Below are 115,199 nucleotides of genomic sequence, written 5' to 3' on the forward strand. Positions count from 1 at the left end.
GCCTGCCGAGGGGGCACTGGCCTCCCTCCAGCCTCCCTCTCCTCCAGCCGGGCAGGGGTCCTCATGCCCGAGTGGGCCCCAGAAGGCTGGCAAGATGCCTGAGACACAGACCCTGGCCCACACCAGGCCCGGCTGATGGCTGGAAGGTCACTCCTCACCCTCATCCCTTGCATTTCTCCATCACCGGCTCAAAAACACACCCACTGACCATAGCCAGCTGCAACCAGGCGCCAGCTCGGGACAGTGATGAGTCAGCCACCCGTGCCTCCCACCCCCACCCCAGGTGGTGCCAGCACAGAGAGGCCTGAACCCCAGCTCTGGGGGGAGGGCAGGAAGGCTTCCAGGAGGAGCCAGGTGGGGAAGGCCTGGCCAGCCTTCCAGGCCGAGGCACGCCCCGCCCTTCAAGGACTCGGCGCATTCCAAGAATGGCGGGCAAGTCCTTGCGCAGGAGCAGCCGCCACACTCACACATCCCCAGGCTGCCCAGGCTGGAGGGTGCCCAAGAGTCAGCAGGCACCCTCCTCGGCCGTGCTCTGGGGCACGCCCGGCACTCAGGGGCCCTCACTGGGCACTGGCCTGTTACCAGAAGCCGCTCCCAAACTGGGGCTGAGCCAAGATGATTTCCGAGGGCTGCTGGGCTGGGCAGGGGCTGCACTCGCTGGGAGTGGACATTTACAGGCCAAGAGTTCCGGGCCTCACCCCCACCCGACAGAGGGGCACACTGAGCAGCAAGATTGGCCACAGGACTGAAGCTGGAGCGAGCCTGGGAAGCCACCTGGACCCTGGTCTGAAGCATCTGCATCCTGAGTCCTTCCCTCTGCCCAAGGCCCTCCCACCCTCCCCAGCCAGAGCCCTACCCACCCACCAGCCTGCCTGCAATCTGCATGCCGCAGGTCTCCGGAGAGATCCATCCAGACAGAACCAACCAACGGCCACACTGCATCCACATCGGCTCATCTCACCCTCCTTACAACCCTCAGAGGTACTTGTCATCCTTTCACAGATGGGGAAACTGAGGCTTAGCAGTTCACGTCACGACTGAGCCCAAGGTCACACACTCAGAGGGCCGGGCCAGGGCCCTCGGGGCAGAGGTTTGTCCCCTTCATCCGCCTGGGGCTGGACCCACCCCCTCACGCACCCATGGCCCCCTGGCCCCCAGGCCTGCTCCCTCTGAGCTCCAAGGGAGGGTTAGATGTCAGAAGGGACTTCCAGAGCTGAGGGCCTGGCTCTCTCCAGCCAGCCAGCCCGGCTTCCAGAGCCAGCTACAGGCAGACCCCACGCTGGGCAGTGTGGAAGTCACGGGTGGGTGGGGCCCTGGCCTGGCAGGATCGTCAAGGCAGGCAGTGAGAGGGGGCGGCCAAGAACTGGTCACAGCATTCAGGCCTCCTGGGGCACGAGCAGCTTCCTCAGGCCTCTCAGGCCTGCTGCCTGCACTGGCCGGCCGCCCAGAGACCCCCAGACCCCATCGGGGGGAGGGTGTCAAGGAGGGCTGCAGGGAGGGGGCGTCCAGGGACGCTCCCCATCCCACAAGCCCAGGAAGAGCAATCTCCCACAACCAAACCTCGAACCCCAAGGTGGGACGGTGGAATCAGCTGGTCCCTGCAGGGGTCCCATGCAGGTGGCAGAGGGAGAGGAGTTACCACGCCTGGGAAGCCGGTCCCACCCGCCGGACTTTGTCCGGGAGCCTCCGTGGGCGAGCCGGTCAGAAGGCTCATTGCCAGTGGGCGGTGGACGCGGAGGAGGTAGGGTGGGGAGAGCAGTGTAGACCAGAGATGGAGGCAGCAGTTAGGTCAGAGGTGAGGAGACGGCTTCCAAATGTTTCCCAGGCCCCCGCTCCATGTGTGCCACCCCCAGCGCCACCCCGCCCACCAGGAGCCAGGCCGCCAAGGCGGGGAGGGGCGGACCTCCGGAGGAGGCGGCGGGGGGGTTTACAGGCGTGGGGAGAGCCCCCAAAGGCGCCCTGCGGCCCCAGCCGGAGTGGGCGGGGCCTCCCCAGCAACCCCCCCCCCAACTCCGCCCCCGGCCCGCTCCCCACGTGGCCGCCGGCGGGCGGGCGGGCGGGGCGGGGCCGGGCGGCGCCTCCCCTTCCTCCCGCGTGCCCCGCCCGAGCCCGAGCCGAGCGGGAGCCGTGCGGAGCCCGCGGTGGCCGGCTGCCCGCGGCCCTGACCCACAGCACGGAGTGCTGGCCGCGCCCCCGCCCTCGGCCGCCGCCCCCGCCCGGTAAGTCCGCGCCCTCTGGACTCTCCAGGAGCCCCTGGGGAAACTGAGTCCAGGCGGGGGGGGAGGGCGTCTGAGGCTGGGGAGCGGGGAGGAGCAGCGGCGTATGCGCCCCGGTGGCGGCGAGCAGCCCCGCGGCGCAGGGCGGCGGGCTCCCGGCTCCCGGGCGGGGACTCGCGGTGGTCGGCCCGGCTTCCGCCCCACCCGGCAGAATTTCCCCGCCTCGCGGCTGCCACATCCTAACCGCGCATCAGCCACAGTTGAGAAAATAAACTTCAACTTCGGGTCTGCTGCCCAGGTGACACCGCAAGGCGCGCGCCGGCCTGGGGTTCTACCTGTGCTATTGGGTCTGTAGCTGCCCACGCGCAGGTGGGTGCACACCGGGTCCTGCCACCCTCCACAGGCAGGGCTTGCAGGAGCAAACTTCCACCCTGCTCTCTGTCCCTCCTAGGTGGGGCTGGTCGGCCTGGGAGTGGGAGAGGCTGGCCCTGTGCTCCTCCACTCCCACCTCCGGACCCCATTTTAGGGAGGGACCCGAAGAGTGACCATGACCTCAGGAGGGAAGCTCCTGGGGAGCACAGGCAGGGAGATCTGTCTGCCTGGCCTCCTGAGGTCCGGCCACCCAGGGCCCCAGGCTGCATAGTGGCTGGCCTCAGTGGTGACCACAGCATTAGTGCCCCGCCCTAGCTGGACACAGGAAGAGTTGGAGGGAAGATGGCCAGCCCTGCCCCACAGGCACATCCCGCAGGAGCTGGAGGTGGGAAGTTCCCTCCAGCCTGGCCTGCTGCTCCCTCTGGCCCTGCGACTAGACAGGACATTTGCCTTCTCTGGCTTCACTTTCCCCATCTGCACTCCGAAGGGTGGGGACAGTCACCTAGGCTTGGGCCTCCCACTAGTCACCCTGCAGCAGAGAAGGCAGAGACCCAGGGCAAACGCCCCAAACCCCTTCACGGTGCTGCCCACGGCAGGGGCCCTTGGTGGGGGGGAATGCTGCAGCCCTAGTGAGCCCATATCCGCATTTGGGTTTGGGTCTGGGGTCTGAGACCCCCACACTGTTCCCAGGTGTCACTAGGTCAGTGTCACCTGTCTGTTAAAGAAGCCAAGTTGACGCGGCAGGCCCCTCCTGACCACTGCCCAGACGCTGCGCCCCCATCCCTTCCTCAAGTGCTCATGGCTCTGGGTCGATGAACAGGTCATCACGGGCTGGCCAGCAGACAAGGGGACGCCACCGGGGAGAGTGGACTGAGGTGGTCAAGGGGGGCTGCCCTCCCATGACCCACCCAGGCGGCCTGTCTGTCAAGAGTTCTGCTCGTTCACAGCAAATGGTTAACCGCAGGTGAGGCCCCCCACTTTGTGGAGGTGCTGACGGGCTGTCGGAGCTAATTGCTCCCCCTCACGTTCCGGGACCTGGCAGCTCCTGCCTTAAATAGACTGTGCTCCCCTTCCATCAGACTGCGGTGGTTTTCCCGTTCGGAAGAGTCAGTGGGTCCGTGAGGGCTGCGGCAGGGAGGGATAGCAACTGGATGGTGACGGGGTGCTGCCTGTGGGTGCAGGGCCTGCCGCAGCTGATGTGGGCCAGCGGGCCTGGCTCTGGATGGGGCAGTGGGCAATCTCAGAGGAGAGCTCAGGCCCCTGGCTTTTGAGGGTGCCCAGAGGAGGACCAGGAGCCAAGTTCCTTCTCACCTGAGGGGCAAGGCCTGACTCAGCCGCTTCCCTCCGGGCTTGCACACAGCAGGTATCTAATGGTTGCGTGGTTCACAGCCCAGTAGACACAGTGGATTGGGGAAGGCATGCCTATCTGTTTCAGGAAAGTGGACAGGAGTGTGTCTAGGGGAGACAGGCCAGGGGGGCTGGGAGGTCGAGGCCAGGCAGGAGCCAGTCTCTGCAGGGCTGTCCTCAGGGGACAGAGCCAGACCTGGGGGACCCCGGATGTCTAAGGTGAAGAGGCTGGTTTCAACCCGTTATGAAGACGTGAATGCATGGGAGAGGGTGAACTCCCTGTCACTGGAGGTGTGAGAGCAGGGTCTGACGGTGTGGCCTCCTGTTAGGGAGGCCCCCACCCCTGCCGGCCTCACCCTAGTAAGGGGGTGTCGTGCCCAGTCCCCCTCTGAACCCCAGAAGGCCTCAGTCCCCGGGCACTGTGGAGTCGGTTCACACAGCTGTCCCACCTGCCCAGCACAGGGAGGCCTCCGTGGTGACTGCGCGCAGCCTCCAGAGCCAGGCAGGCTGGGCCTCTCCTCCCGGGAGAGCCTCTCCTCGTCCTCTCTCAGCACCCTCCCGAAGTGTGATTCAATAGGAGCCGGGGTGGGGAGCTGCCCAGGGCCCCCTCTGCCAGGTGCCCGTCAGCTTCCCGGTGCCCTGCGCAGGGTCTGTGTGCTGAGTGAGTGAAGGAATGAGTGAGCCAGCCTGCCGCGGTCCACCCCATGGAACTCACCCAGTGAGGTGTGGGTACCGCCGTTATCCTTGGCTTCACAGACAGGAAACTGAGGCACCGGGTGGTCGGGTTGTAGAATCAGTGCCGCCGTTCTGGCCAGAGGTGTTTATAAAGCCCCTGCTGCGTCAGCCTTTGTGCCCACCTGGCTGCTCCTGGGGGCCAGAGCCTGGAGCCTGCCGTACCTGTACCATGCTGGCCGTACACAAGCGCTTCCCTGCGGTCAGATGAGGACTGGCCGGGCCTGGGGCAGCACCTGGAGGCCCACGCCGTCCCCCTGCCCCTCGTCACCACCACACTGCCTGCGGGAGCGGCAAACACGGGGGCGCAGCGGCCTCGGGGTCCTGGCATGGCTGCTCTGGGAGGAGAACTTTGTCCTGGCCAAGTAGCCGCCCACCCTACCCCGGCCTCCAAATAGGGGAGGGGTTAGGCGCCCACCTGTGTGGCTCCTGAGGAACCCACGCAGACATACAGACACACAGACAGCTGCCACGGGCCTGCTGCCCTGGATCTCTGGACCCCTGGAGCCGCTGGTCCATTGACAGTGGGCTCTCTTAGCCGGGGTGGGGGGTCACAGGCAGGTGGGATGCGTGACGCAAAGGCCCCCCTCCCAGAGCTGTCTGAGGACAGAATGGCCCAGGACGAGGGCCCAGTCGGGGGGTGGGGAGGGGCCCGGTGCCCGTGCCACCCATATGCACAGCCCTGGGTGGTGGTTTCTCTTTATTGCCTCTGAGCTCCCACTTGGCTGCTGTGGGCAGAGGCCAGCCCAGTCGCTCGCTGTGCCCAGTGTACCCGCCCCCTGCACACACATACAGGGAGTCTCAGCAGACCCGGCTGATGGGGCAGAGTCTCTCCCTCCGTGAGCCCCCCTTGGCCCTTGCCGAGCACTGGTGGACGTAGACGTGGATGCCAGCGTGGACCCTGGCCAGCTGTGTGAGAGGCGCTCAGTCTGCCCGCCTGTGCCTGGTCCCCTCAGGCCCTGGGATGTGGCCTTGGTGTGCAGCCTGCCTCCCCTGCCATTCATGTCCCCATGTCCCCGTTCCTGCTCTGAGTACAGCTTGGCACTGCCACCTGCGCACGTCAGCAGGGAGGCAGGGTCTGGCTCTCCACCCGCCCGGGGTGGAGTGGGGGTGCAGCCTGCCCCCACCTGGCTCTGTCTCCTCACATGCACAGACATGAGTGGCCTGAGAATGGGAGCCCTGGCTGCCCAGATCAGATCCTGCCCACTTTGGGGGCCCCTAAGGCCCCCACTGGGTGCTTCCAGGCTGTCTCCCCGCAGGTGCTGGGCCAGGTCGTGGAGGTGGGGGCAGCAGAGTGAGGGGGCTGCCTGCAGGATGTGGCAGAGCAACGGAGGGACAGCCAAGACCAAGGCCCAGGGGTGGGACCCAGGTGGTCACCTTTGAGAGGAGACGAGGGGGCAGCCGGAGAGTGGTTTTGTGGACCAGGCAGGCCCAGTGGCCATGCGAGTGGTACGGGCTCAGCCAACCCAGGGTCCCTGGGGAACATCCTGGCCATTTTATAGATGAGAAAATCAGGTTTGAATGGGCCCCGGCCCCTTGGCACCCAGCAGAAAATGCTACACAGCATCTTGCGCCAGACGCTGAGGATCTCGCTCGCCCGGTCAGGCCGGGCTCTTGGCCCTGCCTGTCTGGGGCCAGTGGCCCCGGGATGCTGAGCGGGGGCTGGGGAGGCGTGTCTGCGTCCCAGCTCCATGCTGGCCCCGGCTCGGGGAGACAGTGGCGTGGACAGGCGTGGTAGTCAGGCACAGCACTTTCCTGCCCTTCTGGGGCCTGCTTGACAGATCTGTCAGAAGGCTGGGCGGGTGGCATTGTAGGCTTCTCTCCATTTGAGGATGGGAACCGGGGCCTGGGTGGTGTTGTCCAGGGGACATGGCCAGTCAGATGCAAGGGCTGGTCTCACCCAGCACCTGAGCTGTCCCCTGCCCTTTGGGCCCTGGCCACAGCCCGTGGCTGTGCCGGGTTGTGCAAGCTGTGGCCCCTCCTCCCTCCTCAATCTGCTGCTTTGTTCTCCCTCTCCCAGCAGGCAGCCTTGAGCTAGGCCATGGGATGCAGGCCGGGGGTGAGGACCGCCTGGACAGGCAGTGGGCAGCCTCATGTCCTGCCTGAAGCCAGAGCCTGTCTCCAGCCTCCCTTTCCCCTCCCAGGCTGGGAGAGGCCTCTCCTGAGGGCAGCAGGGGGACAGGGGAAGGACACGTGGCCTCCTGAATTGCTTCTGGCCAACAGGGAGAGACTCAGGCACAGGGGATTCTGGTGGCCAGCCCAGTGGAGCCCCACATGTGGAAGCTGTGGCCAGGTGCAAGGGCCTGCGGTAGAGCAGTGCCAGGTTCAGAGGCCGCCCTGCCGCCTGCGGGACCCACCACGGTCCTTGCCCTCCCTCACCCTCTAACCACAGGTCTACGCACGTCACACCCCTCAAGCATTTGCTGTCGGAACTAACCCAGCCACAGAAGGCAGAGGTGGCTGCTGTCATCCTTAACCCCCCAGGTCGCTCCCCTGTGCTGCCCTCCCAGCCTTGGGCCCCCAGACTCTGGACCCGAACCCCAAGAATGTCAGAGGTAGCCAGGCTCTCCAGGAACTCCACACTGGCCCTGCTGTTTGTGCAGCTGGGAGACCGAGGCCCAGAGACGGGCCCCTGGGGTGGCCGGGGCCCAGTGCACATCCTCTCCCTGTGAGCCCTCAGTGCAGGTGGAAGCGAAAGCCTGGCTTCCTGGTACAGGCACCTCCACCCTTCCTGTCCTCCCCTCACAGAGCCCGCCAGTCCACGGGGGAGAGGCCCACGCCACCCCAGCACATTCCCAGAAACCCAAACACACGCAGAGCCTGGCTCAGGGCTGCCCTGCGCGGACGCTCCTCCCAGGGGGCTCAGGGCAGGGGCAGCACCGTCCCCCTTCTGGCAGGCATTTCCTGTGTGCGAGTCTGTCCTCGCAACCAGGGCCGCCCTCTCTGTGGCTTCCTCAGCTTCTATTCCTAACCCAGGGGGCGGGGTCTGGAGGATGCTGTTGTGCTGGGCCTGGGCATGGCACATCTGACATCATCCGACCTGCCCCCAGATCCTGGGAACACAGTGGGCCGAGCCTGGCTCCCTGACCAGTGGTGCCCCAGCTCTTGGCACTGACCAGCCGAGCCCGGCCCCTCTCCCCTGTTGGGGCCTCCACCATCACTTTGCTGCAGAGCCTCCGAGGAGTCCTGCACCCCGCTCTGCCCTTCCCTCCCTGGGGACCCGAGCAGGGACGGCTGCTCTGGGCCCAGACTCCCTCTGCGAGAAGCTGTGGGTCCTTCTTCATTCATTTGGCTCTCTCTCTTTTTCATGTTAGTATTGGGGTGTGTGTCCTGTGTGACACGTCACGTCTTAGGTGGTTGAAACCCACACCAGTGCAACTTGGTGTCCTGCTTCTCGCCTGTCCTTTAGCTTGACGCTGCCATCAGGGGCTTGGTGCCCACCCTCCTCCGAAGGTCCCTCTGTCCTGCTGTCGGATGCCACGTGGCCCGCCGACCCCGTCCACACAGCAGGAACAAATTCAGGCGAGGGTGTGCGGGGCAGGGGCCTTGCACTGCATGCTGGGACTGAGGGCTGCAGGAGGCGGGAGTGCTCCTTGGACCTGAGACAGCCGGGGGACAGTGAGGACACTGCCTACCCAAGGTCTGTGCCTGTGGGCGGGGCGATGGGGGGACACTCAGTTCTGCCTCCTTCCCTGAGGCCTGCTGGGCACGGGGCACCGTACCTGGGATGAGCCCGTGCTAGGCAACCCACAGAGGTCCGTCAGGGTCCCTCGAGGACTCGAGGCCTGGAGGGGAAGATGACACATGTACTGGAGGTTCAGGAGGAGCTGAGATTCTGGGCGGGAGGTCATGGGGCATCACAGTTGAGCAGCCCCGGCTCCAGACCTCCCCACTCTGCGGGGCCTGGGCTGCCCCTGAGCTCCAGGATCTGCCAGGAATGCCGTGCAAGGGCTGCCAGGCAGTGGAAAAATTTGGTTTCTTGGAGGAGCTAAAAATACAGTGTGGCAGCCCCTGCCTCCGGGTTCCGGAATCCCGCTCCTGCCATCTCGCCCGCCCACCCCGTGGAAGGCGAGCTCGCTCTGCACCCCGCCTGCGCCCTCGCTGGCTCTGGGCCCAGAAGCACCCCAGCCCTGAGCTGATGCTGGCAGGGCCCCCTGCAGCTGTCTCCCCCTGGCCCCCCCCAGGCAGCTGCCCTTCTCACAGGTACCCACACCTTCCCTAACCTTCGCCCCCACCCCTGGGTGCCCCTGCAAGGGTCGAGGAACAGAAGGCAATGCCAGCTCCCCAACGGGCACCAAGCCCTAGCACCCAGCCTGGGCTCCTCACCCCCCAACACTGCTCAAAGCCCCTGGCAGCCACACCCGGGACACCACTCAGTGCCCAGTGTCCACCTCGAGAGGCTCACCCTCTGACCCAGTTTCTCCACCTGGACAGCAGGGCCTGAGTAGCTGGTCTCTGAGGTCTGGGGGCCAGCCTTGACCCTGCCCACCCCCACCCCCCACCCACACAGCTTGACAGATGACTGTCAGGCAGGGGCAGTGGCATTTCGCAAGTCAGCATAGCTGCCCCGGGCGTGTGGGCGCCCAGGTGGAGGTGCTGGCATCGCCATGCCAGGCTGGCCAGGCACAGGCAGGGAGGCAGATGGGTGTCTGAGGAGGTGCCAAGAGTCCTGGACCAATGTCCCCGTTGCCTCCAGGTCCTCGAGGCAGCCCCTGTGTGGGCTGGGTGAGCACCCATGAGCAGGACACCCCGATCGGTGGGTGGACCCCGGGAAAGCCCCGAGGGAGACACCCCCTTCAGGAGTCCCAGTCTGCCCGGGAGGCGTGACCCCGATCTAGTGGAAACCCCCACATTATGGATAGAAAAAAGTGACACTGAAGAACCGTGGGTGACATCCCACTAATGTCAGAGCCTCAGGGTCTTCCATTGATGCAGGGGGAGGGTCGGGCTGCCTGGGGGACATACGGGGGTTCCGAAGCACCCCTGACCCTTCAGTTGCCCGAGGGATGGGGTCTGGCCTGAGCCAGCTGTTGCTTGGACCCTAGGAACCGCAGATGGTCTTGCTTTTCTCCAGCCAGTCGTGCTGGCTGCAAAAAGCTCTGTAAATGCAGATTCCTGTGCAGGCCCCACCCGGGGATGGGAGCACCGAGCCTGGGAAGGTCTCTGCAGTCCCCGCCCGGTCTAGGCGCCAGGCCTAGCTGCCAGCCGGACGCTCAGCCTGTGGGCTGGGCGGGGCTGGGCAAGGGCAGAGGGCCAGGCGTCCTTGGACAGGATTAAAACAGCCATGAGCATTCCTGAGCGCACGCTCCCTGCCCACAAGGTCCAGTTTATCCACGGGGAGCCCCACTGCAGCCTCTAAGACATGTGCTATCACTTTGCAGATGGGGAACAGAGGGGCAGAGTAACTTCCCCCGGGGGCACACAGCCAGTAAGCCCAGGAATGAGGCTCCCACCTCCCACACGGGTCCGTGTCCTCAGGAAGGGGCGTTCCCTGCGCTCCTGAGAGCAGTAAGCACACGATCCCCTCCGGTGCTTCCTGCAGAAATACTCAACCACTGCCCAGATGGGAACAAGCAAAGGCTGAGTGTTTGGGGCTGCTGCAGCCAGGGAGTCACCAGCACACTTGTGTTTGGCAGAGACTCAGGGCAGGCGGGAGCGTGGGCGCCTTTGTAGTCTTATTACATGTACACATGTGAGTCCTTACTGTGTGCATGTATCATATATCCCTAGACGTGTCTATATGTATACGTGATACAAGTTATGTGATGTATATATTGATATGTTAAAATGTTTCCTATGTATAGAAAGCTTCTTTATAGGGAAAAGGGGGCTCAGGGGCACCTGATGGGGAAGCGGGGTGTCCATGATTGCTGGGAGAGCATAGGGCTCTTGCCAGTCCATCCTAAATCCGTAGTGGGAATGAAATCAGTGAAGCCGGCAGTCACTGACCAGGCCCGGAGGTTTGGGGCGATGCACGGGTGGCTGTTCACTCCTGGACTGTCCTGGAGACCGAGGCCTGACGTCCTGCAGGTCTGAGCACAGAGAGCAGGCTGCTGCCCCCTGGTTCGCGTGGCGATGGCTTGGCTGCCTGGGCGGCGGCTGCAGGTGGTGGTCATGGCTCTGTGCTCGTGAGCGGTCTGGCCACTGTCCATTCGAGTGTTCAGTCTCATCCCAAGAAGAAATTGAAACATTCCTCAGGAGGCGTCCTTGGCCCCGGACCTGACCGGGTGGGCCTCCCAGAGGGAGAAAAGCTGCCCGCCCCCCCTCAGCCTCTGGGTCCCCAGCTGAGCTCGCCATCCTGGCCAGATGCCCCATCCACACTGGGCCACAGCCAGCTGAGCCCTGCACACACCCGCTGCCCCACACGGCGCTGGTGGGCACGGCCGGCTTGTGCCGCTCAGCTCCAGAGAGCATGGCGCCGGGGCACCCAGCACAGGATCCTTCATGGACGCATGGAGGCGGGCAGATGGCCCGTCACCTCCTGCTGGGGTCCCACCCCATAGCCCAGGGGCACCCTGCAGGTGGGGTCTTTCGGGGGATTGAGCCCATGACCCCGGGGACGGAAGATGCACAGGGAGGCCTGGGCTGTGCTGGGCGATGCTGGTTGTCATCTCTAAGGGGTGGTTGGTCTGCGTTTAGGGCTCCCCGGGGCTCTTGGCTGGAGACAACACTTGGGATGCTAGCGGCGGCCTGGGAGAGTTCACGCTCTCTCCACTCAGCCTGTGCCAGGAAACAGGGACTCGGGCCAGTGGAGGCGGGGCCGGGACGTGAGGGTCAGTTCTGGGCGCCGCTTCAAGCAGCAGCTCCCAGGTGGGCGGCAGAGGGTGCGGAGCCAGCTGCCTGCTCTTGGGGGTGGTGTGAGCAGCCCCCTGCCAGCCACGGCGAGGCTGCAGCAGCAGGCAGCTCGGCGTGCAGCAGCCATGAGGAGCCAGGAGACTGTGAGGGGCAGCCCGAGGCAGGGCCTGGAATGGGTGGGCAGAGGCGGCCGGAAGGTCTTGCGCATCTGGGTGAGTGGACGGTGGGGGGCCGAGAGGCTGGGCCTGGGAGGGTGGGGGAAACCATGGGGTCGAACGGAGGGCTCCGGGCTCTCCACCGACGAGGGCTGCACAGGACCTGGGCTGCGGGGCCCCCAAGGGAGGGCTGATGAGCACCCCGACACACCCCCCACCCACTGCTCTCAGGATGCTCCCGGCAGGCTCATGCTGGAGGTCCAGGTGGCAACGCTGAGGCTCAGGCAGGTGCGTGACTTGACCAGAGTCTGCTGGGGCAGACCAGAGCTGGGTGTTCATGCAGGTCGGAGCCTCTTCCCCTCAACCAGGCTCTTCCCAGGAGGACCCCCCAGCCCCGCAGGGCAGTTGACTAGGCAGGAGGATGGGGGCTGGGTGGGGGCCGGGCTCCTGGCATGGACTCACTGCAGGCAGAGGAGGCAACCAAGGCTGTTGTCTGTGCTCCCAGCAGGCTAGGGGGTGGGCCCAGGGGAGGGAGGGTGCCCAAGACCCTGACCAAGGCAAAGCGGGAACAGGCGCTCCAGGAGTGAGGACAGCAAGGGGACCCAAATCCAGGCCAGGGACAGGCAGCAGGGCTGTTGTCCCCACTCAGTCTGTGTCTCCTGCATGACCTCGAGTGGCCCCTGGGGTCCCCCTCCCAACTGACCAGGCCTGGCCCTTAGAGTGAAGCTGAGCTGGACACCCAGCATCTCGTGGGCTCAAGGCCACCCTCTGGGGTCCAGTCTCGCTCGGCTCTGCCGTTTCTAACTCTGGGGCTGTGGGCTCGTGACCTGGCTTCCCTGGTGCCACCTCTGCTTCCTTTCCCGGAGAGTGGGGCTATTCAGGGCCTGCGTTGGGTGGTGGGGGGCTGAGGGTCAGGGGTGGGCAATGCCAGGCACAGGCCCTGGGGGTGAGGCACAGTGGTGTCACCATGCCCTGCCTCTCAGGCCTCCCAGCAGCTCCACGCTGCCTTCTCAGACGCTAAATAAAGACCCGAGCCATACATGGTTGCAGGAGAGCCTGGGCTGCCCCAGGCCTTTGAGGCCAGTCCCCAGGGGCTGTAGTTAGGGACACTGTCACAGCTGAGGGCCCCAGGGAGCTGTGGCCATGATACAGGCCCAGCCATCCTGTCCAGCTGTTCTGTTTTGGGGAAAGGAACGTGTTGGGGGGACGTTCTGGGTGGGGTCACTCCTGTTGCAGCTGAATCTGGGTAGATCTCCATATCCCGAGGGTCTGGGGGGGACACCCGGTCCTCCGCCCACACACAGATTGACAAAACTGAGGTCCAGGGAAGTGGGGGCCCAGCAGGGCTGCTCCCCCATGCAGCCCTGGTCTTGCTGGAATTGGGCGGATGTCGGGCATGACCCTCAAGTTGGCCGCCTTCCCCAGCCACGCTCCTGATGCTGTGGGCAGCCTGGAGGGCCCGGGGCCTGGAATTGCCCCCACTCTATGTCCCTATCTGACCCTGTCTGCTGGGCAGGGGAAATGCCCTGGGGGCAAGATAAGGGAGCCTCAGAGATGCTGTTTTTGTTGCATCATTGCCACTGGGTCAGTGGTGTTCCTGCCAGTGTAGCCGCCTCGAGGTCTTGGTGCTGCTGCCTCCTCGGTTGCTATGGTGATTTGGTCAAGGGCGGTTACGAGGAGCGCCTGGCAGGGGGAAGCTGTGGGCAGCGGCAGCCCTGGTGGGACAGGGTTTGCCAGCACAGTGTGTCTTCCAGGCAGGCCCAGGTGTCATCAGGAAGCACCTGTTTGGCAGGTGGAGAAACTGAGGCAGAGAACACTGCCTCCACTCACCAACTGGGGCCCGAGCTGGGCGCTGGCCTTGCAGCCCGAGGGCCCCCTCCGTCCCGGGGGTCAGGCTCTGGGCTGACACTCCGTCTCCCTCCGGCCCCACAGTTTGGCAAGATGTCAGTGAAGGAGGGAGCTCAGCGCAAGTGGGCAGCGCTCAAGGAGAAGCTGGGGCCGCAGGACTCGGACCCCACGGAGGCCAACCTGGAGAACGCCGACCCCGAGCTGTGCATCCGGCTGCTCCAGATGCCCTCCGTGGTCAACTACTCCGGCCTGCGCAAGCGCCTGGAGAGCAGCGACGGCAGCTGGATGGTGCAGTTCCTGGAGCAGAATGGCCTGGACCTGCTGCTGGAGGCGCTGGCGCGGCTATCAGGCCGCGGCGTGGCCCGCATCGCCGACGCCCTGCTGCAGCTCACCTGCGTCAGCTGCGTGCGCGCCGTCATGAACTCGCAGCAGGGTATCCAGTACATCCTCAGCACCCAGGCCTACGTGCGCCAGCTCTCCCTGGGTGAGCCGTGGCTGCAGGCTGGCCCGCCCACCCCCACCCCCACCTCCACCTCCACCTTAGCAACTCAGTAGGAGGCTCCCGGCCATGGGAGGCCGTGGGCAGGCTGGGGGCACAGGAAGAGAGAGCTCCGCCGGGCGGCCAGGGAGGGCTTCCTGGAGGAGGGACCAGTTTCCCAGAGTTAGGGAGGGCACCACTGTCTGCCCCAGGTCTGAGATCTCCGAGTCTCCTTGGAGCCACCAGCTGCACCTGGTTGTCCCCTCTGTTCTGTGACTTTGCTCTGCCTTTCCACCCACCCCTGTGCTGGTTCTGGTCCTGCCCCAACCACGGCCTCTAGACCCCATCCCCACCTGGGCAGCTAGAGTCACCTGGGTCAAAAACACAAGTCAACCTGAGTGGCCCCACTCACACTTGGCCTGGCTCCAAGCCCCTCCCCCTTAGCCCAGAGCCAGCCCTCTGGTCTGACCCGCCTTGCTGATGGCATCCTCCACCTGCCCCCCATTGCCCTGTCCCCTGCTCCACCAGCTGGGGACTTCTCCTTCCCGAGCTCCTGGCCCCCACCTCCTGCTCTGGCTGCTCTCTACATTTGTGTGCCGGCAAAGTTCTGCTCACCCTTTAAGTTCCGCTTCAATCACCCCCTCCAGGAAGTCTCCCCAGGCTATACCCAGAGTTAGTCTTCAACCCTCAGGAGAGACCCTAGGTGGCCTTTGGTCACCGTGTGTCCCTTGCCCTCCAGGCTGTGCTGCTCCATGGCAGCGACCAGTCCCACCAATACTTGGGGCCCTGGGGGTGGGCAGTGACGGGTGGGCTGGCCCATGGGGGCGGGCGAGGGCAGCCTCATTCCTCTCCAGCCCAGCCCAGGCCTGGCTGTGCCCCCCATAGAGTCCCTTGTGACTTGCTCTCAGCAGGGCCAGCCAAGGGACACCCCAGAACTTCCCCAGCTCAGGGAATGAGGTGGGAGGCCGGGGTTCATGGGGACAAGGAGGCATTGTGGCTGTCTGTCATAAACACAGTTGGTGCCAAGTTTGGTGAAAACATGGGCTCAGCCCAGGGAGGTGTGCCGAGGTGGGCCAAGGGCCCAGAGCCAGCGGGGACCCCCTCAGAACTAAGAGGCAGCCCAAGCAGACCTGGGTGACTGGGCTGCCCCTGCCTCCATGGCCCTCCGTGCAGGGTCTGCCCCTGTGGTCCGGAGACCAGTCAGCACCCTGGAGAGGCCGGCACCTGATGTGGGTGGTGGCCAGTGCACGGTGCCCCCTGGCGTCGGCCCACTTTTCCAGCCAAAGTGTGGGAGTTCAGGCCATAGGCAGGCACAGGTCGGGGAGCAGCTGGTGGGGAGGAGAGGGAGCCCCATTCTGGGGACGCTGGGCCCCACTGAGACACCCTTGGCCCTTGGCAGCTCTGGACACATCCAACGTGATGGTCAAGAAGCAAGTGTTTGAGCTGCTGGCTGCCCTGTGCATCTACTCGCCCGAGGGCCACGCCCTGGCCCTGGACGCCCTGGACCATTACAAGGTGAGTGGCGGGGTGGCCGGGGCCCCTGGCCATGGCCTGGGGCGCACGCTGACCCCTGGCCTCCCCACAGATGGTGTGCAGCCGCCAGTACCGCTTCAGCGTCATCATGAGTGAGCTCTCCGACAGCAGCAACGTGCCGTATGTGGTCACTCTGCTCAGCGTGATTAACGCCATCATCCTGGGCCCCGAGGACCTCCGCGCCCGCACCCAGCTGCGGAGCGAGTTCATCGGTAACTGCGCCCCTGGCCTCTGCTGTGGGGCCCCTCGGCCAGCTTGGCCCACACTGCCCTCTCTGGGGGGGTGCCCCATGCCCCCAGCCCCCCAAGACCCCAGAGAAAGGCTCTGCCACGGGCCTGGGAAGCCTCCTGCCTTCACCTCTCCATTCCGTGGACTCGGGGCCTTCAGGACCTCTGGACCTCAGGCCTGGAGGGCTCTCAGTGTGAGGCTAGCCGAACAGTGGAGGGAGGTGGGCGACCTGACCCCCGGTTCCAGCAGCGACCGCCTAATGAGCACCACTGTGTGTCCAGTGTGATGTCTCTCCTCTGGAGCCTCGTGTCCCTGGTGTCCCCTGGGAATGGCAGGTTCCCATCCCACTCCACGGCCCGGTGCTCCAGGTGGTGAGAGTGAGCCCAGGGAGAGGGCAGAGGGGTCGGCGTCAGAAGATGTAGGAGACCCAGGGGTCTTGGCCAGAGCGGCCTCCGAGGCCCGCTGACCCCGTCTGTCCATTCCCAGGGCTGCAGCTGCTGGACGTTTTGACGCGGCTGCGGTGAGTTCCCACTGGCTGCTGCCCAGAGCCAGGCCCGCCTTCCCCTTGGGTCCCAAGCAGCGCCCCCCGATGGGCAGGGAGGTAGCCCCAGCAGGTCACCCCTCCTGGGGCCAGGTCCCAGCAAGGACCCAGCTGGCTGTCCCCAGCAGTGCTGGACAGGCTGCTCCGTGGAATTTCCCTGCCCAGGGTCTTGGCAGCTGCCCCTGGAAACGGGGATGGCCAGATACAGTACGGGACACCCACTTAATCAGGTTGTAGATAGACAAGGGGTCACTTTTGTAGTGTAAGTATATCCCAGATACTGTGTGGGGTATACTTAGACTAAAAGTCACTCATGGATTATCTGAAATTCAGATTTTCTTGGGTACCTGGGAACCCATGTGGCTGAGATGCCCCATCTCCGGCCTCATCAGGACCACTCTTAGGGTGGGGAAATCACCCCCTGCGTGTCAGGGAAGTCAGCTTGAGCAGTTGCACCCCAGGAGGAGGAGCCGAGGCTGGTGGGACTGGGGCTGAAGTGGTCTAGGACAAAGGTCTGCTGGGTGCTGAGGGGCCCACCCTGCCGCTGAGGGCGCGGCTCATTGGCCAGGCTGAGATGACTGGCAGGTCCTGGGCCCAGTGAACCTCCAAGCTGCTGACGCTCAGACCAGATGCCCTGCCCTCCTGGTGGAAGCCATGCAGACCCCCTCAGGTGTGGTCTTGGTGCCGTCCTCGCAGCACCCAGAGGAGGGCCTTCCCCCCATCCTGTGCCACTTCTAGCACGTCCTCCCCATCTCTGGGCCACATCTCTCCCTGTGCGTGTGAGAGCTTGCTCTTCTCCTTCCCAAGGGGCGTGGAGCTGCCAGGTGACCTGGGGCAGCCCAGCAGGGTACCAGGCTCAGACCTGTGAGCCCGCCACCCCCAGCCAGAGAGGCCAGCCCCAACAGACCATGGCGGCCCCTGGCTGCAGCAGCCACTGGCCCAGCTCAGGGTGTCTGTATCTGCCCGGGGTGGGGGAGCCTGGTGGGAGCAGCAGGCTCAGCCCGCCTGGGGCCCCCACTCCTCAGAGATCTGGAAGATGCCGACCTGCTGATCCAGCTTGAGGCCTTCGAGGAGGCCAAGGCCGAGGATGAGGAGGAGCTGTTGCGTGTCTGTGGCGGCATTGACATGAACAGCCACCAGGAGGTCTTTGCCTCCCTGTTCCACAAGGTGGGCTGGGGGCAGGGGAGCCCCTCTAGGGACTGTCTCTGGGAGGAGGGGCTGTGTGGGCTGTGGCCCAAGTCCAGGGCTCGGAAACAGCCACTTTCCCTGCCCTGGTCAGACCACCCCATGACCTGGGCAGTAGGGCCAGATCTGGAGCTGCACTCGGGGAGCCGTGAGGGCTCAGGGCGCTGGAGCAGGCAGCCTGGGGCTGGTCTGGGCTATCCCAGGGAGAGAGCCAGGGCCACAGGGCCCGGAAGGACAGGATTCCAAAGGCCTGGCTGTCCAGAGGGGGCTGTGCCATCCTGGGCCCCAGCGGAGTGGCCACCATCAGGTAGACTGAGAGGGGCTTCGGGACCAATGAGAGTCCAGGAGGCCAAGTTCAGTCCAGTTCAGACCCTCCATGGGTGGACCTCCCATCCTTCATTGAACCCAGTGGCTCTTAGCCCAGGCGAGTGTCCCCAGGGGCATCCAGAAATGTCTGGAGACGTTGTGTTGAGCAAGGGTGCTACTGGCTTCAAGTGGTTGGAGACCAGGGATGTTGCTAAACATCTCACAGTGCACAGGGCAGCCCCCAGCACCAAGAGTGACCCGGCCCTGGATGTCACCAGTGCGGCTGTCAGGGTACCCTGACTCAGGACCTCCTAGGACCCCTTTGAGGCGTAGAATGGTGATGAGTGGACGCTCCTGGCAAACTGAGGCTGGTGGTTGTCAGCCCGCCCCAGGGAGGGGGTGGCTGCTGACTGGCGCTCCTCGTCCGCCTCACCCAGGTGAGCTGCTCCCCGGCATCCGCCCATCTGCTGTCGGTGCTGCAGGGCCTCCTGCACCTGGAGCCCACCCTCCGCTCCAGCCAGCTGCTCTGGGAGGCCCTGGAGAGCCTGGTGAACCGGGCTGTGCTCCTGGCCAGTGACGGTGAGCAGGCAGGACGGGGCAGGGGAGGGGGCACCCCGCCCACATCCCCCTCCTTGACCTCAGCCTGGTGGGCAGACACTGGGGTCTCGAACCATGGGGGGAGAATGCCTGTCCTTGGCCCCAACCCTCCCCTGCCTGCCTCCTCTGGCTCTCTGTCCTGACCCTGGACACCCCCACCACAGCCCAGGAATGCTCCCTGGAGGAGATGGTCGAGCGGCTCCTGTCCGTCAAGGGGCGGCCCCGCCCGAGCTCGCTGGACAAGGCCCACAAGGGCATCCAGGCCGACCTAGGCCAGAGTCGGAGGGGCAGCTTTCCCCAGAACACGGGTGCCCCAAAGGTGTGGGTGGAGGACCAGCAGCCGGCAGGGGCCCTCAGCAGCCTGCTCGCTGTCAGCACGCAGGACACCGGCCACATCATGGCTTCACAGCTGACAGCCTTAGAGCAGCGGGTGCCCACCCCACTCCCGCCTGCACCGCCCCTCCCCGGCGCCACCACTGGGCCTCCTCCCCCTCCTCTTCCCCCCCCACCCCCACCACCGCCACTGCTAGGACCAGCCGTGTGCCCCCCACCCCCTCCACCACCCCCATTGCCAGGACCAACCGTGTGTCCCCCACCCCCTCCACCACCCCCACTGCCAGGACCAACCGTGTGCCTCCTACCCCCTCCACCACCCCCATTGCCTAACTCTAGTGGGACCGCACCTCCCCCACCCCCTCCACTGCCAAGCGTGGGATGCCCACCCCCACCCCCACCGCTGCCCGGCACGGGATGCCCCCCTCCACCCCCACCCCTGCCCGGCACCTCTGGGCCCCCTGCGGCGGGTGGCATGGAGGAGGTCATCGTGGCTCAGGTGGACCACCACCTGGGCTCCGCCTGGGTGCCAAGCCACCGACGGGTGAACCCGCCCACGCTGCGCATGAAGAAGCTGAACTGGCAGAAGCTGCCATCCAACGTGGCACGAGGTGAGGACACCCAGGTCCCCGCAGGTGGCTTCTCTGCAGGTGGCTTCCCCTGGGGGGCAGGGTTGGACCCTGTTGAGGAGAGTGGCAGGCGGTTCCTGAAGTGTGTGTACTCACATCTGAGCCCAGGGCCCCCAGGCATGAGCCCCCCGAGCTCAGCTCTCGCGTGGTCTGGGGCAGGGACGCTCAGAGGTCACCTCTGAGGGCTCTCTCCTCCTGCACGCAACCCTGCAGGCTGGTGTGTTTCTCTGATGCCGCAGCCCCTGTGCTGCCCAGGCCCCTGGGGGCTGGGGGTGCTGATGCTGAGGTCAAGGGCAAGGCTGGCTGGAGGCCGGATCGCCAGCCAGCCTGGACACGTGCGTGCATGCATCCCCGTGCATGCACCCGGCATGACAGCAGCTGGAGGGCTTCCTTTGTGAGGCCCACCTGCTCCTCGGGCCCCTAGGTGGGCATGAGCCTCACAGGGGCGCCTCGTCCACAGAGGGCAACTCCATGTGGGCCTCGCTGAGCAGCCTGGGCGCTGAGGTGGTGGAGCCAGACTTCTCCAGCATCGAGCAGCTCTTCTCCTTCCCTGTGGCCAAGCCCAAGGAGCCAGCTGCAGCCCCGGCCAGGAAGGAGCCCAAGGAGGTGGGGAAGGGGCTGAGGCTTGGACCATGGAGGGGCTCTGTGCCCACCCTCCAGGTAGCAGCCCAATGGACGGGGGTGTTTTCCAGATCACTTTTCTGGACTCCAAGAAGAGCCTGAACCTCAACATCTTCCTGAAGCAGTTTAAATGGTGAGCAGCTAGGATGGGGGAGGCGACCCTGTCTCAGGGCCAGCCCCTCCCACCAACGGCCCCCCATCTTGGGCTCGGCAGTGCCCTCTGCAGGCCGTCCCTGGGAAGTGCACATCCTGTCCCTCGGACCGGAGACAAGTGGTGGGTGTACCATCCACAGACAGCCCCAACCTGGGGCCCCGGAGACCGCCAGTGCAGACTCTCTGGGGAAACTGAGACCCAAAGAGCACCTGGGAGCCCCCTAAGGCCACAGAGAGGTGGCGGACAAGCCACAGTGAGGACCTGGCTCTGCCTCTCAGCCCCGGAGGCCTTCCCTGCAGGTGTTGGGCACTGGCCCCAGCCAGGGAGCTCACTTGGTGTCACGGAGCCATCCTGCCAGTGTCCTGAGCAGCCCCCTCAAATGGGGAGGCAGAGGGTGCTCTGGCAGATGCCGAGTGTGTTATTCACCCCCAGCCTCATTACTGTGTGACCCTAAGCAGGCGGCTTGCCTTTTCTGTGCTTCTGGCAACCTCATGGGTGTGGGAGGGGACCCTGATTTGACCAGCAGAAGTGTCCTGGGCCGAGGGCCCTCCCTGGTGGGCAGGGTCCCGAGGAGGCCAAGGGGGTCAGCTCATGCCTCCGTCTACCACTCCTTCCCACCCGTCCGTCCTCTCACCCTCCAGCTCCAACGAGGAGGTCACCGCTATGATCCAGGCGGGAGACACCACCAAGTTCGACGTGGAGGTGCTCAAACAGCTCCTCAAGCTCCTTCCTGAGAAGCACGAGGTGAGCGGGGATGGGAGACTGAGGTTGCGGGCTGCCCTGAGGGCTACCAGCAGGGAGAGGGGAGTGGCGGGGTCCCAACTCTGCCCCCCGCCCCTCCCTGGGGCCTCACGGGCTCTGCCCGGATGTGAGGTGCTGGAGTGAGCAGTGGAGGCCGCTGGGCATCTGGGTCTTCCTGTGGGGCTTCTTGGGGGGGGCCAGAAGCTGGAATCCCATGTGTGGGCCTCCCCTCCACAGATCGAGAACCTGCGCTCCTTCACCGAGGATCGAACCAAGCTGGCCAGTGCCGACCAGTTTTACCTCCTCCTGTTGGGCATTCCCTGGTGAGCTCGGCTGCCCTTGGACCCCAGGGCCCGCCCGTGGGGAGGGGGCAGGGGGTGATGGTGGGATCTGGTCCAGACCTGGAGGGGCGAGCGGGGCTGTGCAGACAGTTCCCCCACGGCTCTGTGAGGAAGGTGGCAAAATCACTGGTGCATCTGCACCCGTGGGGCCTCTTGAGGGGACCGTGTGGGGCTAGGGTCTTCATCCAGGCCAGCGGTGGTGAGGGTGGGGCTGGCCAGGGCCCCTGTGGCCTCCTGAGGCTGCCCCAGGCCCTCCTGGGAGACCCCAGCCCAGACTCCCACCTGTTCTAAGAGGGAAGGTGCCCCCCAGGGAGCCTCTGCATGTCCATGGCCACTAGGGGCTTGTCTGAAACACCCCGTCCTGGGCCCCACCCCAGTCCTGCCAAAACCACTTCTGGGGTCCGGCCAGGGATGTGCATGTTGAACAGGGAGAGGCCATGGGATCCCCCACCCCCCAGCTCTGTGCTAAGTCGACCCTCGGCCTCGCCCCTGAGCTGCAGGCCCAGGGCTGGTGTGTGTGGAGGGCCCAGCCCCTGACCTGCTGTGCTGTCCCAGCTACCAGCTGCGGGTCGAGTGCATGCTGCTGTGTGAGGGCACGGCCGTCGTGCTGGACATGGTGCAGCCCAAGGCCCAGCTGGTGCTCGCCGCCTGCGAGAGTGAGTGAGGCTGCAAAGCCCTGGGGTGGGGGGGTGCCAGGAGGGGCGCCCATTGGCCCCTGCTCACCCAGCATCAGAACAGCCACCGAGAATGCCCTGGGTGCTGACCTTCCCCACCTCACTGTGGACTGCCGCCCCTGGCTCTGAGGCACACACCATGCATGCACACTCATGCATGCACTTGCAGACACACTGCACGCACATGGTATACTCATGCCTACAGACACACTGCACACACATGCACATTCATGCATGCACACACACAAACTGAACACACACGTGCCCACATAGGACACACATATACACAGATCTTTTTCTCCGAGCAGGGAGTCAGCAGGGTCTTACCGCAGCCATGGGGCAGGGACACAGACAGGCCTGACCGCCGAGGCGCAGCTCATTTCTCCTGGGGGCACACACAGTGGACGTCTCCTCCTGCCTTGGCCACAGAGCCAGGAGGACCGCCCTCCCCAAAGCCCCAGGGATGGTTAGCTGAGAACCAGGGTGGCCACAGCTTCTGGAAGGTTCCTCTCAGCATCCTCAGCCACAGAACAGGGCGGCAGTCGTCTGCCCCAGGGCTGGGAGGGTTCGGTGAACGCTGATGTTGGGGAGACCTGCTGCCGGGGCACCTGCTTCCGGGGCTTCAAGCTTGTGGCAGGGGGTTTCAGCCGCCCTGCCCAAGTCTAGGCTGAGCCTGGGAGGGATCCTGGGGGAGGGGTGTGACGACCGCTGGAGGTGGGCCCAGACCCCACGCCAGGCCCTGCAGGCCCCGTGCCGCCAGCCCTGCCCTCAGCCCTGGCGCCCTCCGCAGGCCTGCTCACCAGCCACCAGCTGCCCATCTTCTGCCAGCTGATCCTGAAAATCGGAAACTTCCTCAACTACGTAAGTGGGCTGTGCCCGAGCCCACCCCCACCCTCCGGGAGGCAGGGACACTCACCCCTGTCCCTCTCAGGGCAGCCACACCGGTGATGCCGACGGCTTCAAGATCAGCACGCTGCTGAAGCTCACGGAGACCAAGTCCCAGCAGAGCCGCGTGACGCTGCTGCACCACGTGCTGGAGGTGGGCGCGGAGGGGCCCGGGGCAGCCTGGGGGGCCCCGCTGCTCCAGTCCTCCTCGGGCCTCCGTGGAGTCCATGCCCTTCTCGTCCCACAGACCCCTCGTGGCCCCACCCCCTCCTCACCCTGCCTTCCCCCTGTAGAGCTCACTTGCTCCCCCCGCTTCTGTTCCCCCCCACCACCAGTCCCCCCAAAAAGCCAAATGTCCCAGAATCACACCAGGCCCAAGGGAGGGATTGAGGGGCCCAGAGCACTGAGGCCATCCGAGGGGCGTGGACCTGAACTGCCGAGGTGGGGCAGGCTCAGGCATGCCCGGGGCCAGGGTGTGGCCGCAGCCGCTCACTGGACACGTGCCTGTGCAGGAGGTGGAGAAGAGCCACCCGGACCTCCTGCAGCTGCCCCAGGACCTGGAGAAGCTCTCCCAGGCAGCTGGGTAGGCGCCCCTGCCCCCCGCCAACACCCCCCCACCCCGCCTCACCTGCAGGTGGCAGAACCAGGCTGGGTCTCACAGCTGCAGCGCAACCCGGGCCCCCAGGAACTGCTTTAAAGAACGCCGACTTTCACTCTGGGACGGGACCTCGTGTCCACCGTGGTCTGTCCCTGTGTGATTCAAAGGAAGCCTAGAAGGGGCAGCGAGTGACCTGGCCACAGTCATGCCAGGGGCGGGTCTAACATAGCCTCTCTGCAAGGTTGACCCCTGAGCAAGGCTGTGCCACCCCGTGGTACAGATGGGGAAACTGAGGCCTAGGGAAGCAGGGCCACATCCCTAGGCTCACACAGACTGGAGAGGGCAGCTCCGGGAGGTCTGACTCCAGGGTCCACACCGCCACGGAAGGTGCTCTGGTCCCAGAGCTGCTGCACCTCAAGGGTCAGGCGCAGACGGGCTGAGCCGCTGGGTCGCAGTCTTCACCCTGCAGACCCAGCATCGGCCGTGGCGGGCCCTTCTCCCTGACACCGCTCAGCCTGCCCCACAGCTCTGATAGGATTCTGGCAACCTGCAGTGTGCAGTCCAGGGCCCCCACTGTCCTAGCAGTCTGGATGCTAGCTGTCACCTGATCCCACCCAGCCCTCTGCGCCTTTCAGGATCAACCTTGAGATCATCCACTCGGAGTCCAGCACCAACCTGCAGAAGCTTCTGGAGATGGAGCGGAAGGTGTCCTCTTCCATCCCAGAGGTGCAGGAGCAGTATGCCCAGCGCCTCCAGGCAAGTGCCCGGCAGGCTGGCCCTGGGCAAGGGCAGCACTGCCCAGGGTCTCTAGGGGGGCAGGCCCCTGCAGGGTCCAGGGGTCTGCCAGGGGTCGGAAGGGAGGAGTGAGCCAGGCGGGGGCAGGCAAGCGTGAGGAAGGAGAGAGCCCGAGTGAGGGGCCCCTGCAGGAGAGCGGCTCGTCGTTCCTGCCCCAAGTTGATTCCTGCGGGTGAGGGGCCTCCTCTGCTCCTGGGGGCCGAGGTGCCCAGACTCCTGGTCCTGCACAGACACCACTGCTGCAGGGCCTGTGCCGGCGGCTGTGGGCCCTCACAGGGCTGTGACTGCCCCTGTGTTCCCAGGCCAGCATCGCAGCCTCCCGGGCACTGGAGGAGGTGTTCCAGGCGATTGAGCAGAAGAAGCTGGAGCTGGCCAGCTACCTGTGTGAGGACGCCCAGCAGCTGTCCCTGGAGGACACCTTCAGCACCATGAAGACCTTCCGCGACCTCTTCATCCGTGCCCTGAAGGTGGGCCGGCAGGATGGGGCTGGTCCCATGGCCTCTCGCAGGGCAGGTGGAATCTCCTCTTAGGGCCAGGCCTGCACAGTCATTCGAGGACCCAGGCTCACGGGGCTGTGTCTGCCCTCTGCAGGAGAACAAGGACAGGAAGGAGCAGGCGGCAAAGGCCGAGAGGAGGAAGCAGCAGCTGGCAGAGGAGGAGGCACGGAGGCCACGGGACGAGGACGGGAAGCCTGGTGAGGCTGGGCCCCGGGACGGGGTGGGCAGGGGCCGGCTGTGGTGGGGCTGCCACATCCGTGCTTTGGCCATTCTCCTCTCTTCTCAAAAGTCTTGGAGCATCACCCACCCTCTCTGGGTCGTCTCCTCTCGAGGCCCCCCGGGTGGGCTCCAGGAACCCCATGAGCACCGTCTCTGAGGGTCTCTGGGGCTTCTCAGTCAGGAAGGGAGGCAGGAAGCAGGAGGAAGTGTGTGTCATCGATGCCCTGCTGGCCGACATCAGGAAAGGCTTCCAGCTGCGGAAGACAGCCCGAGGCCGAGGGGACGCAGAGGGGGGCGGCAGGGCGGCCGCTGCTGAGCCCCGGAGGGACAGGGCGCCTGGTGAGACCCTCTTGCTTCATTTCCTGCCCACCATCCCCGCCCTTGGGCCTTCCTTTCGGTCCAGTGCCTCCCTTCCTCCAGGAAGCCCTCCCTGATGGTCTCCCTGCTGCCCTGAGATGTGGGACAGCTCTGAGACGGGGCCAGACGGTGCTCCTGCGTGTCTGCTGCAACAGAGGGCTCCTCACTGGAGTTACAGCTGCATCCAGCCTCCAGGCTGATAGGAGAGTTGGGCCAGTGGGCCCACTGACAGATGCGCTGGGGCTCAGAGGGGGCCTGAGGTGGTGGGAGAGGCAGGCCTTGGGGCACTGGGGACAGGATGGCCTTGGGGCTCAGCGTCCCCTGCTCTTCCACACTGTGGACAGACTGTGGATGCTGAGGCCCAGGCCTGCCCTGTGGGAACGCATGCTTGGAGGCCACCTGGGGAGGGTCCTGAGGGTGGGAGGCTTTCCAGGGCTGGTGGCATTCGGGTAGAAGCTGAGGCGGCGGGAGGGCACCCGTTGGGGTGTGTGCTGAGCAGGGTGCTATGGGGACAGCTCCAGGCGGGCCCCTGCCCTCCGCTGACACGTCCTCCATCCACAGTGACTACCAGTGACCCCATGGGAGGTCCCAGGGCAGGCACCAGCTGCCCACCCTCTGAGCCTGGTCTTGACACTGCGGTGGCCACAGAGCCCCGTGGCTGGGACCTTGTGGATGCCACTGTGCCCAGCCCGCAGCCCACGGTAGACCCACCGGAGGAGGGCGGCCCCAGGCCCCTGGAGAGGCGTTCTTCCTGGTACGTCGATGCCAGCGACTTCCTGACCCTGGAGGAGCCCCCAGGCTCCGAGCCCCCGGGCTCCGAGCCCTCTGCGGGGGCCTGGCCAGTAGGACTGGGAGACGCTCAAGCCCTGAAGCCCCTCCAGTTCGCCAGTGACAAGCCCCCCGGGGCCATGGGTTCAAGCCAAGACACTGAGGACCCCACAGTTTCGCGGGGCACCGACCAGGCCGAGGCTGACAGCACAGGCGAAGGGCCAGAGGACGCGGCTGCCCATGGCCACAGTGCTGGCCTCCCCGCGATTGTCCCCGGGGGGGATGGGGACGAGGACGAGGAGGACACAGCCCCAGATTCCGCGCTGGACACATCCCTGGACAAGTCCTTCTCAGAGGATGTGGTGACTGACTCCTCAGGGTCTGGCGCCCTCCCCAGGGCCCGGGGCCAGGCCTCAAAGGGGCCAGGCAAGAGGAGGAAGAAGCGGCCCACCAGGGGCCAGGACGGTAAGTCTGGGCTCTGCAGCCTCCTCGGCCCCAAAGCAGAGGGCCCAGTGGGCAACCCATGTAAGGCTTGGGGACATCAGGGTGTGGTCAAAGCTTGTCCTTCCTATGCCAGAGCCCTGGACCCCTCCCTGCAGTCGGCCAATCCCCCCCCCCCAAAGAGTGGGTGGTTCCCGGGGCATCCCTGTGTCCCGCAGGAGAGGAGGCACCCAGGAGGGGCAGCTTTGGGGGGCCACCACCTGGATCACTGTGCCCCTAACCTGCTAACTCCTGCCCATGCTGGCTGCCTCCAGCAGGGACTGGCAGGTGGCCGCTGCAGTGTTGGGAGTGGCGCATGGCTGTGCTTTTGGCGCAGCTGCCTTTTGGTTCAGCATCCTCCTCGCGGCGCCGGCTCTGAGTTCAGGGTTGCTCACTAGCGATCAGCTGTTGAGTGCATTTCTTTTATTTGAAAGCAGAGGTTGCCCCTGACTCTGACGATAATAAAACAAAAAGGCTGTGTGCGATCCAGTAAGGTACGTACACGGCCTGGCTCGGCACTAACGGGGCGCGGAGGTGCGCCTGCACCCAGCCTCTCCTGGACACTAACCCAGCTTCCCACCAGCCCGCCCTGGCGCAGCAGCAGGCGTGCCCTCCCCCGTACCTCTGGTGGTGGGTTCTCCTGGCGCCCTCTCCTCGCTCTGTCCCCCGGAAGGGCGGCCCTGCCTCGCTTCTCTTGCTCTCCGCTCTCCTCGCTGTGGCAAGGTGCAACCTCAGAGCTGCCCGCCAGGCAGGCAGGCCTGGAGAGCTCAGGGAGGACAAGCTGCCCTCCAGGAGTGCGGCTCCGGGGCTTCTGAGGATGGGGGTGCTCTGGCCTCTGGGGTCTGGCAGGACAGGCTGAGCTTGCCTGGCTCTAATCCAGGCCAACCCTGGGCTTCTGTGACACCCGGCAGCCCCCGGGGCATACACCTTTACTCTGCATCTGTCCACAGGGCACACTCCAGCCCCTCACCAGCCCTGGTGCTGGCCACATGTGTCCCCAGAGAGGCAGTGAGGGACAGGGATGGTCCCAAGGGCCACTACCAGGAGCAGGCAGGCCACCATCCCCTGCAGTGGGGTGCACACGCCGCCTCTTCCTGGAGGCCAGGTCCTGGAGACAGTGGGGGTCTGTTCAGATGCAGGCGCCTCCCAGGGAGCGGCACCGGGCCATGCGAGGGACTATCAGGGTCTTTGATGTGGCCCCAAGAGGCCAACAGATGCACCAGACAGACAGGCCTGGGTCCCTGCCGCACTCCAGCCTGTGCTGGGTGGAAGGGGCTCCAGGGCAGGGATCCACCGCCCCACCCTGCCCAAAGGTGAGCCCCGTGGGCACAGGCTGTCTGGGTCTCCATGCACCTGCAGCCTGGCCCAGGGTGGGCCCGGCCTCTGCCTTGGGCTGCAGCGCTGTGCTGACCGACTGGGCCTGGGGCCTAGGACCAAAGGTGCAGAGGGGAGTTCTGGCCGGTGCCCAGACGGGGCCGGAGTGGCAGTGAAGTCAAAGGTGCCCTCTCTTCATGGTTTAGCTTCACTGTGGGCTCAGCTTTCCCTTCGGATCCGGGGTGTCCTCGTGGAGTTACTTTCTGCGTTTGGTTGTGTCTGTTAGAATGATGCTGGCACGTCCCTTAGGGGCTGCGATTTGGCCTTGCGGCCCCGGCCCCAACTGCTGGCCCAGGTGTGGGAGACAATGTGCCGTGTGGTCTTTGGGTTTGGGGGGCTGGCAGCCACCTGTGGCCACTGTCCCGTGAAAGATCAATGTGCCCAGTGCGGTTCTGTGCCCCCAGGTCACTCCCCACCAGGCGTGTCCCTCCTGATCTGCAGCCAACGGGTCTGCTGGGCTCGCTCGCTCCGCCCTCCCTGGGCCCCACCATCCTGGTAGCTGAGGGCAGGAGGACCGAATCGCACCCTCCTAGTCTCCTCAACTTTTTATTTCTAAAAACTTCAGCCCAGCAGGACATTTGCAGAGAGATCATGATGAGCGCCACCTACCCTTCACCCCAAAATGGCAGGCACTTGCAAAACAGAGCAAAATGGTTAACATTGTTACATTGCCCGCCCCCCCCTCCCCACGACTTTACTGAATGATTTGAAAGTGACCCACAGACATCAGGGCACTTGGTCCCTGAATCTGTGCCCAGGAGTCTCCTGAGAGTAGGCCGTTCCCCCCGACACCCAGCATGTTTCACGGTTCCCCACGCAGCCCGGCAGACGTGCCCAGCTGTCCCCACCACATTGTGTCACAGTCATTGCTTTGGGTTTTTACAAACGAGACCCTGCCCAGGACCACACCAGTGTGTGACACTGACATCAGGGGAGACACCTTCACCTGGAGTTTGTCCCGCTGCTCCCCGGCTTGGTCCAGGCTGCATTTGGGGCAGGAATTCCACACCCGTGATGCGTCCTCCCAGAGCATCGTGGGAGGGCTTCAGGGGCCCATTTGCCCTGTGGTCGTGGCCTTGATGATAGCGTGGTTGAGGTGTGGTTGCGAAGACCCCAGCTGCACGGTTCTGGTCGGCTCAGTGGGTAGTGAGCGGCCTGCGGGATGCCCAGGAGCTACCCCAGTTTCCGTGGCAGTTGCCACATGGAGATTTCTGTTCTGTTCCCTGCACTAACTTCCCTTCTTCCCCCTTTTTGACCTGTGTCTTGAGTGTGTGGTGACCCATTATCCTTGTCCGTCGTGATGTCCCTGTGGCCAGTGGGACGAGTGGGGCCGCCACTCTGGCTCCTCTTGTCCCCTTCTGTTCCTGAGGCTTCTTTTCTCTGGCTCAGCCCACCGTCCCGGCTCCCCCGGCCGTTCCCCCCAGCCCTACGGTGGGAGGGGCACTGAAGCCCTGCCATGAGGGTCCTAGTGACCACCCTTTTCTGCCCCACTTGTTTTCATGCCCAAGACTCACAGGGCCTGGGTCAGTGCCTGGCTCTGGGGTGGTTGGGGGCCGGGGTATTTGGGGGCACCAGCCGAGCGAGGGCCTGTGGACTGGTGAGCACAGAGGGCGTTGGGTGGGCATGGGCCTACAGGGCCAGCCGGGGGCTGTGCAGGTGGCAGGAGCCATTGGGGCAGGACCCTGGTGCCCTCAGGACCAAGCTGGAGAGAAGACAAGGCAGGAGGGTCAGCATGGGGGGCGTGGGAAGCGATTGAGGGAGCTCCAGGGAGAGGCAGTGACAGGGGGATGGGAGACAAAGAGCAGCCAGGTCTGAGACGGGGGAGAGTGAGCTGCAGAGACCCCGCCTGTCTCAGAGATGGTGAAACACGCCCTGCCGGACCTAGCCTGGACAGGTGGACCAGGGCCAGCTTGCTGGGGTCACCCCAGCACCTTCTGCCTGGATGAGCTTTGCTGTTCCGGAGGAAGGGCCTGGGGTCAGAGTGGGCTCAGGGGCACCTGGTACAGCCCACTGGGCACTGGTGACAGGGGATACCAGGAGCCTGGGGACCCAGATGCGGGCACCCTGGCACTGCACGCAGCAAAGCTGCTCCTGACCATGTCATTTCATCTCCCTCCCCACAGGCCTCAGGCCCAAGCCCAAAGCCAAGTGAGAGAGCCTGCAGGCCGCCAGCCTCCGCGCCACCATGGGCCGCTGGATATGCTGCTGAGCGGGGCTTCTCTGGGGCCAGGCTGGGACGGGGCCCCTGGGAACCCAAAACTCCGTGCCTTACCCAGCCAGGGGCGGGGCCTCCCAGCCTTCCTGGGGTGTTGTGGCTGGGACCCCAACAGGCACTGGGGCCTGGCCAGCCTGGCACCCTCCTAGACCACCTGCACGCCCCCGGCCCCTCATGGTCTGCTTCCTAAATGCCGATGCCCGAGCCGACCCCGCATGCACCGAGGCACCCGCCCACGCAGGGAGGGGTCGGGTAGCTGCATCCCCTGGGGGTCCCTCTGAGCTTGCACCCCACTCTCCAGTGACCCGGCATCCAGGTTCTTCTGGGGACAGCCCCTTGCAGACCCCTCCCCATGAAGCCATGGGAGCCAGGCAGAGCTGAAACCCCCACTGCCCCGTGAACAGGCCCCAGCTCTGCCCCCCAACCTGCTCAGCTGGGCAGGTGCCAAGCGTGGTTTTTAACCAAAATATGATTACTTATGCATTTCTCCTGTTCTGTGGTGGCTGGTTGGGGGTAGGAGGGTGGGTCAGAGAACCCTAGGGCCTTGGGTAGAGGCCGACTGGCCAGCAGTGCCATGGGCAGGCCAGGGTCCCCCTACTCAGCATGTGGGTGCCCACCCACCCCCAGGTGTGTGCTCCCAAGCCTGGAGCTGGAGAGACTTGAACTAATAAAGAACAAAGCTGGCCCAGCACGTGGCTGTGTGGTGTTCAGAAGCTGTGGGTGGACGTGGGGGCTGGACGGTGCCTTGAGGGGTCTGACCCTCACAACAGCTGTGATGATGTGGGTGGATGGATGGATGGATGGCGGAGGGAGGGAGAGGTGGGTGGATGAATGTACAGGTGGATGGATGGAAAGGTGGATGGATGGCTGGATGAGCGAGCTGGTGGGTGGGTGGAGAGAGGGAGGGGTGGGCCTGACAAGATGGTGGTGTGAAGATAGGCCCCGCCACACAGAGCACGCAGAACAGGGCCAGAGCAGATGATGAACAGCCCCCAGAACAGTGTTGAGGTGAGCTCCGCTCTATGGGATGTAATTTAGATACATAAAACTCACCCATCCTAAGCATGTGACTCTGATTTTTTTCTTCTCCCCAAAGCCCCTCAGTACACAGTTGTACATTCTAATTGTGGGTCCTTCTAGTTGTGCTATGTGAGACGCCGCCTCAGCATGGCCTGATGAGCGGTGCTAGGTCCACAGCCAGGATTCGAACTGGTGAAACCCTGGGCCATCAAAGCGGAATGTGTGAACTTAACTACTCAGCCATGGGGCCGGCCCCAGTGACTCAGTGATTTTTTTCAGATTTACAAAGTTGTGCAATTATCACCATGAGCCGGTTTTAGAATATTTCCATCATCCCAACAGCCGTCTCGTACCCAGTAGCACTCACGCCCCATTCCTCCTTTCCCAGCCCTGGCAGCCACTACTCTGCTTTCTGTCTGTGGATTCACTTTTTGTGGACATTTCATATAAATGGAATCATACAGTATGTGACCCTTTGTGACGGGCTTATTTCATTTAGCATGCTTTCAAGATTCATCCGGGCTGGAGCATGTGTCGGTCCTCCATTCCCTTTCATTCTGTGTGTGGACAGGCCACATTTTGTCATCCATTCATCTGTTGACAGACACTTGGGTCATTTCCAGCGGGAGGCCTTTGTGACTAGTGCCGCTGTGAACACCTGCATGCTGGTCTGTGTGGATGTCTGTTTTCATTTCTCAGGAACAGATTCCTAGGAGGGAAATGGCCAGGTCATATGCTAAGTGTATGTTTAACTTTTTAAGAAACTGCCAAAGTGTTTTCCAAAGCAGCTGCACCATTTTTCATTCCTGCCATGCAGTCTTTCATGTTCAATGATGTGAGGGTATGTGCAGCCTGTGTGGTGTCTGTATCCTGGGTCACTGTGCACGATGTGGCCCCAAAGGGAAGTGCGACCCCCAGAGAGTGGAAACCCCAGGTGGCTGAGCCCATCCCTCCCTGAGTGCTTGCCCGAGGTCATACAGAGGGCCCCCAAACTTGGTGACTTGTATTGCCATGGCCCTGGTGACAGGCCCACTGCACAGGGCCACTGCAGGGGGCAGGGGTGTTCTAATTCGGGCTGGGCGTGTGACTGGCAGGGCCCCAGCTGTTGGGCCTGGACAGGCTGTTTATAGAAAAGCCCGGCTCCCCCAGGCCTGCCGGCTATTTATAGGCTCAGGCCTGGGGGAGGTGGTGCCCCGGCCAGCATTTGGCCTTGCAGAGTTTGTCAATCTCCATGGCGTCCCTCAGGTCCCCTTGTGTCCCCACCGCACACCTGCTGGCCCAGAGCCCCGGGTTTCCCCCAGGAAGGGCTCAGAGCCAGCGCCCCCTCTTTGGGTCTTCAGCACTGCCCCAGGGGTGGACAGAGGGAAGCACCCACTCATCGGAGCTGACTGCAGCAAACTCTCTGTGGCTCCTGGGGGGCATTCAAAAGACTCGATTTCTTTTACCCGGAATCGAGCAAAGAAAGAAACCTCCGTAACCCTCTTGGTGCCTCCCACTACAATCTCGCCTTTTCTTCATCTACAGTCAGCTGCTGTGCCCCACATTCCCTCCCTGAGACCCCCAGGACCCCTAGCCACCACCCCCTCCTGGCTGCCAGCTCACGGTGCGCCCCATCCTCAGCCTGCTCAGCCTTGATGGCATTCAGAGCCCAGAGTCGGCCCGCTTTCCCCTGCTCCAGCCACTTCCCAGGGGCTGGTAGCTGGGGGGCTCCTCCCTCTCCCCCCGCCCCACTGGCTGTCACCACCACGCTTTCCAGCTGAGGATGTTAGCTTACACAGGACACCTGCATCTCCTTCCTAGGGACAATGACGGACAACTTGAGATGTCCCGTGACTGCTGGTAACTCACATTATGGCGTTTATCCCACAACAATGCTGATGCTGATGTCCCGGTGTGAGAGAAGACGGACTGGGACACAGAGGGGCCAAGCGATCTGCCGAGGGCACAGCCAGGGCTCCCATCGGGGGGTGCTGGGGCCAGGAGGGTGGCTGGGAGAGGGAGAGGAGAGTCCAAGGGGGAAGATGGGCCAGTGCAGTAGTCCTCTGTGGCTGCTTGAATTGTTAACTCTCCATGAGTGACCCTTGGGTGACAATCCCTCCTGCCCCCAGGGCACCATCCCTGGCTCCTTATCCTAGCCATGGTGCTAGCCATGCCCAAGCCCAGTCCACTTGGTGGGTGGTGGGCAGGCAGTGCACCCAGCTGGGAACACAGGAGCCCGGCAGACAGACCATCATGCACCCTCTCAGCACCCAGTCCCTCCACGGGCTGGGGCAGGAAGGAGGTCTGGTGTGGGGCTTCTTGGAGCCCCTGGTCCTGGGCTGCTGAGCATCCCTGGCTGCTCCCCTGCCTGGGCCAGGTGACCCAGACAACACGAGTCCGTCCGCCCTGGACTTAGGGCCCTGGGGACTGAGGGCAGCCCAGCTCCCGGATGGAGCCCACCTGCTGGTACCAGCAGGCAAGGCTCCACAGCGTGCCCTGCGCTGGACACCAGGCCCCTGCGCATGTGGGAGGTTGGGGGTCCGGGTGCCGAGTGTGGGGGAGCGGGGGAGGGGGGACACAACACGCTGTCTTCTCTCTGCGGCCACCAGAGGGCGCGCACGCCCGTCCAGGTGGCGGGGCTTCACCGCAGGGCAGGTGCGCACCCCGAGGGTGCGGACCCTCCAGGTGGGGCGCAGAGACGCAGCTCCCCTTTTGCAAACCGCACTCCCGCCCCGGAGGGGACCCCCCGCAGTTTCTGGAACCCCGTGGTCCTGGACCTGGCGGGGCCGGGGCAGGGTGGGTGCGCAGCACCCAGGCCCTGCTTCGGGGCAATCGAGAGCAAAAGCCCCGCACTAGCATTCATGGGGCGCACCCGGCCAGGTCCGCTGGAGGCACCCCGGAGCGCGCCGTCTGTCCGCGCGCCCCCCAGAAGTGCCCGCGGCCCAACTCGGCTTCCAGGGGGCGGCGCGGGGCGGGGACCGGGCGCCCGGAGGTCACCGAGGCGCGTCACGGCGCCCGCCGGGCCCGCCCCCGGCCCGCCCCCCGCCCCCCGCCGGCTCCTTTTAATGGCGCGGGCGCGCGGGCCGCGGCGGGCTCTCGGGCGGCCCGGCGCAGCGGACGAGCGAGCCAGCATGTCGGGGACCCGAGCCTCCAACGACCGGCCCCCCGGCGCGGGCGGCGTCAAGCGGGGGCGGCTGCAGCAGGAGGCGGCGGCGACCGGCTCCCGGGTGACCGTGGTGCTGGGCGCTCAGTGGGGGGACGAGGGCAAAGGCAAGGTGGTGGACCTGCTGGCCACGGACGCCGACATCATCAGCCGCTGCCAGGTGCGGGCCAGGGCTCCGGGTCCCCCCCTCCCCTTCGACCCAGACAGACCCTGTTCCTGCTCTCCCGCGTCCCGACCCAGACATGCCTCTTGGATACCTTCCTTCCTGGGGACACCTTTCCCAGGGGCCACCCCCACCCACTCACACACGCACGCACCACCCACGCACACAACCCCCCTGCCACTCAGACCCGCACACCCTTCCCTCCCGGCACCTGACACCCCTCGCCCACTCCCTCCCCCAGGGACCGCCTTCCCCACCCAGCCCCACCCTCCAGGGCTGTGGGCCAGCGGCAGAGCTATAAATACAAGTCGCTGAGTTGGGGACACCCGATCCTCATGGGGTGGAGTGTGCCATGAGTGTGACGCTGGCTCTCCAGCGTGTTGGGGTGGGGTGGGGCAAGGACCACCCAGACATCCCCCTTCCTCATTCTGTTTGGGTCTGGGTCAGGGCTGGCTGACTCCACATGGGGATCAGTGCACACTGGTGAGGGGCTGGAGGGTGAGCTGGGGAGTCAGCCAGGAGGAGGCAGAGGCCAGGGCAGGACAGGGGCCAGGACCTGAAGGAAGGCAGGGCAGGGACAAGGAGGGTCCTGGCCAGACACAGGGAGAGGGAGGAGCCACAGACTTCTGGCCAGAGTGACCCGGTGGCTGGCAGTGGCACTGAGGAGGCCGGACACAGACTTTGTCCCCTGAGGGCCCAGGGTGGGGCCCTGTCTGTTCTGACCGACACAGGGCACTCCCTCCTGCCAGGGCCAGGGAGCCACGCTTGCTGCTGTGGGCTGACTTACAGCTCGGGGGGCAAAGGGGTCAGCTTTGGGGTGCACGCTTTGGCGCTGCTGGGGTTTGGAGCCATGCCCCGAGATGCTGCGAAAAATGGGGAAGGGGCATCTGTGAGCCCCTTCTCCCATATTCTGTGACCTCCTTCCTGACCTGCAGCCAGGACGGACGGCTGGGGCTCGGCGCATGCCCCCAAGAAGGGCATGGTCCCAAGGCGTTTGGCTCGGGAACATGAGCCTCAACAGCTGTCTGGACCACTCCTGCCTGATGCGGACAGTGATTCCTGGAAGGTGCTTCCTGGGATCGCGGGAAGTCTCCCACCCTCTCTCTGCCCTGAGCCACAGCACCCAAGCCCACTCCTCTGCTAGGGCCCCCAGGTGCCAGAGGTAGCCTCCAGAGCCCTGCTGCGTGAGCAAGGGCCCTCGTCCCCCTGCAGCTGGGCGCCTGGCCGGGGGGCTGCCACTCCTCTCCCCCACAGCACGAGGCATCCCCTCCTCGGGCCCGTCTGCTGCAGTGCTGCCCAGGGCCCTCCATGTAAACGGCTGGCTCTGCTCAGCCTTGCACGCCCATCTTGGCTCGTCTCCCCTCCTGAAGTGACCGGGGGACTTTGCACTTACCCTTAGCCCTCATCTTGAGGCTGCCCAGCCCTCCTTCCAGCTGTGGAGATGGTTCTGGAACCGGGCCCTCCCTGTTCTGCCGCCCGAGTCAGCAGACCAGGCCCTGCCCACTCTCTGTGCGCTCTGTGCATAGCCATTCGGCTGGGAGCTCTGCCCACCCCTCCTAGAAGTCCCCACATGTCCACTGGGCTCCCTCTTTCTGTGTCTGCCCAGTGTCCTTCCTGCTGCTTGACCCCCACCCCCTCCCGATAGGAGCCTCTGGGCTGCTTGCCTGGACTGGCCGTTGTGGCCTTGGTCTCCCCTGCAGCGCCCTGCCCCAGGCCCCAGGTCACCAGCCCTTCACTCCCAACCCTCCCTCCGCTTCCCAATCACCTTCGTCAGAGGTGCTGGGCCCCCCCGACCGGGCCGGCCAGGTCTCAGCGCTCGCTGGCTGGGATTGAAAATTCCCCTCCTTCCAACGGCAGAGCAGGCAGTGCTGGGCTCTGGGTGCTGACCACTCTCAGCACAAGGGTACCGGGGTGGGTTTCTCTTGGTTTCCACTGTGAGCTCACATGCCACCACCTCGTCTAGCCAGGGCTGTCTCCCACCAGGGTGGCCCCCCAGGAAGGGCCAGCCAGCCTCAAGCTGCTGCTGGAGAGCTGTGGCGATGCACACAGTGGCCTCACTCATTGGGGGCCTCATCTTGCAGCTTGTCAGTGCTCTGGGACCTCCCTCCACGGGGGTATTAGGAAATGCCCCACTGCAGACCCCGGGCCGGTCCAGGGGCCTCCTGGGGGAAGCGGGGCGGCTGCCTTGGGCTGGAAATGCCGGGTGTTGCTTCTAGAAGCAGCCTCCCCTCCACGTCTGTGCCCTCTGATGGCTCTGGTCACCCAGCGGTGGCTGCAGGGGAGGCCGGCTCCAGGGCTGCACAGCGGCTCCTGGCTGCAGGGACATCTGCCAGGGCAGACCACCAGGGGCCCAGGACCCCTGCCTCCCAGGCCGTGCCCCACCGCCTCACGGGGCAGAGAGCAGCTCTGTTTGGGTTGGATGAATGAATGAATGAGTGATAGGAGCCTGCCAGCAGGTACCAAAAGAAGGTGAGGCACTGCATGGGTGGGTGAACTTTGGGGTCCCACTCAGACGAGTGAGTCATAAGTGTTTCCCCACCCTGAGAGCAGCCCCTTGCTGTGTGATGTGCATGGTCCTGATAAACATGCAGCAGCTGCTGCCAAGAGGCCTCCTCCCCCAACCCGGCCACAGCCACAGCCCCCGAGCAGCCTGCCCCACCCCCAGTTCACCTCTCTGCTCCCTCAGTCACGTTGTCCGGCCCACACACCAGGGCTGGAGATGGACACAGAGGCAGAGGAGGTGGTCCCTCTCCCAAGTGAGCTGGCCGGGGGAGGCGGGCAGGCTCTGTGCTCTGGGGGAGACACGGGAACAGCCCAGGAGTGTGGGGTGCAGCGCTGTCAGAGACAGTCAGGGAACGTGAGGGAGAGGGGTCTGGGGCTCAGAGGCCTGGGGCTCTGCCAAGGAGATAACTCTCCTCGGCCCCCCAGTGCCGCCGATGGCAGAGGCAGGGGGGGTTGTGTCACAGGGATGAAAGGCCAGGCTAGGTGCCTCCCTGGGAACCCAAGGCCAAAGGAGCTGTTCAGAGCAGAGTGGGGACCGTGTGGTGGGGGTCAGAGGAGGAACAGAGGGGGTGGTGGCTGAGCGGGTCGTGAGGGACGGGGGCCTGGGCAGATCAGAGGAGGTCAGCGGAAGGCCTCCCAAGCAGATGGCAGGGTACACGGGCCAGGGGTGGTGGAAGGGGCAGGAATGGGCAGATGCAGGAGATTGAGGCAGGGGACATGCATGGGGATGAGGCTTGCAGAATGTGCTCCATCGGGAGCAACACGGAGCCCTGTCGGAGTCCCACATGGAGGCGAGGAGGGTGTGATGAGGCCTTTGGTGGAGAGAGGCCCTTACAGATGCTGCAGAGCAGGCTGGGCTGGGGGCGACAGTGGCATCCGCATCCCTGGGAGGCTCAGAGCTGTGCCTGAGCGCAGGCTCCATCAGAGGGGAGACCCTGGAGGCAGGCAGAGCTCCGAGGGGCCGATGCATGGCCTGCCTCTGTGCCCAGCTCCCAGCCTGACTCAGCCTGTCCTCCTGGGCAATGGAAGGGATGAGCAAGTGTGGAGCAGACGGTGAGACAGCCCAGGAATCCCCCAGCCACCCTGGGTTCAGGACGATCCTCACTTACTCTTGCAGGGCACCAGGCACGTGGGCCAGGGAGGCTGAGAGCAGCCCAGAGGCAGAGGCCCCACGGGGGCAGCCAGACTGGGCTGCGGACAGGCATTCTCCCCCATGCTCCCATGGGGACCCTGGACAAGCTCCCCCCTCCAAGTGGCTTTCCAAACCAGGCCTCAGCCCCGAGCAGACTGCGGGCAGAGCTGCAAGTCTAAGGAGGGCAGCTGGGGTGCTTCTGCCCCGACCCCACTGCCTGCTGGCATGTACCTGGGGGAGGACATGGGGTCTCTGGGACAGGCAAGCTGGACCTCTGCAGAGCGGCTGGGAGGTGTGTCTGCAGGTCAGCAGGCCCTGGGCTAGGCCTCCAGGGCTGGCTCCTGTCCCTGGGAGTGGCCTGTGGCCTGACGCCTGGTCCCTGCAACTGGAGGGGTCATCTGACACCCACTGGCCCATGACACCTGCCCCTGTCCCCAGGCGCCCGTGTTTACCCCAAACAAAGGGGGGATGTGCTGGGCGGCGCTCCTCGTCTGTGTGTGTGTCCTCGGCCAGCTGACGCTGGCACTGGGCACTCGGAGCGCAGGGGGTGGGAGGCGGGTGTCTGGGCTCATCTGGCGGCCAGCCGTGCCGGCCATGGCAGACAGGATGCGGCCTTGGGGGGGCTGTCTGGCACATAGGAGAGAGCGTCTGCAGGGAGGCAGTCAGCCTGCCATCAGGTCTAGCCTGGGTTCTGCTACAGACCCCTTCTCCCAGGGCCTCAGTTTCCCTATCTGTCATGGAGCCACGCCCCCCGGGTGCAAATGTGGTTGTGGGTGTGAATGTGCGCAGAGAACCTCGAGTGGGGGGATCCCCTCAGGTGTGCTGAGGCGAGGGCAGAGCAAGCACAGGGTGTGGGAGGGTGCCATGACCCCAAGCCCGGGGCCTGTCAGTCACCGTGGGCATTTCTGAATTACTGGCCGTCCCACCCTGACCGTCAGATGGGCTGAAGCAGCATCCAGGGGCAGACTTGGGGTCTGCAGGAAGCGCCCAGCCCTTCTGACGGTCAGGGCTGGGGTCAGCTGCTGCCCCTCCTCCCCCACCTCATCAGCGTCAGCTCCCTTCATCGCCCTTCCCACCCGAAGCCCCTGTGGTCCCCTCCTGTCTAGTGTGCTGTGGGGCACCCCTCCTTGGCTCCCAGACCCACGCCGCCTTGTCCTTCCTGCCTCCCCCATCATTTGCTCAGAGCCTGCCGTCAGCTCCCGCAGCCAACCACCCGGAAGTCCCAGGGCCGGCTGGGCCCCGCCGGGGAGGGGGCAGGACCGCCTGCCGGACACAGTCGAGCTGTGTGGCAGGGCGAGGAACGCAGACCTGGATCACGGAGACCCCAGGAGTCTGTTAGAGACGGCAGACCTGCCGCGAAGTCCTCCAGCTGACCTCTGAATGACCATGTGTCAGAGGCGTGGGGAGCAGACCCAGACGGCCTCGCACACCCATTCCCCAAGCAGACGGCTCGGATGTCTAGGGACCTCGTGGAGCTGGTTTCTGGCAAGGCCATCTCGGGAAGCTGGTGCCCATCGTAGGGCCTGAGCCCGGGTGACGGGCGCACCGGAGAGGTTGCAGAATGTACTAGGGCTCCAGCCCCACCTCTTAATTTACTGATGCATGAAGTGGGGTCCAGGAGGGGGAGCCCCTGGCCTGGGGTCTCCTGGCATCTGCACCTCGCTGCCCCCAGCACCCCACCTGCCCCCACCTGGGGCTGGGAGACTTGTAAATCTCCCCCAGACCATTGAACAGGTGGAGGGGAGGGGAGGGACCAACAGCCTGGGGGGCCACAGCACCCTCTCGTGGCGGGAACCTTCCCAGGCTCCCCCACCAGGGAGCTCCCCCCACCCCCCAGCCCACCTCAGCCATGGTCAGCAGGAGTTCCAAAAAGAAGCGAGCCTGTTGCCCAGGTGTCCTCAGATCCCAGCTGGCGTCAGAATTGTTTTTTCGTTTTTGTTCTTAGTGGGAGGCGTGGGCCCAAAGGGAGGGGTCCCTCCTAGGGGGGTGAGGGGCGCTGGCCCTGCTGGCCTGGGATGGCACCTGTTCCCCTCACCCGGCCCCAGAGGGGCGGTGCTGCCTCGCCCGGCCTTGGCCACCGCAGAGTTCGGGCTGTGTGGCACATGGCAGCTCAGGCCATGGGCACCTGAGTTTGTACCTCCCAAAAGGGCGGCCCCCTCATTCCTGCATCAGGGGGCCTCATGGGCGGGCGGGGCTCCGAGTGTGTCCCGGCTTCAGAACCTGTGCTGAGCCAGCCTCCTTGGGGCATCAGCACATGCCTGCGAGATGGTCCCGGATGTTGGGACCAGCCTGGGCCAGCCCCTCTCCTGCCAGTCCCCTGGCCAGGCCCTGTACCCCATCCAAGGGGCAGGGCACTAACCCAGCACGGCCCAGACACACATCAGAGCCGACCACTTAACCAGACTTCCCGAGTTCAAGCATGGACGGTATCTCACGCACCCTGGGGGACAGAACCGCCACCCCAGGCAGCACAGAGGCGGCTCCTGAGTGCCTGCATTTAGAGCTGGCCTGGAGAGGCTGGGCGCCCTGCAGGCCCATCCAGGGTGGGTCCAAGTTCCGGGGCTCCTGGACACTCAGCCGGGTTTCTATCCCCAGGGGGGCAACAATGCTGGCCACACCGTGGTGGTGGATGGCAAGGAGTACGACTTCCACCTGCTGCCCAGCGGCATCATCAACACCAAGGCTGTGTCCTTCATTGGTGAGTGCCCCGCCCACCCACACTGGGACTGGGCACAGACACCCAGATTCCAAGCATGTGAGCGGGAAGGCCTGGGACGTTGTCCAGGTCAGGGGCCCCATGTGCAGGGCTGCACGCAGGGGGAGAGCTGGGCTGGACCTCAGCCTGCCTGGCCTGCCCAGAAGCTTGTGCAGGAATAACCTGCTCGGCCTGGGGGTGGGGGTGGGGAGGGATTTGAGGTCTCAGCTCCTATGTGGGAGCCCTCGCAGAGGCATCTGATCTGGGGGCCTCTCCTCAGAGCCCAGAGCCCAGGATGCCTGCCCAGCCTGGGCAAAAGGGAGAGAGGACGCAGGAGCCTCCCCTGAACTCTCAGACCTCAAGTGTGTGCACGTGCCTGTGTGCACGTGCGTGAGTGAGTGTGGTGTGTAGGGGGCTGTGTACACACGTGTGTGTGTGCACAAGTGTGAGCACATGAGTGCGTTGCATGAGTGGGTGAGTGTGCGTGTGTTTAAGTTTCTATGCATGTGTGTATGCAGGCATTGTGTGAGTGTGCTTGTGTGTAAATGTGTGTGCTTAGGGGACTGATTGTGTGCGTGTGCATGCCTGTGAGTGAGCATGCCTGTGCACGTGTGAGCAAGTGTGCATGTCTGTGTGTGTGTGTGCAGGCGACAGGCCCGGCTTCCTGCTGCGTGGATGGAGGCCGAGCCTGGGTGGGGGAGCTGAGCGCTTCCTGGCCGCTCCCAGGGCCGGCTTCCCACAGGCCTCCCTCAGCCAGGCCAGGCCCACTCTGCAGAGGGGCCACCTCACTCCCTGCTCCCAGCCCTTCCCCATTGCCCTCGCGGCAGCCACCCTCTCTCTCTCTCTCTCTCTCTCTCTCTCTCTCTCTCTCTCTCTGCTCTCGCTCTCTCGCTCTCTCTCTCTCTCTCTCTGTCTCTTTGTCTCTCTCTCTTTCTGTCTCTCTCTCTCTCAGTCACAAGGCCCGAATGATTGTCCTGGCCTCAGCTCATGGCCTCCTTGCTCAGGAGCCTTTCCTGGTCCCCTAGGCCAGGCCAGGCCCAGGGTTGCCCTCTCAAAGCTTCCAGTACTTCTCCTTCCAGCTCTTTCCACAACTTAGCAAGACCTCCCTGAGACGTATCTATGCCCACCCCTCCCAGGTCGGGACGCAGGGGCTGCAGCTGCTGGGGTGCGCCCAGCGATACACAGTGTCCGGCCCACTCCCTGGGAGCACAGGAAGGACAATGTCGGCGAGGGCTGCGGGCTGCGTGCAGTCAGGCTGAGCAGGAGGAGGGCCGCCCAGGGCCTTCTCCACGGGGTGCAGACTCGGCCCGGCAGTGGCTGAGGACAGTGCACGACGACCCTGGTTCATGTGAGGGGCCCTAGCCTGCACCCCCGGCCTGGAGCCCAGGAAGGCTTCTCCAGCATCAGCCCCATCGGCTGGGCCCTGGGCCCACTTGGCAGGAAATGAGGCCAGGGAGGCACCGCTGGCCCAGGAGGGCACTCTGCCCAGCCTCCAAGGAGCTGGGGATGGGTCAGGGCTGGTGGCTGGAGCCCCCGCTGGGCGGTCCCCAGGGAGCATCAGCAGAGGGTCGGCTCAGCCGTCCGTGCGACAGACAGCACCCTGAGGGGCTGGCTTAGCAAGAGCAGGACGTGCCCAAGCGCACGCAGCTCCCTCAGCCTGGGGCACTCCCCGGGTCCCTGCCACATGGCATTTCAGGACGCCATGGCATTTAGGTGACCTTTTGTGCTCAGTGTGGCTTGCATAGTCTCTGAGTCACTCCCAACTGGACTGATGTCCAGTCTCCCTCGGCCGAGCCTGTGACACCACCAACCCTGGCCAGGACGCACAGGAGCAGAGTTCGCCCCAGGCAGGCAGCAGGCAGCCTGGCCCAGCTGCTTTTGGTCTTAGAGGAAAGGGCCAGCGCCCGGCTCTAAGCTGGACCGCGCGCTATGGTGCTATGTGACCGCAGGCGAGTCTCTGCCGTGCAGAACATCCGCACAGACCCTGCGTCTGCTTTATGTGTAGGGGACGCCCGGCTCCCTGGAGGCCAGCTGGGTCCTGGGCTGCATTTCTCCATGCCTCCTGCTTTCCCATTTTCATTCCTTTTAAATAAAATGTCACAGTTTTATCAAGGTTTAATCTCTGTGCCCTGAAACGTACCCACGGTTGTGCAGCTGTCACAATTCCGTTCTAGAACTTTGTCATCACCCCGAGAACTGCCCTCGTGCCCATGTGCTGGTGATCCCCTCCCGCCCAGCCCCAGCCACCGCCAGGCTGCTCTCCGACTCTGTAAATGCTTCAAGCTGGCTTTTGTTTTGTTTGGGTCATTTCTGTTATGCGACGAAATACATAAATTTATCATCCTAGCCATTTTTAAGTGTCCACTTCAGTGGCATTAAGTACATTCACATGTGCTGCCATCCCCAGCGTCCATCTCCAGCACTTTTCATCTTCTCAACCTGAAACTCTGTCCCCGTTAAACACTGACTCCCTGTCCCCTCCCCCAGCCCCTGGCACCCACCATTCTGCTCTCTGTCTCTATGACTCTGACGACTCCAGGGATCCATATGAGTGGAATCATACGGGATTTATCCTCCTGTGACTGCCTTATTTCACTCCGCATGATGTCCTTAGCGCGTGTCAGGATTTCCTTCCTTATTGAGGTGGAATAATACTCCATCATGTGGATAGACCACATTTTCTTTATCCGTGCGTCCCTCCATGGACCTTGGGTTGCTTCCACGTCTTAGCTCTTGTGAATAACCCTGCTATGAACACGGGGGTGCAACTTTCATGCTGTTTTGAATGTATGTCCCCAGTGTCTGCGATACGATGCGGTCTCGTGTCTATGTGTTGCAGGGAACGGGGTGGTCGTCCACTTACCAGGCTTGTTTGAAGAGGCAGAGAAGAATGAGAAGAAAGGTAGGTCTGAGTCCCTGCAGACTCGCCCTGCCCTGGGCAGGTGAGTGTTCCTAGCGGCGGTGCTGGCTGGCGCCTCGCTGCGTGGTTTCTCTCGAGGGCAGGCGGGCGGGCAGACACGGGGGCGGCTTCCACGGCTGCGCCCCTGCCCGCCACCTGCTGGCTCTGCCTGTGCAGAAAGCCAGGTTACCGCTCAGAAAGCAGAGAGTGGGGCAGCCCCGCGGCCCCAAATTCTGGCTGCGGGTCGTGGCCTTGGCATCTCAGGGGAGCTTTCGTGACACTAGGGACAGGTGGCACCTGGAAATGTGGATTCAGGAAGTCCAGGAAGGGGCCCCAAGACCTGGAATTTGACAAAGCTCCTCAGGGAACGCTGATGTCCAGCTAGGATTGGGGACCGTGGGGCTGACTATGCCTACAGGAAAGGATGTGGTTACTGGGCGCTCCTTGGGAGCAGGAGGCAGTGACCGGGGCCACCGGCCAGGGTGTCTGGGCCAGTCAGACCCTGTAAAGGTTGTCTAGAGGCGGGCCGATGACACAGAAACCCTGAGACCCCGATAGGGTCCATGGAGGAAGCAGAGCCTTGGCCTCAGGCTCAAGTTCAGGGCAGGCATGAACAGAAAGAGTGGGAACCTGACCCTCCCTGGGACATAGGCCCCAGGAGGTGCCAGGACGGAGGCCCCACAGGGAGATGGGCCAGCCCACAGGGATGTGGGTGGGCGTCTCCTGGGAGTGAGGGTCCTGGACACCCAGCCGAGGGAGAAGCCACCAGGGGTGGGCCCCTCGCTTGCCACGCACCAGAGGTGACTATTGTGGCCTCTTGCCTGGTAGGATCTGGGCCAGCTGGCTGGCCCTCCCCCTGTGAACACTGACCACGTGTGCCATGTCCCCACAGGTCTGAAAGACTGGGAGAAGAGGCTCGTCATCTCTGACCGAGCTCACCTCGGTGAGTTTCTCCCCCGGGGCCTGGCATGGGGCTTGCCCCTACCCCCGGCCCCTGAGCAGCTGACCCCACCATGGCCCCCTCCACGGCCACCCAGCCCACACGGCTCCACGAGCCCGTCTCAGAGAGCTTCTGGGTGGGTGCTAGGTGGGGATCCCGGTCCCCATGGCAGATGGGGAAACAGGCCCAGGGGGATTCGGGGTCACAGTGAGTGGGTGCCGAGTGGATGCCGATGCCAGCGTGTCCCCTTTCAAACTGGACCAGCCCTCTGGGAGGCCGGGCGCGCACGGCGAGGCCCTGACCCCGTCTGTCTCCCCTGCACCCTCGCCTGCCCGCAGTGTTTGATTTTCACCAGGCCGTCGACGGGCTGCAGGAGGTGCAGCGGCAGGCCCAGGAGGGGAAGAAGTGAGTGTCCGAAGAGCCGCTGGCTGGTGACTGGGCGTCTGGTCCAGCAGGATGGGGGGGAACATGGATCCATGGAAGCCCCTCAAGAACAGCATCGCTTCACCCGAGGCCACCCCAGTCCCAAAACCCCAACAAGCCCACCCCTCCCCGGGGTCACGCCACTGCCACCCCCGAGGAGTACACAGGCCCTCCCGGCCACGCCCACCATGACTGCTGGAGTCCTGGGCCGGCCTTGACCCCACACATGGGCAGCAGCTCCCACCACAGCACCTGGACCCCGCTGGCACCCAGTGGTCGTGTGTTTGTCCTTCAAAGACAGTTGTCAGAATATGCCAGGACTGTGGTTCTCAAAGCCAGGACAGGGGTGAAGCAGAGAAGCACCCTGCCTCATGGAGTCATGCACTTGCACATGCAACACACATGTGCATGCGTGGTCACACATATGTGCACACACGGCACACATTCACACACCCGCGTGCACACTCGTGCTGACACACGTACATGCACTCATGTGTTTGTGCACACGTGTGTGTGCGCGCACACGGCCCAGCCAGATGCAGGTGGCAATACTGAGCATGCTGATTTGCTGAGGGGGGTGTGCCCAGGGGAGGGTTAGGACTGGGACCTGGACCACCTGCCACTGCCTGGCCGCTGGGTCCCTGAGAGCTGGCCGTCCGGGGGTCACAGCGGTTCTCCCAGACTCCAGGGTGCCGCTACTAGGACAGCACCTTAGATGCCGCCAGCTAACCCTTCACCCATAGGGGCGGAAACTGAGGCCTGGGGCGCCTGGCGGGGCCCCAAGTTTCCAGGCTCCTCCCCGGGGTGCCCGAGGCTCGTCCCCCACCCCGCCCCCATGCTCACTGCTGCCCCCATCTCTCAGCATCGGCACCACGAGGAAGGGGATCGGGCCAGCCTACTCCTCCAAGGCGGCCCGCACGGGCCTCCGCGTCTGCGACCTCCTGGCGGACTTCGACGAATTTTCCACCAGGTACCCGAGCTGTCTGCAGCCCAGGGGGACTCCGGCTAGTGGGGGGCACTCGGGGATCCAGGCAGGGTGAGGAGTCACGGTCCTTGTCACTTCCGCAGATTCAAGAACCTGGCCCACCAGCACCAGTCCATGTTCCCCACTTTGGAAATAGACGTTGAGGGTCAACTCAAAAAGCTCAAGGTAGAGCTGTGGGGGCGGTGTCGGGGGTGGGGGCGGTGTCGGGGGGCCGGTGTCAGGGTGGGGGTGGTGTCGGGGGGATGGTGTTTGGGCACAGTGTCAGGGAGCGGGGAAGCACAGCAGTGGGACCCACCGAGGTGTGACATCTCACCTGGCATTCATGGCATGCTCGTGGAGTACACCCATCATGGGGCATTACTCTGGGATGGCTGGCCTTCTGGGGACCGTGGACCTCCTGTGTGAGCCTCCGGCCAGCTGAGGTCAGGGCAGTCCTCTCCAGGAGCAGGGGGCTCAGCTGCTCCACCTGGCTCCTTGCCTCCTTTCTTGGGAAATTGCCCAGGACAGGCTGGGGGAAGGAGGCGGACCCTGTCCTGTCTGGAGCAGGAGGTAAGGGGTCCCAGCTCGCTCTCAGAGGGGCGGAGCAGGGCAGGGGACAGGATGATGTCAGTGCAAAGTCCTTTCAGAAGTTTCCAAGGCTGGGATCCCAGCCCATCCAGCCCTGGTCTGGGGCTGTAAATGAGGACAGAGATGGGCCGATGCTGCCACAGGGGCAAGACAGCAGCTGGGGAGCTCCGTGCACCGCCACACGGAGTCCATGGGGCACACACAGATGCCTTGTCCTCAAACAGCAGGGCTCGGGGGCGGCACCTCCGCTCCAGGGGAGGTGGGTCAGCAGGCCCACCTGGGGAGTCTGCCCCGGACACAGGCCCTGACGCCTGTAGGAAACGTCACTGAATTGTCAGGCTGTCCGGCTCGTCCCCCCGCCTTCAAGTGAGGTCAGCACCCCAAGTTTCCCATGGACACGTTCACACTGTCTCAGCTCAGGCTGCTATAAGGAAGAACCACGGACGGGGAGGATGAATCAGGGGCGCATGGTCCTGGAGGCCGGACGTCCGAGAGCAGGGTGTCAGCAGGGTGGTTCCTCCTGAGGGTTCACTCGTGGGCGTGTGGACGCCGTCTTCTCCCCGTGTCCTCACGTGGTCGTCCCTGTATGTGTGTCTGTGTCCTGATCTCCTCTTCTTATGAGGACACAAGTCGTACTGGATTAGGGTCCCCCTTAATGTCCACATTTTAACTTGATCACCTCTTTACAGACCCCATCTCCAAACACAGTCCCATTCTGAGGTCCTGGGGGTAAGGGTGTCGACAGATGAAGTTGGGGGATACAATTCATCCCGTAACAGCCAGCGAGAGGCTGGTGCTGAATCTCATGGACGCGACCCAGCCGGCGCCTCAGTGCTTGCTCCCGTCTCAGGACAGCTTTGCCGACCAGGCCTCTCGCTGGGAAGGAATGTGCTGGAAGAGTGAGGCCGTGGGGTGGAGGCCGGGGCTGGCTGGACGCAGCCCTGCCCCGCCGCAGCCCCATTCCTCCTTCTCGCAGGGCTTTGCCGAGCGGATCCGACCCATGGTCCGGGACGGCGTTTACTTCATGTACGAGGCGCTCCACGGCCCCCCCAAGAAAATCCTCGTGGAAGGCGCCAACGCGGCCCTCCTCGACATTGACTTCGGTGTGTCCCAGCCGGGCTGATCCCAAGGAACCCCCATTTTCTTATCTGCTGGGAGACTGGGCTGGCTGCTGGCGGGGCGTGGCAGGGCCACCAACCACGGTCACGCTGCTGTCCCTGCCCATGAAAATGATCAGGCTGCCCCAGGTCTTCCTAACTTCAGCCAGGAGGGGAGAGAAGAGAGGGCTGAGCTGGACAGGAGGGAACAGGGCTGTCAGAGAAGCACCTCACCAGTCCTAGGGACACACCAGCACCAGGCAGCCTGGTGCAGCCAGGGGAGGCACCCGCCTTCTCCCTCCCCTCACTCCCCACACTCACACATGAGCCGCAGAGGGCCAGCACACAGCACCCCAGGCCAGCCACTCCCCCAGGGTGGTCCTTCAGACCGCCAGCCCTGGAGACCCCACTGAGGGGACATGCAGGGGCTGAACCACCCACTGCCTTTTGCGGCGAGGGAGCCCTGGGCCAGGGCGATCTGCGGGATTGGCAGGTGGCCCCCCGACTGGCTCTGTCTTGCAGGGACCTACCCCTTCGTGACGTCATCCAACTGCACGGTGGGCGGCGTGTGCACGGGCCTGGGCATCCCCCCCCAGAACGTGGGCGACGTCTATGGCGTGGTGAAGGCCTACACCACCCGCGTGGGCATCGGCGCCTTCCCCACCGAGCAGATCAACGTGAGTCCCTGGCCCCGAGAGCCATATAAGGGCATGGAGGCAGGTGGGGTGCCCAGTGGTGGGGCGAGCAGTGGCGCACAAGGTGGGCAGGGGTGACAAGATGCTCCCCCTGCATCACACCACGAAAGCTTATGCTAAGGACATGCTGTGCACACACATACCCATGACCCAACTCCCCTGGGAAGTGCCGCAGGTGAGCGGGTACCGGGCTGAGGGGGCTGCAGCTCAGGGCCCCATTGACTCAGGAAGGAACCCTCAGGATGCCACCAGCCTTCCTTCTCAGCCTGGCCTTGTGCCCTCGTGGCCAGTGAGGACATGAGGCTCTGGTCCCGAGCAGGTATGTGTGAGGGCCGGAGTGGGAAGGGAAGCGTGCTGTGTCCAGAAGTGTCTGGTGGCTTTAACAGGGCAGGGGGCGCAGGGATTGGACCCCCTGAGAAATAAACACACGCCTTGTCCCAAAGCTAAGCTACAGACCAGGTTCAGCCTTCACCTCCTGGCACGTAAGCGAGGGGTAAGGGGGGAGGCGAGCAAGGCTGTTCCCCACCCCCATGAGGCCGCATGTTCAGGAGGCAGCTCTCGACAGGCGGCACCCCAACCTGCCATCAGCAAGACCCTACCGGTGGGAGCCTCAGCTGGGGCCGTTAGCCAGGAACACGGGATGGGGGAAGCCAGGCATGAGGAGGGGATTCGTAGGGGCTGCAGCCTCAAGCTTTCCCCTGAGCCCAGGCTGGGGGGAGGGGGTGGTGGAGGGGAGGAGGGGAGGGGAGGACGAACGGGGAGGGGTGAGGTGGCTGCGGCAGGGCAGGCAGAGGCAGGGCCGGCTGGCTTTCCTGCCACACGTGGTCCTGCTCTGTTCTCACTAGGAGATCGGGGACCTGCTGCAGAGCCGCGGCCACGAGTGGGGGGTGACCACGGGCAGGAAGAGGCGCTGCGGCTGGCTGGACCTGATGATCCTGAGATACGCCCACATGCTCAATGGATTTACCGCGTAAGCAGCACGCTTGTTACTGCACGGCCATCCGGTGCCCGTCCACACCCGGGACATCCCTGACTCTCTGACAGCACGGGAACACGTGGAGTTGGGCATCAGGGCTCAGGGCCACAGTCTTCCCGTGCGGGCTGTGCACCCCATCTAGAACCTTACGCACGGCGGGGCCACAACGGGGGTGACGTGGAGACCCATCCAGGGCACGTCGGAGCCGGCCCTCCCGTCTGCTCCTGCACATGTGCAGGGAAGGCGACAGGCTGAAGGCCAGAGGGCGCCCGGTGCCTGTAGGAGGTTAACGTGGTTCGTCCAGGGATGAGGAGTAAGGCCAGACATTGGTCCTCACAGACCCGACACTCTACTAAATGGGAACTGGGCTCGGCTTGGCTGAGCCAGACTGTCAGGATCCCTGTCAGGTCTGTTAGGGTTCGGGGCCGGGCCGTGGGAGGGACATGCCATCCCAACACAGCATATGACCACGTGCTTCTGCGCTTGGAGCACTGACACCCCAGTGAGGCCCTTGGAGCTGGGGAGCAGGCTTCCTGCAGGGTCGGGGGGCCAGCAGACAACTTGCAGCCCCACGATGCGCCAAGGGCCACGGCAAAGCACAGGACGGGCATCACCATGCACTCTGGCCACCACGGGCTCCCGGAGCACAGCCCCCGGGAGGTCTCGAGGCCTTGCCCACAGAGGGCGCATCAAAGGAAAAGGGAAGACACTGCGGGAAAGCCCTGCGCTCAGGGCCTGCTGCCCCGTTGTTGGCGTCGGTGGTCTCGGCACTGTTGCTGGTCTCTGAGGGGCGGCTGGGGGTGGGCGGGCCACAGGAGCATGAACGAGCCACAGGCACGAGGCTCATGCACTGGCCGCTTGGGAGTGCTAAGACCCTGAAGGCGGCCGTGACGGAGGGCAGGTGTGGCAGGAGCCACTGACCAGTCCTGAGAGGTATTCGAGGTGAGGAGAGCTTGCTCCGGCAGAAGTTGCACTCCTGGCCCGCCAGTTGACTGCATCTTTGTGAGACTACCTAAGCTTTATTTTCTCTCCACTGTAAATGGCGGAGGAGAGGCGAGGGGTGGAACCCAAACCAAAGGGTGAGCAATCACCGAAGGCGTCTCCCATCTGTCTCTGTTGGTTTTTGCACAGGCTGGCCTTAACAAAGCTGGACATCCTGGATGCCCTGGACGAGATTAAAGTCGGCGTCTCGTACAAGCTGAATGGGAAAAGGATCCCCTACTTCCCAGGTACGTGGGCATGGCGGCTCTCCTGTCCATTGGGCGGTCTCCACTGGGCAGCTACACGGGATGGAGTCACTGTGGTTCCTGGAGACAAGGGGATAAGGGTTTGCACTTAAAATATGCTAAGAGTGCATGCTCATCTCGGAAGACTCGCCCCACCTCGCAGGTTCGCACCCCCGCGGGGAGGCCTGGCTAGTCTCCAGGTGGCTGCAGGCGTGTCCCATGGTTTTCGAGCTGCTCAGAGGGACGGGCCTAGGTTTGCAGGAGGGAACCAACTCTGCGACAACCCCGGGAGCCTGGGGGACCCTCAGGCACCTTGGTGTCAAGGCCCACCTCCTGGGAGCACTGGCAGCCCGCCTGAGTTAGCAGACATGGACTGCTCTGGATAACGGAAGTTCTGTGCAAGTGTGAAGATGACGTTTTACTAAGAAAGCACACTTTCGGTTAGACTATTTAACCCTAACTGGGGTTTCTGGTCCCACATGTCCCTTCTTTTAAAAAGTGTGAGGGCGATGCTGCGTCCCTGGATTTCACAGTTCCTGATGCGTCTGGACTGGGGCACGGGTTCCAGCCCACGCCCACGGGCAGCTTCCTCCCCCCGACCGTGCAGAGCTTCCCTCACTCCCCTCCCAGCACACGAGTGTAGACCCAGCAGCGCCGCTTGGCTACAAGAGCCGCATGTGCCCTCTTGGCAGTGTCCCCCAGCCCTGCTGACCCCTGAGCTTTGAGAGGGCACAGCAGAAGTGTGGCGTGACCCCAGGGGATCCAGGGCCCAAGGGAATGTGCAAACTCAGAGCACACGGAGGCTCTAGGGCCCTCGCAGTGGACAGCTTGTTCCAGCATCTTCAGTCGGCATCTGCTGTCAGCTTCCAAGTCCAGCCAAAGAGGGGGGGTCCCTGCCCTGGTGGGAGAGCGGGGACAGGTCCTTCAGCATCCTTTAACACTTCAGGATCCTTGGGCCCCTTGGAATTTCCCATGGGGTCCTTGGAGTTCCTCCACCGAGTCACCATGGATATTCCAGCAGAATGCATAGTGAATCCATGTCCAGGGTGGACGTGTCTGCCTGGTCTGGAAGGGGGACAGCCTGTGTCAGAGAACCACTCCCCAACCCCGAGAACACCAGTCAGGGCGACTCACCTTCCTCGCCGCTGAGCCCCCGGGGCAAGCAGGCCCTGGGCTGGGGGTCCTGAGCCACCCAGCGTCTGCTCCAGGGCTGGAGTGCACGTCTGTGGGCCACCATCCGTCCTGCCGTGTGTCCCCCCAGCTAACCAGGAGATGCTGCAGAAGGTTGAGGTCGAATACGAAACGCTGCCTGGGTGGAAAGTGGACACCACGGGGGCCAGGAAGTGGGAGGACCTCCCCCCGCAGGCCCAGAACTACATTCGCTTCGTGGAGAATCACATCGGAGTGGCAGGTGAGTGCCCCGCGGCGGCCCGCCGTCCCTCTCCTGGCCGCGCGCGCCCCCCGATGACAGACCCTTTGCCTTTTCAGTGAAATGGGTTGGTGTCGGCAAGTCCAGAGATTCGATGATCCAGCTGTTTTAGACAAAGATGGAGCCGATCCCAGTGGGCCGCAGCGGGTCCCCGTCCCACTCAAACAGCGGCCGTCGTGGTCCTCGCCGACAAAACCGGCGCCGTGAACAAAGAAATATGAAAATTCGTTCCTGTATTTGGTATTTCTCTCTAAGCCTTCAGCCCAACCCGTTGATTTCTGCAATGATTTTAAACATCTGAAAGCCAGCGTTGTGTACATTTTTAAAATCCTGCTATTTAAAATGAGCTGGAGCGCTTAAAACACAGACCTCCTAGGGCACGTTCATTGTCCCGTGGTCGTGCGTCCGGTTGGAGCAGTTTGGTAATAAACACATCCAACAGCCACTGAGCGGTGTGGTTAGCACGTGTTTTGTTCTGACGTTGTCATTTTGTTTTGACTTTTAAACACCAAAAGGTGCCACTGACGCTCAAACAGTCCGGGCGACGCACGTGTTTGGTGGCCCAGGGCCAAGGCGTTCATTTGTTCAGATGACAAAACAGAACCAGCCCGTGTAAGAGACACGGGTCCTAAATATGTTTTCCCAAATTACATGTTTAAGTCAATGTCACCTAGATCCCTGAGCCCCCTGCCCCGGGGAGATGGAGTCATGCCAGCAGCCTCTTTTCGCTTCGATTGGGTACCCTCTGCCGTCACCCTCCGAATGTCACCAAAGAGCTGCCGAGAGCTTATGGTGTCTCAACCAGAAGCTGTGTAGCTTCCCTCAACACCTCCTCATGGTTTGGGGCAAACTTAGAAAAACTGCCCTTTCAACATTTCAGAGAGGGAAGGAATTATATGGAGAGACGCAGAGTCCGCCAGGGTTAAATCCTGGCTTTTTAGAGCTGAGAACGTCAGCTGGCGTCACTGAAATCGGTCAAGTGCCTGCTCGGCTGGCTTCCTGTGGACCCACTGGTCCAGGAAGGTCTGGCTGGCTCACACCGTGGGGACGCTAACTCATGTGACAGCATCTCAGGGGAGTGGGCCAAATTCGGAAACTCCTGTGACTTCACGCTCGCTAGCAAACTTGTCCAAACAGTGCCCAGCACAGCCTCCAGCGACTTGAAGGAAGGCAGGAAAACGAGTTCGCTATGCACCAGCTTCCTCCTCCTTCCCGGCACGCAGCGGCGTGGCTGCTTGGGGGCACAGGGCAGAAGCACAAGCAGAAACCGTTCTTGGAGTTTTCTGAGAATTCTTTCTTTCCGTGATCCAGCAAGAGGGACGACAGGAGAGAGCCCCGCGGCAGGGTAAGTTCTCAGGGAAGGAGGCGCCCCCTCAGCAGCACGGGACCCCACGCTCCTCCTCACCTCCTGGGGACGGGCTTCTTCTTGCGAGATGACTGTCTGGTAGCATGTTGTACAACAGACTGATGCACGCTCCTGACAATCAACCAGAGCAGGCATTTTTTTCAAAAGAAAGAGAAGTCATTTCATTCTACATAAAAAGCTCCACACCTGAGTTCACCTGCAGTTCAAAGCAGAGAGCTGCAAAGAAGGGCGAGGTTTACACACTGCCCTGGGGTGTGTGTAGATGGTTCACGGGTGGAAGACGTGAGCTTCGAGCGGAAATAGTTCTTCCCCGGTGCCTCTTCCTCACCCGCACACAGCCAGGCGCAGGACGCTCTGCTCTCGGAGGGAAGGGTCCGTGGAGGCAGCCTCCTTCTTTCCGGTACCAGATGTTTTGAGGGTCTGAGTAATTACAATAAGGTGCTCTCTACATTGCACCAATAACACAACCTCAGTGTAGACGAGCTCGTAGTGGTAAAGACAAATGATTGGATAATGTTGTTTGATAAAATGTGTTTCCAAGAACTTTGGAAAGCTGCCAGTTTCCTTAGAAGTTAAACCCCGTCTACCCCACCACCCAGCCCTCCACTCCAGGTGCCTCCCGCAATGAATGAACAGGAATGTCCAGAAAAAGCCTTAAACAGGGATCTGCAGAGCAGCCGTCTTCATCACAGCCCAGACTGGCACCAGCCCAGGTGTCTGTCGACAGGCAGACAAGCTGAGGTCCATCCACACATGGCATACACTCAGCCCCAGAGGAACGGACCACCCAGGGCTGCGAGAAGGTGGAGAGTCTCAAAGCCGGCATGTTGAGAGAAGAAGCCAGACACAAGAGCGCGTGGAAGTGCAGGATGGGCCTGCACATGTGAGGCTCCAGGACAGCAACGCTGCCCTGCAGGGACAGAAAGCAGAGCAATGGTGGCTTCTGCCAGGGTGGGGAGGGTGACTGGGGCACCCAGGAGTGTGCATTCATCCTAACGGATGGAACTGTACACTTACCCTCTGGGCATCCCACTGGGTGTAAATACAGTTTCACTATAAGGAAATGATGCCCCAGTTTAAAAGTTACTGCAAGTAATACAACCACATTACACAACCTTGGAACAGTTGAGACCCTGTCACTCAAAATTCTAGGACTCTGAGGCTACTTTGACTGAACCCTTTAATGATGCTCTTCCTGCTGGCCTCATCCTCTATGCCTCTGTTGCAGGGGGAAGTGCACTGCACTTCTCGTGGGAAAAGAGAAAGCGTGTTCCTTCCTCAACCTGATAAATAGTCACTTCCAGAATGTCCAATTTCTGAGGTCAAATCATGCCATTCAAATGGCAGATGCTTCGCATGAGCCCAGTTCCTTGCCAGCCAGCTCCCCTGGGCTATCCCCCCTCTCGGCAGGGCAGGTCTCCTCCCTCTGTGCTTCCACAGCCTCTTGCACTTCCCCTTTTGTGACATTTGTCCCACCAGAGGGCAGGGACCCAGGCTCTGTCAACCTAAAACACAGACTCGCCTGTTATTTTATCTCAAAATGAGCTTATGTGGGATAGCCAAAATAATTGCAATTTGGGATGTGCACACTACGGCAAACCATAGGCAAATCCAGAGAACAAGGCAGGGAGCTGCTTTTATGGAGAAAAAAGGGGAGCAGGGAGGGGCTGTTCTGATGGAAAGGCCATTGGGGGAAAGTAGCAGTTTGGGGCAGCAACTGCTTCTCATTGGCTGAGCTGAAGTGTTTCTCGTTGGCTGAGCTGAGGCGTTTCTCATTGGCTGAGCTGAGGCGTTTCTCATTGGCTGAGCTGAGGCGTTTCTCATTGGCTGAGCTGAGGCGTTTCTCATTGGCTGAGCTGAGGCGTTTCTCATTGGCTAGGTTATTACCACGAAAGGAGAAAAATCTTCCTCCAGTAGTAAAGTGGTTGTACTTCCAGTGGGAGATGCGAGCATCAGTCTCTTTCTGTTGGGTGTAATTGATGATGTGATAGGGTAGGGGAGTTCCACCTACACCCCGTCTTGACTCCAATTTAGTTAAGGTTTCTTTTAGTAATTTCCACAGCTCTACACAAGGCCACCCCCAAAGGCTTAGCACAGAGTTTGGCACTTGTTATGGGCTGAATTGTTTCCCCCTAAAACTCAAATGTTGAAGTCCCAACTCCCAGGACCTCAAAACAGGACTGTGTTTGAAGACAGGGCCTTAAGGACATAATTAATTTCCCCCCCAGCTTTATTGAGATATAATTGACATATAACATATTGAGATATAATTTTCATATAACATATAATTGACATATAATGTGTACCTTAGCTGTACATTAAGGTGTATAATGTGATGATTTGATACACATATATTGGGAAATGTGTTTTTTTTTAAAGATTGGCACCTGAGCTAACATCTGTTGCAAATCTCTTTTTTTTCCTTCTTCTTCTTCTTCTCCCCAGAGCTCCCCAGGACACAGTTGTATATTCTATTGCAGGTCCTTCCACTTGTGCTATGTGGGACACTGCCTCAGCATGGCCTGATGAGCAGTGCTAGGTCTGTACCCAGGATCTGAAGCTGTGAAACCCTGGGCCAGCCTTGTGAAATGTTTACCACAGTAAGGTTAGTTAATACTTCCTTCTCACATAATTACCCTTTTGGTGTTGCTGTTGTTATGGTGAGAACACTTAAGATCTACTCTCTGGGGCTGGCCCGGTGGCACAGTGGTTAAGTTCGCACTTTCTGCTTCGGTAGCCTGGGGTTCACTGGTTTGGATCCCTGGTGTGGACATGGCACTACTTGGCACGCCATGCTGTGGTAGGCATCCCACATATAAAGTAGAGGAAGATGGGCACAGATGTCAGCTCAGGGCCAGTCTTCCTCAGCAAAAAGAGGAGGATTGGCAGCAGATGTTAGCTCAGGGCTAATCTTCCTAAAAAAAAAAACAAAAATCTATCTCTTAGCAACTTTCAAGTACACAATGTGATATTGTTAACTATAGTCACCATGCTGTACATTAAATCCCTGAAAATTATCCATCTTATAAGTGGAAGTTTATACCCCTTGACCAACATCCCCATTTCCTCCACCCCCCAGCCCCTGGCAACTACCCTTCTACTCCGTTTCTATGAGTTCCATGATTTTAGATTCCACATATAAGTGAAGTCATACAGTATTTGTCTTTCTCTGTCTGACTTACATCACTTAGTATAGTGTCCTCCAGGCTCATTGCAAATGGCAGGATGTCTTTTTTTATGGCTGAATAATATTCCATTGTATACATATTGTCAACCTGAAAAACAAAGCAGCCAGCTATTTTATCAGTAAAATGAGTTTATTCAGGAATAGCCAAAGAATTGCAATTTGGGATATGCATGCTATGGCAGACCATGGGCAAATCCAACAATCAAAGGAGAGGAACATTATCTTATAGGGAAAAAGGAGGAAATTGGGAGGGGTTGTTTTGAAGAAAGTCCATTGGAGAAAAGCAAGAGTTCAGGATGGTGATGGTTACTCGTTGGCTGAGTTGCTGGGGTCACTGATTTCTGCTTGTGACGCAATGTACATTTCTTCCAGTAATTGATGATTCTTTCCTCTAGAGGACTTCTGTTGGGGCCTGTAATTGATCATTTTCCTTTCCTATAATTGACCAAGAGTGGTACTGCATAGGAGATCCCTCTTCTGGCTTCCTGACTCCATTTTAAATGAGGTTTACCTTTTCACAATATATATATGATAACGAATTCTTAATCTCAGGTCTGTGTGCTGGATGCCCAGTAAGCCAATCAGTGAGACACCAGTGCTTGGAGATGGAGAAAGGTTTATCAGAATTGGCCAAAACGAGAAAGCAGGAGAACAGGTTCTCTCAGATTCAGTTTAACAAAAGAAGGAAGCAGGGCTCCTTTTAGGGCTGAGGAGCTTGGGAGGTGGAGTTTTTGGGAAACAAAGGGGAAGTCCTTGTTTCTTTCACTTCACATAAGACCTTAAGCTACTAAACTTCTTGGCACCAGTGGCAGCTGGGGTCAGGTCATCTGGTGCTCATAACTTCCTTAAAGGCATTCCTTTTCTTCTTCAAAACGAGCTGATAAATCTTTGTGCCCACTGAGTCACCCCTCAGGTTAAACAAGAAAACAGCAAATTAACAAGCTGTAACAATGTGTGGGCTGCGAAGAAAGCATTTGGGCTCAACAAATACATCTAACAGGGATTGAGGTTATTTATCTAGGATTTTCATGAGAACGAACTTCTTTTCATCTGTGGCTGTGTTGGGAACAAGGTCAAAGGGTAACCATGTTCTTATGGAATATTTACAGTAACCCTCAGGTACCCAGCTTCATATACACCACATCTTCTTTACCCATTCATCTGTCAATGGACACTTAGGTTGTTCCCATGTCTTGGCTATTGTGAATAGTGCTGCACTGAAGAAGGGGTGCAGATATTGCTTCTAGACCCTTATTTCACTCCCTTCATAAACTCAGAGGTGGGAGTGCTGGATCACATGGTAGTTCTATTTTCAATTTTTTGAGTAACCAGGAGATAAGTTTTAAAGAGGTCGTATGGGTGGGCTTTAATCCAATCTGATGGTGTCCTTATAAGAAGAGGATATGAGGGGCTGGCCCCGTGGCCGAGTGGTTAAGTTCGCATGCTCCGCTGCAGGCGGCCCAGTGTTTCGTCAGTTCGAATCCTGGGCGCGGACATGGCACTGCTCATCAGACCACGCTGAGGCAGCGTCCCACATGCCACAACTAGAAGAACCCACAACGAAGAATACACAACTATGTACCGGGGGGCTTTGGGGAGAAAAAGGAAAAAATAAAATCTTTAAAAAAAAAATAAAAAAAAATAAAAAAGAAGAGGATATGAGGACACAGACACGCACAGAGGTACGACCATGTGAGGACACAGGGAGAAGACGGTGTCTGCACGCCCAGGAAGAGAGGCCTCGGGAGGAATCAGCCCTGCCAACACCCTGACCTCGGACCTCCAGCCTCCAGGACAAGGAGAGAAGGTGGATGTAAGCCGTCCTGTCCGGGCGCTTTGTTGTGGCGGCCCTCGAAAACTCCTACAACACTTAGTGGACCCGCCACACCTATTTCTTAAACTGAAATTAGATCGGAATGAGAGAGCTGACAAGATTCTCTTTTAATGTTTTGCATCTATTTGCTGTGTCTTAAAAGATCCTAAGGCATTCTCAAATCTGAACACAAATCTTAAATAATTCCCAGACCTGTAAGACTAAAAGACTCCCAGGCATTCATCGATTTCTGGGACAAAACCAACAAGTGTGTGTTTCGGCACAACTGACTCTAGAACCGCACACCCTTCCAGTCGTTTTCTAACAGCTAGATCTTAAGTCAGCACGAGGGAGGCCATCTTAGGGAAAGGAAGCAACATTGTAACTGTACAAGACCCTGACTCACTTGTCTCTGTGGATACATTCTAGCCTGCGCGGAGCCTAGATGATCAAGCACCTCTCACTTTTACAAAATACGTGATCTCTAGTTCTACGACTCTTGCTTACCTATATCTGCCAGCTGTGATAAGACGACAACTTTGTCCCCTGAGTTCCCCAGGAACGTGACGCCCTCCAGAAATAAAATTCTGCGTTGGTACCCGTCACGAATGACAGAAGGAAGAGATCCCTAAACCCCTCCTTCCCCGCCCCTCTCCCCTGTGTAACCGCCTCAAGATGCTGTACGCTTTTAAGATGGTTGTTTAGGACACTAGTCCAGCATCTTGCGATTATGCTAGCTAATCCTATAAACTTTTCCTTTCTGAACCACTGGCTTGTTTGCAATTGATTGGCACCTGATTGCAGCGAGCACAACCAGCCCCTATTTGCTCCGTTACAGTTCGCCTAGAACAGAACAAGCACGATCGTGCGGGCGACGCGGCAACGAGACCCTGCGGAGCCCCTGGCGGCCTGGCCCCCGAGAGGAGGGCGGGGCGCGCGGGGCAAAGGGCGGCCCTGCCCGCGCGCGGGGCCACCGAGCACGTCCCCGGCCGGGACGAGGCGTCATGTGTGACGTGGACTCCGTGTGCGACGCGGTGTCGTGACGTGGACGTCACGTGTGACGTGGTGTGTAAGAGCGAGGCATCCAGCCTTCGTCTCGGGAAGCGCAGGGGACAGAGGAGCAGGCTGAACGGCAGCGGCGGGCTGGGGCCGCGTCCGCCTGGTCGGCGGGAGCCCGGGGTGGGACGCGGGACGGCGGCCGGACCGCAGGAACCGGCTGTAAAGAGCACTTCCGGGCCACCGAGGCAGCGCTCATACGTCACCCTCCACTTCCGGGAGGGCTGGGAATCCCTCCCAATTAAAAGTTAGGAAAAAGTGAATCATCCTCGAACTTTGGTGACTTAAACGAGGAGATATAACCAGTTTCTATACTTGTTTAGGGGCCGAAAAAACCAGGGGAAACACCCCGCGTCCCCCTGCGCCGCCGCGCCGACTTCCTAATCGACGTCGCCCTCGGCCTTTCCCTCCCCGCCAAGCTCCGCCCCCGTCTTCGCCTCTGGCCAATCTCGCACCGCGCCACGCGCGAATCCCGCCCCCGCCCGCGGCCTTTCCCGCGCCTCCGAGTCCCGCCCCCCAGTGCACAAGCCCCGCCCTTTCCCTCACCGTCGACCTATCCCGCGCCGCCCGCGAGTCCCGACCTCCCACTCGCCCCGCCCCCGACGCGCCGCCTCCGACCCTCGACCTCGCCCCCGGCCTTTCCCGCGCCGCCGAGTCCCGCCCCCGGCGCACGAGCCCCGCCCGCGCTCTCGCCCCCGGCCTATCCTGCGCCACGCCGGCCTCAAGACCCGCCCCCTCCCCTGCTCCCGGCCTACCCCCGCCGCGCGCCGCGCACGAGCCCGCCCCCGACCCCCCGCGGGGCTTGGCGCGCGGCTGTGGCGTCACCAGTGGCGGCGAGGCGCGGCCGCCGAGCTGCGCCGCTCCGGCCCCGCGGCCATGCCCAAGCGGGGCTGCCCCTTCGCGGACGCGGCCCCGCTGCAGCTCAAAGTCCGCGTGGGCCAGAGGGAGCTGAGCCGCGGCGTGTGCGCCGAGCGCTATTCGCGGGAGATCTTCGGTGAGTGCGGCGTTGGGCGTACTCGCCGCGGCGCGGGGCCTGGGCGGGCGGTCTCTGCAGGCCGCGCCCCCGGGAGCCGGGAGGCCTCGGGGCCGGCCGTCCGGCCGGGACTTGGGAGCAGTGAGTGGGGCGTGAATGCGTCCGCACCCACCCGTTCTGGCCACAGGAAGTGCTCCTGCTCCTGGCTCCCCTGGCCCCTTAAACGTGCTGTCTCAGGGCTCTGTCCCGCGGGAGATGCTCGACCTGGTCTAGCCCTGGTCTCATCGGCACTAGGGTCCCTCAGGCCCAGCGAGAGGTCGTGGGGCGGGATGTCCTGGATGGAGTAAGCCGGCAGAAGTACCGGTTCCAAACCTCAGAAGTGTTTGTGGAGCGCGCCCTCCCTGCCAGGCACTGTGGCCGCGCATACACCCTGCCTGGCGGGAGCTCCCCGGTCCAGTGGGGGATCAGCAGGAGAAGGAAGTTTCGGTGGCCATCAGGGCACAACCCCCTGGAGGGCTGTCAGAGGTGTCATGGAGGAACAGAGACTAGCCGAATCCTGCAGTGAGTAGGAGTTAGGCAGAGAGGGAGAGGAAGGGAATTCCAAGCAGAGGGAAGAGAGTATGCAAAGGCCGGGAAGCAGGAGAGTGCGGCAGGACTCAGTGTGGCTGGAACGTCCAGTTCAAGGTGAGATGTGAGGGCACTGAGCTATCGGAGGCCTTCTCATTGGGCTTTCTCATGCATATTTTTAGGGGCGTTGATATTATTGATGATCATTTGGGGGTGATTAATACCCTGGGGCAGGTACAAAGGGGAGTTTACTTACCTAGTGCTTGGGGGCATTAGTTTCGTACCCACAGAGCACTTAGAAAAGGACCTGGGTGTTTGTAATTGAGTGGGGCTGCTGTGCTTTAGGCATGTGGGGAAGAACCCAGCCTCTGGAGGCCCCGGTTCTCTTTCTCCTGCTGCTCCCCCCATCAGATAAAAAAGAGTGGAGCCGTGGGGACTGTGGCCTGACTGCAAGTGTGTGCCCTGTCAGGATGTGCAAAGCGTGTAAACACGGAGCAGGCAGAAAGAAGAGTTACAAACAAGCGGGGACTCAGTCAGTCTAGCTTTTCACCCTCTCCGTTAACCACACCATCCTGGGGTGTTTGCAGAGGGTTGTCACTCCAAGCCCTAACCCTGACCTCTTTACTTTGAATGGACCACAGGCCCTTAAAGACAAGCATTAGCCTCACCATGTGACGCTCCCCCCATTCCCATCCCATCATAATTGGGGGGGGGGGGCGCGGAAGGAGCTGGGTGTGGCAGGGCTGTCGTCAGCCACTCGGTTTGAGTTACCTGATAACTATCATGTAGAGCCAGCAGCTTCTAAGATGTGCACCCGGGCTCTGTTGGGACAAGGCAGAAAACCACGAACAAAGCATTTCTGGGGCTGGCACCCGGCTTTGGATCTTGTGAAAGCCCCTGCATGACTGACATGTAGTCCGGTGGAAAGCCACCGCTCCTGATGCTGAGCAGCCACTTCAGCTCCAGGGGTTGGGGGTGTCCGAGGCCCACAGAGGTCTGGAAAGTTCTGGGATACCTTTATCAGGAGCTGGGTGCTGCCTTGTCTTTTGCCAGTAGCTCTGCAGGAGAGGAAGGGGGTGCACATGGCCTGGAGTCACAGACCCAGCTCTAAGCTGCCTCCGGCTGTGAAGTAGTGCCAGCTTGCCGGGTGCTGGGGAGGAGAGGAACAACAGTGAGGTGAGGCCACTCGTCCACAGAGCCGTGTGGAAAAGGAGCAGAGTGACAGGAGAGGGAGCCCAGGTGGGGCTGCAGGGTCCAGGAGCTTCCTGCAGGAGGTGGCAGCTGAGCTCGGGTAAGGAAGGGTGGGAGGGCAGAGTGGGATTCAGCTGGCCAAGGAGCAGCCTAGGCCGGGGTGACAGAATCACAGAGCACAAAAGAGGCCTCACCATGCCCGGCTTGCAGGATGAGCTGGCTGCGCAAGGGCTTCCACTCTGCAAAAGTGTAAACGGGAGGAATGATTTGTCTTCCCCAGAGAAGACCAAGCAACTCCTTTTTCGAGGGGCCCAGGCCTACATGGACCACGCGTGGGAGGAAGACTGCGCTATCGTTGACCTGCCAGAGTCCCCAAAGCCCAGCCCCACGGAGGCCTCTCGGGCAGCACGTGGACAGATGCTAATCGGCCCGGATGGCCGGCTGACCAGGAGCCGGGCCCAGGCCGCCGAAGCCGGTGAGTGAGGTCCGCAGCAGACCTTGGAGCTATGTGCCCAGGATGTGGCAGCAAGTACGGTTCCCTCCATCTGTGACACTGTCTGCCCAGGGGCTTTTCCTCCCCTGGCAAGCGGGAGCCAGGCCAACACCAGAAGGCTCCTGACAGTGGGAGGCTCTGCCCCTACCACCATCCAAGTCTGGGAGTTGTGAAACAGCTTCTATCTGTTGGGTCAGAAAAGGAAAACAAACCCACCTGGGGCTCCCGCCTGCTCACCACCTGCAGCTCCCCCCCAGAGTCCCGTCCAGGTGGGATCAACCCGATTAGGTCCCTATGCAGTGTAGTCAGCTCTGTTGCTGGTTAAAAACCACAGTCTCCGGGCCAGCCCCCTGGTCTGGGCAGGGCCCAGGAACCTCGTTAACTGGTGATGCAGGGGCCACAGTTTGAGACACAGATGCTAGACACACAGGGGAAGGCCATGAGGGCTCTGGTGCAAGCCGTCGGGGGCCGAGCTGATCCTTCCAGTCCGACAGCTCGGTGGCGGGAGGTGTAGGTAGCAGTGATGGAGGAGCGCTCAACTGGAGTGAGTCACAGAAACCCTGGTCATGTACTCCGTGGGCACCTGGGACCTCTCCCGACTCAGGTCTGTTTGCTATCCTTGCTCACAGGCTGTTCTGAGGACCCAGTGGTCCATCAGGTGGGGGAGGTGGCTCAGCCCTCTGTCCTCAGGTCAGGGAGGCGGTGGTCCTGCAGCACCCAGCATTTCGAGTCCCCTTCCGGGCCTGACAGGTGGCGTTTCTTCCTGCCAGACCCGTCTGGGGCAGCATCCGGAGCCTGCTCCTCGTGCGTGCGAGCCGTGGACGGGAAGGCGGCATGTGGCCAGTGTGAGCGTGCCCTCTGCAGGCTGTGCGTGCGCAGTTGCGGCGGCTGTGGGGCCGTGGTCTGCACCGTGTGTGCCCTCGTGGAGTAAGTACTGGGCTGCTGGGGCTGGGTTGGGGGCCAGGCAGTTGGGAGAGTGGGCCCATTCTGGCATGGCCTATGGGGCGTGGTGATGGCGGTGAATGCCTCACCCAACTTGAAGCTCTTTTGAAGTCTGTCATCCTTTCTAAAGGAGATCTGGATCTCGCAGGTTGCCAGCTCTGTGCCGGATTGTGGTCTTCTATCTTAAGCCATTCGTGGTATGGTCCTTTAGGCCCTCACATTAGGACCGTCTCCCGTGGGTTTCCTCCGTTGGTGCCCGTGGCAGCCGCACCCCATCTCTGGGAGTCTGGCAGGGTACGGGCTGTCTAGAGCAGGAAAGCCAGTGTTTGTCAGCCTGTCCTGTGAGTGTGTGCCTGGATCCCGTCCCTACTCGTGAGGTGTCGGGCAGCGGCCGCAGCCAGTGGCCAGTCTTGGCTGACAGGTGGGACAGGCAGTGCCCTGTAAGAAAGGCGAGTGCCCCAGACAGACTCGGAGCTGGTTCCGTAGACCCCAAACTACCTGAGTCCCCGCGGTCTTTCAAACCGAGCACAGGAAGTTGAGAAGGCCCGTTAGGTGGGCGGTGGCAGGGCCTGGCAGGGGGACACGGGCCTGGGGAAGTCTCGCGCCACCCAGCTCGGGGCTCATGTGTTGGCGGGTTATGAATGTGGAATTCTTCTTTCGTCTTCACCAGCTTCATCCTTCTCTTCCTGTTTCTGTGTGAGCTGAATAGGGCAGGGGCTTCCCAGTGCCCACGGCCTTCTTGCGTGGGGGCGGGACGGAGGGGGTGAGAGGCGGCACCCTCCTCCCGCTGGCCCCACGCTGGAAGCTTGGAACCTTCCTCCTGCCCCACACAGGTCTTCACAGGACTTTCCACACGGTTTTCTCCTACCTCTGCTGCTTGCTTCCTTCTCCCCAGCTACCCACAGAATTCACACTGATGTGGCTGCACCCAGGGCCCGGGGCTCTCCGCCCGTTTTGCAAACCCACGGGCTACTCCACTGTAGTGGTCACAGGCCTCCTGCCCTCTCCTGGTGCGCTCGGGGCTGTGTGCTGAGCCGCGGTCGAGAGCTGGGCTTGTCACGGGGCCTGCAGGCAGGTGCCACAGCTGCAACCCCCTGCGGACGCAGCTCAGACGGAACGTCCCGCCTCATGTCTCCTGTAGCATCACCAGTTTCCGGTCCTTTCAGGATCTCTGACAGGTTTCCCTGCGACTTGTTGAATTTCCTCGTCCTTATCTATGTGACATGCTTCCACTGGAACCATCGTGATCCAGTAAATCCTAACTGGACACCTGGGAGGGTTCTAGGGGCTTCCGTCTGATTTAAAACCTGGGTTGGGCCCCAGACGAGCTCTTCAGCTGTCGCTGTCAGCCCAGGCTGCTCTGACACACCCACCGCTTGGCGGCTTCAGCCATAGACAGTTCTCAGCTCCCAGACCGCGGCGTCTTGGGGCTGGCTCCTCTTTGCCATGAGGCGGGACCTCCTGTGGGCCTTCTCCCCATGGCCTCACCACCTTCCCTCTGTGGGCTTTTCCTCCTCCTGTGGCCTTCTTCTTCTGAGGACCTGGCCCTGTGGGGTCAGGGCCCACCCTGCTACAGTGTGACCTTGTCCTGACTCGTTAGACATGTAGCCAGTGGCCCTGCTGCCACATGAGGTCCTTACGTCAGGGTAGCACCTCAGCATAGACACTCGGGGCACACTCCTCAGCCTAACAGCAGCTCTTCTCTGTCCTCCCTGTGATGTCGCAGCTGTGGTGCCGTTCACGAGAAGGTGCTGTGTGCCAGCTGTGCCATGTTCGAAGCCTGAGCCTGCGCGTGCGTGAATGGCAGCCCCGCCTGGACGGCTGCGCCTGTGTCAACGTGGAGAAGCCGGGGAGCGGCCTTTCGTTTTATATTTTGTACTCCTGAGGACAGAAGTGAATAAACCCTTTATATTTGGACAAGAGGACTCGCTTGGTAACAGGTCCAAGGGTGTCGCCTCCTGGAGCGCGTGACCGCCGGGTGCGGTGGTGTGCGGGCCTCTGTGCCGGCTCTCACACGTGGCGGCTCAGTTAGTGCCCACCAAGCTCCATGTGAGGTTCATGCCCATCACCCCATCTCACAGACGGGAAAGCTGCAGCCAGGTGGGCTGCTTACCGTGACCAGCCAGTGATGGTAGGACGGATGTGAAGCCAGGTCCTCTGAGCCCACAGTGCAGAACCATTGTGCCAGCACACCTCGGGAAAAGGGCTGATGTCCCCAAGGTGCCACTGTAACACCCCCATGTGGGTGTCCGCTCGCTTTTCTGGATGTATGTGTGAAGGGGGACCTGGGTGACCTGACAGTCCCTGTCCTCCAGGAGCATTGCCCATGGGGGTCATGTGCTCTCTCGTTTTGGGACAGTGCAGTTTGTGAGGCCTGAAGGGAGAGGAGTTGAGAGAGGTGGTGGGGTGGCCAGGAGGATGAGGAGGAGGCACAGACAGAATCTTGGACAAGCAGGCTGCAGGTCCTCCTTGGCTGGCACTTGGGTTCTGGTTCCCACACACAAGGGTCCCCTGCAGGGTCACCTCAGCGCTGTGGGCCCTGTGCCCCCCAGGGACGAGTCAGAGGGTAGATGCTGATTCTGAGAGGCAGCCAGGTGATGGGTTGAAGCCGGGCCCGGGGTGGGCTTTGCTGTTGTGGGCGGAGCGTAGAGCCACTGAAGTGGGGACGGGGACCCACAGCGAGGCATCGGGACAGCAGGTTGCTGGTGGCGGTCAGGCTGTGGAGTGGGATTGCAGATGGCTGCCTGGGGGCTTCCTGAACTGAGAGCATTCTGAGGCTGCTCCTGCCCAGCTGGCCTGAGGGCTGTGGCTGACAGGAGGTCTGGGCCAGGAGCACCAGAAACAGTGAGCTGTCCAAACAGTGAGCCATCCAGTGGCCACCTCATGGGCTTGCCCACCTCCTATCCCCTGGCTTCCTCTAGGGACCCTGGGCCTCCCTCCAGGTGTCCACCTGCAGCCCACAGCCCCAGTAAGCACCTAGAAAGATGCTCCCCATCACTAATCCTTAGGGAAATGCAAGTCAAAACCACGAGGACATGCCACCTCACGCCCATCAGGATGGCCCCTGTGAAAAAATAGCAGCCAACGAGTGTTCGCGAGGATGAGGAAAGACGGGAGCCCTGTGCACTGTTGGTGGGAAGGTAACACGGTGCAGCCACTGTGGGACAGGATAGTGGTTCCTCCAAACATGAAAAATAGAATTTCCATGGGTCCTAGCACCCCCCTTCTGGTCTGCACACAAGAGGACTGACAGCGCAGACCAGGACAGTGATCTGCACAGCCACGTTCACAGCGGCATTACTCACAGCAGCCAAAAGGTGGCAGCACCTAAGTGTCCATTGACAGAAGAATGGCTAGACGAAATGTGGTCCATCCACAGTGGAATATTACTCAGCCCTAAAAAGGCGGGAAATTCTGACACACGCTTCAACACAGATGAACCTTGAGGACCTTAGGTTCAGTGAAATAAGCCAGTCGGAAAAAGATAAGTTCTGTGTGATTCCACTCATGAGGTCCCGCGAGGAGTCAGCTTCATAGAGACAGAGGGTAGAATGGTGGGTGCCAGGGGCTGGGGAAAGGCAGGGGGTGTTAGTGTTTAATGGGGACAGAGTTTCAGTTTGAGAAAATGAAAAGTTCTGGAGATGGATGGTGGGGATGGCCGCACAACAGTGTGAATGTGCCTAATGCCACTGAACTGCACTCTTAACAATGGTTAAGATGGTAAAATTTACGTATACTTCACCAATAAAAAATATTTGAAATGTTAAAAAGACAATCGACTATTGAAAGTAAAAGTAACAACGGTGTATTTTGGGGGTTTTGACGTGGAAATAAAATTTCTGACGACAGCACAAAGACGGAAACGGAAGGTACTGTTTGAAGGGTCTCACCTGTGAAGGGCTGAACTGTCGCTGGAAGGGAACAGTTCCTGAGAAATAAGACAGATCCCAAAGCAGCCAGGCTGGGGCTGCGCTCCTGCAGTCATTCTACATGCAACGCAGCGTCCTGGATTGGATCCTGGGGCAGAGAAGGAACAGTGGTGGGGAAAAGTGGTGAAATGAGCGAATAAAGGAGATAAAATGGGATGTTTAAAAAAATACTCATTTAATCCAAAATAAGGCAGAAAAAGAGGAAAGAAGGAACGAAGAACAAATGGGCCACAGATGGCAAGGTGGTGGTGAAGCTTTGCCATGTATGTTGGGAGCGTCTGAACAGCTCAGGGCACACTATTCGATTGTCTGAAACACAACAAAAAGGCAAGACCCAACTCTGTGTTGTTTACGAGAAATGCACCTTAGGTATAAAGACACAAATGAAAGCCAGAGGCTGGAATAAGCGTCTGGAACAACGAACTGCTGCTTTGAGCAACACTCCCTGGGGTGGCGTCCACCGGAGGGTGGGCCCAGCCATGCTCCCTCGGCAGTGGGACCCCACGCCCGACCTGGACACCGGCCTGGGCTTGTCAGCCCCTCACTGGGAACTGCCCATCCAGCCCACAGCCCCAGCTCAGGGCCTCCTTTACTCACACCTGCCCACATGTGCTAAGGTCACTTCTGTGTCTATTTCCCTGTCCCCCGCCCCATGTGCTGGGAGGAGCCGATGTGGGTCTGTGGGACACAGGTGTGGGCCCTGGTTACAGGACCCTGGCCCCGCTGACCCTCACTGTGCCAATCTGCGACTCACCAGGCCCTGGCCATGGCCGCAGGGCCTGGCGCTCCCAGTCTGCTCTGGCTTTCCTGGCCCGGACAGATGGCCCTCAGTTTTCTGTCTGAGGTGCCTGTCTCCCGCACCCCGGGGCGCTCTTCCCAGGCTGCTGCAGGACGTGCCTGCGCAGCCCCCATCGTGGCCTCCTGGAAGGTGAGGGCTTTTCTGCCCCTTGCTCATCCCCTCGTGGCCCTCCCACCTGGGATGGGGGTGCAAGATAGGTCCATGCTTGTGTCCATGCCCAAGACCTTGAAGCGTCTCCACAGCCACAGGAATGTCCCCAGCGCATCTCCCATCACCCAAGGGGGTCCCGTGGGAAGGAACAACTCCGCCCCTCGGCCTGACAGCCCAGCTCCAGCTTCAAAGGCACCGCCCCATTCTCCACATCACATCTGCCACTTTTTTTGATAGCCATATGCTCAAAATTTGAGGAAGGGGATTGCTGTATTTTCTGGTTTCTATGATGTACATTTTTTCCCTTTTATTGTGTTAAAATACACAAAGCATAGACTTCACCATCTTGACCATTTTTAAATGTACAGTTCAGTGACATTAAGTACATTCACATTGTTGCAGAGCTACCAGCACCATCACCCCCAGAACTGTTTTCATCTTGCAAATCTGAAACTGTCCCCATTAAACACTAACTCCCCAGCCCCTCCCCCAGCCCCTGGCACCCTCCGTTCTGCTTCCTGTCTCTCTGAATTTGATGACTAGGGACCTCCTACGAGTGGAATCACACAGTATTTGTCCTTTTATGACTGGCTTATTTCACTCAGCATGATGTCCTCAGGGTTCATCCACGTTGTAGTGTTAGGATTTCCTCCTTAAGGCTGGCTAGGATTCCAGTGTCTGGGTGTACTGCGTTTTATCTGTTCGTCAGTTGATAGACACGTGTTGCTTCCACCTCTTGGCTGTTGTGAATAATGCTGCTATGAACATGGGTGTAGAAATATTTCTTCGAGACCCTGCTTACCCAGAAGCGGGATGGCTGGATCACATGGTAATTATATTTTTAATTTCTTGAGGAATCTTCATACTGTTTTTCTCAGTGGCTGTACCATTTTACATTCCCACCAGCAGTACACAAGGCTTCCAATCTGATGTGCATTTTCATGTGTCTGAAATCTGGGTGTCTCTTACCTCCAGAGCATCATTTCGTTTGTAACATTTGTTGTATGTTTGTAATTTCCAAAATAGCTTTGTAGTGGTGACATCCTTCACAGCCTGTCAAAACTGAGGCAATAGGGACCAGCCAGAGGAGAACTGGGGGCCCCTCCAGAAGTGCCCCCAGGCCCAGACTGTCCCCCACCCCGTGCTCCTCGCAGGCGCCCCCTCCAGCAGAAGGGGGGCAGCCACCCCACCCTACCCCAGGGAATGCCAACCACCTAGGAGCCTGGAGAGGCTGTCTCGTTCTTCAGGCCCAGGCCCTATAAATGTCCGGACATCCGGCCACACCTGCGGACTGGTGGACTGGAGAGATGAGGAAGCTGAGGCACCACTGCCCCACCCACGCCTCTCACTGGACCCAGGCCCCCAGGGATCCCGCCTGTTACTTGCCGCCCGCCAGGCGTCCACCAGGTGGCGCCCACAGCACGTCCTGCTGGGCTGCTAGACTCAGGGCAGGTCCCCGTGTCTGGGGGCATCATGGGCCCAACGCTGGCAGCCCCTCCTCCCAGCTGTCCCAGACTTGCTGTGACCTTCAGCAGGTCCTTCCTGTTGGTTAGGATCCACTGGACGGATAGGGCTGTGAGTAGATGGCCATGCTCTGGGTGGCCTTCAGGGTATGGGGCTGGGGTGAAGCCAGGTGGGGACAGGGACAGCCAGAGCCTCTCCTCCCTCCAGCAAGGCCTGCCAGAGCTGGGAGAGAGACATCTCCCCTCAGAGGCTGTCCCTGGGCCTGGGGGCAAGCTGACCCACGCACAGGCCAGGCAGGAAAGACGGGTGCTGCCCACGAGCCAGCCAGCCCACACGATCCTTCACCCGCCACCCAGCAAAACAAGCCACCAAGTTGAAAAGCAATCTTTATTGAAGAATTTAGAGGGAGAGTCTCATATTATAATAGTAAAAATACTAAAGTTGAATGTAAAAAACGCCATGGTGCAGGGCAGCGTCTGGACGGGGCGCGGGGGGGCGCAGTGACGGCCCCTCGGGGGTTGGGGGCCAGGGGGCGGGCGGGAGAGTAAAGCGTCTATAAGGACAAGTGCTACCAGGGGCAGCCAGAGGTGAGCCGTCCCGCAGGGAGAGAAGGCGTGGCGGGAGGGGCTTTCTCCTCACTACGATTAAAAACCCCAAGATGCACGTGAACAGCGTAATACACAGCAACAGATTTCAGCCTTGTTCCCCTGTCTCCCGGGGCCAACCCCGCCCAACCCAGGCCCAGCCCCATCTCAGGGCCACTCTCCTCCGGCCTTGGCGCCAGGGGCTGCCACATGCCCCCACCACAAGGGAGAGGGCGCCAGGCCAGCATGCCACAACTAGGTTGCTTCTAGCGTCCCCAAGTGGGACTGAGATAAGTGGGAGCCAGGGACAGCTGGCGAGAGGGCCTGAGGGGCCACAGGCAGGGCCCGTGGACCCCCGATTGCACGTGGCTGCAGAAGTCCTCAACGTTTTCCTACGTGGATCTAACTGTTCTGAAGACCGAGGCCACACCGGATGAAATAAATTAAGAAAAGCCGCAGGACAATTCTCCTCCCGACCTGGCTGGTGGGAGGACGCCGCCTCCAAAGTGGGCAGCCCTGCCCGCAGCACAAGACGCTTTCCCATCCGCAGAGGAGCGCGTGGTTCCTCTCACGCATCCAGAAATAAAAAACGTTAAATACAGATCATCCGAGAGCGAGACGTCCTCGCGATCCATCGAAGCCAACATCTGGAGCATGTGGCTGCCCAGGCGGCGTCCACCAGCACGGCCAGCTGGCCCTCCTCAGGCCGTGCCGCTGGCCGAGTAGGAGAACTGGGGGAAGTGGGGCCTCCGCTCGCTGTCCACACCCTCCATCGTGTCGTCTGTAGGCAGGCAGGGGCAGGAAGCAGCTCAGACCCCAGAGCACAGCTGCCACCCATCGGGGGAAACCGAGGCAGGCCCCTGCAGGCCAGCCTCCCAGACTCTATTTGGTGACCCCCGACCCTCACAATGCCGGGGCAGGAGGACAGCGGCCCTCCCACCCACATCAGCACTCCCCCGAGGGAACCTTTTTCATCAAACGTGGACCTGCAGGCCTCCCGCACTCTGTGGTCTGGAGAGGAGGGAGGGACAGGCTGGGGAGGGAGTCAGCAGGGAGCCCACCCCTCACCTTGGTCGGGCGGCGTGATGGTGATCATCTGGGCCGTGAACTCCTCATCAAAATACCTGGTGTCTGTCTCCGATGTGACCTGGGGCTTGAAGGGCGGGCTGAGCTGCAGGACAGGGCAGGGGGCCAGTTACAGGACTCGCTCTGCACTGCCCAGCACCCCGACCCAACCGCAGCCCCAGGGAGCCAAGCCCCAACTTAGGAAGTACCTCACGTCTCCCAGTGGACTGTGCCCAGGCGGTACGGATGCCCCAAAAAAGGGGCAAGGCCACCCACGCCCAGACAAAGCTCTGGGAAGGAGACACAGGGGAGGGGCAGTGGTCTGGGGCCTGAGCAGTCGGACAGGCTCCTCAGACCAGGGCAGGCCCTGCTCACAGTGGCCCCTGCAGGTGACAGGAGGGAGTGCAGCCCAGCTTTGCTGGACCTCCCATGCCTCCAGACATAAGGGGACCGGCCCACTTTTCTTTTTTCTTTTTTTTCTAGCTTTCTTAGTTTTCTTTCTGGTTTTCTGACAAACTGGGAGGGGGATGAAAAGGAACACCATGGAAGGTGTCTAGGGTGGGCTCCCGGCCCTACCCCCCCAGGTACCATTCATACCCCTTCCTGACCAGAGTGGCTCAGCCCAGCTGCCAGGGACTTCCCTGGGGCCCAAGAATGCCCCTCTCGAGTAAGGCATGACGGAGGACTGTTACGTCCCCTCAGTCCCTTGACCCACCTGGGCCAGGAGTGGCATTCCCACGCAGTGGGCCTACAGGACAGCCATGGCTCCCACAGGCCCAAGGAGCAAAGGCCAATGACAGCCAAGTGGAGGGCAGGGCTTGAGGGGCCCGCTGCCACCCTGCAAGGGGACCCAAGGAGCAGCCAGCCCGTGTCCAGTGGCCATGGCAGCCCCAGCCAGGGGCCTGGGGTGAAAGGGGAACTGCTCTGCCCAAGCCCTGCCTGTACCTGCCCCCCAAATCCACAGGGGGCTCCGGGGGCGCTCCCTGCCCAACCTCCCCCAGGAAATGAGGAAGGATTGAGGTCAGACAACCAGAAGAACTGGGAAAGTGGGGCACTGCCCCACTCCATTGCCAGCCTCAGGCACGCACCATTAGGGAAGGGAGCTCTGGTACTCAAACCTGACGGGGGCGGAGGTGCGGGGAGTCCACACGCACGTGGCTCCTCCTGGGAGGAACGAGGACCCCGGACGGTGCCGAGGAAGAAACCTTCTGAGCCCGGGCAGGGGCATGGGTGGGTGTGAGCGGGTGTGTGCAGCTGTGTGAGCGGGTGGGTGTGCATCAAGCCCCACGCACCTTCTTCTCATACACGTCCTGCCACACGATGCTGGCAAAGAAGCGGTGCTGCATGATCTCCTTGGCGTCCTCGGAGCCCCCGCCCAGCCTAGGGAAGGACACAGGCCGGTGATGGCATCGCCACCTACCCGGCTCCTCCTCCCCCTTGGTGAGGTGGACAGCCTGGTCCCGGGGGGTGGGGGCCCAGTGCCGTGGGGACACTGCAGCCTCCCCAGGAGACTGGAGGACGGGGTGCTGGCGCGGCTTCCTGCCAGCCCAGGGCCCGGGCAGGGGGCGCACCTCTGCTTGGGGTCCTTCTTGAGCAGCCCCGAGAGCAGGGACTTGGCCTCAGGGCTGAGCGTGCGCGGGAAGCGGATCTCCTCCATGAGGATGAGCTCGAAGAGCTTCTCGTGGTCCTGGTTGTAGAAGGGCAGGCGGCCGCACACCATCTCGTACATGACCACGCCCAGCCCCCACCAGTCCACCGCCCGGCCGTAATCGTTGTCCTCCAGCACCTGGGGGACGCAGGGGCACGGGGTCAGAGGGTGCCCGGGACACAGGGGGCATGGGGGAACTCAGGGGACCCGGGGGGACTTGGAGAACAGGGGGACATGGGGGAAACCAGGGACACAGGATCACAGGGCACCCAGGACACGGAGAACATGGACACAGAGGACAAGGAGACACGGGGACATGGGGGGACAGGGGACATGGGGACACAGGGGACATGGGGAGACACAGGGGACTCAGGGGCACATGGCAGATGTGCACCTCGGGGGCCAGGTACTCAGGTGTCCCGCAGAAGGTCTTCATGGTGGCCCCATCCTTGATGCCCTCCTTGCACAGCCCAAAGTCAGTGATCTTGATGTGCCCGTCCTTGTCCAGCATGAGGTTCTCCAGCTGTCGGGGAGGCAGCCTCTGGTCAGCGCCTGCCCTCCCATGCCCCAGGCCCCAGGCCCCGCCCCCAGCCGCCACGGGCCCACCTTGAGGTCACGGTAGACGACATTCTTCTCAGAGTGCAGGTAGTCCAGGGCCGACACGATCTCGGCGCCGTAAAAGCGGGCCCGGTCCTCGGGGAACACGCGCTCCCGGGACAGGTGGAAGAAGAGCTGCAGGACCACGAGCCTGAGCAGCGGCCAGGCCAGGTGCCCTCCCCGCCCCAGCCACCTCCACCAGGGTCCCCGGGCGAGGCGCACGGGCAGGCTGAGACCCTAACTCAGAAGGGGGCACTGGGAGCCTTGTGGGGGGAGCGGGGCAGGTCACCCACAGGGCAGGCACCCCACACAGCTGGGGCAGCAGCACCGTCCCCGCCCTACCTCGCCCCCGTTGGCGTACTCCATGACGAAGCACAGGCGGTCATGGGTCTGGAAGGAGTACTTGAGAGCCTGCAAGGAAGAGGAGCTGGGACCTCGGCCTGGAGCCGGGCGGGCACCTGCCACCGGGCTGCCCCACGCGCCCTGCTGGAGGGATGGTCACTGGGGGTCTGGGCAAGTCTGGGGCTGGGGAGGCAGGATCTCAGAAGCCGGCAGGCTCCGGCAGCTGTGCGGAGGCTCCCCTGCAGGGAAGGCCGAGGCCACCAACTGGGAAGTGGGCCGGCAGCACGAGCACCCCCAGCCAGAGGAGAACACATCCTCCAGGGCAGAGTGGCCGGGCGCCTTCCCACCTCAAACCACAGGTGGCCTTGCTCGACGAGGAGCACCCCCAGAGGACCGACTCTCACCCACAAATGCTGACCCTGAACCTCGACAAGCGGCTGAGCCTCACTCACAGAAATACGGGACAACAGGCTACAGGCCTCAGGCAGCGGGGGACCCGTGCCCACAATGCTCCAGCCCCCACACCCCGTCCCCCGGAGACCCAATATGAGGGTGCATGGGGCAGGGGGACACCATCGCCAAGACGGACACGGGTGAGCTAGACTGGAGGGACCAAGGAGTTTCTGTCGAATGCGACACGGTGTTGGGTTACAGGGACACACGGAAGGGTGGGAGGCAATGACACAAAGCCTGGGCTTTTCCTCAGAATCCTTCAGCCAGGTGAAGGGAAAGGGGCGAGATGGAGCAAAGGAGGCAAAACCACAAGAACGAACGAGCTGGGCGAAGAGACACGACGCCTGGTTTTAACAGCGCCTGATGTTTCTTGTGGAAAAGGTTTTAAGGAACCAAAATGCCAGGGAAGTGCGACGGCTTCCTGCTTTGCCCCTGCTTTGGGCAAGGAAACCGTGCTGGGCAGAGGGGATGGCCTGGGGTGGCCCCGGGGAGAGCCCATTGAGTGTGGCCCAGCAGATCCCCAAGGCCTGACCCCCAGGGGCACAAGGCCCATCTGCCCGACTGCCAACCAGCCTACCCTGCCTCCAGGAGTGAGCCGGCTGGGCCTCCTCCTGGGCGGAGTCATCCCACCCCCAGCCCTGCCACAACCCCCCACCCCTCCCCAGGACAGGGAGCCCCCAGCTTGAGCCTCCTCAGAGGGGAAGCAGCCAGCGGGCTGTGTGCAGGAGGCAGGGCCTCGGGCAGAGCCGAGGGAAGACCCAGGTCACCTGCCCCTACTGCCAGCGGGGCAGCCAGCACAACCCCACCAGCCCCGCATTGGACACCTCCACCCTGACCTCCTCCGAGCCTGCCCACCGCCGGCTCAAGTTGTGAAGCACAGGGAGCCCTCAGTCCCAGAACAGACATCCATCCTTCAGTGACAGGCTGGTGCGAGTGACCGTCTGACCCTGTGCCCCACTCCCATGCCACCCACCCAGGGCACAGAGGGGACGCCCCTGAGGTGGCCAGAGGCCACTCACCGTCAGGAAGGGATGCCGGGAGTTCTGGAGCACGCGGTTCTCCGTGAGCGTGTGGGCCACCTCGTCCTGAAAGACAGGTCCCAGTGAGCCGCCGCCCCTGCTCCCAGCCAGCCCCTCCCAGCCCGGCACCCCACCTTGGCCACGATGACTTCCTTCTTCAGGATCTTCATGGCGTAGTAGCGGCCCGTGGCCTTCTCCTTCACCAGAATCACCTTCCCAAAGGTGCCTTTGCCCAGGAGCTTCAGGTACTCAAACTCGTTCATGGTCTGAGGGGGCAGAGGGCAGGCACCCAGGGTCAGGGGCAGTGGGGTGACAGCCTGCAGCCCGACAGCAATGTGGGCGACAGGGGCCCGGGGCCACCACAGCCGACCTTGGGGCTGGGCACAAGCGGGTCCCCTTCCTCACCATGGACCTGGGGGCCCATGGGGAGCCCGGGGCTGGGGGAGAACGCAGAGCTGTGCGCCCCAACTCAAAGCTCTGGGGCTGGGGGACGGTGGGAGCCCGGGGCTGGGGGAGAACACGGAGCTGTGCGCCCCAACTCAAAGCTCTGGGGCTGGGGGACGGTGGTAGTCCAGGGCTGGGGGAGAACGTGGGGCTGTGCGCCCCAACTCAAAGCTCTGGGGCTGGGGGACGGTGGGAGTCCAGGGCTGGGGGAGAACGTGGGGCTGTGCACCCCGACTCAGAGCTCTGGGGCTGGGGGACGGTGGGAGTCCAGGGCTGGGGGAGAACGTGGGGCTGTGCGCCCCAACCCAAAGCTCTGGGGCTGGGGGACAGTGGGAGTCCAGGGCTGGGGGAGAACGTGGGGCTGTGCACCCCAACTCAAAGCTCTGGGGCTGGAGGACGGTGGGAGTCCAGGGCTGGGGGAAAACGCGGGGCTGTGCGCCCCGACTCAGAGCTCTGGGGCTGGGGGACGGTGGGAGTCCAGGACTGGGGGAGAATGCGGGGCTGCGAGCCCCAACTCAAAGTGCTGGGGCTGGGGGACGGTGGGAGTGACAGCGCCCGGGTCTCTGGAACCTCACTTCCGACACAGGGCTCTGAGGGTCAGACTGCTGCCCACAGGCAAGGCCCAAGAGGGAGCTAAGCTGGGGCGGGGGGACCCAGAGTAGTGTGGGGGTTCTCCTGGCCCCGCCTGCTGGGACCCCGTGTCCGCCAGACCCCCCAGAGGCAGGGGACAGGCCTCACCACACGGTGTTTGGGCTTGGCCAGGGACACCTCCATCTCCTCGGCCCCAGAGTTGTCACTGGGTGAGCCCGATCGGAAGTCCATCTCTTCCTCCTGCCTCTTGAGCCCATCAGCCACTGTCTGGATGGCAGTCGTCCACTCCTCCCTGCAGGGTGGTCAGGTAAGGCCCCCGGCCCCCAGGCCAGGGTCCCCTCCCTCCGCAGCCCCAGCTCAGAGACCCCAGAGAGAGAGGCCCAAGGAGACCACCCCCCTATGACCTGGGCCGGCCACACCAGGTCCTGGACACTGGCAACCCGGAGGCCCAGCCCCCCAGCAAGGTCGCATCCCCTCCCCACTTGGGGCCTGGCCAGCCGTTTCTGGAGCAGGCTCTGAGGAGGCCTGGGAGCAGCAGGGAGCAAGGGCGGGGTGAGCAGGAGTCCACGCGTCCGTCGCGTACCGCTCCTCGGGCGTCTCCACGTGGAAGGTGCGCTCGATCACCGTGGTCCACTGCAGGCAGCGGATGATGAAGGTGTTGGGCCTGGGCCGCTCCGTCTTCATCAGCTGGCACTCTGGGGGGGACCAGCAGGTGGGCATCCTGTCCGCACACATGCCCTCCTCTCGGCCCACCTGGCCCACCCGAGCACCCCACCCATGGGGTCCTGGGAAGCCCTGTCCCATCCCCTCTCCAAGCCTAGTTTCCCTCTATAAAACAGGGCTGGGACCCCTCTGGCGGCTCGGACACTGCTCTGGAGCTGCGATGCGGCCCCATGGGTGTGTCTGAGGCGAGGTCAGGCCAGGCCCAGCTCCTGCCTTCATCTCCTCCTGCAGTCCTTCCTGCAGTGTTTGACCCCGCTGCGCACCAGACCACAGCCCTCGACTGGCCACAGGGTGAGGATATGGGGGTCTCAGGGAGGGGGCCGGCAGGAGGGGGCCTCGTGGGAAAGCAGCTCGCCCCCCGAGCAGCGACGTCCCGCCATTCTCCCAATCACACAGTGACTGCCAGTCCCACCGCCCCCTCTCCACACAGGGCCAATCCCAGGGTGGTGGCTGGTGGCGACTCGCCCTGCAGAGAGGTTGGCTGTCCTGCAAGACATGACCCCTGGAGGCTGCTCAGGCCATACGCACCCTACTCTGACGCCCACCCCTTCCACCACCACGGGGACTGGGGAGTCCAGACACATACAGGAGTATAAACGGGCTGGCAGGCCCGGGAGTGGGCACACACCTGGAGCACACACACACCTAGAACACGCACACCTGGAGCACACACACCTAGAATATGCACATCTGGAGCACTGACATCTGGAGCGCGCACACACCTGGAACACAGATGCCTAGAGCACTCACACCTGGGGCACACGCACACATGGAGCACACACACCTGGGGCACACGCACACCTGCAGCTGCGGGACTGTGGGGATGCACCAGGCCCACAGAGAGGCGTGAGTGTGGGGGACTGCTGAGGGCTTCTGGGTGGGGTTCTGACCCAGCCTGTGGGAGGCGGGAGGGGGCCGCAGGGCCAGCAAAGGGGCTCCCAACATTCCAGTGTGTGGGCCCTGGCAACCGCGAGGGTCCCCAGCTGGGCTCAGCCAAGTGCAAAGGAGCTGTCTCCCAGGCCTGGAGGCCAGGAGGGGGCTTGGGGCCGGCCTCATAGGGAAGGCTGTGTCAACACGGGGATGGGCAGGGGGCGGGGGCGGGTGTAAAACATCCTCCTCATCGGCTTTCTCGGTCCCTGTACACCCACCTCCCACTCACGCATCAGGGACCACCAGGTGCTCCAGGACCAGGCACCCATCCCAGAGCCTGGCTTCCCTGGCCCTGGGATCCATCCCCAAGGAAAGGCCCCCGATGCAGAGGCCCCAGCACAGCCACCTCCCTGACTGGCATGGCTCTGCCCCTGGGCCGGAGCTCCGGCTGGCCTAGGGGCTGGTCCAAGGCCCCAGCACCCCCTCTGCTCAGGCAGCCCCTCTGGCTGGTGCTCGCCTCCCGTGTGCCTCTGGAAAGCCCGCCCACCCCCCACACTCACCCTGGGAACACTCCTGAGGGGTCTTGCCACCTAGAAAGGCAGCACCCACCCTGGCTGAGCCTCCTTCCGAGCCCTGAAGCCCTGGATCCCTGCCGAGCTGGCACTGGGGGGTGCCCGGACACCACAGTGAGGTCTCCCGCTCTGCCCCAAGGTTGTGGGGATGGGAGTGTCCGCCTCCTTGGTCTCCCCCTCTCCCCAGGGCCACTGCCCTACCAGCAAACGGTGGCTTGAGAAGGTGGGGCCGGGGGTAGGGGGAGGCAGGAGGAAGGTTCAGGTCTCACAGGAACTGGGTCCCCGTAAAGCCCCCCACCCCAGGAGCCTCGTGGGGCAAGAGCTCTGCTCCTCCCCAACAGAAGCCCTGGGGAGAGGTACACTGGCTGCGCCCCTCGCCCCTGCAGCACAGGGCCAGGCAAGCTGGGGGTGGGCAGACAGCCAAGGTGCCAGAACTGCCCACCTCTGTATCTGCAGGCACAGAGGCTACGAGTCCTTCCCTGTCAGCCTACCTCCTCCTACGACCTGGACCAGAACCTGGGGTCTGGTGAGGTGAGGGTGCTGGGGGACCCCAGGCTCCCAGGCCGCATGGCAGTGAGGGCAGAGAGGTATGAAGGAGGCTGGGGGGAAGCCTTGGACTCCCACGGTGGGCACTGCACCCCGCACCCAAGATGGCAACCCGAGACGGACCCTGGGGGTCTGCCAGCTTATAAGGCCATCACTCACCCATCCACCCAGGCAGAGCTGGGCTCCAGGCGGCCGTACTGAGAACGGGGACCCGGCTAGAGGCCCACCTGCCCAGCACCCCACCCACCGGCCCATCTCCACACCTGGTCTCCACAGCCCCGTGGGTAGGCCACGCCTGCGGCCCCCTCACAGGTACGGAACGAGGCCACAGTAGCACATGGGTTAAAAACTGCTGGGTTGTCCAGCTTTGCGAGATGCCCCAGGCCAGCCATGCCACACTTGTCTATCCTACGTGGGGCACCCCTACCCCAACCCCAGCTGAGGGTGGAAGCAAACGCACCCCACAGGGGTCCAAGAACCTTCACCGGGAGAGCCACGGGCTCCTGCTGGGGGTGACAGGGCACCCCAAAGCTAGGTGCCCCTCAGCACTCTCTCCCTGCCTCTGCACCCAAGGGCTGCATGGGCCCCCGCTGGAGGAGGGGCACCCCGTTGGCTGCCTGCCCCAGGCCCGGCTCTGTCCCGACTTGGCCAGGCCCTCCAGCCCCCAGAGCAGGAGTGCCCAGGGGCAGGTCCAGGGTCGCCAGCCTTGGGACTCGGCACAGAGACCCCGTCAGCCAGAGGCAGCCACTAAGCCGTCCCCAAGGTGACTCGGAGCCAGTGCTGCCCAATCCGGCCCCTGGTGGGCTGCCGGCCCCAGACACAGAGGCTCAGGGGCCCTCAGCATGGCGGCTGCTGGGCACAGAGGGCTCCCACCACCCTGCCGTCTGGGGCCAGGGCCGACCCCAGCGCCCCAGTTCCCAGGCCGGGCGGCCGCGGCACACTCACGTGCCACCGAGAAGTTGTTGAGGGGCGACTCGCGCTGCTCCACGTCCTGCGGCCGCTCCTTGTAGCCGATGAAGGTGCCGTCGTTCTTGAGGAGGAAGTACCGGGGCCGCCAGGTCTTGATGTACTCTCCTGAGGACACGAGGGCAGTGAGGGGCTGTGCCCACCAGGCTGCGCTCCCAGCCCCCCGCAGATCTCCATCCTAGTGGTGAATCAGCAGTTGACTCTACCCAAAGGCACAGGTACCAACCCTGATTGCCCCTGGGTGGCAGGTGATGGGTGGGCAGGCAGGGCTTGCCATGTGGAAGTGCCCACATCTGATAAAGAGCCCACCCCACCTGTGTTGGAAAGGGGGCCAGGTGGGCACCTGGACATGGGGGGAGGGGCACGACTGACAAGAGGCTAGCCTAGTCCAGAGAGCCTTCCTGGAGGAGGCGGCACCAAGCCAGTGGGTCTCCAGCAGGCACCAGCAATAGCTCAGATACCAGCTATGGCAACCTGCCGGGGCTTCAGGGCTGAGAGCTCTCCCCACTCACCCCGGGTCCAGCCAGGGGGTGGCTGCAACAATTACTGTGATGACGGTAGCAGTGGCTGCCCACCACAGCTGGCCCCTGGCTGAGAGGAGGCAGCCTGGCATCCAGTGGTGAGGGGAGAGCCCCACACTCAGCCTGAGACTCAGGGGCTCCCCTGGCAGACACAGGCCCATCTGTAGCCCGCCCCCTCGGGCTGGGCCTCAGGACAAGGCCCCCACCACCGTGTGACAACACTCGCTGTCCAGGGGCCCAGACACAGTCGTGGGCACCATGGTGAAGCCAGACCCCGGCAGTGGCCGTGCGGCCTTCGGGCTCAGACCTGCCACCCTGGCCCCCACAAGTCACCCAGGTACACGGGAAAGTTCCCCGAAGTTGTGCAACATGAGCCGCACGCAGGGCTCCCGTGCAGGAATCCGAGCAGATGTCCTCTGCCATATTCGAGCAACTGTCATTTTTCATACTGACACCCGGAAAAAATGTTCCATTTACATTTTGCCGAGCAAGGAGTTTGAACAACAACAGAGAACTTACTAATTAGGCAACTGCTTCATCAGAGGAGCCGCTGGGCAGAGGGCAGAGAGGGGCTGGGGTCCCTGAGCTCTGGGTCCGGGCTTTCCAGCCAGGCTGAGCCGCGGACATGGGCACCTGCAGGGACGTGGGCGGCTCCTCCTCCCCAAGCCGCACTGCCCAGACCCCTTCCAACAAAGCGCCCTGGGCGTGGCCTCTGGGGTCCAGCCCTCACCCTGCATGATGCAGGGCTGCTGGGAGTATGCTGGGAGATGGGAGCTCCAGCCACTCCCAGCATCTGTCCCCAGGGGGCCCACCTGCAGACCGTGTCCCTGGCTCCAGGCGGGGGTCACCACCAGCCCAGACACCGCCAGCACAGGGAGGACCTGAGTAGCAGCCAGTAAGCTGCCCCAACCCCAACAGCACTTAGCAGGGTCTCTGCCGAGCCCTCCGAGCCCCTGGAGACAGTCAGCTGGGAAGGCTGTGGTCCAGCCACCTTCTGATGCTAGCCCCTGGCCCTGGCCCGGCACCCCCCACGCCATGCCACGCAGTCCCACCCAGCCTCCCAGGCACTCCTTCCCCATCGGTGCAGCGGGTAGGCGCAAGAAGACTAGGCTCCGGGGGCTGTGTGCACCCCAGCGCCCGCGCCGTCCCGGGCCGCCCGCTGCTTGCTCCCACCCGCCTGCACGCCAGTCTGGAGCTGTCGGCCCCTGATGGAGTGCCTCCCATCCCGCCAGCTGCCGCTCCCCAGGACGCTAACTGAGCGAGGAGAGTGATGAGTGCCTTACCCGAGCAGCCCTGAAAATCCATCTTGATTCACCAACTGCCACGGGCCCCCACCGTGCCCAGTGCAGCCCCCCAGCGCTGTACCCCGCACATGCAGTCAGCATGTGTGCCCCACACGGAGGGTCCACACAGGTCCCCCATTCAGCAGGACCCGCACACCAGACTGCGCGTCAGTTTCCCCACCATGGGTGAGGCCGTCAGTCCACCGGGGTCCAGGATCCCCTGGAACAGGGGTGCCAGAGCCACTAAGCACTGAGGACCTGCCCGGCCATGTGACCCTGCACCTGCCATCTACCAGCTTTCACACCACAGGCCCAACCCCAGGGCTGGGAAGGTTCAAGAACCCAGAGCTAGAGGGGAGGGGCCCAAGGGAGTGGCACTCGCTCTGGCTGGGAGGAGGCTGAGAGGAAGGAGCCCAACCCCACCGAGCCCACAGGGAGGGGCCGGGGATGGGCCGTGAGCCTGCGGGGCCTTCCACCAGGCCCCAGCCCCAGGGCACTGCAGGGGGGCAGCTCTGGCCGAGCTCTGCCTGGCCCCACAGGCTGGGCCCAGGAACCGGGCGTCACACAGGTGGGAGCAAGGACCAGGGAAGGCGGTCTCACTCAGCCCCTCACCCTCAGCAGCCAGGCACAGACCCCTCGAGGAGGAGAGTCACCCTGGGGGGGCCTGGGGAGGCCTAGGGAGGCCGGGGCCAAAGCTCTGAGACACACAGACCCCCTTCTTCAGCATCTCGGACGCTCCCGCCTGCGGAGGTCCAGCCAAGCGGTTACTGGGGGGCCACCAGCAGCGCCAGCTGCGGCCTGGGCCGTGACCTGCATCTCAATGAGTTCAGCCCAGACGGGATGCCCGGCGGGCAGGCGGGCAGCCGGCCCAGACAGACGGGAGCCCAGGGCCCTGCTTACTCCCAGAGCTGGGGGTGACACAAGAGGGGGCAAATAGAGGAGACAGCGATCCCTGTGAACGCCTGTGCCCGGCCACCGCTGTCCTCTCGGCCACAGGGTTCCTGCGGCCATGGGGGCCAGACATACACATCAACCAGTGCTGGCGGGGGAGGGCAGCCTTCACTCCGGGCACAGATATGGGCAAGTGACAAATGAGGAACCCAAGTCTGCCCCTCAGGACACTGCTCCCTAAACAGGGGTCCCCCCTGTTCCCCAGGGCCAGATGCCCACCCACAACCAGGGTGATCGCCTGGCAGCAGCCACTCGGGTGGACACCAGGACCTGGTTCCAGGCCATGTCTCTTCTGTCCCTGCCACTCACGCCCATGCTCAGCCTGGGCCCCCCACCAGCCACTCCATCCTACCCGCTGCAAACACTTCAGACCAGCACCCTGGAGGCCACACGGGGCCTCAGCACAGCCCCGGGACCAGGCCATGCAGTCCCACATCGCAGTCGGCTCGGGTCCCCGCACGCAGGTCAGTAGCCCAGCCAGGAGGACCCCCACACCCACTGCCAGGAGACAGGAGCCACGGCCGAGCTGGGGGCAGGCGCTGGGAGGCACTGGGGGTCTGGTGCCCACCCCCACCCAGAGGGGCTGTCCTGGGCAGGCAGGCAGGATGGGGGGCAGATCGGTTCCCCCTCAGGGTCCTCTCAGAAGCACAGCTGGGGGTGGAGGAGGGACCCACACTGCCCTGGGCCCTGCGGCACCACACCCACCCCTCCGAGACCACCTGCTGCCCAGCTGCCAGGGAAAGGGACACGTGCCCCATGAACCCTTAACCCCCAGGCTGGCCCACCCGCAGCAAGGGCTACAGGCTGGAGGAAGCAGTTGCCCAGGGCGGGGGGCAGCACGCAGGCTTAGCTGGACTCCTGTGCCTGGACCGAGGCTCCCCCACCTCTTCCTGCCTCTCACGGCCCCTCAGCTCCCAGCCCTGGTCCCCTCGGCATCCCCGTGTGCCATCCACCAGGAGGTCCCTGCCACCAATCATGCTCATCCCGGGAGCCAATTCCTCCCAAGGAAGGGACTGGAGGACCTCCAAGGAAGGGGGATTCCTCGCCAGCAGCCCCAGCCTCCCACAGCCCAAATCACCCCAATTGGGCCACCGAGCTGGGGCTTGGGGACAAGATGAGCACAGGCCAAGCACCTACCCTCTCCACGCCTCCCAGCCACATGTCCAGGCCACACCGTGGGTCACCGGGCCTCGGACTAGGGGGCCTGGACGGGGTGCTGTGGGTGGGACTGGGGCACACAGTATGCAGGCTCCCTCAGTATGCCACAGCCTGGGCCTGAGGCGTGAGTCCTCCCAGCTCCCTCGTGTCTTGGCCCCTGTGAACTATGCACACAGCCGCGAGGCCACCGAGCCCCTGCACACAGCCACCAGGCCACTGAGCCTCTGCACGTGGTCACCAAGCCATTGAGTTTTTGCAAGCGGCCGCTAGGCCACCGTGATTTTGCACGCGGCCACCAGGCCATGGCGCCCTGAGTTCCGAGAGCATTCTCCTCAAGTCCCCAGTTCTTGGCGAAACTGCTGGATAAACACTTTGCCGCAGTGGTGGTGGCGGTGGCAGGCGGTGGCTGGCGGGGTGCCAGGCGGCACCGAGCTGTTTCTCCACAGCAAAGCGAGCCCCAGCAGGCCCGGGGAGCGGGTGCCAGCTGACAGCGGCGACCGCGCGGTCCCCCGCCGCCGACACATCCATCGCGCCGACAGCTGCAGGGCGCCCATCCACTTTCTCCGGCACAGCGAGCACACGGCCGGCTGACGGCGCCCATCCATCGCCGCCCACCAGGCAGGGGCAGGCGGCGGGCACGGGTCACCTTGGGGGACCCAGCCTACTAGGTCTCTGCCTGTGCCCAGGTCGGGGTCCCACGTCCCTGTCCCATCAGCAACTGACGGCCAGAGCCCTGGAGCCCCATAAAGCAGACCCAGGGCAGGCAGGAGGGTGCAAACCTCCAGGGCCCCCTCCTCGGGCCTGAGCCTTCCCACGGGCGGCACTCACAGGTCAGCACAGGTCAGGGCATGAATGGCCAGTGTGGACGAGAGAGGAGAGGAGAGGTGTCCACTGCTGGCCCAGCAGAGGGCTGACAGGTGGAGGAGGACAGACGTTCCCCGACTGGGCCACTGAGCCTGGCCAGGCCTTCCCCCGGCCCATGATCCAGCCCCGCCCTCCTAGAAGGCCTGCCTGGCAGGCAGGGATCATTATGCCCACTACTCAGGGAAACTGAGGCCCAAGGGAGAGCACTCTCAAGCTCACAGAGGCAGATGGTGACCAGAGACCCAGGTCCCGCTGCCCGGGCTGGGCTGGCTCCTTGACACAAACCGACAGCTCTTCACGACTGTTCAGTTCTACCATCAAGCAGGTGTGCCCAACACACAGACTCGGGAGCAGCCGGGGCGTGCAGGGCGGGAGGCAGGGTCGCGGTCAGGGGGTACCGCCATGCCCACTTCCACCTCCATCGAGGCACAGCAGAAGGTGCTGGGGGCCACTTACCCGCTTCAGCTGCCCCAGGACAGCGCCTGGTTTGGGGCCTCTTGCCGACTGCCACCTCCAGCGCCCCTCCAGCTGCAGCCCCCTGCAGAGGACCTTGGTCTGGACATACCACCCAACTGGCCATCTTCCCGGAAACTCTGCCTCCCCCTCAGGCACCAAACTCACCCTCCTGCAGGCCTTGACCCCAGCCCACCACACACCCGACCTGTCGCCCAGCTGGCTGATGCTGAGTCCCAGGCCATGCCTCTGGCCTGGTCCAGCTGGCCCCCTGCCTCACTTCTAGTCTCCCTGCCCCAAGCAGCCCACTCACCTACCCACGTCATCGCTTCTTCAGGGACCCTCCTCAGACAAGGCCACAGCCCCACTGCCCAGTGCCCCCGCTCGCTCTCCCTGCACAGGGCCCGACAGGCCTTGTCCGGCCACCCAGGGCCTGCATAGGCGCCCTGCCCACAGCCCAGTCCCATGGACTCCTCCTTAATTGAGCCCGCTTCTGGGTCACCAGCCTCCCCTGCCCTCTCCACACGGCATGTGCCCGGCCTCACCACAGCGGGGTATGGGGAGCTGGGCTGGAAAGACCCAGGCTGGGTCCAGGGTTCAGCAGCAGCCACAGCCACACACACCTCCACTTGAAGAGGCATCCTGTGGGTAACACTTTCCTGGGGGGCCAGGGGAGGGTAGCGGACAGTCCCCGGAGCTGTCAGTCCACCAGCTTCCCCCATCTGCTGGCCCCTTGGGTCACAGGCCCCAGGAGAGGGGGCTCCTGACACCCCTAGCCCTGGCCCAGGCCCTCCAGTGGCCCCTGCCCAAGGCCACACGACATGTGAGTTCTGGGTTTCCAGAAGATTTCCCCAGGGACACGCCTGACTCCTGTGCCAGGAGCCCAGGATGCACCCAACCAAACCAAGGAAGGTACCAGGGCGGGAAGGAGGCGGCCAGGAGGGGCCAGAAGACAGAGAGAAGGGACAAGCAGCACAGCCCCAGAGTGGGTGCAGGGACGGCCAGCGAGCCCTCCTGCAGACACAGCCCGCGGGGAAGGACAGGAGCGCCACAGCAGGCCCCTTCCAGGGCCAGGACAGGGACACCGTGCAAGTTGCCGTGGGCGCCGGCCCACACCCCCTGCCCGCAAACACTTGAGAGGGGGCAAAGGCCAAGACCTTGTCGTCTACGGGACCCCAGCCTCTGTCGAGCCAGGGCCTTCCCGCTGGGGTGAGGGGCCCCAGCACTGACGGCGGACACGGGCCTCACTCCCAACACCCCCAGGAAAAAGCAGCCCTGTGGGCAGGGACCCGAGTCTCCCAAGCCAGGACGGGACACGCCCTGCACAGGGAGGGCCTTCACAGCACTGTGACCGTTTCTTACTTATTTTTGCCGGAACTGGGAGCCACTCCCTGCAGTGGGAGAGCCCCGAGGGCAGTGAGGCCGGCTCATGTGGCCACCTCTATCACCCCCTTTCCTCCTGTGACAGAGGCAGACTGTGTCCTTCCAGCTGCCAGCCCTGTCACCTCACATCCCTGGCCACACCCACTCGGCCTCGCCCCCCCCCCCCCCCCCCCGTCCCCACCGAGCTCATCACAGGCCCCCAAACTCTGGCCTGCCCTGTGTCCTACAGAGGGCCGGCCACCCCGACTCCCCCTGCCAAAGCGGAGCACCAGCCCCCTGCCAGCCACAGGGCGCCCCCCAGTGCAGGGCTCCCGCCCCCGGCTCTCCTCAAAAGCAGCCTCCAGTGCTGGAAACCCCCACCCCTGATGGGACAACCAGCTGAGGCCTCTGGGCTGGCAGGACCACCTGGGAGATTACTGGGGGATCAGTGACCCCAAACCCAGCCCAAAGGACCCTGCCCCAAAGGCACCAGGGCTGGCAGAAGCAACACCAAAGAACCCCCACCCTCAATTTCAATGTTTCTGAAACACAGGGCCGTTATCTCCTAGGGTTGAAGAGACGCACCTGAAGGCTGGGAGAAAGGCAGCCAGGGAGGCGGGAGCTGGCCTGGGGCCCACCCTGACCGGCAATCCCAGCCCGGAGCCCCAGGGCCCTCTGCCCACCTGCACATGGCCAGGTCTGGGCTGCGGGCCTTGACGGGGGGGACATGGGCAGGGGCTGGGCAGGGCGAGTGGGCGGGAGCAGCGGGCGGCGGCCCACCAAGGGGTGGCCCTGGGGAGCAGGCTTCAAGTGACAGCTGCTGGCTCTGCTGAAGGGAGGCCCACGGGGAGGGCGCTGGCCCCGAGCCTGGCTGGGTGTGCCCGGGCGGAGGGGATGCCAGCCACAGCCGAGCCAGCTCCCTCCCCGCACTCCCGCAGCCCTTCTGGGAACCTGGCGGGACCTGGGCCTCTCCTGAGAAGTGGTGGTGGTTTGGGTGCCAGGCTCCGGCCTACGCCACTGACATTCCAGCCTCCTCTCATTCCAAGCCTCAGTTTCCCTTCTGTGTAATGTGCACAGTGCTGCCCCGGCCCCACCCCTCCTTCCGGCCCCCCATGAGTCAGGCCCCCAAGGGGCAGCCCTGTGGAGTCAGCACTGCCTGCTCGGGGGGGCCCCCAGGCGCAGGCCCAGGGACCAGGGCCAGGCAGGCGGTGACCCCACACCCCCAGCATGGGGCAGCTGAGCTTCCTCTTTTGTTGTTTGTTTTGAAGGGAGAACTCAACACTCACAAAACAGGAAACAGCCCCCAAACCAGCCGCAGCCTCAGTCACAGCCACAGCCACGCGCCACATCTCAGCCATGGCCCAAAGACACAGGGGCACACCTCCAGGACAGGTGCCCTTGTCCCCAGCCCCGGCCCAGGTCCTCAGAGCAGAGGCCCTGCAACTGCTCCCGCCCTTGGGCCCGGCCCACAGTGACCTGCCCCGGGGCAGTTCCGGACCCTTGTGGACATGGGGTGTTGTATGTATGAGTGGCCTTGGTGAATGGAGGGGACTGCCGGGACCCAGTCCGCAGCCACCGTGGCACAACCTGGCCAAGAGGCAGAGCTGTCCCTCACCTGACAGCCAGGGAAACCGAGGCACAGAGACCCAGGGCAGCCCTGCCCCTGCACCCGGGCGTGGGGTGAGGGGAGCAGGCTCTGTCCCTCGGTGTCCTGCTGAGCCCCTGACCCTGGTGGCACCAGGAGCAGCCATGTGCACACAAGCCATTAACCTGCAGGGCCTCAGAGATGTCTGTGCTCAACAGGCCCCGCAGGCCTCGTCCCCCTGGTGTGTGCTCGGCAAAGCTGCCACAGCCTCCAGAGAGCAGCCCGCGGCCCCGCCCCGCAGGAACCCCAGGACTGGGGAAGGGGCAGGAGGCGGTGTCAGCAAGGTAGAACCACTGTCTTCCCACCTCAGAGGCAGACGGGGGCGCGGGGGACGCCCATGCCCACGACGGGAAACAGGGCCCACCACGACTGAGGGAGGGGCGGTGGGAGGAGCTGCGGTTCGGGAGCCCACTCCTGACCGGGACGCCTGGGACCAACCCACGGGGGGGCAAGGACCTCCCCACTGGAGCCAGGAAGTAGGGGAGGGTCTGGGCCAGGAGTGGGCTCAGGGCTGGGGCACAGCAAGGCCGGAGATGCACAGGGACTGGGCCAGGAGTGGGCTCAGGGCTGGGGCACAGCAAGGCCGGAGATGCACAGGGTCTGGGCCAGGAGTGGGCTCAGGGCTGGGGCACAGCAAGGCCGGAGATGCACAGGGTCTGGACCGGGAGTGGGCTCAGGGCTGGGGCACAGCAAGGCCGGAGATGCACAGGGTCTGGGCCAGGAGTGGGCTCAGGGCTGGGGCACAGCAAGGCCGGAGATGCACAGGGTCTGGGCCAGGAGTGGGCTCAGGGCTGGGGCACAGCAAGGCCGGAGATGCACAGGGACTGGACCAGGAGTGGGCTCAGGGATGGGGCACAGCAAGGCCGGAGATGCACAGGGACTGGACCTGCTGATCTCTGTGAACCCCGGCCAGGTGCCCGCTCTCAGTGGTGAAATTAACCTGAGGTGCAGCCACACTCCTCCTACGTGCACGGGCACCCACCGACCTCGCAGGTGACCACTTCCAGGCAGGGTCCCGGGGGCAGGGGAACCCCACACCCACAGGCCAGCTCTCCTCGATACCGCCCCTCAACCCCGGCTGCCAGACTGTGACCTGGAGATGACAGCCAGGCCCACTCCTCTACTGCGTCCCTCCCGGCCAGCAGCCAGCTTGAGTGAGCCTAGGGGGTGCCCAGAGGCCGGCATCCCCCCTCTCTACCCAGGCCAGGCCTGTTCTCACAAGCCCACACCCCCTTCCACCATCCTGTGGCCCAGCATCTCACTGCCCTCCCGCACTCTCCTGGCCCACCTGGTCCAGCTGGCCTGTCCGTGGGTTGGGGACACCCAGGAGGATGACAACCACAAGCCTGGCTGGGTAGACGGTGCGCATGCCAGAAGATCCGAGAGCAGGACCCGGGGGCTCTGCCAGCACAGCTCTCCATGGGCTGGGCTGCAGCCTGGGCGGTGGCGGCCCGGTGTCATCAGAGCAAGTGGGCAGAGACGGGGAGGCCTGAGGGGGACACCCCAAAACAGCTGCGCAGACTCGGGCTGCAGCCTGAGCAAAGAGCACGCAGCGTGAAGACAAAACCGGAGGCTGCAGGTCAAGTTCAGCCAGACCTACTTCCTGGAATAGGGTTGGTGTTTTAAACTGTCAACCTTCAAAAATCAGCAGAGTGCACATAATAGACCAAATCTTTGAAAATGCAAATTTCTGAGCAACACTGAGCCCACCAGCCCCCAGCATCAACGGCTGGCGCCGAGCGGCAGCTGCTGATCACTCGGGGTAGCTGCTCATTGCTTGAGGTGTCTGCCTGTCACTCAGGAAGTCTGTCCATCTCTGGGGACACCCACTCCTACTCAGGACGTCCGCCTGTCATGCAGGACATCTGCCCAAGGTCCAGGCAGCCCCATGTGGCCCGGCTGCCTCCTCGCCCTATCTGAGTCTTCAGCAGCTTGATCTCCCTCTCCTGGGGACATGGGGATGCTGAGGCCCAGAGGGCTCTCCGGGGTCCCGCAGCAGGTCAGTGCTGGGCTGGAACGCAAGCTCCAGTGTCGGCTGGCCCAGGCCTGGCCCCCCTCTGCCCTGTGAGACTGCTCTGGCCCAGAGCACACGGTGTCTGGTCACCTGGGAAGCAGCCAGGGTCACTTCCCAGAAATAGGTGCCCACTTCCCCAGGAAGTGGGACAAGGAGCCGGTCTGCCCTCCACTGACCGAGCTCCCCCAGCCCCCTAGCTCTCATCTCAATGTCCACACGGCCTCTGAAGGCATCGCCGCCCCTCGTGTGCTGGGCCTGCGCTGGCCACGGGACAGGGCAGCAGAGCGGACAGGGGCAGGCCTGGCTCCACAGCAGCTCCCTAACCCCCAGGGGCAGGAAGGGGCATGGCAGGCGCCGAGTGGGGCCTCAGGGGTCTGCACAAGGCTGGGCCCTGGAGGACAGTCACAGCTCCCCCCACCCCTGCAAAGAACCAGACCCACAGCCAGGGGAGGGGCCAGACCAACCAGCCAGGGACGGGGAGGGGCCTGGAGCCTCCAACCAGCACTGCACTCGAGCCCTCTGCCCACTCCCAGGCCCTCCCAGCCCAGGGCCCCCCACTCCACCCAGAGCTGCCCCCTTGGGGGGGGGGGCCTCATCTCCCTCCTGCAGCCCCATCCTCCAAGCCTTCCCGAGAGGTGGGGGCAGGGCGGGGGTTAGCCAGCAGAGGAGCTCTGCCCCGCTGGAGGAGGAAGCCGGCCCCGAGGCAGTCAGGAAGGCTTTTTGGAGGCGGTGGCAGGAAGGCAGGACCTCCCTCAAGGGCTGGGTGAGACAAGGAAAGTGGTGGGCAGCCCAGCACGCGCATGGGAAGGGTTTTCGAACCGTCCTTCTCCTGTCTGCTGAGCAGGCTCAGACCTGGACATCGGCCTGCCGACCTGGCAGGGACGCGGTCCCCACCCCGAAAAGAACACTCGCTCCGGCCCCATCTCAGGAAATGGCACTGCCAGGTACCTCCAGCCCCAAATCAGGGGTCGCTCTTGTTCCCCCAGCATCTAATCCAAACCACCCATTCCCCACCCCCCTCCAGAGGGACCTCTGCCCTCTCGCCTGGTCACCCCAAAGCCCAGCACACAGGAAGAGCCCAAACACTTGTGGGTAAGAACAGACCAGTGAAAGGACAGATGGACGGACAGAGGAGGGATGGCAGGAAACAGCACAGCGGCAGGAGAGTTTGGGGGAGCAGCCAGCTGGGGGCAGTGGGACGAGCCTGTGACACACCTGGGTTGCTGGGGTGCACCGGGAAGGAGGACCGGGGGGAACGAGGGGCGCCCACAAGGGCAGGCAGTGCAGGCAGGACACGGGCCCGACCCAGAGCAGGGCACCCACCCTCACAAGGCACGTCCCCTTCCAGGCTACGTGAGGGCCCAGGGCCACCCCCCACGCAGCCGCCCCACCACACCACATGCTGCCTGGGTTGGCACATGGGCTGGGGGAGAAAGAGCAGGCACGCGGGGACATAGGACCCTCCCTCCTGACCTGAGGCTGCTGCACCCTGACTTAGGCCCCCCCACCCCCAAACCACACTCCTTCCTCCACCAGGCCTTTCTCTGCCACCACTCCCATCATACAGATGGGGAAACTGAGGCCCGAGGAACTCAACAGACTGGCCCTTGAAGAGGGACACAGTGACGGGGAGCCGAATCAGTTCAAACCCAGGTCTCTGGATGTCCCCCTAGGCCCAACACCCCATCCCCCCAGACCCTTTAGAAGCCCTGCACCCGGAGTGGCAACCTGAAATTCATCCAGGCACTGGGGGACACTCCTGCCCGAGCCTGGCTGGCCAGTGACACCCCAGTAACTGGGGCAGGGGCCCTGGCAGCCCTGAGACCCAGGTATCTCCTGGGTGGGTGCTTAATCTAACAGTCAGTCAACAAACATTTGACAAGGATTAGGAGGTACAGGTCCCAGGTAGGAGACCTTGTTTTGGTGCTGCCGCCAGGCACAGAGAAGAACAGGGGCCAGGGCCAAGGGGTGGGGTCCCTGACACCAAAGACAGCGATGAGAGGCAGCAGAGAGGACCTGCTGGAGGGGCTACGGGCACAGGAAGCAGAAGTGCTGGGGAGCAAAGAGGGCGAGCACTGGGCAGACGATCGAGAGGGCAAGGGGGCAAGGAGGGCTTGCGGGAAGCCAAGTGGAGGGGCTCCCCACAGACCACAAGCCCCAGCGGCCTCCTCGCCTCCTTCTCAAGGCCCAGCACACTGTCCTCCCTATGGCCACCACAGTGAGCTCTGAAGACACTCTGCTGACCACATCCTGGATCCCCTGCTTCAAGCCCTCTGCAGCCCCCCTGGTATCTCTTCCCTGCTTTGCCTCCCATCCCAGCTCCTGTGGCTTCCCAGCCTGCTCTGCTGAGGAACTCCTATGCATCCCACAAAACCCAGTCTCGTGACACCCGCTTTTACGATACCTCCCTGTCTGCTCCATCTGTGTCTGAGGTCCCCCTTCCCAACAGTCTGTGAGGTCCTGGGGTAGGGAGGGGGACAGCCTCATGTCATCTGCCGGAAGGCACATTTGAGGAGTGGCTAGTAGCTAGCTAGCTGGGATCACCAGAACTTTGGGAGGGAACAGGTCTGGAGAAAGAGGAAGTCAGGAGGGAGAGAGGTGGCTGGCCAATCCCCGCCCTGGGGCAGGAGGGAGTGACTGGCCCCAGGCACCTGGGGGTGAGGCTTGTCCATCCCCCACTGCTGCCCTGAGCAACAGAGGGCGGCGGGGCAGGGGGCCATGAGGGGCCTAGGGCGCAGCTCTTGTCCTGCCAGCTCCCTGCCTGGCCCCTCCCTGGGCGCGGGGCCACGTGAGCAAGGAGAGAGGAGGCTGGGCAGGCACCGGGCTCGGCCAGCTCTGCAGCTCCAGCACAAACAGGCCCCGGGCCCGGGCCCCCGGGGGATGTGCAGCCCCCCCTTGCCCGCAGCCCAGGCCTGAGGCCGGCACGGGGCCAGGCCAAGCAGCCCTGCCCTGCCCTCAGGAGCCCTCGGGCAGTGCCCTGGGCGCCAGTGAGCCAGGCCTTGGAACGGCCCCAGTGTCCTCACTACCTTCCAGGAAAGCGCGGAGGGAGGCAGCAGTGGCTCTCCACGCCCGTGGGGCCCGGCCAGGCAGCCACACAGGCGGCCACACGGGCTGCACACCAGGCCTTGGGCCCCACATCCTGCCACCCAGGGGGTCCCATGAGGCCGTGCCCTCCATGCCAAGGGGACATCGGGCCCTGGATGCTCACCTGGGCTGGTGGGTCCAGGAGCCCCAGGGAGATTTCTCCCGCCCAGCTGGCTTAGGCACGGCCCCAGGCAGCCGCCACCTGAGGGCAGCACACAGGCCGGCTCTGGGCCCCCTGCCTCAGGCCCCTGGCCCCAGGCCCAGCCCCCGAGGGCACTGACCTCGTTTGTGCAGCCAGCCCTCCTTCACGATGGCCACGTCGTTCATGGTGCCCGGGCTCAGTGGGCTGCGTGGCCCAGGCGTCACTTGCTCCTCTCAGCAGGGTCCCCAAGCCCAGCGGCGCCCACAGCCTCTGGAAGAAGCGAAGGAAGTGTGTGAGGCTGTGTCCCAGTCGGCGCCACTCACAGGAGCCCAGGAGGCCCGTCACACCTGGGGTCTCAGCCCAGGTCTGCCTCCCCTCGCGGCCTGCCTGCTCTTAGCCCTCCGAGCACGGCTGCCCCTCACCTCTTACCGCCACAGCTCCTGATACCAAGTTCTTGTTACTCAAACTGCTCCCTGGGCCCTGCCATCACCCCTCCTGGACCCCCAGACTCTCAGAGCCCACTGCCCTTCCCCCTCATTCCCACCTCCCCTGGCCTTTGTACACTCCCAACCCCAAAAGTCCCTCCCAGCATATCCCAGCCTCCCTAACCTGCCAACCCAGCAGGGGCCGCCTCCTCCAGGCAGCCCCTCTGACTGCTTCAGCCCATGCCCCTCAGCCTCCCCAAGCCCCTGGTGAGGGCACCCCTGTATTCCCTGTCCGTGGGGCTCCCACCCATGCGCTGGGGTTCCCGGGGCAGGGTGCTGGCTCCTCCCCCTGCCCCAGACTGGGAAAGGAGAGAAATTCAAACACGAAGAAGGCAGGGCTGGGCGTGCAGGCGGCTGGCGCAGAGGAGCCGTCCGGGGTGACATGAAACACCTCCCCCCAGAAAGCCCAGGCCCCTCCTAAACCACAGCGCCCCTGCCGGTCTGAATCTGGCTCATTCATTCGGCCCCCGTGTACCAGGCATCTCTGGTTTTGCCAGGCTCAGGGCTGGGCGCCGGGGACAAAGAGAGGTTCAGACAGGCCCTGTCTGTAAGGAGCACCCCGTCCAGGGTGGTTACAGACCCATAATTACGGCATTCATGAGGCAAAAATGGGGGGCGGCAGTGTAGAGCGCAGGGGCACTGGCGCCGGCCCCACAGCAGCCCCCTGGCCAGCCCTCACCTGAGCAGACACTCAGCCATTGATCCCACACAGCCCTCCCCACTGCTCCCCTGCTGGATGAACTCCTAGGCACCCCTCAAAACCCAGTTCCCCCATCACCCATTCTGGGCATCCTGGGAAAACGCCCTCACCCCATGAGCAGTCCTCTGCTACCCCTCCAGACAGGCGCTCCCGGGGGGCAGGCCCAGAGTGAGTCCTCTCTGGGACCTCCAGGCCAGGGAGAAACCCCTGAGGACCTCTAGAATGGATCCCAACATGGGTCTTCCTACAACTATCTAGACACCCTCCCAAAGGACACTTGACTGGCCTCTTGAGGCAGGGGCTGGGCACCCAGAGGGCCGTGTTGCACCCATCGTCTTAGGCTGGATTTAGAAGGCAGGAAGACCCCTCGGCCTTGCGCCTGGTGCCAGAACCGGGAAGGCGTACTTGGTCCAGAGAAGAAAGTGACCAGCGAGCTCAGCAGGCCCATGGGCAGCGACAGGAAGCAAGCGAGATTGGAAGATAGGCCAGAGCCTGGGGCACAGGGGGCTCTGGCGACATGAGTGGGCGTGGCCTGGAGGCAGGGGGCTGGACTCAAAGACCTCTGGATGGCCCCCCACCCCCACCTGGGCCTGAGCAGGGCCTGCTGCTGACAGAGCCAGACAGCTGTTGAGAGCCCCATGTGTAAAAATATATCTGTGCACACACACAGGGTGGTGTGCATCTGCACAGAAACGTACACACCACCCCAGCGCCTGGGCGCCTCTCAGCGCGGGGCCGGCGGGACGAGGGACCTCTGCTTCCCGCTGCTTCCTTACTGTGAGTGCCTTTACCATAAACGCCTATTACCGCGATTATTATTTAAGCCACAACTTTCATAAAAATAATCTGTGCTCTGAAAGGCCCCCATCCCTCTGCCTTCAAAACACTGGTTTGTGACCTCTATGCTCAGCTCAGGGGCAGGGAACGGAGCCCCCAGAAAGCACTCTGCCCTTCACCTGCACCAGGGGCGCAGAGCAGTCAGGAGTGGCCTGGAGCGAGGGGGGCGGCAGGAGTGAATGTCGGGGGCCCTGGCCACAGAGCACAGGCCCATGCCCCCCAGCCTGTCCACCAGGGCAGTAAGCAGGAACCGGTGTGGCCGCGGACCAAGCCCACCAGCTGCCCTGGCTCCCCCAAACTAGGGGCAGGAGGAGAGGGAGCCCCATCGCCCTCCGGGCCCCAGTCTCTGGAGAGGGTGGGCAGCACCTCCACAGCCCTCCCGGGTCAGGAAGCAGATTCAGGGCCCAGGAGCGTAACAGCCCTTTGTGGGCTGGCCCGGGCACCTCGCCACCATGTACAACTTTTTGTCTATGGGAAAATGAGGTCTCCTTCCAAGGGCCCACCCACAAACTTGACCGAGGGCCGGGCAAGCCTTTTCCGACGGCCCCTGGGCGCCTACTGTGCGCCGCGGCCGCGCTGGCCAGGCGCCCGGCAGCCCCCGAGCAGGGGCCTGCGCCCCCGCCCGCGGCCCCGGCGCCCGCCGCGCCCCTCCGCCCCGGCCCCGGCCTCGCCCAGCGGGGCCGCTTCCCCAAGGTCAGGCGGGAGGCCGGGCGGGCGGCCCGCACCCCCGGCGCCGGCCCGGCCCGCGCCCTCCCCGCCCAGGCCGCGCTCGGCCACTTCCTGCTCCCGCTCCTCCATTCCGGCGGCGCGCGGCCCGCGCCCCGGCCCCGCGGCCGGGAACAAAGCGGCCGGGCGCGGGAGGAAATCCGGGCCCCGGCGGCGCGGCGGCGGGCGGGACTCACCGGGCGCCGCGTCCGGGCGCGAGCGCGGGCCTAGCCGGGCCGCGGCCTCCGGCGCCCGCCGCTCCGCATCCCCGCGGGCCGGGCCGGGCGGGCGCGCGGGCGGGACCGGGCTGGGCGGCGGCCGGCTGCTCGGGCGGCCTCGCGCGCCTCGGCCGCTGCGGTGCGCCCGCCGGCTCGCGTCCTCCGGCTGCGCTGGCTGCGCTGGCTGCGCTGGGCCGGCCGCCCGCCGCCCGCCGCGCTCGGTCCCGCCGCCGGCCCGCCCTCTCCCCGCCCCGCGCCGCCCAGCCCGCCGCCCGCCCACATCCGCCTCCGCCGCCCGGGGCGCCCCCACCGCGGCCCGGGCGAGGGCGCGGCGCCGGGAGCGCGCGGCGGGTGGCGGGCGGGTCGGCGGGTCGGCGGCTCCGGGGGCCCGGGCAGGGCTGGCCCGCTAACGGAGCCGGCCGCCGGCCGCCGCTGGGGCCGGGGCGGGCCACGTCCCCTCTGGCCTCAGTTTCCTGGATTGTCCAGGGAGCCCGCACTTCTCGGCCCGCTTCTGCCACGAGTCTATTAAAAGGGCCGGGCTGGGACCGATCCCGGGCTTGAGCCTCCATTGGGTGGGGGTTGCAGTAGGGGGTAGGTTAATTGGACTTTCAGATTGCGCCCCAAGTGGGCAGTCCCCTGCTGGGGGCAGGGGAGGGAGCAGCCAAGATTTTCCTAAAAGACACCGCCCAAGGCCCCTGGCCGGCCAGCGCACAGTGCCGGTCCCTGAGGGCGTGCAGGTCCCTGAGGGCATGCAGGAGGCTGGACAAGGTCAGGTTTGAGGTGGGCCTGGAAGGCTGGCTGCACCGTGGACAGGAGAGGGCAGGCTAGGGAATCAGTCATCTGTCTCTGTGCTGAGGGCCTGCTGTGGACCTGGCCCTGGGCGGAGCCCTCAGGCCCTGAGGGGGATCTTCCAGGAGGCCCGCTCCCCAAGAAAGAAGATCTGACACACGGCGGCTACAAAAGTGGATGGGGACTTCACGTGGTGACAGAGAGGGCCACAGGGACCAGTGGAGGGGCGTCCACCTGGCACCTGGCTTCATGAAACACACCTGGCCTTGGGGGCCTGCTGGGGCCTGAGCACAGACACTCTGGGCAGGGCGGGGGCTGGGTGGCAGACTCAGAGGGGCTGTGGCTGCCCAGGCAGCCTGGACCCTCCCTGCTGTGTGAATGGCCCTGGGCACCCACAGTCCACTGGCGGGCAGCTAAGGGCTGGCGAGGCAGAGGGACTAGCCCCCTCCTTCGGATTCCCAGGACTCTGTAGACAACTGCCCCCCACCCCCACCCCTCCCGGGCCCTGGCCCTCAGCTAGAGCCAGCAGTTTCTCCAGCAGCCTCCCCTCCCCCCAACCCTGAGGCCTCCCAGTAGATAGTTGTCTTTCTGTGAAAGGAAGACTCCTGTGAGTTGCTGTCCTGGGGTTGGCATGTGTTGCGGGGAGGGCGGGGATTTTTGTTCTTCATCCAGGGTCACAGTTCAGCCTGAGGGGGCATGGACCCTTCATCTGGGTCAGAGGCAGTCCAGCCCAGCTGAGCATCCAGGACAGTGTCTTCTGCCGAAACTGGGGCCCCATCCCTGCCTCTTGGGGCTGACCCAAAGAAGCACGCTCCTCAGAGAAGGACTGTCTCTCCTGCTCAGGGGACACTCGCTCCTCAGGAAGGGGACTCCCAGTTCCCCGCCTCTCCCCTTGGCGCTTCTGCCCCCCACCCTCCCACCACAGTGCAGCTGTCCCAGCTCTGATTGTGTACCCCCAGGCAAGGCCCTGCTCCCAGGGGGCCAAGTGAAAGGCCCCGACAGTCCATGCCGCTGGGACCAGACGCCAGACCTGAGGGTCACCCCAGATGTCCGATGTCTGTCCATTGCTCACCCTGCACCCCTTCCATGGACCCCCCACCTGCCCACTGCTCTCCCAGGAAGGGTTTCTGTGTCCACCCCGCATCCTGGTCTGGCATTACTATGGAGAAGGCTGAAGAGGCAGAGGACCAGAGGACAGGGCAGGGTGGCAGCCAGTGGCCACTAGGGGACCAGGAGGGCACCGTCTTGTGGAAAATGTGTCAACTCCCCAGGCGCTCCTGGGCCTGCTGGACATTTGAGGAACGGCATCTTGGCCAGGAGGCTGCATCTCGGTGGTCCAAAACCTCCCGGCTTCTTGGCCGCTGGCCCGTCTCCAGGAGGCCTCCTGCCTACTCCATACCAAGCTCTAGCGCCCCCACAGTGCCCGTGACCTGCTGTGAGCCCCACGCCCCATCCACGCAGCGCCAGTCCTGTCTGCGCGGAAGCCAGCTCAGTGACTGGGTTATTCCTGCGCACAGAGCCAGCGCCCTCCTCCTCTGGCCTCCCGGGGAGAAAGCAGAGCCCCTCTCCTCCAGAACACCCCCCTCGCCCCCCTAGACAGAATGGCAAGGAGAGGACCCAGCGCATCAGCTCGCCCTGGCCACTGCTGCAGCTTCTGGGGACCCCCTTGGCCAGATGTTTCCAACAAAAATTGCTGCACTGGCCCCTGAGGAGGGTGGGCGCCTGCCCCCTCCCAGGGCACAGGCGCCTCTAGCCTGTCACCTCCTGCAGCTGCCGGCCTTCGAGCAGGACTTGTGGGCCATTGCCCCGGGCTGCCTAGTCTCTGCAGCAGCTGCAGGGCGGGGCCTCCGGGCAGCTCCCAGGCCAGATGGCCGCCTGGTCGGCTGCATCCGGGAAGGCTCTGCCCGCACCACTGCGACAGCCTCCTGTCATCCCTGTGGCTGAGACCACACAGGGCCAGAGAGGGGAGCCGAGGGCCGAGGGATGGCCGGCTCCTGAGTGCCATCTCAGGGCTGCCTGGGACAGCCCCTCCTGGGGGAGCAGGTACAGAGACAGGACTTACTCAGACCTTCCGACCTGAGAGGTACAGGGGCCTCTCTCCCACTGTCCCCTCCCCCAGTGACGTGCCTCCCCTAGCCTGTCCCTACCTGGGCCGGCCTCCCAGCCCCAGCCCCAGGCTCTTGCAGGCAGTGTGCTAACTTGCTTCAGCCTCTGTCTGGCCCCCAAGGAGCACTTTGTCCCACCAGCCAGGCAGGGACTCTGCCTAGCCCAGGCCTCACTCCCCGCCAGCAGCCTGTGGGGGGAGCTGTTGGCCCAGAGCCCCAGCAAGGCTGGCCTCTGCAGGCTCAAGGTCCTGCCCAGGGAGGCTGCAATGGGCACATGTGGTGCCACAGAGCAGTGGGAATTCAGATGGCAGCACCCAGTGGATGTCCCTCACAGAAGCCACACCATGCATTCATGCAAGAGACATTGACTAAACCCCACTTTGTGCCCAGCCGGCTCCTTAGCCCCAAGAGTACTGCGGGGGAGCCGTGAATGGCATGGGCACATGGCACGGGGCATGCTCTGGAGAAGGATGAGGAATGGAGAACATGGGCTCGCGGGACCTTGGCAGGGTGGTCAGGAAAAACCACTCTCGGGGGGCTGGTGGAGCAGAGACAGGAGTGGGAAGAGCCAGGGGACTGCTGCCTGAGACCCCGAGGTCTTGCTTTGGGCCAGGCCCTGCGGTGAATCTGCCCATTTTGCAGATGAGGATATTAAGGTTCAAGGAGGTTAAGGGTCATGCCCGAGGTTGGGAGGGGGCAGGGGCAGAGCTCTGACGCTGGCAAGACCTCTGGGTTCACTCTGACCGGACTCGAAGTCAGCTCCTCCTGCTGGGGACTGGCGAGGGGGTGGAGGGGTGGCCCTTCTCAGAAGGGATCCCAAGAGGAAGGGCAGCAGTAGCCAGGGATGTCTCAGTGGCTGGGTGCAGGGTGAGTCCAGAGCTCCACACTGAAGTTGCCAGGTTTATTAAGAAGCAAAAAATACAGGATACCCAGTCAAATTTAAATTTCAGACAAACAAGGAATACTTTTCTAGGGCAAGAACGCGGCTTTCCTTCTTACAGACTTTAGATCCTAATTGTGGTGGGCTCCAGGGCCTGGGGCCACTCCTCAGGCCCCCAGCCCACCAGGTCTGACCAGGACCCCTGGACGGCTGCCCCTCCACCATCTCACACTTACACCTCGGGAGCGTCAAGGAGCACGGCTGGAGGGCTCCCCACTCCTCTTGCAGCTTCCTCTGCCCACGTACACCTGGCCTACTGTTGTCCCATCCTGTGTCATCCAGGCCCTCCCCCAGTGCCACCCCCACCCCCGCCCCCTAATCAAGGTCTCCTTTCTGCTCCTGGCTGGGGCTCCCCCTCCCCAGCCCGTCCTGCATCTCCAGGGCTGCCCGACAGTGCAGGTGGGAGTTCAGGAGCCTGCTGGGCTTGGAATCCTGGTTCAGCGACTTAGTGCCTGCTGTGTGCTAAGCACCTTACCTAACCTGCCCCACCAACGCAGGTGTAGTAGCAAGGGCTTCTAACTAACGGGACTGTCGGGAAGGTACAGCAAGCAATGGTCCAGAGGGCCGCAGTCCTGCTCCATCCAGGGCAGCACCATTCCTTGTGTCCCTGGGAAAAGACTGCAGCCAGCCAGATACCCACCTTGGGGGCCCCAGCTTCTCCAAGATGATTGCCTTCCATGTCTCTTGGGCTGTGTGCATCTCCCTGCAGACCTACCTGTCCCCTCCCATCTTCACGGTGCTCTGGCACCTGAAATACCCTGTCCCCAGCTTGCCAACCTGGCCCCTCACAGTGTCTTCCCCCTCCTTGAATCCTTTCCCACCTGCTCTGGGCTCTGGTGGTGCTTGGCCCCCCTCTATCACAGCGTTTATCCCCCGCGCCCTGCCACGTCTGCTGGGATGTGCCCTGTCCCGGGGCCTCTCCGGCACTCAGCTCCGTATGCCTGGACCCCAGCAAACACTGAGCTAGGGTCTGCTGAGAGGGTGAGAGTGCCCTGTTCTGGACTCCAAGGTCGAGATCCAGCTTGTGTGTTTGGAAGAGGGCCCCATCTAAATTAACTTAAATTAAGAAGAGGCTTTCAACCAAGAAGGGAGTGTCACATCTTCAAAATTTATGACTTTCCCCTCATGTGCCCCTCTTCCATCCCAGGGCCAGCGCCCCGCGAGGAGGCCGTGATCCCGGCTGAGCCCTCAGGTGACTGCCCCAGCGCGGGCCGGGAAAGGAGCTGGTCTTCAGAAAGGGTCCCTTAGCAGACGGGCGCAGTTGGCACCCCGTGGGGGGGACACCGAAGCCGAGGCGGCAAGTATCGCGAGACAGCCCCCTTCCCCGCCGCGCCCCGCATCCGCTCCCACCCCAGCGCCCCAGCTGGTGGCGCGCGGGGCCCGGCCGGGCGGGGCGGACAGGGAAGGGGCGGCGAGAGTGACCTCAGCGGTTCCGTCGCTCCGGGAAGTCGCCTCGGCCCGCCCCCTCCAGCCCCCGCCCCGAGTTTCGCTCTCTCCGGGGCGGGGCGAGCGGCGGGCGGTGCCGGGCCGACCAAGTTGGAGCGCGCCCCGCCCGGCTCCCTCCCCGTCCCCGCGCCCTCCCCGCCGGGGCGCGCTGCCCGTAGCTCCGCGCGCGCCGGTACCACACTGGGGAGGGCGCGCGGCGCGAGCGGCGGCCGGAGAGGAGCTCCGGGCGGCGGAGGTGAGCGCGGGGGGCGGGCGCCTGGCTCTGCCCGCCCCGCTCGCTGGCCCGCTCCCCGCGGCCGCGCTGCCATAAATGGGGCCCGCAGCGGCGGCGGCGGCATCTGGCGGGCCGGGCGGCAGCTGGAGGCGGCGTGGAGGCGCGGGCCGGAGGCGGCGGCGACTCCGGCGTCGGGGGACGCGGCGGGCGGCAGCCCGAGAGTGAAGTTCAGGGGCGCCCGGGCAGGGAGGGGCTCCCCGGGCGGAGGCAAGCGCAGGTTCTCGCTGCTCTGGCCCCCTCTGCCCGCGCCCCGGGACCCGCCCCCGCGGCAGCGGCTTCTGTTTACTTTCGATCGAGTTTTTCCTGCTCGAGGCAGGTGCCCAGGGCGGCTCGGGACGGGCGGTTACGCACAGCGCCGCGCGCCCCTCTCTGCGCCCTGCCTGCCCCCGGGAAGGGCGCGTCGGGCGGCCGGGGGTGAACGGCGGCCGCGGCGTCTCCAGGCGCGCTCACGGGCGTCCCGTCTATGCCCAGGTGATGACGGCGGCGGCATGGAGTTCCCGGAGCACGGCGGGCGGCTGCTGGGCCGCCTGAGGCAGCAGCGCGAGCTGGGCTTCCTGTGCGACTGCACCGTGCTGGTGGGCGACGCGCGCTTCCCGGCCCACCGCGCCGTGCTGGCCGCGTGCAGCGTCTACTTCCATCTCTTCTATAGGGACCGGCCCGCGGGCAGCCGCGACACGGTGCGGCTCAACGGCGACATTGTCACGGCGCCCGCCTTCGGCCGTCTGCTGAACTTCATGTATGAGGGCCGCCTGGACTTGCGCAGCCTGCCGGTCGAGGACGTCCTGGCTGCCGCCAGCTACCTGCACATGTACGACATCGTCAAGGTCTGCAAGGGCAGGCTCAGGGAGAAGGACCACGCGCTGCAGCCGGAGACGCCCGCCCCTGGAGCAGAGCCGCCTGGCCAGTCCCCATACTCCCTGCCCACCTGGACGCCAGAGCTCTGCCCAGCTGCCCAGAAGGCCAGGCTCCCCCAGGCTGGGGTCAAAGCAGCCCTCCCTCCACGAGCACTGGGACCTCCTCCCTGGCAGGCCCCAGGAGAGTCAGACCTGGCCCTGGACCTGTCAGTGAAGCCCAGCCCGAGGCCAGAGCTGGTCCACCCACCCTTCGTCCTCCAGACACCCCCCTGCGGCCGGATGCAGCCAGGGGCCCAGCAACTAGTGAAGGATGAGCCGGACTCAGTGTCAGAACGGGAGGACAGCAGCAGCCCTCAGAGCCCCCACAGCCCCCTGCAGCCACCCTGTGTTCCTGCAGCTGAGTGCCAGGCAGGGGGCCTGGAGCCGCTGCCTGTCGGCATGGCGGACAGCGGGCAGCTGGAGCTGGATGCCCAGCGGGGAGCAAGCAGGGCGGAGCTGGGGCCTGCCGGGCACCTCTGCCTCTGCCCGCTGTGCAGCAGGCTGTTCCCCAGCGCCCACGTGCTGCAGCTGCACCTCAGCGGCCACTTCCGCGAGCGGGATGGCACCCGGGCCCGAGTCTCACCCGACGGCGCCGTGCCCACTTGCCCGCTCTGTGGAAAGACCTTCTCCTGCACGTACACGCTGAAGAGGCACGAGCGCACACACTCTGGCGAGAAGCCCTACACGTGTGTGCAGTGCGGCAAGAGCTTCCAGTACTCCCACAACCTGAGCCGCCACGCCGTGGTGCACACCCGTGAGAAGCCGCATGCCTGCCGCTGGTGTGAGCGCCGTTTCACGCAGTCCGGGGACCTTTACCGCCACGTCCGCAAGTTCCACTGTGGCCTGGTCAAGTCCCTGCTGGTGTGACGCGTCCCTGTGGGGCTGAGGATGGAAGGGAGGGGCGGGACCTCCCCAGAGGGGCACTGGGATGGAGAGCAAGGGACTGGGCGCTCAGCCTGGTGGAAGCCCCTGAGGCTGGGCTTGCCCACCAGAAAGAATCCTGCTGCCCCTGGAACGTGGCCCCGACCCGGTGACCCCGAGGGACACGGGCAGCCCTCCTCCATGCCTACTCTCCAACTCACTCCTGTCCCCAGGCTGTGCCCTCACCTGACGCTGTCTTCCTCTCTGTCCCCTCTTGCCAGTTCCAAGGGGTGTCGGAAGGGCCCACAAGCATGGGCCCAGGCTTCTCGGGGCAAGGCAGCACATTTGTCCTCCCTCTGGAGCTTCCCAGACCACCTCACTTGCACACTCAGGGGTCCCCTTCTGAGCCTGGCCCCACACGTGGTGAAGGATGCACACGTCGCCGGAGGCCTTGGTGTGAGTCCCTGACGGGGCTTGGACAGAACGGGTCACTCCTGCTGGGTGGCAGCAGCAGCCGTGCGGGGGAGGCCCCGGGCACTCTGAGTGCCAGCAGGGGCCATCAGCGCACCGCTGGTGTTGCAGAGGGGTGCAGCCCCCCGTGGGGACCCCGGCGTGGCAGGAGCAGAGCCAGCCAGAAGCTGAGTGGCTCCGGAGTTACCAGCCCTGGGGTGGGAGGTGGGTGTCCTGGAGCTTTTGATCCTGACCGCACTGTAACTCGGAGCAAAGAAAGTCGGGATTTGGAAATGATTCTCTAGATGCAGAAAGAGCCTCCCCGAGGTTGCCAGATGTCTGCCTGTGGGCAATGGGTTGTGCTACTTCCCCGCCTGCACACAGGGTCCAGGGCGCCTCAGGGTCCCCAGGGTGAGCCAAGGGGGCCTGAGAATGCAGCCATCTGCCTGGAGTACCACAGGCTACAGCTGGGCCATGGTGGACCTCACCCTCAGGGTCCTTCTCCTGTTCGGGGTCTCTGTGGAGCTGCTGGTCATTTCCAGAGCGCCAAGCAGGGAGCCAGAGGCTGCTCTCTTTACCAGCAGTATTGTTCGCAGGCTCTCCCTGCCTTACAGTGGGGTGAGGGTGAAAGTGGCCATCGTCGAGAAAGGGGACGGGGAGGGCAGGCGGCTGCTTGCCTGGGGTCCCAGCCCCCCTCTTCACCCACAGCCTTGGGAGGCTGGCTCTCCTGGACCCTGCAGGGCTGCCGCACATGCAGTTGGCTCGGTCACCCTCCTTGCCCGCCTGCTCACTGGGCACATCCCACTGCTGGAACCTCAGTAGTTGTGGCCAAGGGGTGGGCACAGGGGGGCTGCCCAGCTTCCACGGGTCCTGCAGGTGGCAGAACCACTGGGACTCCTGGATTCCTCAGACCATGGGGGCTATTTCTGCTTTAACTGGAAGTGGCACTGAGGACAGAGTCCACCAAGTTTAAGTTATTATCTCTCCTCCTGACAACACTTGATGTCATATTTATTCCTCTGCCCTGTCTGGAGTGAAGGGACCACTGGCCTTTGCAGCAGGTGGACAGACGGCTCGTCTCCCTGCGCGCCTCACTCTCCTGGTGGGCATGTGGCCAGCCTCATGGCACAGCGCCTTTTGGTGATACTCGGGGCTCAGAGGCCCTGGGCTGCCTGCGGACCACAGAGAGCACTGGGTGAAGGGGACACCCCACCTCCAGAAGGGCTGCTGGGACCTCAGGCTTGGCACGATCGGGTGTCCGTGTGTGTGCGTGTGTGTCCAACATATGGCAAGGTCCCAGCCAATTTGGCAGCCGTGGCAGCCGTGCCGCCCATCCCTGGAGATGTGGCAGCAGCCCTGGTTTTCCCCATGGGGTTTCCATGGGGAAGAAACTTACTTTCCTGGGGCAGGAAGCCCTGAGCTATCAACACTGGATTCATTGTCTTCTGGAAACAGTTACTGTGAAGTTAATGTAAAGAGAAGTGGTCAGTTTTTAACTTGATAACCGACACAGGTCAGATGAAATACATATATATATATTTAAGACACTAACTGTGTGGGGGCGTGTAGCAGAGGTGTGTAGATGTATTTTGGGCGGAACCTGCTAGGTGGGGTCCTCCCTCCCGGGGCCAGCCCAGCCGCCTGCCCCCAGGTCTCCCTCTGCTCTGCCCCTGGGGGCTGGCTCCAGGTCACCCTGAGGGCAGTCGTTGGAGCTCGGAGTTTGGCGGGAGGTTGCGTTTGCTCGCACGCACCTGCCCGCTGTGGCAGTTTGGAAATGAGTGCTGTCTTCCTGTGTTCCCACCGTCGTCCTAATGATGCCAGTGGTAATAAAGCGCACCGCAGCTGGGGATGGCCGTGGTTCCTCCTGGGGCCGGGAGTGTGCGTGTCTCCAAGTGTGTGCCGCAAGCTCGGGCACTGCTGGGCTGGTGTGCTTGGGGTGGGAGAGGTGGGCCCCTGTTCCAGATGCCACCACCTGCTGTGCCCTGTGGGGGGATGGGCCGGGCAGGGCTGTGGACGGGTGGCACATCCTCTTTCCCCAGGTTGGCCCCCCCGTCCTGATTTGGGGGAGAGGCATCCCAGGGGGACAGGTTTGTGTTGGGAGGGCAGAGTGCAGGCTGGAACCAGGTGGGAGGCCTCGTGGCTTCTTGCTCTGGTGGAAGGGAGACACTGCTGAGCAGCCACGGGCCCTGGGGCTTGGATCTGAGGCCTCCCGACCCTGTGCTCCTGGATTCCGTCCTGTCTTACAGAGGCAACCCCAACTCCCCTCGCTCCCATCTCCCTTCCCGCCACACCTCATCTGTACCCCACCTCACTCAGGGGGACTGGGCCCCCAGAGGCCAGGGTTTGGGCAAGAGGAGGGCGGGCTTGGAGGGGCTGTGTCCCTCCTGCCCCACCCTCACCCATGGGGCCCTGCCTGATCTCGGGAGGGTGTCAGGCTGGGCAGGTGACAGGCGGGTGTGGGTGGGCCTCCCAGCACCTGCCCCTTGCGTGGGGGCATGAAGCTGGTGTCAGCCTGAGCCCTCCCTTGTACTGTGCCTTCGTCACTAGGCCTGGGACAGATGGACAGACCGCCTCATGTGTGTCCCAAGCCTCATCCTCACCAGAGCTCCCTCCAAGGCGAGGAGGGACCCGGGCAAACCCCCAGGGGCAGGGCAGTAGGGGGGTATGCCTGCCGAGGGGTCCCCAGAGGTTGGCCTAGCAGAGATGTGCTGGAAGGGCTGCTGGTTCTTGAGCCAACCTTTGAGGCCTTCCCAATCCTGACCCCAAATGCAAGTCCTTGCTTCTGGGAGGTGGGACCTGGCACCTCCCCTCCCCCAGCCCAGCCTGCCTCCAGCGGAGCCTTCCTCCTGGACCCGAGCCACTGTCCTGCAGGGAGGCCCTGTCATGTTCCCAGTTGGGCCCATGACTCAGCCCAGGGCCTTCTCAGAACCTGGGAGGAGGCTGTTGCCATGCCAACCAGGCAGGGGCCGAGGGCTGTCGCAAGGCCCCTTGGGCAGAGGGGCCAACCAGGGGAGGGGGCTTCCAGGGCCCATCCCAGCTGCCCAGCTCTGCCAAGCTGTGCACCGCTCTGAGCACTGAAGCTGTCAGCCCCATTCCTCCGCGGCCGGAGGCCCTGGGGCAGTCAGGAAGAGCCCACAGGGAGTGCAGAGGGTGGACTCTGGGGCAGCAGGGGTCCCAAAGGCTCCCCAGCAGGCTGAGCTCTCAGGGGCCTCCACGTGGACAGCATGGAGATGGGAACCCCAAGCCAAGGGCTGGCCAGTGCAAAGGCCCCAGGGCGAGAGGTCATGGGTGAGCAGGTGTGGGTGAGTGATGGCTGGGGGACCCTGGGGAAGCTGGTGGCTTTGAAGCAGGGAGAAGTCAGAGCAGTCCTGGCCAGCCTCAGGTCTCTGTCCCCCACTTCCTCTGCCCCTTGCCCTTAGGTCAGCTAGCTGCCCGCCCCAACACACCTGGCCTCTCTCCTTCCCTGTATTTGGACCTGGTGCCACAGCCTTCCCTGGTGAGGGAGTTTCAGCCTACACACCCCAAGGAGCCTTAGGACAGACACGCCAGGAACAGAAAAGGCTCCGGGGCCTGCCCTCCCAACCTGGCAGGGTGGTGCTCAAGCCTCATGGCCTCTGCCCCAGTCCTCTGTGCTTCTCTTCCCCCTCGGTCCGTCTTTGTTCCCTTCTAATCCACCCAGGCCCTGCACTGCCATTGTCATCACTCTACTTCCACCACACTCCCCCCTCTCCACCACCTCCTCCTCCTCCCTCTCCTCCCCCTACTCCTCCCGCACCTTCCCCTCTTCCCTCCTGTTCTCCTCTCCTTCCTCCTGCTCCCCCTCCCCATCCTGTTCCTCCTGCTCCCCCTCCTCCATGCCCCACTCTCCCGCCCCTGCTCCTCCTCCCCTTTCTCCACACTTTTTCCCCTCCTCCCCTTCCTCCTTTACCGCCCCCCCCCCCACCTAGTGCCTGACTGTCCCTGTGCTGGGAGGCCTGGGGGAGGGGGCACCTCCACCTCGGGCGCTTCAGTGTCTGCTCCTCCTCCCCTCCAGCCCTCAAGTCCAGGGGTTTTCTCAGCACCGCTTCCTTCCTCCTCCCCCTCCACCCCCTCTAGACACAGAAGAACGCGGGCACATAGGTCTGCGCCCTCCCCACCCACACCACCTGGGCTCCCCAGCACCAGCCTGGAAAGAAGCCCTCCTTTGCCAGTCGTGGTGACCTGCAGGGAGGGCCACCTGTCCCTGTCCCACAAGCTCCTGTCCCGTGTCCCCAGGTCACTTCCTCTCTCCCGCCTCAGTGTTCTCATGTGTAAAATGGGAATGATGGTGGACAGCCGCTGAGGGGTGAGTGGGGTAGTGTCCAGTGGGCACACAGGCAGTGGCCTCTAAGTGACGGCAGTGCTGCTGCTCCTGATGACGAACGCCACGCTGCCCACCTGCCCTGGGACTTCCCCGAGACAGAAGGGCAGCCAGGGTCGAGGGCTTTGGCACCAGCGCTCCGCAGAGCAGGCCGAGCCCACGCCAGGGGTGTTGGCTGTGTGGGCTTGTGGGCGAGGGCAGCTTGAGGAGCGATGCTGTGGTGCCCTGGCCTCCTCAGGGAGCTGCCTGCCTTCCCCGGGGCGTCATCCTCCCCCCAGTCCACTCCTGCAGCTGTCCCTGGCCAGCCCCCAGCAGGTTCTGATGTGCGGTGGACGGCACCGCGGCAGCCAAGGAGTCTGGGGACAGCTGGCTGGAGGGCTGGCAGTTCCAGACTTTGGGGCGGGGGGGTGGGGGGTGGTGGCCGAAAAAGCTGTGGGGATGGAGGGAGAGGGCGGCAGGGGCAGGGCGGGGAGGCGGTTCACAGAGGAAACCAGCTGGGCGGACTTAGTGTCCAGGCACGCCCACCCACCCAGCTCCAGCCTGGCAGCAGATGACCCCGCAGAGAGTCAGTGGATCTAGCGGGGAGAGGGGCTCCCTTCCCCGAGTTGGACCCAAATGGTTTTGTTTTCACCAATTTGAACAGAAGCCTGAGTAAAGAGAAACCCATACCTTTGCCTTCTTCAGCAGAAGGCAGGGCTTGTAAATGAGGTTCTGGACCCAATTCCACTGTGTGTGTGTCGGGGGGGGGGGGTCCCACACACCCAACAAGGAATCTTCCGACACCAGCTGGGTGTCCTGAGTTCACCTCAGTACCTCAGTTCTCACACCAACCCCCTGGAGACGGCGTCAGATCCCACAGGTTAAGGGCACAAGCCTGCCCCCTCCACTTCAGATGCCAGTCCCAAGTCCAGGTTGTCCCCTGTGCTTCTGACCAGCCGGCTTGAGTTCCAAGGTTCCCACGACCCCCTCCTTGGGCTCAATTAATTTGCTAGAGCTGCTCACAGAACTCAGGAAAACTATCTGCTGGATCACCGCTCCAGTGTGAAGGGATGTAACTCAGAACAAGCAGACGAAGCGATGCACAGGGCCCGGTGTGGGGAACGGCTCGGAGCTTCCATGCCCTCTCCTAGGGCACCACTCCCCCAAATCTCCACGTGTTCCCCAGCCCGCGAGTTCTCTGAACCGTCCTTTGGGGTTTTATGGAGGCTTCACTATGTGGGCATGATTGATGAAATCATTGGCCTCAGGTGGCTGATGCTCTCCTCTCTCCTCCCCGAGTCAGGGAGTCCAACTGAAAGTTTCAACCCCCGAACCTCCCGGTTGGTGGCCCTGGCATCCAGCCCCATCCTTGGGTGGGGCCCAAAAGTCACCTCATTAACATAACAAAAGACACCGTGATCCCTCTCAACACTGGGGATTCCAAGGGCATTAGGATCTCTGTGCCAGGTACTGGCTCAGGTCATTACAAATCACAGTATCACACCTTGTGATTTGTTTATTGGTTCTGTGAGTTTGCCTGGGCGGCCATGACACTCAGCACCCCCTGGGCAGCTTACACAACGACGTTCATTGTCTCCCCGTCCTGGAGGCTGGAAGTCTAAGATCAAAGTGTCAGCAGGGTGGGTGACTCCCTAGGCCTCTCTCCTGGGCGTGTGGATGGCCGTCTTCCCCCAGGGTCCTCAGACGGTCGTCCCTCTGTGCGTGTCTGAGTCCTGATCTCCTCTTCTTCTTCTTCTTCTTTTGAGGAAGATTAGCCCTGAGCTAACATGTGCTGCCAATCCTCCTCTTTTTGCTGAGGAAGACTGGCCCTGAGCTAACATCCATGCCCATCTTCCTCTACTTTATACATGGGACGCCTACCACAGCGTGGCTTGCCACGTGGTAACATGTCCGCACCCGGGATCTGAACCAGCAAACCCCGGGCCACTGAAGCGGAACGTGCGCACTTAACCAGTATGCCACTGGGCCGGCCCCAGATCTCCTCTTCTTACAAGGACACTAGTCCTATTGGATCAGGGCCCACCCTAGCGACCTCGTTTTAACTTGAGTACTTCTGTAAACACCCTATTTCCAAATGCAGTCACACTCTGAGGTCCCAGGGGGTTAGGACTTTAACATATGAATTTTGGGGGACACAGTTCAACGCATACGTTTGGTGTTTGAGAAGGGCATGGAGGCCTGAGGACCCTGACTTAGGGGCTGGGGGGAGCAGATCCCAGCCTGGCTCTGCCCAGATCTGGGCCTGCTGCTGCAGTTTTCTTGTCAATAAGTTTTCCAAATATTTCCATTTTCGCCTTCTGATGTGCTGGGCAGCCCACAGGCAGTCGGGCACAGCTGCCCGATCCCCCAGGCCGCCTGGTACTCAGAGCCACAGCTCAGGGAGCACTGCCCTCCTCGGGAGCCCCCAGGCCCGATCCCATGTGCCCACGCCCTCCACAGCAGTCCCCCATCACCTGAATCTCATCGCCTGCCCACTCCATCCCGGCGCCGACTTCCTGGTGTGTGATGGACACAGGCCCTTTGGGCCCCCTCTTCCCAGAATGGCCCCTCGCCTTGTCCCGCCTGGCTCTCCCTCCCAGACTCTGCTTCCCCTGCAGTATCCGCCCCCACCAACCAGGGCCAGGAAGGGAGGTGGGGACAGCTCTGCCCCTCATTGCCTCTCATGAAATCCCAGCTCCCTTGAGGCGCATGCCCCCAGGTAAACCACCTCCCCTCCTCTCTCTGCCGGGCTCTCCCCACCCCCGCTGTCTGCATTCTCCCCAAGTCTCCCCTCGTTCACAGAAGCTCCGGCTCTGTCTTCTTCATCACCCCTCCAGTGGCCAGCCAAGGCCTTTGACACCCAACCGCCTGCAGGAAAGCACATCCCCCACCTGACCCCAGCCACGGCCTCTTCGTCCCCCTCAGGCCCGCTCCCACTCACAGTCACGAGGAATACCAGCACGGCCCTGGGCTCTGCCGCGAGCACCAGCTCTGTTCCCTGGGTGCCTGGTCAAGCGGCTGCCTGGTAATCATTCTTTGGCCTTGCGGTTTTGAAGCCCTCCACCGTCTCTGGGCCTCCCCTCCTCCCTCCCCTCTTTACTCAGCCCCCGCCCCCCAGGCCTGAGTCTTGGGTCTCTTTTTCTGTCAAACTCCTCGGTAAAACCACAGATGAATGTAAACATCCCCTCCCCGTGCGGCCCAGGGAAAGGAGGGGCAAGGGGCTCTAGGACTCGGGAAAGGCTGCTCCACCTCCTTCACGGGGGCGTAACAGAGAAACGCGGAGACCGTGTGGAAACTCTGGTCACGCCGACTACCCCTCACAGATGACAATGAGAAATTCTGGACGCAAATATATATGTTTCGAAAAACAATGTGAAGGCCCTGGAGCACGAGTAAAAGCAGGCAGAAGCTGGAAAGGAGCCGACCCCTGAAAACAGAAACTGCAGCCAGTGAGACGCATGTTGGTGGCAACGGACTGACAGACGCTCACAAAGGAAGCTGCGGGCTCGGCTACTCAGCACATGGAAAAGTGTGCAGCATCATTAGTCACCAGGGGAATGCAAATTAAAACCACAGGGAGACCCCACTGCACACCCATTCTGAAATTCAAAGACTGACCACACGGACCATCAGTGGGGTGTGGAGAGGGGGAACTCGTATGCCGCCGGTGGGAATTCAGAAATGGCACAACCATTGCAAAACGGATCGCCAGTTTCTTAGGAAGGTAAATATACACCTGACATTTGACCCAACAATTCCACTCCTACGTATTATCCAAGAGAAACGGAATGTGTCCACAAAGGGACCTACCTCAAATGTTGGTAGTAGCTTTATCCGTGTTACCAAGAAACTGGAAACAACCGGCACGTCCATCAAGTGGAGAATGGACACACTAAGTGCAGAATACGACACATGGGCTACTGGGCCACGGAAAGGGAAGGAGCGGTGAAACAGCCACGTGGGTGAGTGTCCCCTCGTGAGGGACAGAAGGCAGACAGAGCCCATCCTGCATGGCTTCACTTGTAGGCTCCAGAGCAGAGAACTCATGGACGGGGGGAACAATCAGAACCACACTTGCCTCCGGGTGGAGAATGAGGATTGACTAGAGAGAGCATGAGGGAATTTTGGGGGGTGGTGGACATTTCTAGAGTCTTAGAGGGGGCTGTGCTATGCACCTGTAACCATTTGTCCAAATTTACGGTTAAGATTTGTGCATTTCAACACTTGTACTCTAAGACTATAAAAATAGTTGTGGGAGGACAACAGAGGGAGGTCAAGATGCAGCACGAAAGCTGGAAGGAGGGGCACAGGGCGAGTTTGCTGTACTTAAAAAGACGTGTATGTTTGAAAACTTCCCATAATAAAACGTTTACAGGAAAAAAAAATACACAGAGAGACCATTTTGCATCAGACCAGGAAAGATAACTGTGAAGCTGCCTTTATCGGTGAGGCTGCGGCAGGGTCTCAGCTGGTCCTCGTCTGATTCCCAGGGCAAATGGTAACTGCTGCCCCCATTACAGTGGCACGAATGCTCTGACCCAGGAGCTCCGGGAATCCATCCTGCAGACCAGCTCGCACATGTGCAAAACGACTTATGTGTCAGGGTCTTTGTCGGCAGAGCAAATATTGGAAAAGGTTTAAATGCCCACGAGCCGGAGGGGAATGGTGAAATCAGCCACAGTCCACACGTTGACCCAGATAATGCACAGCCATAAAGTGAAGGTGCTCTGCATGTGCCTGTGGTACGGGGTGATCTCCAGAGGGTGGTAAAAGGGACGTGTGAGAAGAGGGGAAATTATGTGCACATACTTTCGCATGTGTATAAAATATTTCTGGAAGGATGTTAGAGAAATAGGTAACTTGGAAATCTTGGTCACTTACGGGGAGAGAACTTGGTGTCTGGAGGATGGGAGAAGAGGGGGCCCTTTTTAAATTTTGAGTCATGTCACCAGCAATTAGTTTCCAGTTCTAATGAATCAGATTAAAATTAAAACCTCTTCCTTTATCCCACATCTTACATTTTTCTGCTCTTTCCAGCAAGATTTCTCACTTGACTGGTTAATTCTGTGTACTTTCTATTTCCTTTTCCCCTAAGCATTGTGTCGTAATCTTTATTCTTTGTCATTAAAAGATAAACATTGAGATGCTCCCTCCAGACTATGTTCCCTGCCTGTTCTGTGCCCCATCACCGGCCCTGTTGGTCCCTGCCTTCAGGTAACCACTATTTGTGTCTTACATATTCTCCAATGTTTCTCTTTGTAAATACAAGAAAATATTCTTTTCCCCCCATTATCACCCCAAAAGGTGGCATACCGTATATGCTGTTCTGTAGGTTTTTCTTTTTCACTTAAAAATAGATCAGAGAGGGGCCAGACAGGTGGTGGAGTGGTTGAGTTTGCGTACTCTGCTTTGGCAGCCCAGAGTTCACAGGTTCGGATCCCCGGCATGGACCTACACACTGCTCATCAAGCCACGCTGTGGCAGCGTCCCACATACAAAAAAGAGGAAGATTGACAACTCATGTTAGCCCAGGGCCAATCTTCCTCACCAAAACAAACAAACAAAAAAGATTGTAGAGATCTTTCCATATCAGCACATAGAAACTTCCTTGACTTTTATTTCTGAACAGCTGCAGTGTTTCAGTGTTTGTACCATCGTACATTCAGTCTCCTGGAGACGGATGCTGGGGTGTTCCAAACTTCTGCTGTTACAAGCAATGCTATAGTGAGTAACCTGGGTCATGCATTGTTTGGCCCCTGGAGGCATTAGGTATAAACTCCCACAAATGGAATTTGCAATCCCGTTACAGCATCAGATTGCCTGCAGCGAGGTGGCACCTGTCTTCACCCCCGACCTGTTTCCCAATCTTGCCAACTACAGTATACTATCAAACTTTACTTTTCAAGACCTGATAAGAAAAATGGTGTGTCAGTATCACTTTAATTTGCATTTCTCATCACGAGTGAGGTTAGATGTCTTGTCCTCTGCTTGGGGCTCATCCCTATTTTGTTTGGGCCGATTCTTTACTCTTGTCTTTTGCCCATTTTCCTGTTGGGCATTTTCACTCCAATGTAAAGGGACTCACCATTTTTCTCCTAGCATTTTTATGGTTTCACTTCTTTCACATTTATATCTTTGGTCCTTTTGGTTTTAACTTGTATGTGGTCAAGGTATGGATCTAACCTCATCATTACTCAGACGAGCCACACCGTCTACTGAAATGTCCATCTCCACCTTCGCTGACTCGAGAGCAACCCTTGTCATGTACAAATGCCCATTAGTGTCTTGGAATGTCTGACATTTCCCTTGCACGGCTCTGTCCATATTATCCTGCAGCCATGTGCCCTGGCGGCACTGAATCGAGCCTTATAACATGTTTTGACCTCTGGCAAGGCTAGCCACTCTCATTCCTCTTCTTTTTCAGAGTTTTCTTGACTATTTTTGCT

General features: G+C 62.7%; 5 protein-coding genes and 1 long non-coding RNA gene across 13 annotated transcripts; 4 read left to right on the plus strand and 2 right to left on the minus strand.

The window, feature by feature from the left end:
• Positions 1 to 316: 316 nt before the first annotated feature.
• On the plus strand, positions 317 to 30,705 carry INF2 (inverted formin 2). 6 transcript variants are annotated; one of them, XM_070593447.1, is made up of 23 exons: positions 317 to 981; positions 13,550 to 13,949; positions 15,343 to 15,458; positions 15,529 to 15,688; positions 16,191 to 16,224; positions 17,271 to 17,412; positions 18,174 to 18,315; positions 18,498 to 19,277; positions 19,756 to 19,901; positions 19,988 to 20,049; positions 20,712 to 20,814; positions 21,049 to 21,134; positions 21,708 to 21,808; positions 22,617 to 22,687; positions 22,758 to 22,865; positions 23,224 to 23,294; positions 23,945 to 24,065; positions 24,407 to 24,571; positions 24,696 to 24,798; positions 24,998 to 25,159; positions 25,739 to 26,410; positions 26,863 to 26,919; positions 29,923 to 30,705. In XM_070593447.1, the coding sequence occupies exons 1-22, from the start codon at positions 616 to 618 to the stop codon at positions 26,916 to 26,918; spliced, it is 4,167 nt and encodes a 1,388-aa protein (XP_070449548.1). In that variant the 5' UTR covers positions 317 to 615; the 3' UTR covers position 26,919; positions 29,923 to 30,705. The 6 variants fall into 6 exon arrangements, with proteins under 6 accessions (XP_070449548.1, XP_070449549.1, XP_070449553.1 ...); XM_070593452.1 differs by lacking the exon at positions 317 to 981 and adding an exon at positions 2,082 to 2,219; XM_070593450.1 differs by lacking the exon at positions 317 to 981 and adding an exon at positions 11,445 to 11,674.
• An 833-nt stretch (positions 30,706 to 31,538) lies between these two features.
• On the minus strand, positions 31,539 to 35,955 carry LOC139079318 (uncharacterized). Its single transcript, XR_011532850.1, has 2 exons — positions 35,733 to 35,955; positions 31,539 to 31,743 (listed from the first exon to the last, which is right to left on the minus strand). It is a non-coding gene; the product is annotated as an uncharacterized lncRNA (long non-coding RNA).
• ADSS1 (adenylosuccinate synthase 1) lies at positions 34,039 to 52,350 on the plus strand. 2 transcript variants are annotated; one of them, XM_070593455.1, is made up of 13 exons: positions 34,039 to 34,336; positions 40,569 to 40,671; positions 43,508 to 43,570; positions 44,460 to 44,510; positions 44,846 to 44,912; positions 45,793 to 45,900; positions 45,999 to 46,080; positions 47,459 to 47,585; positions 48,102 to 48,256; positions 49,120 to 49,244; positions 50,382 to 50,479; positions 51,738 to 51,887; positions 51,965 to 52,350. In XM_070593455.1, exons 1-13 carry the CDS (start codon positions 34,079 to 34,081, stop codon positions 52,015 to 52,017), a joined length of 1,440 nt encoding a protein of 479 aa, XP_070449556.1. In that variant the 5' UTR covers positions 34,039 to 34,078; the 3' UTR covers positions 52,018 to 52,350. The 2 variants fall into 2 exon arrangements, with proteins under 2 accessions (XP_070449556.1, XP_070449555.1); XM_070593454.1 differs by having other exon boundaries at positions 34,063 to 34,336; positions 51,685 to 51,887.
• Positions 52,351 to 59,967: 7,617 nt separating this feature from the next.
• Positions 59,968 to 65,413, plus strand: SIVA1 (SIVA1 apoptosis inducing factor). The gene is made up of 4 exons (XM_008506798.2): positions 59,968 to 60,321; positions 62,339 to 62,533; positions 63,322 to 63,478; positions 65,220 to 65,413. The coding sequence occupies exons 1-4, from the start codon at positions 60,204 to 60,206 to the stop codon at positions 65,275 to 65,277; spliced, it is 528 nt and encodes a 175-aa protein (XP_008505020.2). The 5' UTR covers positions 59,968 to 60,203; the 3' UTR covers positions 65,278 to 65,413.
• Positions 65,414 to 70,208: 4,795 nt separating this feature from the next.
• AKT1 (AKT serine/threonine kinase 1) lies at positions 70,209 to 96,850 on the minus strand. Its single transcript, XM_070593456.1, has 14 exons — positions 96,657 to 96,850; positions 93,872 to 94,002; positions 80,235 to 80,363; positions 77,162 to 77,273; positions 76,726 to 76,870; positions 75,678 to 75,809; positions 75,544 to 75,609; positions 74,072 to 74,140; positions 73,739 to 73,864; positions 73,527 to 73,655; positions 73,056 to 73,270; positions 72,777 to 72,864; positions 71,488 to 71,590; positions 70,209 to 71,200 (listed from the first exon to the last, which is right to left on the minus strand). The coding sequence occupies exons 2-14, from the start codon at positions 93,915 to 93,917 to the stop codon at positions 71,121 to 71,123; spliced, it is 1,440 nt and encodes a 479-aa protein (XP_070449557.1). The 5' UTR covers positions 93,918 to 94,002; positions 96,657 to 96,850; the 3' UTR covers positions 70,209 to 71,120.
• Positions 96,851 to 101,998: 5,148 nt separating this feature from the next.
• ZBTB42 (zinc finger and BTB domain containing 42) lies at positions 101,999 to 106,282 on the plus strand. 2 transcript variants are annotated; one of them, XM_070592859.1, is made up of 2 exons: positions 101,999 to 102,192; positions 102,703 to 106,282. In XM_070592859.1, the coding sequence occupies exon 2, from the start codon at positions 102,720 to 102,722 to the stop codon at positions 103,989 to 103,991; it is 1,272 nt and encodes a 423-aa protein (XP_070448960.1). In that variant the 5' UTR covers positions 101,999 to 102,192; positions 102,703 to 102,719; the 3' UTR covers positions 103,992 to 106,282. The 2 variants fall into 2 exon arrangements, with proteins under 2 accessions (XP_070448960.1, XP_070448961.1); XM_070592860.1 differs by having other exon boundaries at positions 102,060 to 102,192; positions 102,881 to 106,282.
• The last annotated feature ends 8,917 nt before the right edge of the window (positions 106,283 to 115,199 follow it).

Source organism: Equus przewalskii, chromosome 25 (assembly GCF_037783145.1).
Source record: "Equus przewalskii isolate Varuska chromosome 25, EquPr2, whole genome shotgun sequence".
Lineage (NCBI taxonomy): Eukaryota > Metazoa > Chordata > Mammalia > Perissodactyla > Equidae > Equus > Equus przewalskii.

Bases quoted from the DNA above. Each gene is read 5' to 3' on its own strand.
- INF2 (XM_070593447.1), top strand. From the start codon at position 616: ATGATTTCCGAGGGCTGCTGGGCTGGGCAGGGGCTGCACTCGCTGGGA. The intron at 20,815-21,048 runs GTGAGCGGGGAT...TCCCCTCCACAG, and splicing joins TCCTTCCTGAGAAGCACGAG to ATCGAGAACCTGCGCTCCTT. The intron at 24,572-24,695 runs GTGGGCCGGCAG...TGCCCTCTGCAG, and splicing joins TCTTCATCCGTGCCCTGAAG to GAGAACAAGGACAGGAAGGA.
- AKT1 (XM_070593456.1), bottom strand. From the start codon at position 93,917: ATGAACGACGTGGCCATCGTGAAGGAGGGCTGGCTGCACAAACGAG. The intron at 76,871-77,161 runs GTACGCGACGGA...ACCACCCTGCAG, and splicing joins GTGGAGACGCCCGAGGAGCG to GGAGGAGTGGACGACTGCCA. The intron at 74,141-75,543 runs GTGAGTGGCCTC...TCTTCCTTGCAG, and splicing joins CCCGGCATCCCTTCCTGACG to GCTCTCAAGTACTCCTTCCA.
- ADSS1 (XM_070593454.1), top strand. From the start codon at position 34,079: ATGGCGCGGGCGCGCGGGCCGCGGCGGGCTCTCGGGCGGCCCGGCGCA. The intron at 34,337-40,568 runs GTGCGGGCCAGG...TTCTATCCCCAG, and splicing joins ACATCATCAGCCGCTGCCAG to GGGGGCAACAATGCTGGCCA. The intron at 44,511-44,845 runs GTGAGTTTCTCC...GCCTGCCCGCAG, and splicing joins CTCTGACCGAGCTCACCTCG to TGTTTGATTTTCACCAGGCC.
- ZBTB42 (XM_070592859.1), top strand. From the start codon at position 102,720: ATGGAGTTCCCGGAGCACGGCGGGCGGCTGCTGGGCCGCCTGAGGCAG.
- SIVA1 (XM_008506798.2), top strand. From the start codon at position 60,204: ATGCCCAAGCGGGGCTGCCCCTTCGCGGACGCGGCCCCGCTGCAGCTC. The intron at 62,534-63,321 runs GTGAGTGAGGTC...TCTTCCTGCCAG, and splicing joins GGCCCAGGCCGCCGAAGCCG to ACCCGTCTGGGGCAGCATCC. The intron at 63,479-65,219 runs GTAAGTACTGGG...GTGATGTCGCAG, and splicing joins ACCGTGTGTGCCCTCGTGGA to CTGTGGTGCCGTTCACGAGA.